Source organism: Scyliorhinus canicula, chromosome 11 (genome assembly GCF_902713615.1).
Source record: "Scyliorhinus canicula chromosome 11, sScyCan1.1, whole genome shotgun sequence".
NCBI lineage: Eukaryota > Metazoa > Chordata > Chondrichthyes > Carcharhiniformes > Scyliorhinidae > Scyliorhinus > Scyliorhinus canicula.
Genome location: NC_052156.1, coordinates 144,966,105 through 145,079,397, shown reverse-complemented (window position 1 = coordinate 145,079,397; position 113,293 = coordinate 144,966,105). Strand labels below are relative to the sequence as shown.

At 51.0% G+C, this 113,293-nt stretch overlaps 3 protein-coding genes across 3 annotated transcripts; all 3 read right to left on the bottom strand.

Moving 5' to 3' along the window:
* Nucleotides 1-9,979: 9,979 nt before the first annotated feature.
* LOC119973677 (protein ATP6V1FNB-like) lies at nt 9,980-28,135 on the bottom strand. The gene is made up of 2 exons (XM_038812059.1): nt 27,598-28,135; nt 9,980-10,295 (listed from the first exon to the last, which is right to left on the bottom strand). The coding sequence occupies exons 1-2, from the start codon at nt 28,016-28,018 to the stop codon at nt 10,180-10,182; spliced, it is 537 nt and encodes a 178-aa protein (XP_038667987.1). The 5' UTR covers nt 28,019-28,135; the 3' UTR covers nt 9,980-10,179.
* Nucleotides 28,136-34,236: 6,101 nt separating this feature from the next.
* On the bottom strand, nt 34,237-36,599 carry LOC119973465 (V-type proton ATPase subunit F). Its single transcript, XM_038811660.1, has 2 exons — nt 36,408-36,599; nt 34,237-35,430 (listed from the first exon to the last, which is right to left on the bottom strand). The coding sequence occupies exons 1-2, from the start codon at nt 36,563-36,565 to the stop codon at nt 35,229-35,231; spliced, it is 360 nt and encodes a 119-aa protein (XP_038667588.1). The 5' UTR covers nt 36,566-36,599; the 3' UTR covers nt 34,237-35,228.
* Nucleotides 36,600-39,315: 2,716 nt separating this feature from the next.
* flncb (filamin C, gamma b (actin binding protein 280)) lies at nt 39,316-108,959 on the bottom strand. Its single transcript, XM_038812220.1, has 49 exons — nt 108,941-108,959; nt 105,209-105,457; nt 102,200-102,297; nt 101,735-101,882; nt 100,248-100,366; nt 99,974-100,051; nt 99,007-99,169; nt 96,963-97,163; nt 90,832-90,951; nt 89,954-90,091; nt 89,231-89,357; nt 87,811-87,947; nt 87,312-87,505; nt 85,042-85,155; nt 84,492-84,635; nt 83,671-83,794; nt 82,828-82,988; nt 81,782-81,872; nt 81,008-81,177; nt 80,512-80,629; nt 79,093-79,355; nt 76,042-76,639; nt 75,012-75,185; nt 74,194-74,356; nt 72,348-72,508; nt 71,291-71,458; nt 70,909-71,032; nt 67,641-67,797; nt 66,908-67,097; nt 66,097-66,120; nt 61,741-61,988; nt 59,906-60,001; nt 57,728-57,827; nt 56,341-56,481; nt 55,760-55,888; nt 55,204-55,377; nt 53,710-53,871; nt 53,340-53,543; nt 51,042-51,194; nt 50,079-50,201; nt 49,248-49,487; nt 48,157-48,426; nt 47,108-47,245; nt 46,258-46,373; nt 45,600-45,732; nt 43,060-43,236; nt 42,428-42,646; nt 40,610-40,813; nt 39,316-40,472 (listed from the first exon to the last, which is right to left on the bottom strand). Exons 1-49 carry the CDS (start codon nt 108,957-108,959, stop codon nt 40,285-40,287), a joined length of 7,950 nt encoding a protein of 2,649 aa, XP_038668148.1. The 3' UTR covers nt 39,316-40,284.
* Nucleotides 108,960-113,293: the final 4,334 nt, after the last annotated feature.

Sequence of the window (113,293 nt, the reverse complement as noted above, 5' to 3'; positions counted from 1 at the left end):
AGGTGGAAACATTACGGTCAACACCAGCTTAAAGTCAGGTGAAGATGAAGGAGCTGTGCTCCAAAAGCTTTGATTTCAAATAAACTTGTTGGACTTTAACCTGGTGTGGTGAGGCTTCTTACTGTGCTCACCCCAGTCCAATGTCGGCATCTCCACATCAGTGAGAGGGAGCTGGCAGTTTGAGGGAGCTGGAATAAATCAGTGGAAATTCCTTTATTAGAGGAGCTGTTCTAATCCTCCCTGGACACAAGCTGGTGTCGAGTCAGCGTTCAGGGCTATAGGGGTGACCTTGTTCTGTCTTGTGCTGTCGTTATTCCTATCTGAAATCACCCAACCCAAGGGCATCATTCTGCACTCACATTCACACCTCATTATTCCTGATTTCCGAGCTCCTTGATTCCCATTTTATTTGTTCATTAACTGGTTGCTTATGCCCAGTGTGTTTTTGAGGGTTTCTCATTCTATGGGATTATATATTTCTGACAGGGATAGAGGGCCTTATGATGTCCAATATGTGTGAGTTTGAATCACCTTATTCTCCAAAGGCAATTTCACGTGGAGGCAGGCCACGTTATGATGGCGTATTGACGCTGATGTTTGGGATTGTTTCAGTTGGGAGCAAGCAGAATAAGTCCAATCAGCAGTAGTGGTAACGCACCCCTTGCCCTGCCCCTCATAGGCGACGATTGTCCGCTCCTCTTCCCAGAGTCTTAGACTCATCTTACAATTGGGTGATTACGCATCAATTGTGAACTGCAGGTGGGTGGGTTATGTTGCCATTGTACCTACAGAGCCATCATTCCATATCTAATGCTATCCACGTTTCACTGTTATGTATCAGATAATGTGGGGGTGTCTCTGGCCTATGGCAGAGCCTTCACCCTGATAAACTCTACCCAGTAACTTTCCAAGTTTGACTCCCATTCTTTGTTAATAAGGAGAGTGCTGATATCACTGGTACGATATCCATGAGCCCAGTGGCCTCCCTCACTGGCGCACATTGTCACAAGAAAACACTCTGGGAATCGGAAATAAGAGCAGAAAATGTTGGAAATACTCGGCAAGTCGGGGAGCATTCCTGAAGAGAGAGAAATAAAGCTAAATTGATTAACGTCAGTTGGGATATAATAAAAAAACACAGTACGCCGGGGAGAGATTACATAGTGATCATGAGGGAACTTCGGGTGTATATTATAATCTATATTCAATGTTTCCTCTAAACTGTGCAAGTACTCGGCCAGGCTGTGCACAGCAATGATGTGTGGCCTTGTGTCAATCTTAAAGGGACCGATCAGTGCAACCAGGTGGGCGTGAGACCACAGTGAATAATAATGAGAGTCTATGTCCACCATTGTCCATAGCCACAAGTTCTTTTTTTCAGTTGTTCTTCATGAATTGATGAAAGCACCCAATTACTCTCTGTCATCCAGTCCCCTCTGAACTATGTTCATCACAATGCTGCATGTGGGCTAGATTGTGGAGGTGTGGGTTGTGGAGGTGTGGGTTGTGGAGGTGTGGATTGTGGAGGTGTGGATTGTGGAGATGTGGGTTATGGAGGTGTGTATTGTGGAGGTGTGGGTTATGGAGGTGTGGGTTATGGAGGTGTGGATTGGGTAGGTGTGGATTGTGGAGGTGTGGGTTGTGGAGGTGTGGGTTGTGGAGGTGTGGATTGTGGAGGTGTGGGTTATGGAGGTGTGGATTGTGGAGATGTGGATTGTGGAGGTGTGGATTGTGGAGATGTGGATTGTGCAGGTGTGGGTTATGGAGGTGTGGATTGTGGAGGTGTGGGTTATGGAGGTGTGGATTGTGGAGATGTGGATTGTGCAGGTGTGGGTTATGGAGGTGTGGATTGTGGAGGTGTGGGTTGTGGAGGTGTGGATTGTGGAGGTGTGGATTGTGGAGTGTGGATTGTGGAGGTGTGGGTTGTGGAGGTGTGGGTTGTGGAGGTGTGGATTGTGGAGGTGTGGGTTATGGAGGTGTGGATTGTGGAGGTGTGGATTGTGGAGGTGTGGGTTATGGAGGTGTGGAGATGTGGATTGTGCAGGTGTGGGTTATGGAGGTGTGGATTGTGGAGGTGTGGGTTATGGAGGTGTGGATTGTGGAGGTGGGGGTTATGGAGGTGTGGATTGTGGAGGTGTGGGTTATGGAGGTGTGGGTTATGGAGGTGTGGATTGTGGAGGTGTGGATTGTGGAGGTGTGGGTTATGGAGGTGTGTATTGTGGAGGTGTGGGTTATAGAGGTGTGTATTGTGGAGGTGTGGATTGTGGAGATGTGGATTGTGGAGATGTGGATTGTGGAGGTCTGGGTTATGGAGGTGTGGATTGTGGAGGTGTGGATTGTGGAGATGTGGATTGTGGAGGTCTGGGTTATGGAGGTGTGGATTGTGGAGGTGTGGGTTATGGAGGTGTGTATTGTGGAGGTGTGGGTTGTGGAGGTGTGGATTGTGGAGATGTGGATTGTGGAGGTCTGGGTTATGGAGGTGTGGATTGTGGAGGTGTGGATTGTGGAGATGTGGATTGTGGAGGTGTGGGTTATGGAGGTGTGGATTGTGGAGGTCTAGATTGTGGTTGGCCTCATTGTTTGGCTTGTTTATTTTACCCTCAATCATCCCCAGTTCTCACTCCAATTCTCCTATTGACAATAATCTGATAATCCCTCAGATTATCGGCCCAGTTCTCAATTGACTTTTGCCAATAATTCTTTCAACTGTTTCTTCACCTCATCGTCCTTCCATCAAATCCCCTCAGTGCAGAAAGAGGTAACTTGGCCAATCGAGTCTGCACCGAAAGAGCATCCCACCTAGGCACACCAACACCCACATCCAACCCCACGCCCACCCAGCCCTACCCCTGTATTAATCATAGAATTTACAGTGCAGAAGGAGGCCATTCAGCCCACCGAGTCTGCATCAGCCCTTGGAAAGAGCACCCTACCTAACCCCACACCTCCACCCTATCCCCGTAACCCCATCTAACCTTTTTGGACACTAAGGACAATTTAGCATGGCCAATCCACCTAACCTGCACATCCTTGGATCGAGGAAACCAGAGCACCCGGAGGAAACCCACACAGAGAAAACTTTACTGTTCAAATTCCACACAGTCACCCATGGCCAGAATCAAACCCAGGTCCCTGTCACTAAGGCAGTAGTGCCCAACCACTGTGCCGCCCCTTCCGTTATCTGTTCTGTTTATACCTGCTAACCTTGCCATGGCTCCATCAGCCCACAATATAAACTGATTCTCTGTGATGCTCCCAGTCTTTCTCAGACAGGAATGAGAAATGTCCAGTGTTTGGTGGACTTTTGGATAATGGAACTCCACGTTTATAAATTTTTGTCCGGCCTTCCCCTCCCCTTGAACACTGCCTCCATTATGGCCAAAGCCCGGAAGGGGAAAGAGTGTCAGCCTGGAACATCCCGGCAGTAACAAAGCCGGCAGCAGGACCCGGGGGAGCAGCTACTCACTCAGCCTCGTGCCAGCCCTGATCCGCCTGTCATTACTCATCCCACCAGAAGGGTGCGCACTCTGCTCCTTGGTGGAGTCAGAGTTCAACAGGCCGAGGGGAGGGGGGCAACAACAGCGGAACCCGATTGTCTATCGGATTCAGCAGGCCTGGGGGGGGGGGAAGAAGATTTCAGTGGAGCCTTGGAGGAACTTTACTGATCATTGAATATCATGACATCTTTAAAACATAGATCAAATGTTGGTCCAATTTTAAATTAAGTTTCTTTAATCAAATTTTATTTAACCAAACCTCTTATGTACCTAAATAACGTTTTATATTGTGTATAAATCCATTTTATTGTGTCAAACTGATCCTCAATTTAAAGAGCAGTAATGTTGGGATTGTCAGGTGACTAGGGGCTTTTCACAGTAACTTCATTGAAGCCCACTTGTGACAATAAGCGATTTTCATTTCATTTTCATCAATGATCAATTTTACTTGCCCCCAAAAATGTTCCTCCTTGAAACAGAGCAACCACTCCTCTTTTCTTTGAATGATAATTTGATTATTCCCTTACAGATTGGGTAAAATTTCCCTTCGAGATTGTTACACAGTAACTCATGTCAATTATCTTAACAGTTTCAATTTCAGGGAATTACAATGTGGAGGTTTGGAGGCTTACATCAGAGGCAGAATTTGCCTGCAATTACCCTGGAGGTTATTTCCATATCTCCCCTGCTTGAACACATTGTCTCGAAAAATAACAGCTGATCCTGAATGAGTTGAGGCCAAGTCTTTGAAAGAGAAAGCTCTTAGACCGAATCATCTCATTGATTTTGACGTTTGATGCAGGCAAGGTCTTAAATTGTTTAAACTAGTGGATCGCTTGCGATACCAAAAACCTTTGTGCAGTCCAGGAATCCCAAATCCCCTGCTCGTAAGAAAAGGCAGAAAATCAAATGTGGCATTGTTTTCAATTCGTAATTCCTTTCGGTCACCGTGGGGAACTATGTCCTTTGATTAAAAAACTTAAATTTAATAATGGCCAATGTATAATTGAACACTCTGCAGGAGAGAAGATGCTGCTTGGCGAATTTAACGGATAGGTAATGTTGAGAAAGCAGGGAAGTTGCAGAAGGACAGGCTACGAGAGTGGGCAAAGAAGTGGCAGATGTGGAAAAGTGTGAGGTCATCCAATTTGGTACAAAAAATAGAGGCATGGACTATTTTCCAAATGGGAAAGGTCTTTGGAAATCTGAAGCACAAAGGGACATTGGAGTTCCAGTTCAGGATTCTCTTAAGGTTAACGTGCAGGTTCAGTTGGCAGTTAGGAAGGCAAATGCAATGTTAGCATTCATGACGAGAGGGCGCGAATACAAGAGCAGGGATGTATTGCCAAGGATATATAAGACTCCAGTCAAACCTCATTTGGAATATTGTGAGCAGTTTTGGGCCCCGTATCTAAGGGAGGATGTGCTGGCCTTGGAAAGGGTCCAGAGGTGGTTCACAAGAATGATCCCCAGAATGAAGGGCATGTCATATGAGGAGCAGTTGAGGACCCTGGGTCTGACCTCCATGGAGTTTAGAAGGATGAGGGGGGATCTTATTGAAACTTGCAGAATAACTGCGAGGCCTGGATAGAATAGACGTAGAGAGGATGTTTCCACGAGTAGGATAAACTAGAACCTGAATGCGCAACCTCAGACTGAAGGGGCGTTCCTTTAAAACTGAGATAAGGAAGATTTTCTTCAGCCAGAGGATGGTGAACCTGAGGGACTCATTGCAACAGGAGGCTGTGGAGGCCAAGACACTGAGTCTTTAAGACAAAGATAGATAGGTTCTTGATTAATAAGGGAATCATTGGTTTTGGGGAGAGGGCAGGAGAATGGGGATGAGAAACACATCAGCCATGATTGAATGGCAGAGCAGACTCGATAGGTCGAGCGGCCTAATTCTGCTCCTATGTCTTATGGTCTAAAAGCTGTCAATAGAAATGATGATGTGGAGATTCACCTGAAGAAGGAGCCGTGCTCCGAAAGCTCGTGTTTGAAACAAACCTGTTGGACTTTAACCTGGTGTTGTAAGACTTCTTACAATAGAAATGATGAAATCCCTTGTAAGTTTATAAGATGATACATAGAATTTACAGTGCAGAAGGAGGCTATTCGTCCCATCGAGTCTGCACCGGCTCTTGGAAAGAGCACCCTACCCAAGGTCAACACCTCCACCCTATCCCCATAACCCAGTAGCCCCACCCAACACGAAGGACAACTTTGGACACTAAGGGCAATTTAGCATGACCAATCCACCTAACCTGCACATCTTTGGACTGTGGAAGGAAACCGGAGCACCCGGAGGAAACCCACGCACACACGGGGAGGACGTGCAGACTCCGCACAGACAGTGACCCAAGCCCGAATCGAACCTGGGACCCTGGAGCTGTGAAGCGATTGTGCTATCCACAATGCTACCGTGCTGCCTGGAATAACAGTCCAAGTCCAATAAGAGTCCAACAGTGTCACAGGCGATTGTGTCACTTCATATAACTTTCAGAAAAAGTTCCCATTTCAAGAAGAACTAAAAGCCATTTTACATTCTTGTCTGCACAAAAGTTGCAAAATTTTTCTGATACAATTAAATAAAAAAATATATAAATTTGAGCTTCATTTACATAATTTTCAAAATGTGACCCGTGAAGGCGCAAACTTTTTCCCACGTTTTGCCAGCCCTATGAATTAAAATCAGTTCAAAATAGCAGAAATAATTTGCAACACCACTTTTGTAAACATTCTGTGAAATAGTACAATCCCACTGCACAATGTCTGCAGATTGTCATCACAATGTTCAATAGCAGGAGCATTTTGCTGGTTTCATACATTCCAGTACCATCAAAATAATTAAACAATCATTAGTCCAAAATTCAAAAATATCAATTATCTGTGTGGTAATCTCATGGCTGCAATGAGATATTTTCACACAACGTATATCAGAATTTTATTATGGCCATGATAGGAGTATGATTTCCATTATTCACCTTCCTTCAACATCCCGGTGGCTACCATTGACCAGAAACTGAACTGGACCAGCCATATAAATACTGCAGCTGAAAGAGCAGGTCAGAGGCTGGAAATCCTGGGGTGACTAACTCACCTCCTCACTCCCCAAAGCCTGGTCACCAGCAATAATAATAACCTTTATTAGTGTCACAAGTAGGCTTACATTAAAACTGCAATGAAGTTACTGTGAAAATCCCCTAGTCGCCACACTCTGGTGCCTGTTCGGGTACACAGAGGGAGAATTCAGAATCTCCAATTCACCTCACAAGCACGCATTTTGGAACTTGTGGGACGAAACCAGAGCACCCGGAGGAAACCCATTATAAGGCACAAGTCAGGAGTGTGATGGAATACTCTCCGCTTGCCTGGATGAGTGCAGCTCCACCACCGACACACAGTGGCAAGATACACATCAAGCCTCCAACAGCACCTTCCAATGCAAAGCTTCTATGACCTAGAAGGCAAGGGCAATAGACACATGGAATACCACCAACTGCAAGTTTCCCCCCTCCCCCCACGTCACTCACCATCATCATCAACTTGGAAATATATCACGTTTATTCTCTCGAGATCAAAAGCCTAGATCTTCCTAATCGCGATTTGGGTTTTTTATTCTTACATGGGATGTGGGCCAGCATGTGTTGCCCATCCGACTGAGTGGCTGGCTGGAGGCATTGCTGTGGATCTGGTGATTCATGTGGGTCTGGAGCACTATGATCAAGGATGGCAGGTTTCCTGCCTAATGGGCTTTACAATGGTTACATGGTCATTATTCGCCTTCCAATGAATTCAAATTTCACGATCTGCCACAGCGGGATTTGAAGCCAGGTCCCCAGAGCATTATGCTGAATTTCTGAATTACGAGTCCAGTGACAATACCACTATGCCACCTCCTCCCCACCACTGCAGTTCAAGTAGCAGTTAATTCACCACCACTGTCTCAAGGCCAATTCGGGATGGGCAGTAAATGCTGACACTCAAACCCTACGAACAAATAAAAAATGTTTATGTGAATAAATCCAATTTCATTCAGATGAATGTTATAATTATACACAACACAGATTAGATAAATCCAAATAAAATGTGCTTGTACAGAAAGAAAAATACTTCACTTTATATTCTTCTTTATTCTTTCCAAGTGACTGTAATATAAATGAAGAAAACGTTAGCTTTCACACTGAAACAATTCTTGCTCAAAGGGAAGAAGGCAGAGCCAATGGCACCAAAACGTTTTTTTTTTGCCCTCAAAGCTGGACAATGAAGGGGATTGTTCACTCTTTCCTTCTTTAACTTATCCTTTTTTTCAAACTGATTTTCAGTACTGCCTGTGCAGCATTCTGCTTTTCTATTTCTGATGTTTGCTACTTAACCTTATTTGCAATGATGGTGAGTTATAACTAAAAAGTACTGGTTGCCCGATTTGGTCAATTTGCAAATTGCTCTTACTCTTCAGGTGCCCACTTGGGGTGACTGTAAGCACCATCAATTTGTCTTGATAAACTAACAAGTTACTTTGAATCCAAGAGTCCTCACCCAGCAGCACCCTGTGCACTTTGCTGTGTTGCGTGTGGTCCTCTCATTTTTGGCCCCAGATATAGTTGGAGGTGATCAATCTCCAATTGGTCCTCACAACAACCTTCCCTTTCTGGGACACTTTCTGGTACCTATTGAAGCCGAGGACTATACAAGTAATACAGTGGTTTTACGGCCACTGTCTCGTTAAAGTACCATCCAACTTGGGTACCGACTCTATTCTCTAAACAAACTGAATACCACTTACACACACATATACTCTTTATCCTGTGCCTTGCTCTGTATTCATTGCTGTGAGTTGCTGACAGTAGAAGTAGACTACCTCCTGTTCTGGAACGTGTTTTCTTCGAGTTCTCAACGGTTGAGGGTTCACTTGTGCCTTTTGCTGACCTGACCAACCAGACTTACAAATTCTCACAGGTTCAGGCCAAGACGGGCTCACCGAAGTTAATCTTTTTGAAACTCGCAACGTTCACTTGAGTGGGAATGGAGTCAGTTGTATGGCTCTCCTGACAGTCAGTTTAATCTTTATTTCAGCATTTAAAAAAAAAAATTACAAGCAGAATATCATCAACAGATAGTTTATAAAGCAATTTACAACAAATCAGGTATCATCAGCCATCAGAGAACGATTGAACATAGACATGTGTTCTGCTCACTGTACTAATGAAAGGAAATGCTTCCCCATTTATATTACTTTAATTCGGTAAACAGGGATTTTTTCCTTTTCTCCTTCGGATCTTTTAACGCACATTGCCTTATATAATGATCTGTCGCCTAATTCTTAACATTTCTTCTACTTGACAAAGCCTTCAACCATCATTATAATCACAACTGCCATTGCAGAGTCCCAACAACTTACACTTATATAGCGTGATTAACAGTAAAACATCCCAAGGGATATCAATAAATAATTCTGACCATTTTTTGACACTGATTCATAAAAGAGAAATTAGAAAATCTGAACAAGTTTTTGATCAAAGAGGTGTAAAGGTTTAGGAGCATAAAGAGAGTCGGACAGGTCTCAGAAGGGCCTTAGTGTGGCACAGTGGATAGCACTGCTGCCTCACAGTACCAGAGACCCAGGCTCGATTCCAACCACAGGTGACTGGCTGTGTGGATGGAGTTTGCACTTTCTCCCCGTGTCTTCCTGGGTTTCCTCCGGGTGCTCCAGTATCCTCCTGCAGTCCAAAGATGTGCAGGTTAGGTGGATTGGCCATGATAAATTGTCCCTTAGTGTCCAAATGTTTGGTGGGGTTACTGGGATAGGTCGGGGGAGTGGGCCAAGTTAGGGTGTCCTTTCAGAGGATTGATGCAGACCCAATGGGCTGATTGGCCTCCTTCTGCACTGTAGGTATTCTATGATTCTAAGGCAATTATTGTAGCACAGCTTGGCGGAGCGATTAAAATCAGAGATGTGCAGGGGGCCAGAACTGAGGCCTGCAGAGATCGCAAAAGCTTGTCGGGCTGGAGGAGGTTAGATTGAGGTCAGTGAAGGGTTCGGAAACAATGAGGGTTTTAAAAATGGAGGTGTTGTGGGACGAAGGGCAGGGGAAAGTCAGCAAGCACGGGGGTGACGGGGGAATGAGATTTGGAGTGAGATATGATATGGGGAACTGAGTTTTGGGTGAACAGAGGTTTATATGGGGTGAAAGATGGGAGGCCGGCCAGGTGAACACTGGGACCATCACATTCTGAAACATGTTTAATCTCCAAGGCCTTGCTTAATAACCAGTTCATTCGTGAACACACTAAATATTGATAGGCTAATCTTCAACATCTCTCTCCCTCCCATACATATATCAATACTCAGAAATGATTGGCCCCTCAAAGAATGCGCTCGCTTCAGAGCCCCTCAGAAACAGCGACACATCCTCATTGTGGCCCTCAGAGAATATATCCCTTCTGTGCAGACCCCAAAGGAAAAACCACACCTCTGCACATTTCTCTCACAAAGTTTTATTAGAATGACTATTTACCTCAAAACCTATTAGATACGAAGGTGGTCTGAGTTACTGAGTAAGTCCTACCATTTCTCGGAGCAGCGACAGTGCAACCTGAGGGTCCTGGCCTCAGCTATGAACAGGAGCAGGCTTCAAAAAACTGCTCCGGGTGTTGTCCTGATTCCTTAGCCTGCTCCCAATTAATCCAAGACATCATTTGATGCTTGTTTGCTGAAGATACCATTTCTTCGGTAGAAAGTAGTTTCCACCTTTGCCGATCGCCCAAAAGAAGGCTTCTTGTAATCAGCATCATCCTCTGTCGGGAGAGAAGAACAGAGAACAGCAATTGGTTGAAATGCTCTTGCTGTTCCCACCAGATGGGACACTCTTTCCTGATGTGGCTAACTGTACACTTGGGTGAAGATGGATGCGCACTTTCCCCAGGACAGTGACCCAGAGCAGACACGTGGCAAAGCGCTGCTCACTCTCCATGCTCCAAGCCGAGAATATAAATATGTTTGAGAATATTTATATGTCTTATAAATAAAAGAGTGCAAAGCTTCTCAATGGAACACCAATTTGAGGGGAAATTATAACTGTCACAGAAAACTGAAGCTCTGAGTTCAGGTCATGTTAGTGAGGTTAGAAACCAGAGGGAACTTTATTCTGTATCTAACCCTTGCTGTACCGGCCCTGGGAGTATTTGGCGAGAGAGTGCAGAGGGAGCTTTACTCTGTATCTAACCTGTGCTATGCTTGTCCTGGGAGTATTTGGCAGGAAAGTGCAGGGTGAGCCCAAATGGAAGAAAACCTTGAATTCAGTCTAATTGTAAAGAATCACAATTGAGCAAACATTCCACTGAAAGTCTGCTTTGCCACCCAGAGAACAGGAGCATCAGTGTCTGGAATGGATTTGAGTCCAGAGGTGAACCTGGTTTGTTCAACAGTGTTTAACACAAGACCCAACAAGAAGATAAACGTTCAATCTCTAACTATACACCAAAAGTTCAATCTCTAACTAGATACCAATCCAGTTCCTTGGGACACTGAGCTCAGTGGCCATTCTTAATGTTACTGACACTTGGCCAGTAACATCGGTCCAAATTGCTGCCCAGTAAGACTGACCTCTCACCCTTCTCCTCCCACCCTGCTCCCAGTAACTGACCCCACCCTGCTCCCAGTAACTGACCCCACCCTGCTCCCAGTAACTGACCCCACCCTGCTCCCAGTAACTGACCCTACCCTGCTCCCAGTAACTGACCCCACCCTGCTCCCAGTAACACTGACCCCACCCTGCTCCCAGTAACTGACCCCACCATGCTCCCAGTAACTGACCCCACCCTGCTCCCAGTAACACTGACCCCACCCTGCTCCCAGTAACACTGACCTCACCCTGCTCCCAGTAACACTGACCCCACCCTGCTCCCAGTAACACTGACCCCACCCTGCTCCCAGTAACACTGACCCCACCCTGCTCCCAGTAACTGACCCCCCCCTGCTCCCAGTAACACTGACCTCACCCTGCTCCCAGTAACACTGACCCCACCCTGCTCCCAGTAACTGACCCCACCCTGCTCCCAGTAACTGACCCCACCCTGCTCCCAGTAACTGACCCCACCCTGCTCCCAGTAACACTGACCCTACCCTGCTCCCAGTAACTGACCCCACCCCTGCTCCCAGTAACTGACCCCACCCTGCTCCCAGTAACACTGACCCCACCCTGCTCCCAGTAACACTGACCCCACCCTGCTCCCAGTAACTGACCCCACCCTGCTCCCAGTAACACTGACCCCACCCTGCTCCCAGTAACACTGACCCCACCCTGCTCCCAGTAACTGACCCCACCCTTCTCCCAGTAACACTGACCCCACCCTGCTCCCAGTAACTGACCCCACCCTGCTCCCAGTAACACTGACCCCACCCTGCTCCCAGTAACACTGACCCCACCCTGCTCCCAGTAACTGACCCCACCCTGCTCCCAGTAACTGACCCCACCCTGCTCCCAGTAACTGACCCCACCCTGCTCCCAGTAACTGACCCCACCCTGCTCCCAGTAACTGACCCCACCCTGCTCCCAGTAACACTGACCCCACCCTGCTCCCAGTAACACTGACCCCACCCTGCTCCCAGTATCACTGACCCCACCCTGCTCCCAGTAACTGACCCCACCCTGCTCCCAGTAACACTGACCCCACCCTGCTCCCAGTAACTGACCCCCCCCTGCTCCCAGTAACTGACCCCACCCTGCTCCCAGTAACTGACCCCCACCCTGCTCCCAGTAACACTGACCCCACCCTGCTCCCAGTAACTGACCCCACCCTGCTCCCAGTAACACTGACCCCACCCTGCTCCCAGTAACTGACCCCACCCTGCTCCCAGTAACACTGACCCCACCCTGCTCCCAGTAACTGACCCCACCCTGCTCCCAGTAACACTGACCCCACCCTGCTCCCAGTAACACTGACCCCACCCTGCTCCCAGTAACACTGACCGCACCCTGCTCCCAGTAACTGACCCCACCCTGCTCCCAGTAACACTGACCCCACCCTGCTCCCAGTAACACTGACCCCACCCTGCTCCCAGTAACACTGACCCCACCCTGCTCCCAGTAACACTGACCCCACCCTGCTCCCAGTAACTGACCCCACCCTGCTCCCAGTAACTGACCCCACCCTGCTCCCAGTAACACTGACCCCACCCTGCTCCCAGTAACTGACCCCACCCTGCCCCAGTAACTGACCCCACCCTGCTCCCAGTAACACTGACCCCACCCTGCTCCCAGTAACTGACCCCACCCTGCTCCCAGTAACACTGACCCCACCCTGCTCCCAGTAACACTGACCCCACCCTGCTCCCAGTAACTGACCCCACCCTGCTCCCAGTAACTGACCCCACCCTGCTCCCAGTAACTGACCCCACCCTGCTCCCAGTAACTGACCCCACCCTGCTCCCAGTAACTGACCCCACCCTGCTCCCAGTAACACTGACCCCACCCTGCTCCCAGTAACACTGACCCCACCCTGCTCCCAGTATCACTGACCCCACCCTGCTCCCAGTAACTGACCCCACCCTGCTCCCAGTAACACTGACCCCACCCTGCTCCCAGTAACTGACCCCCCCCCCTGCTCCCAGTAACTGACCCGACCCTGCTCCCAGTAACACTGACCCCCCTGCTCCCAGTAACTGACCCACCCTCCCAGTAACGACCCCCTGCTCCCAGTAACTGACCCCACCCTGCTCCCAGTAACACTGACCCCACCCTGCTCCCAGTAACTGACCCCACCCTGCTCCCAGTAACTGACCCCACCCTGCTCCCAGTAACACTGACCCCACCCTGCTCCCAGTAACTGACCCCACCCTGCTCCCAGTAACTGACCCCCACCCTGCTACCAGTAACACTGACCCCACCCTGCTCCCAGTAACTGACCCCACCCTGCTCCCAGTAACACTGACCCCACCCTGCTCCCAGTAACTGACCCCACCCTGCTCCCAGTAACTGACCCCCACCCTGCTCCCAGTAACACTGACCCCACCCTGCTCCCAGTAACTGACCCCACCCTGCTCCCAGTAACACTGACCCACCCTGCTCCCAGTAACTGACCCCACCCTGCTCCCAGTAACACTGACCCCACCCTGCTCCCAGTAACTGACCCCACCCTGCTCACAGTAACTGACCCCACCCTGCTTCCAGTAACACTGACTCCACCCTGCTCCCAGTAACTGACCCCACCCTGCTCCCAGTAACTGACCCCACCCTGCTCACAGTAACTGACCCCACCCTGCTTCCAGTAACACTGACTCCACCCTGCTCCCAGTAACTGACCCCACCCTGCTCCCAGTAACTGACCCCACCCTGCTCCCAGTAACTGACCCCACCCTGCTCCCAGTAACTGACCACACCCTGCTCCCAGTAACACTGACCCCACCCTGCTCCCAGTAACACTGACTCCACCCTGCTCGCAGTAACTGACCCCACCCTGCTCCCAGTAACACTGACCCCACCCTGCTCCCAGTAACACTGACCCCACCCTGCTCCCAGTAACACTGACCCCACACTGCTCCCAGTAACTGACCCCACCCTGCTCCCAGTAACACTGACCCCACCCTGCTCCCAGTAACACTGACCCCACCCTGCTCCCAGTAACTGACCCCACACTGCTCCCAGTAACACTGACCCCATCCTGCTCCCAGTAACACTGACCCCACCCTGCTCCCAGTAACTGACCCCACCCTGCTCCCAGTAACTGACCCCACCCTGCTCCCAGTAACTGACCCCACCCTGCTCCCAGTAACTGACCCCACCCTGCTCCCAGTAACTGACCCCACCCTGCTCCCAGTAATACTGACCCCACCCTGCTCCCAGTAACACTGACCCCACCCTGCTCCCAGTAACTGACCCCACCCTGCTCCCAGTAACTGACCCCACCCTGCTCCCAGTAACACTGACTCCACCCTGCTCCCAGTAACTGACCCCACCCTGCTCCCAGTAACACTGACCCCACCCTGCTCCCAGTAACTGACCCCACCCTGCTCCCAGTAACTGACCCCACCCTGCTCCCAGTAACACTGACCCCACCCTGCTCCCAGTAACACTGACCCCACCCTGCTCCCAGTAACACTGACCCCACCCTGCTCCCAGTAACTGACCCCACCCTGCTCCCAGTAACTGACCCCACCCTGCTCCCAGTAACACTGACCCTACCCTGCTCCCAGTAACTGACCCCACCCTGCTCCCAGTACACTGACCCCACCCTGCTCCCAGTAACTGACCCCACCCTGCTCCCAGTAACACTGACCCCACCCTGCTCCCAGTAACTGACCCCACCCTGCTCCCAGTAACACTGACTCCACCCTGCTCCCAGTAACTGACCCCACCCTGCTCCCAGTAACACTGACCCCACCCTGCTCCCAGTAACTGACCCCACCCTGCTCCCAGTAACTGACCCCACCCTGCTCCCAGTAACTGACCCCACCCTGCTCCCAGTAACTGACCCCACCCTGCTCCCAGTAACACTGACCCCACCCTGCTCCCAGTAACACTGACCCCACCCTGCTCCCAGTAACACTGACCCCACCCTGCTCCCAGTAACTGACCCCACCTTGCTCCCAGTAACACTGACCCCACCCTGCTCCCAGTAACACTGACCCCACCCTGCTCACAGTAACACTGACCCCACCCTGCTCCCAGTAACTGACCCCACCCTGCTCCCAGTAACTGACCCCACCCTACTCCCAGTAACACTGACTCCACCCTGCTCCCAGTAACTGACCCCACCCTGCTCCCAGTAACTGACCCCACCCTGCTCCCAGTAACACTGACCCCACCCTGCTCCCAGTAACACTGACCCCACCCTGCTCCCAGTAACACTGACCCCACCCTGCTCCCAGTAACACTGACCCCACCCTGCTCCCAGTAACTGACCCCACCCTGCTCCCAGTAACACTGACCCCACCCTGCTCCCAGTAACTGACCACACCCTGCTCCCAGTAACTGACCCCACCCTGCTCCCAGTAACACTGACCCCACCCTGCTCCCAGTAACTGACCCCACCCTGCTCCCAGTAACACTGACCCCACCCTGCTCCCAGTAACACTGACCCCACCCTGCTCCCAGTAACTGACCCCACCCTGCTCCCAGTAACTGACCCCACCGCTGCTCCCAGTAACACTGACCCCACCCTGCTCCCAGTAACACTGACTCCACCCTGCTCCCAGTAACTGACCCCACCCTGCTCCCAGTAAACTGACCCCCCCCTGCTCCCAGTAACTGACCCCACCCTGCTCCCAATAACTGACCCCACCCTGCTCCCAGTAACACTGACCCCACCCTGCTCCCAGTAACTGACCCCACCCTGCTCCCAGTAACACTGACCCCACCCTGCTCCCAGTAACTGACCCCACCCTGCTCCCAGTAACACTGACCCCACCCTGCTCCCAGTAACACTGACCCCACCCTGCTCCCAGTAACTGACCACACCCTGCTCCCAGTAACTGACCCCACCCTGCTCCCAGTAACTGACCCCAGCCTGCTCCCAGTAACACTGACCCCACCCTGCTCCCAGTAACTGACCCCAGCCTGCTCCCAGTAACACTGACCCCACCCTGCTCCCAGTAACACTGACCCCACCCTGCTCCCAGTAACACTGACCCCACCCTGCTCCCAGTAACACTGACCCCACCCTGCTCCCAGTAACACTGACCCCCACCCTGCTCCCAGTAACACTGACCCCACCCTGCTCCCAGTAACTGACCCCACCCTGCTCCCAGTAACACTGACCCCACCCTGCTCCCAGTAACTGACCCCACCCTGCTCACAGTAACTGACCCCCCCCTGCTCCCAGTAACTGACCCCACCCTGCTCCCAGTAACTGACCCCCCCCTGCTCCCAGTAACTGACCCCACCCTGCTCCCAGTAACACTGACCCCACCCTGCTCCCAGTAACTGACCCCACCCTGCTCCCAGTAACTGACCCCACCCTGCTCCCAGTAACTGACCCCACCCTGCTCCCAGTAACTGACCCCACCCTGCTCCCAGTAACACTGACCCCCACCCTGCTCCCAGTAACACTGACCCCACCCTGCTCCCAGTAACTGACCCCACCCTGCTCCCAGTAACACTGACCCCACCCTGCTCCCAGTAACACTGACCCCACCCTGCTCCCAGTAACACTGACCCCACCCTGCTCCCAGTAACTGACCCCCCCCTGCTCCCAGTAACTGACCCCACCCTGCTCCCAGTAACACTGACCCCACCCTGCTCCCAGTAACACTGACCCCACCCTGCTCCCAGTAACTGACCCCACCCTGCTCCCAGTAACACTGACCCCACCCTGCTCCCAGTAACACTGACCCCACCCTGCTCCCAGTAACTGACCCCACCCTTCTCCCAGTAACACGGACCCCACCCTGCTCCCAGTAACTGACCCCACCCTGCTCCCAGTAACACTGACCCCACCCTGCTCCCAGTAACACTGACCCCACCCTGCTCCCAGTAACTGACCCCACCCTGCTCCCAGTAACTGACCCCACCCTGCTCCCAGTAACTGACCCCACCCTGCTCCCAGTAACTGACCCCACCCTGCTCCCAGTAACTGACCCCACCCTGCTCCCAGTAACACTGACCCCACCCTGCTCCCAGTAACACTGACCCCACCCTGCTCCCAGTATCACTGACCCCACCCTGCTCCCAGTAACTGACCCCACCCTGCTCCCAGTAACACTGACCCCACCCTGCTCCCAGTAACTGACCCCCCCCTGCTCCCAGTAACTGACCCCACCCTGCTCCCAGTAACTGACCCCCACCCTGCTCCCAGTAACACTGACCCCACCCTGCTCCCAGTAACTGACCCCACCCTGCTCCCAGTAACACTGACCCCACCCTGCTCCCAGTAACTGACCCCACCCTGCTCCCAGTAACACTGACCCCACCCTGCTCCCAGTAACTGACCCCACCCTGCTCCCAGTAACACTGACCCCACCCTGCTCCCAGTAACACTGACCCCACCCTGCTCCCAGTAACACTGACCCCCACCCTGCTCCCAGTAACTGACCCCACCCTGCTCCCAGTAACACTGACCCCACCCTGCTCCCAGTAACACTGACCCCACCCTGCTCCCAGTAACACTGACCCCACCCTGCTCCCAGTAACTGACCCCACCCTGCTCCCAGTAACTGACCCCACCCTGCTCCCAGTAACACTGACCCCACCCTGCTCCCAGTAACTGACCCCACCCTGCTCCCAGTAACACTGACCCCACCCTGCCCCCAGTAACTGACCCCCACCCTGCTCCCAGTAACACTGACCCCACCCTGCTCCCAGTAACTGACCCCACCCTGCTCCCAGTAACACTGACCCCACCCTGCTCCCAGTAACACTGACCCCACCCTGCTCCCAGTAACTGACCCCACCCTGCTCCCAGTAACTGACCCCACCCTGCTCCCAGTAACTGACCCCACCCTGCTCCCAGTAACTGACCCCACCCTGCTCCCAGTAACTGACCCCACCCTGCTCCCAGTAACACTGACCCCACCCTGCTCCCAGTAACACTGACCCCACCCTGCTCCCAGTAACACTGACCCCACCCTGCTCCCAGTAACTGACCCCACCCTGCTCCCAGTAACACTGACCCCACCCTGCTCCCAGTAACTGACCCCCCCCCCTGCTCCCAGTAACTGACCCGACCCTGCTCCCAGTAACACTGACCCCCCCTGCTCCCAGTAACTGACCCCACCCTGCTCCCAGTAACTGACCCCACCCTGCTCCCAGTAACTCTGACCCCACCCTGCTCCCAGTAACTGACCCCACCCTGCTCCCAGTAACTGACCCCACCCTGCTCCCAGTAACACTGACCCCACCCTGCTCCCAGTAACTGACCCCACCCTGCTCCCAGTAACTGACCCCCACCCTGCTACCAGTAACACTGACCCCACCCTGCTCCCAGTAACTGACCCCACCCTGCTCCCAGTAACACTGACCCCACCCTGCTCCCAGTAACTGACCCCACCCTGCTCCCAGTAACTGACCCCCACCCTGCTCCCAGTAACACTGACCCCACCCTGCTCCCAGTAACTGACCCCACCCTGCTCCCAGTAACACTGACCCCACCCTGCTCCCAGTAACTGACCCCACCCTGCTCCCAGTAACACTGACCCCACCCTGCTCCCAGTAACTGACCCCACCCTGCTCACAGTAACTGACCCCACCCTGCTTCCAGTAACACTGACTCCACCCTGCTCCCAGTAACTGACCCCACCCTGCTCCCAGTAACTGACCCCACCCTGCTCACAGTAACTGACCCCACCCTGCTTCCAGTAACACTGACTCCACCCTGCTCCCAGTAACTGACCCCACCCTGCTCCCAGTAACTGACCCCACCCTGCTCCCAGTAACTGACCCCACCCTGCTCCCAGTAACTGACCACACCCTGCTCCCAGTAACACTGACCCCACCCTGCTCCCAGTAACACTGACTCCACCCTGCTCGCAGTAACTGACCCCACCCTGCTCCCAGTAACACTGACCCCACCCTGCTCCCAGTAACTGACCCCACCCTGCTCCCAGTAACACTGACCCCACCCTGCTCCCAGTAACACTGACCCCACACTGCTCCCAGTAACTGACCCCACCCTGCTCCCAGTAACACTGACCCCACCCTGCTCCCAGTAACACTGACCCCACCCTGCTCCCAGTAACTGACCCCACACTGCTCCCAGTAACACTGACCCCATCCTGCTCCCAGTAACACTGACCACACCCTGCTCCCAGTAACTGACCCCACCCTGCTCCCAGTAACTGACCCCACCCTGCTCCCAGTAACTGACCCCACCCTGCTCCCAGTAACTGACCCCACCCTGCTCCCAGTAACTGACCCCACCCTGCTCCCAGTAATACTGACCCCACCCTGCTCCCAGTAACACTGACCCCACCCTGCTCCCAGTAACTGACCCCACCCTGCTCCCAGTAACTGACCCCACCCTGCTCCCAGTAACACTGACTCCACCCTGCTCCCAGTAACTGACCCCACCCTGCTCCCAGTAACACTGACCCCACCCTGCTCCCAGTAACTGACCCCACCCTGCTCCCAGTAACTGACCCCACCCTGCTCCCAGTAACACTGACCCCACCCTGCTCCCAGTAACACTGACCCCACCCTGCTCCCAGTAACACTGACCCCACCCTGCTCCCAGTAACTGACCCCACCCTGCTCCCAGTAACTGACCCCACCCTGCTCCCAGTAACACTGACCCTACCCTGCTCCCAGTAACTGACCCCACCCTGCTCCCAGTAACACTGACCCCACCCTGCTCCCAGTAACTGACCCCACCCTGCTCCCAGTAACACTGACCCCACCCTGCTCCCAGTAACTGACCCCACCCTGCTCCCAGTAACACTGACTCCACCCTGCTCCCAGTAACTGACCCCACCCTGCTCCCAGTAACACTGACCCCACCCTGCTCCCAGTAACTGACCCCACCCTGCTCCCAGTAACTGACCCCACCCTGCTCCCAGTAACTGACCCCACCCTGCTCCCAGTAACTGACCCCACCCTGCTCCCAGTAACACTGACCCCAACCTGCTCCCAGTAACACTGACCCCACCCTGCTCCCAGTAACACTGACCCCACCCTGCTCCCAGTAACTGACCCCACCTTGCTCCCAGTAACACTGACCCCACCCTGCTCCCAGTAACACTGACCCCACCCTGCTCACAGTAACACTGACCCCACCCTGCTCCCAGTAACTGACCCCACCCTGCTCCCAGTAACTGACCCCACCCTGCTCCCAGTAACACTGACTCCACCCTGCTCCCAGTAACTGACCCCACCCTGCTCCCAGTAACTGACCCCACCCTGCTCCCAGTAACACTGACCCCACCCTGCTCCCAGTAACACTGACCCCACCCTGCTCCCAGTAACACTGACCCCACCCTGCTCCCAGTAACACTGACCCCACCCTGCTCCCAGTAACTGACCCCACCCTGCTCCCAGTAACACTGACCCCACCCTGCTCCCAGTAACTGACCACACCCTGCTCCCAGTAACTGACCCCACCCTGCTCCCAGTAACACTGACCCCACCCTGCTCCCAGTAACTGACCACACCCTGCTCCCAGTAACTGACCCCACCCTGCTCCCAGTAACACTGACCCCACCCTGCTCCCAGTAACTGACCACACCCTGCTCCCAGTAACACTGACCCCACCCTGCTCCCAGTAACACTGACCCCACCCTGCTCCCAGTAACTGACCCCACCCTGCTCCCAGTAACTGACCCCACCCTGCTCCCAGTAACACTGACCCCACCCTGCTCCCAGTAACACTGACTCCACCCTGCTCCCAGTAACTGACCCCACCCTGCTCCCAGTAACTGACCCCCCCCCTGCTCCCAGTAACTGACCCCACCCTGCTCCCAATAACTGACCCCACCCTGCTCCCAGTAACACTGACCCCACCCTGCTCCCAGTAACTGACCCCACCCTGCTCCCAGTAACACTGACCCCACCCTGCTCCCAGTAACTGACCCCACCCTGCTCCCAGTAACACTGACCCCACCCTGCTCCCAGTAACACTGACCCCACCCTGCTCCCAGTAACTGACCACACCCTGCTCCCAGTAACTGACCCCACCCTGCTCCCAGTAACTGACCCCAGCCTGCTCCCAGTAACACTGACCCCACCCTGCTCCCAGTAACTGACCCCAGCCTGCTCCCAGTAACACTGACCCCACCCTGCTCCCAGTAACACTGACCCCACCCTGCTCCCAGTAACACTGACCCCACCCTGCTCCCAGTAACACTGACCCCACCCTGCTCCCAGTAACACTGACCCCACCCTGCTCCCAGTAACACTGACCCCACCCTGCTCCCAGTAACTGACCCCACCCTGCTCCCAGTAACACTGACCCCACCCTGGTCCCAGTAACTGACCCCACCCTGCTCACAGTAACTGACCCCCCCTGCTCCCAGTAACTGACCCCACCCTGCTCCCAGTAACTGACCCCCCCCTGCTCCCAGTAACTGACCCCACCCTGCTCCCAGTAACACTGACCCCACCCTGCTCCCAGTAACTGACCCCACCCTGCTCCCAGTAACTGACCCCACCCTGCTCCCAGTAACTGACCCCACCCTGCTCCCAGTAACTGACCCCACCCTGCTCCCAGTAACACTGACCCCACCCTGCTCCCAGTAACACTGACCCCACCCTGCTCCCAGTAACTGACCCCACCCTGCTCCCAGTAACACTGACCCCACCCTGCTCCCAGTAACACTGACCCCACCCTGCTCCCAGTAACACTGACCCCACCCTGCTCCCAGTAACACTGACCCCACCCTGTTCCCAGTAACTGACCCCACCCTGCTCCCAGTAACTGACCCCACCCTGCTCCCAGTAACACTGACCCCACCCTGCTCCCAGTAACTGACCCCACCCTGCTCCCAGTAACACTGACCCCACCCTGCTCCCAGTAACTGACCCCAGCCTGCTCCCAGTAACTGACCCCACCCTGCTCCCAGTAACACTGACCCCACCCTGCTCCCAGTAGCACTGACCCCACCCTGCTCCCAGTAACTGACCCCACCCTGCTCCCAGTAATACTGACCCCACCCTGCTCCCAGTAACTGACCCCACCCTGCTCCCAGTAACACTGACCCCACCCTGCTCCCAGTAACTGACCCCACCCTGCTCCCAGTAACTGACCCCCCCCCTGCTCCCAGTAACTGACCCCACCCTGCTCCCAGTAACACTGACCCCACCCTGCTCCCAGTAACACTGACCCTACCCTGCTCCCAGTAACTGACCCCACCCTGCTCCCAGTAACACTGACCCCACCCTGCTCCCAGTAACACTGACCCCCCCCTGCTCCCAGTAACTGACCCCACCCTGCTCCCAGTAACTGACCCCACCCTGCTCCCAGTAACACTGACCCCACCCTGCTCCCAGTAACTAACCCACCCTGCTCACAGTAACACTGACCACACCCTGCTACCAGTAACTGACCCCACCCTGCTCCCAGTAACACTGACCCCACCCTGCTCCCAGTAACACTGACCGCACCCTGCTCCCAGTAACACTGACTCCACCCTGCTCCCAGTAACTGACCCCACCCTGCTCCCAGTAACTGACCCCACCCTGCTCCCAGTAACTGACCCCACCCTGCTCCCAGTAACTGACCCCACCCTGCTCCCAGTAACACTGACCCCACCCTGCTCCCAGTAACTGACCCCACCCTGCTCCCAGTAACACTGACCCCACACTGCTCCCAGTAACACTGACCCCACCCTGCTCCCAGTAACTGACCCCACCCTGCTCCCAGTAACACTGACCCCACCCTGCTCCCAGTAACTGACCCCACCCTGCTCCCAGTAACACTGACCCCATCCTGCTCCCAGTAACTGACCCCACCCTGCTCCCAGTAACACTGACCCCACCCTGTTCCCAGTAACTGACCCCACCCTGCTCCCAGTAACTGACCCCCCCCTGCTCCCAGTAACTGACCCCACCCTGCTCCCAGTAACACTGACCCCACCCTGCTCCCAGTAACACTGACCCCACCCTGCTCCCAGTAACACTGACCCCACCCTGCTCCCAGTAACACTGACCCCACCCTGCTCCCAGTAACTGACCCCACCCTGCTCCCAGTAACTGACCCCACCCTGCTCCCAGTAACACTGACCCCACCCTGCTCCCAGTAACACTGACCCCACACTGCTCCCAGTAACTGACCCCACCCTGCTCCCAGTAACACTGACCCCACCCTGCTCCCAGTAACACTGACCCCACCCTGCTCCCAGTAACACTGACCCCACCCTGCTCCCAGTAACTGACCCCACCCTGCTCCCAGTAACTGACCCCACCCTGCTCCCAGTAACACTGACCCCACCCTGCTCCCAGTAACACTGACCCCACCCTGCTCCCAGTAACTGACCCCACCCTGCTCCCAGTAACACTGACCCCACCCTGCTCCCAGTAACTGACCCCACCCTGCTCCCAGTAACACTGACTCCACCCTGCTCCCAGTAACTGACCCCACCCTGCTCCCAGTAACTGACCCCACCCTGCTCCCAGTAACACTGACCCCACCCTGCTCCCAGTAACTGACCCCACCCTGCTCCCAGTAACACTGACCCCACCCTGCTCCCAGTAACACTGACCCCACCCTGCTCCCAGTAACTGACCCCACCCTGCTCCCAGTAACTGACCCCACCCTGCTCCCAGTAACACTGACCCCACCCTGCTCCCAGTAACTGACCCCACCCTGCTCCCAGTAACTGACCCCACCCTGCTCCCAGTAACTGACCCCACCCTGCTCCCAGTAACACTGACCCCACCCTGCTCCCAGTAACTGACCCCACCCTGCTCCCAGTAACACTGACCCCACCCTGCTCCCAGTAACTGACCCCACCCTGCTCCCAGTAACTGACCCCACCCTGCTCCCAGTAACACTGACCCCACCCTGCTCCCAGTAACACTGACCCCACCCTGCTCCCAGTAACACTGACCCCACCCTGCTCCCAGTAACTGACCCCACCCTGCTCCCAGTAACTGACCCCACCCTGCTCCCAGTAACACTGACCCCACCCTGCTCCCAGTAACACTGACCCCACCCTGCTCCCAGTAACACTGACCCCACCCTGCTCCCAGTAACACTGACCCCATCCTGCTCCCAGTAACACTGACCCCACCCTGCTCCCAGTAACACTGACCCCACCCTGCTCCCAGTAACACTGACCCCACCCTGCTCCCAGTAACTGACCCCACCCTGCTCCCAGTAACACTGACTCCACCCTGCTCCCAGTAACACTGACCCCACCCTGCTCCCAGTAACACTGACCCCACCCTGCTCCCAGTAACACTGACCCCACCCTGCTCCCAGTAACACTGACCCCACCCTGCTCCCAGTAACACTGACCCCACCCTGCTCCCAGTAACTGACCCCACCCTGCTCCCAGTAACTGACCCCACCCTGCTCCCAGCAACACTGACCCCACCCTGCTCCCAGTAACTGACCCCACCCTGCTCCCAGTAACACTGACCCCACCCTGCTCCCAGTAACACTGACTCCACCCTGCTCCCAGTAACTGACCCCACCCTGCTTCCAGTAACACTGACCCCACCCTGCTCCCAGTAACTGACCCCACCCTGCTCCCAGTAACACTGACCCCACCCTGCTCCCAGTAACTGACTCCACCCTGCTCCCAGTAACTGACCCCACCCTGCTCCCAGTAACACTGACCCCTCCCTGCTCCCAGTAACTGACCCCACCCTGCTCCCAGTAACTGACCCCACCCTGCTCCCAGTAACTGACCCCGCCCTGCTCCCAGTAACACTGACCCCACCCTGCTCCCAGTAACTGACCCCACCCTGCTCCCAGTAACACTGACCCCACCCTGCTCCCAGTAACACTGACCCCACCCTGCTCCCAGTAACACTGACCCCACCTGCTCCCAGTAACTGACCCCACCCTGCTCCCAGTAACACTGACCCCACCCTGCTCCCAGTAACACTGACCCCACCCTGCTCCCAGTAACACTGACCCCACCCTGCTCCCAGTAACTGACCCCACCCTGCTCCCAGTAACACTGACCCCACCCTGCTCCCAGTAACACTGACCCCACCCTGCTCACAGTAACACTGACCGCACCCTGCTCCCAGTAACACTGACCCCACCCTGCTCCCTGTAACACTGACCCCCACCCTGCTCCCAGTAACACTGACCCCACCCTGCTCCCAGTAACACTGACCCCACCCTGCTCCCAGGAACACTGACCCCATCCTGCTCCCAGTAACACTGACCCCACCCTGCTCCCAGTAACTGACCCCACCCTGCTCCCAGTAACTGACCCCACCCTGCTCCCAGTAACACTGACCCCACCCTGCTCCCAGTAACACTGACCCCACCCTGCTCCCAGTAACACTGACCCCACCCTGCTCCCAGTGACACTGACCCCACCCTGCTCCCAGTAACTGACCCCACCCTGCTCCTAGTAACACTGACCCCACCCTGCTCCCAGTAACACTGACCCCACCCTGCTCCCAGTAACTGACCCCACCCTGCTCCCAGTAACTGACCCCACCCTGCTCCCAGTAACACTGACCCCACCCTGCTCCCAGTAACTGACCCCACCCTGCTCCCAGTAACTGACCACACCCTGCTCCCAGTAACTGACCCCACCCTGCTCCCAGTAACTGACCCCACCCTGCTCCCAGTAACACTGACCCCACCCTGCTCCTAGTAACACTGACCCCACCCTGCTCCCAGTAACTGACCCCCCCTGCTCCCAGTAACACTGACCCCACCCTGCTCCCAGTAACTGACCCCACCCTGCTCCCAGTAACACTGACCCCACCCTGCTCCCAGTAACTGACCCCACCCTGCTCCCAGTAACACTGACCCCACCCTGCTCCCAGTAACTGTCCCCGCCGTGCTCCCAGTAACTGACCCCACCCTGCTCCCAGTAACTGACCCCACCCTGCTCCCAGTAACTGTCCCCGCCGTGCTCCCAGTAACTGACCCCCCCCTGCTCCCAGTAACTGACCCCACCCTGCTCCCAGTAACACTGACCCCACCCTGCTCCCAGTATCACTGACCCCACCCTGCTCCCAGTAACAGACCCCACCCTGCTCCCAGTAACACTGACCCCACCCTGCTCCCAGTAACTGACCCCACCCTGCTCCCAGTAACACTGACCCCACCCTGCTCCCAGTAACTGACCCCACCCTGCTCCCAGTAACTGACCCCACCCTGCTCCCAGTAACACTGACCCCACCCTGCTCCCAGTAACACTGACCCCACCCTGCTCCCAGTAACTGACCCCCCCTGCTCCCAGTAACCGACCCCACCCTGCTCCCAGTAACTGACCCCACCCTGCTCCCAGTAACACTGACCCCACCCTGCTCCCAGTAACACTGACCCCACCCTGCTCCCAGTAACTGACCCCACCCTGCTCCCAGTAACTGACCCCACCCTGCTCCCAGTAACTGACCACACCCTGCTCCCAGTAACTGACCCCACCCTGCTCCCAGTAACTGACCCCACCCTGCTCCCAGTAACACTGACCCCACCCTGCTCCTAGTAACACTGACCCCACCCTGCTCCCAGTAACTGACCCCCCCTGCTCCCAGTAACACTGACCCCACCCTGCTCCCAGTAACTGACCCCACCCTGCTCCCAGTAACACTGACCCCACCCTGCTCCCAGTAACTGACCCCACCCTGCTCCCAGTAACACTGACCCCACCCTGCTCCCAGTAACTGTCCCCGCCGTGCTCCCAGTAACTGACCCCCCCTGCTCCCAGTAACACTGACCCCACCCTGCTCCCAGTAACTGACCCCACCCTGCTCCCAGTAACACTGACCCCACCCTGCTCCCAGTAACTGACCCCACCCTGCTCCCAGTAACACTGACCCCACCCTGCTCCCAGTAACTGTCCCCGCCGTGCTCCCAGTAACTGACCCCACCCTGCTCCCAGTAACTGACCCCACCCTGCTCCCAGTAACTGTCCCCGCCGTGCTCCCAGTAACTGACCCCCCCCTGCTCCCAGTAACTGACCCCACCCTGCTCCCAGTAACACTGACCCCACCCTGCTCCCAGTATCACTGACCCCACCCTGCTCCCAGTAACTGACCCCACCCTGCTCCCAGTAACTGACCCCACCCTGCTCCCAGTAACACTGACCCCACCCTGCTCCCAGTAACACTGACCCCACCCTGCTCCCAGTAACTGACCCCACCCTGCTCCCAGTAACACTGACCCCACCCTGCTCCCAGTAACACTGACTCCACCCTGCTCCCAGTAACTGACCCCACCCTGCTCCCAGTAACTGACCCCCCCCTGCTCCCAGTAACTGACCCCACCCTGCTCCCTGTAACACTGACCCCACCCTGCTCCCAGTAACTGACCCCACCCTGCTCCCAGTAACACTGACCCCACCCTGCTCCCAGTAACTGACCCCACCCTGCTCCCAGTAACACTGACTCCACCCTGCTCCCAGTCACTGACCCCACCCTGCTCCCAGTAACTTACCCCCCCCCTGCTCCCAGTAACACTGGCCTGAAAAGCCTACATAGCAACACTATCTGCTGCCCTGCCCATCTGCCATAAACGTCCTCATGTAATTGTCTCTCACCTAATTTCCAACCATAATCCCAGGAGGAGGTGATAGCATTCTCATATTTCTCACTGGGGCCTTTCTTCGTCCGGGCCTTTAGGTATTGGTATCTGCCTTTCTCCTCTTTAGAGAATCCATCGTAAAGCAGGGCTCGCACCTCAGGGGTTACCGGCCTCATGTCGCTTAGCAAAACTGTCGCAACTTTCCCTGCAGCTTCTGGCTTTTCTGCGGCTCCTTTCTTCGCTGAGGCCTCCTTTTCTTGCTTTGTTGGTGCGTTCTTCTGGAGGTCTATGTGCGGTAGTGCAGTCCCCTTCTTACGCTCTGTCCCTCTTACCGAGGGTTTGTGGAGGTTACCACCCTGGCCACGCTTCAGCCAACACAGTCTCAGCAGATCCTCTTTGGTCATGCTTTTCTTCATGTTTTGCTTCTCAGTATCCATGTTGAGTTTTCTCTCCACTGTCGTGGGTTTTCAGTTGTCCTTGTCCATGAGTTTTTGAAATCTGGGCACATACAGGGTGAGCACAACAGACAGGGCTCTCCATGTACTGACTGGCTGTCCATCTGGTATCTAAGCAATCAGTGTTACATTTATAACTGTGATGAGAGACAGGAAGTGACATGGATAATGAGACTGACATGGGACGACAGGAGAGACTGAATGGGTTGAGCCTTTTTTCTGTAGAAAATAAATGAGCGAGGGTGTGAGCCCAGAAAGGTCGCTCCGATCCAGGACAAATCAGCCTGCTTGATTGGCACCCCATCTACCACCTTCAATTTACACTTCCTCCACCGCACCGCAGTGGCAACAGTGTATTGGATAGGTGCACTAGAATGATTGGGAGTAGGTTGATTTGATCTTAGTTTCAGACTAGTTCGGCACACCATTGTGGGCCGAAGGGCCTGTACTGTGCTGTACAGTTCTATGTACCATCTACAAGATGCACTGCAGGAGCTCACCAAGGTTCCTTTGACAGCACCTTCAAAAACAGCAACCTCTAATAGCTACAAGGGCAGCAGATACCTGGGGACAGCACCACCTGCTGGTTCCTCTCCAAGTCACTCACCACCCTGACTTGGAAACATATTGCCATGCCTTCACTGTCGGTGGGTCAAATCCTGGAACTCTCTCCCTAACAGCAGTACCACGGCTGTACCTACATCAGATAGACTGCACAGTTTAGGAAGGCAACAAAACACCATCTCCTCGACGGCAATTAGGGGTGGGCAATAAATGCTGGCCCAGCCAGCGACACCTACATCGTATGAACAATCTTTTTTAAAATCCTTGGGATTAAAGGATCAAATTCTCAAACTCAGGTTTACAATGCCCCTCAGGATAAGGTGATGACAGTGATAAAATAGAGGTCATAGAATTTACAGTGCAGAAGTAGGCCATTCAGCCCATCGAGTCTGCACCAGCCCTTGGAAAGAGCACCCTACTTAAGCCTCAAGTCTCCACCCTATCCCCTTTATCCCCGTAACCCCACCTAACCTTTTGGACACTAAGGGCAATTTATCATGGCCAATCCACCTAACCTGCACATCTTTGGACTGTGGGGGGAAACCCATGCAGACACTGGGAGAACGTGCAGACTCCGCACAGACAGTGACCCAAGCCAGGAATCGAACCTGGAGCTGTGAAGCAATTGTGCTAACCACTATGCTACCGTGCTGCCCTAATTAGTTACAAATTTTCTGCAGGTGAGTAGTTTACACTTTCATCCCTAATTCCTCACTCAGTTATAGCTCCTGCTACAAGAGGGTTTATCCATAAACAACAGCTCCTCTGTTTTAATATATAAAAACAGAAAATGCTGGATAAACCCAGCAGGTCTGGAATTCTCTGTGGAGAAACAGCGTTAGCGTCTCAAACCCATATGACCTTAAAATAGAATTGAAAAGGGCAGCATGGTAGCATTGTGGATAGCACAATCGCTTCACAGCTCCAGGGTCCCAGGTTCGATTCTGGCTTGGGTCACTGACTGTGCGGAGTCTGCACATCCTCCCCATGTGTGCGTGGGTTTCCTCCGGGTGCTCCGGTTTCCTCCCACAGTCCAAAGATGTGCAGGTTAGGTGGATTGGCCATGATAAATTGTCCTTAGTGTCCAAAACACACACTTAGTGTTGGGTGGGGTTACTGGGTTATGGGGATAGGGTGAAGGTGTTGACCTCGGTTAGGGTGCTCTTTCCAAGAGCCGGTGCAGACACGATGGGCTGAATGGCCTCCTTCTGCACTGTAAATTCTATGAAATGTGACAGATTATGCAGTTGGAAGGGGGAGTGGGGCAGAATGGAAGGTTTGGGATAGATCGGAACTAAGTGGAGATTGACAAACAGAGTGTTAATGGTGGCATTAAAGATCGAAGAAGTGCTAATAGTGGCATAAAGGTAAGATAGCAGAATGTGTTAGTAAGGGAACAATGTCAGTGCTCAGTGAAAGCAAAACTGAAAAACACGGGACAGATGGTTGTGCGGTTTTATATGGGGATAAGCCAAGGGAACGAGAAAACAAAAGGGGGTAAAGATGGAGGGGAAGATTCACAGCCTAAAGTAGTTGAACTCAGTGTTGAGTCCTGTGGTAACGAGATCTCCGGGTAACTGTTACGACACCCTGGGTGAGGGTACAGTCAATTCCAGCCCCCCTTGGCCTCCCGGAGTCTCAATATGAGCATTAACTAATCCTTAGCAAAATACCAAGTCTGTGGCTTTTGGCTGCCCAATAATTACAATCACCAAGTTTGTAAATTTGAACACAAAGAACTATAATGAAATATGATATGGAGATGCCGGCGTTGGACTGGGGTGATCACCTGAGGAAGGAGCAGTGCTCCGAAAGCTAGTGTTTGAAACAAACCTGTTGAACTTTAACCTGCCACTATAATGAAATATACAGCAAATACAATTGGTTAACTATAATCTAATTCCTAATCCCCCATTTTCTAGCCCCCCACACTCTAAACCAGTGTTTTTCAAACTTGTTTTCCCGGAACCCAGTTTTACCAATTGGTCGACCTTAGCGACCCACTCAAGCGACCTTCACGACATACCATTATTGCTTATTTTTAATGCAGCAGAAGAGCCTGCAGAGTCCTCGTGACCTCACTTGCTTCGTCATTCAATTTCTGCTGACGACTGCTGACAATTTAAATTCTCGCTCCACCTTTTGGAAAAAAATCAAGAGGTTTGTCCTAGAACTCGCCATGTTTAGTCTTCAAATGCCTTTGAAGAGTTGAGGGTTTTAAACTTTCATTTGCCAGTACTTCCCTGCATATAACACACATGGGCTTTGCATCCTGATTTGCATTGGCACAATTAAAGCCATATCTCAGGGTGGCATGCGGCACAGTGGTTAGCACTGGGACTGCAGTGCTGAGAACCCGGGTTCGAATCCCAGCCCTGGGTCACTGTCTGCGTAGAGTTTGCACATTCTCCATGTGTCTGCGTGGGTTTCACCCCCACAACCCCAAGATGTGAAGTTTAAGTGGATTTACCACACTAAATTGCCCCTTAATTTATAGAAAAAGAGCCATACCTCAATAAATTATGTTTATACGGCTTTGTTCCCGATTTCATTTTCTTCTTAAATGTTTGTTCACCTGAGGCCCTGGAGCTCTGGATACAGCTCACACCAGCATTGTACTCTCCCGAGAAGGAGACAATCCAGAAGATGCAATAGAAGATGAAATGTTTTACCAGTTTGCGGGGGCATCACTGGAACCTTGCAGTAGGCCAAGGACAGAAATGTGGGCACGAGAGCAAGATGCTGATTTGAAATGGCAAGCGACCAGAATGTTGGGGTTATGCTTACAGACGGAGCGCAGCTGTTCCACATAGCAGTCACCAAGTCTGCGTTTCGTCTGCCCAATGTAGAGACCATGCTGGAAGCACCGAATACAGGCGATCAAATTGAAGGTGTAAGTGAAACACTGCTTTATTTGAAAGGGATGTTTGAGCCCTTGGAGAGGGAGGAGGTAATAGAACATAGAACAGTACAGCACAGAACAGGCCCTTCGGCCCTCGATGTTGTGCCGAGCCATGATCACCCTACTCAAACCCACGTATCCACCCTATACCCATAACCCAACAAACCCCCCCTTAACCTTACTTTTTTTTTTAGGGACAGGCGTTGCACCTTCCGCGATTGCAGGGAAAGGTGTCATAGGAACGGGATGAAGAGTTGGATGTGATGGAGGAGTGGGCCTTGCAGAATGCTGATTTGGGGGAGGGGGGAATGGAAAGCTGTGTTTGGTGGTGGCATTATGCTAGAGTTGGCAGAAATGGTGGAGGATGATCCTTTGAATGTGGAGTAAAAAGTTTGATCATGGTTCTAGGAGGGAAGGGGTGAGGGCAGAGGTGCGGGAGATGGGTCAGGGACAGTTGAGTTTCCTGTCAACCACAGTGGGTCGGGGGAAACCTTAGATGTGGAATTTAGGAAAAGGTTATTCTTTAGCAGAGTAGCTGGCAGAGCTCACAAGTAGAAATTGAAGCATCTTCAAACCAAAATTCAAACATGCAACGAGTGAGCGATCTTGTGGTCCAGTGGGTAACATCCTTGCCTCAGAGGCAGAGGCTCTGAGGTCAGGTCCCACTCCAGGACTTGACAAGCTAGGAAGTTTGAGCTCATAATATGGCCAAACAGGTTGAGTATCAACTTCTAAATCCTGCCAACATATATAAATGGCTCATGGCAAGAGATTCCCAGTTAGCCATGTGATGAAAAGGAAATTGGAGCCCCTACCATCACTATCCATAGCTCCAGGCTACAACTGCATGCGAAAGATGTCACAACAACTCCTTAGGGTACCTGTTAGATGGGCAGCCAGGATTGATTAGATGAGGTTGGTGCTAACAGCATGAGGTTTGACCTCTCTTCCAGCTGGAGTGGATGCAGGACTTTCCTCCTTATCCCTGTCCGTGATGGTCATAGTATTGTAGGTCAGACCTGCGGAAGTGCAGGTGTGGGGCCTTTACACACGTATAGCTGGTAAATTGAAATCTCAGCTCCTACCAGGTCCCCAATAACATCCCTGTAGGAACATTCCCAAGATCTGAGTATTGAGCCAGCTTTTACGTGGTTTACCTCCCTCTTAGTTATGGCTCAGCTTAATACACAGTTCTGCAGACATATCAACCTGGTTAAGACAGCTTTATTATTCCAAGCTTGGTTTATGTACATGAAAGAACTGGATAAATGGCAAGATCAATCTGTCCAACACTGATAAAAGCACATCAATTATAAGATTTCCCAAAAATAGCCCACCCCAGGTGGACTTGACCCAATCCTTGGAGCTGTCACTTTATATTATCCAATAAAATTTAAGCAAAATGACGACTTGTGATCAGCTCATGATTTAACCCCATCCTGTCACCTGTTGTTTACCAGGATATTGTGTCCATTGTAAAGTTTTTCTGACATTCCCATCCTACGTGTCGCAGTCAGTTCCTATCCACCTTGTTAATCCAGGAGGCAGGATGCCACCAAAATTGGTTTCCTCTTTACACCCTGGATTTGTGTAGGAGGCGCTATTGGGGGCACCGACAAGACCTGTTTACTGAGTTGACTGTGTTTTTTGCTGATCACACAATCCTGTTTGTCTCAAAAACATGCGCAAGTTAGCTAGTTTAAATCCCATCATGCATTGTGGCCACTGCTTGCAGCAAGAGTTTAAATGCTTATTACTGCTGTGTCCTACAAATACAGGTTTAATGGTCAATAATGATTACTAGGTATACTTTCTCCAATTAATCTCAATCCTTAATAAACTAATTTATGTAGAACTATTCTAGTGTTATCCAAGCTGCTCAAAGTTTTAATGGATCTCATCTTTGATGGAGTAGTAAGCTCCGTCAAAACAGCCTCTGCCCAATAAAGACAGGGTTAAACAGCCCAACTCCAGCCTCAAAGCAGCCTTGTTTAAAGGTAAGTCACCATAGTCCCAGATGACCATAGGCTGCTTTCCCCTTTGAGGGGAGAGAGCTGACTGGTGATTTAACCCGAGGATCACCACATCCCAGGCGAAGAGCAAGGTTGAGAAGGCAGGGCCTTCATTAATAACCTCAAGCAGTGGCGGAATTGAATCCACACTGTTGGCCTCGCTCTTCATCCCAAACCAGTTGTCTCGTCAACTGAGCTAAACTGAAACTTTGATCAGGGATGGAAAGAAACATTCTAAAGGAGAGGCATGATGAGATTTAGGAACTGAATTCCCAGGGCTTATGGCCTCCTCGGCTGAATTCATGCTCAATGGTGGAGCATTGAAATTCAGGGATACACAAGTGGGTAGAGGGATAGTAGATTGTGGGAGGGCTGCAGGTTAGAAATATGGAGGAACAAGGCCACAGAGGGATTTGAACACAAGAACAAGATTTTAAAAATAAAACATGTTGCTAGACCAGGAGACAATGTAGATCAGCAGAAAGATGGTTGAATGGGACCAAGTACAAGTTAGGATATGGAGAGCAGGGTTTCAGATTAACCAAAGTTTACAGACGGGAGGCCAGTCTGCAGAGCACAAGAGTATTCAACTAAAAAAGTTGTCATTGCAGAGAGAAGCAGGAGAGGCAGGCCCACACACATGACAGTAACCCTTAGGCTTAAACTACTGAATGGCTCAAGTGAGGATAATAGAGTAAAAATAAAAATCAGAAGCCAGCAGCATGCGAGAACCTGTTGTGTTTATTTATTGATGTACAGAGCAGGGACAAGCATCATAAATATACAACTCTTCAAAGAACACAAGGGAAAACTCGATAGGACCGGATAAGAACTGCATTCAGCACGTTAACCAGCACAAAACCAGAGATGCCGGAGCACGCCGTGAAGATTCAGTAATCAATCACTGTGGTATGCCCAATAAATAGATAAGTCGGCAGTACTGACCTCTCAATCACCCTCACAGCCCAGGTGTCAGTGCTTCCTGCATGAGCAGTTCCAATCACTTGCTACTTTAGTGCGAATGTTTTAAACAGCACCCCCAACCCCTTTTCTAATGGCTTGGCTAGCGAGCAACCCCAAACATCAATAATTAACAGAAATAAATGAACACAGGATAGATTTACACCAGGGCCAGTACAGTATAGGGTTAGATACAGAATAAAGCTCCCTCAACACTGTCCCGTCAAACAATCTCAGGGCAAGTACAGCACAGGATTAGTTAGATACAGAATAAAGCCCCCTCTACACAGCCCCAAACAATCTCAGGGCAAGTACAGCACAGGATTAGTTAGATACAGAATAAAGCCCCCTCTACACAGCCCCAAACAATCTCAGGGCAAGTACAGCACAGGATTAGTTAGATACAGAGTAAAGCCCCCCTCTACACTGCCCCATCAAACAATCCCAGGGCAGGTACAGCATAGGGTTAGATACACAGTAAACAAATTACTATTGAAGATCAGATCCAATGACAGCTGATGTTTCAATTCTCCTGGATTGGTTTTGAGTGAAAGCACATCAAGCACATGGCTGAGCCATGCCAATCTCCAGTAAGAGTGGAGGACTTTCTGCGAATTATGGTACATTTGATGGTAGCCCCCAGAGGAATCAGCACTCTGCACAACATACAACAAGACAACACAAAAAAGGACGGTCCAGATGAGGACTGGAACAGGCAGTTCTGTGCCAAAGAGCCAGCACTAGGCAAGTCCAACTATCGGAAGTCATCAGTACTGAACATTCCCTTGGCCCGGCGCAGGATGGAGTCCTTGGAAGCATCATATGGGTGTTCCTTGGATGGGATTTCCAGCACAGCAGGAATGGAGAGAGTGTGGGCATCAATGACATGGCGAATCATTTCTGCAATGTACTGATTGATCAGGATGATCCCAATGTCATCACGGCTCAAGAAACTCCTGAAGGGAAAAGAAAACAGGAAAGTTTACTGTCAGCTGGACGAGATCAATGGGGCAGGAATCAATTCATACACAATCTGGCAGGAACAGCTGACAAAAGTTGTCCACTGACCCTCTCCCTCCCAACTTCAAAGGGGGAGCATCACAGAGAACATCCGACACTCAGCACATTCTGCTAAATACACGGACTCAGTCCATATGGGTTATGGGGATAGGGTGGAGGTGTTGACCTTGGGTAGGGTGCTCTTTCCAAGAGCCGATGCAGACTCAATGGGCCGAATGGCCTCCTTCTGCACTGTAAATTCAATGATAATATCTAAAATCTTGCACCAATCTTACCCCACCCTGCATGCTGGGCAAACCAAGTCACAGCACTAGTGGTGCAAGGGCACTCCCACTCTAAGTGGGTATAGGAAAGAGGATGACTTCAGGAATCAGTAAAACCCACAACCATTATGCATGCGAGTGTTGCTGGAAACAGAGTGCAAGAATCTTTGGAGGGAGGGGGTTGATGTGTGAAGGTAGGGAAATGGAATCAGGCTGTCCTTTTGAGGGAAGGGGTACTGGGGAGGTTGGGGGGGGGGGGGGGGGGGGGAGGCAGCCAGGACACCCAGAGTGGGAAAGAGGTGACCCAAATCAGAAGAGGGCTGACCTAGCCTCAGGCCCACACCACCTCTAATGGGAAGAGCCCCGAGTCACATCTCCCTCAGTCACGGGAAGAATTCACTTCCTCAAACAGGGGGTGACAGGGCACGGTTCAGACTGACAGACTTCCCAAAGCCCCGATGAGGAATTGGGAAGGACGCAGCTCCAAGCCACAACATTGAGCGGAGGACAGCAGGGATAAGCTGACACAGTGCCACGGGAACGGGCTCCTCTGGGATTAACCTGCTAGGCCCGGAGCTCAGCACCGGCCTCGAGTAGTGCCCTCGCCCCCTCCCGCGGAGCTCAGCACCGGCCTCGAGTAGCGCTCTCACTTGAAAGTCTCCTCGATCTCCGTCACGCTCGTTTCCTTCTCCACCACCAGGAAGTTGGGCCGACGATTCTTGTTCAACTCGCCGATCCCACCCAGCAGGAAGCCGGTGCAGGTGTCCTCATCGCCCAGGACAGCAATCAGTTTACCTCGAGCCGCCATCCCAGCGCTTCTGCATCCTGCTCCCCCCCCCGACCCCGGCCTTATATACCCTTCCCCCCCCCCCCGCGTCTGCGCACTGCTGCCCGTGCCCCGCACTGACGTCACCGCTCCCGGCACCTCCTCCCGCACTGATCATGCGCACTGGACTTTGCGCGTGCGCCCAGGGGAGTGCCGTTGGGCATGCGCTCTCCTGGCCTGACGCACCTGTCGGCCAAGGTGTGAAGCACAAGCCCACTTGGCATGAGTGGTTGAAACACCTGGGAGGGAGCCAGTCCCTCACTTACCCAGCATGTCCACCGTGACACCTGGTCACAGGTTGAAGATTAGTCTTCCAGCCACAACGGGGAGCAAACCCATTAAAGAAATCTATATAATGTCTATATAAACATTTCTGGAACAAGCCTTTCCATTCACCTGAAGAAGGAGCCGTGCTCCGAAAGCTCGTGTTTGAAACAAACCTGTTGGACTTTAACCTGGTGTTGTAAGACTTCTCACTGTGCTCACCCCAGTCCAACGCCGGCATCTCCACATCATTAAAGAAATCAGCAGACATTAGTGTTCATTTCATTGCCTCTGAATCTTATTAGATATAAATGTATTGGAGATCACAGAATCCCTACACAGTGCAGGAGGAAGCCATTCGGCCATCAACTCTGCACCGACCCTCTGACAGAGCACCCCACCCAAGACCATTTCCCCAATCTATCCCAATAACCCCATAACCTAACCTGCACATCCCTGGACAGCAAGGGGCAATTTAACATGACCAATCCACCTAACCGGCACATTTTTGGACTGCATAAAGAAACTAGAGCACCTGGCCAAAACCCACACGGACACTGGGAGAATGTGCAAACTCCTAACAGCTACCAAAGTCCGGAATTGAACGCAGGTGCCGGACACTGAGGCAGCAGTACTAACTCCAGGCATGGTAAAGTAATAGTTTGTCAGCATAGAAGACCAAAAGGTCTTTACGCGTGTCCAGTCAGAGGCCAACACCGAAGGCTGTGGGATACCTACTCCGTAATCTCAAGACCGAGTTGGTGAGAATCGAGTGTCACGAGTCATAGGAGTTTTGCAGCCCATCAAGCACCTATTCCAATCCCATTTTCCAGCACTTTGTCCATAGCCTTGTATGCAATGGCATTTCAAGTGCTCATCTAAATACTTCTTGAGGGCTCCTGCCTGAGGGCTCCCACCTCTGCCACCTTTTCAGGCAGAGTTCCAGATTCCAACCACCCACTGGGTGAAAAAAATTTTCCTTGTCTCTAAACTCCCTGCCCATTACCTTAAATCTATGTCTCGGTTATTGACCCTCTGCGTATCTTCCTATCCACCCACCCTATGTTCCTCAATTTTATACACTTCAATCAGGTTCACCCTAAGCCTGCTCTGGGGAAAACACCCCCAGCCTCTCTTCATAGCTGAAATAATCCAGCCCAGGCAACATCCTGGTACGTCTCCTCCACACTCTCGCCAATACAATCACTTTGTTTTGATAAGTGTGGTGACCAGAACTGCACACAGTACTCCAGCTGGGGCCTAACCAGTGTTTTATACAGCTCCAGCATAACCTCCACGCTTGTATATTCAATGCCTTGGTTAAAGGCAAGAATCCCACAGGCCGCCTTTACCACCTTATCTACCTGTCCTGCCGACTTCAGAGATTTGTGAACGTGCACACCAAGCTCTTATTTGTCATTCTTATGCACAACCAGCCCATATATATTGTCCTGTAATCCAAGGCCTTGCTCCCATGTCATCTGCAAACTTACTCATCATACCCCCATACTACACCAGATCACTAATGTATAGTACAAACAAGGGACCCAGCACCAATCCCTGCAGGACACCATTGGACAGTCTTCCAGTCACAAAATCGACCTTCAATCATCACTCTCTGCCTCCGACCACTAAGCCAGTTTTGGATCCAATTTACCAAACTGCTGTAGAGCCCATGGTCTCTTAACTTCATCAGCCTGCCATGTGCAATCTCCTCAAAAGCCTTATTAAAGTCTACATCAACTACACCTAGTCACTTCCTCAAGAAATTCAAATCAAGTTTGTAAGACATGATCTGCCTTTGACATAGCTATGCTGACTATGCTTGATTACTCCGTGACTCTCCTTTCTATCCCTCAATGTTTTCCAGTAGTTTCCCTTCCACTGAAGTCAGACTCACTGGCCTGTAATTTCCTGATTTTCCCCCGCACCCCTTCTTGAATAATGGCACATTTCCTGCGACCAGAGAAGATTGGAACATTTTTGTCAGAGCCGACGCAATCTCCTCCCTCATCTCCCACAGCAACCCGAGATATGTCTCATCAGGCACCAAGGATTTATCCACTTTTAGGCCCGTTAAAACTGTTGTTCAAGTGTATCACAATGAGCCTCCCTGATTTTTATATCTTCATCTTTAATCTCCTTCGTGAACACAGATGCAAAGTATTCATTTAAAACCTCACCTATATCTTCCGGTTCCTCACACAAACTGATCCCTACTGGGTCCAAACGCTTACCCTGGTCAACCTCCTGCCCTTAATATACGCTGAATATAAGCTTCTAAAACACACTTGGATTTTGTGCTGAAGGTCGTGTTCAGCTCCACAGTTGGTGACATCGATCTTAAAGCTTCTGGATTCCTGATCCTGTTCCAACCTACTGTCATTACAAAGATGGAGCCTGATGGTGTCAGTTACCTCCAGGTGAAGAAATACGCGAGAGAGAGAGAGAGAGACACACACAAAGAATTGGTGGCGAGTTAGCAGGTATATTTTATTATTCTGCTATTTCTTGCCAGACATAGGTTAAATGTATCAAACGCATGGGAATAACACTTTCATACAAACAGTTCTCTAGAAATGGACAGTGTACACAACTTCAAACACTGCCACCCACATCCCCAAGGGCACACCCCACATGTTGTCACCATCACGCAGTCTAGCTTGTTTCCATGAGCATAGCAGTCCAGCAGCCAATCATCTTCCTCCAAACTGTCAGTGCAGGTCAGTATCAGGTCAAGGGTCATGCTGAAGTTTGAGGGAACAGCGGGTTGACCATCAAGTGAAGGGGGAAAAGAGAGGAAGGGGAGGACAGAGTGTTGATGGATTCTTTATGGGGACCCCCTTACTAACAACTAGGTCCAGAGGCAAATCCTGTAGCTCCGTGCAGTGCTGCACCACAGGCTCCACCCCAGGAGGAGAGGACCACATGACAGCTCACCCCTTACCCCAGCAACACCACACTGGCCCATCAGACTGGGGAGCAGACGACGAAGCTTTGACACAAAATCCTGAACAAGTTCTGAAAACCTTCGAGTCTCCTGTTACAGGAGCTGAAAGTTAATGTACAGGTGAAACGCTCATACTCTGCCCACAAGGAGCTGCAATAGGCCAGCCTGGGGCTGGAGCACCACAGAAGGGGGTTGTGGAGACAGTTACTATACCCAATACTCTCCTGCAACACCCTTCAAAAAAAAACATACAAAAATACTTCAACAGCTTTTGCGTTACTAGGGAAACTCTTCCAAAAGGAGGAGGAATTGCTAATCATTATGACAAATTCAGGCAGTTTTCAAGTCTATTTGGTGTGCAGTTATTTCCCCCCAGAAACACCTCCCCTCAACCCTGTACTTTGGTTTTTAAATTAAAAATTTGTGAATTTTTGATAGTTCGGATCCTCCAAGATGTGCGTGAAGACTCCATTTGTTGATCAGCCGCTCATGGGACGGTTGCATGGAAGGGGCTGCCAGTCACACTCTCATCTCCCCACTTGACGATCAGTATGTAGTCGCCCTTCTCCTTCACGGTGTACGTGACATTATAAACCCTGTTTCCCATGTGTTTCACATACACCTCCTCACAGGGAGTCTTCGGACCGTGAACCCCCACCATCAACATGTTGGTTCCTGGAATGAACAAGATCGGGTTACTTCTTGGGTCACAGGGTGAGCATCCCACCGCACAAATGACCCCTCTCGCAGTCAGAGGCCTGATCCCCCACCGCTCTGATGCCCCAGCTCCCCGGTGACCTCTTGACACCTACCTGCTTGGCTGCAGTCCACCGTAAAGTTGTTCTTCTGCCCAATGAAAGCCTTGGTCAGGCCAGGTCCTCGAGCTACCACCTTGCTAGCGTCAGATGCAAACTTGGGCATGGTTCCAAACCGGCCTACCGAGGACGACTTGGTGACTGTTTCAACCAGGACAGTGGATGTTTCATGTAAACTGTGACCCCCAGAAAGGCGGACGCCTGGAACAGGAAACAAAGGCAACCTAGGAGTTAGTCTGGTGTTCATCTCCCCTGCCCTTGGCACAGACCATAGCACCTAGTTCCCTCAGAGCACAGCTCTTCCTGCAGTCCTGCAACCTCAGCTCCCCTCCAGCACTTGACCAGGTCTCCCAGGGCCCGAGATTTCCTTCAAACGTTTACATAAGAACTAGGAGCAGGAGTAGGCCATCTGACCCCTCGAGCCTGCTCCGCCATTCAATAAGATCATGGCGGATCTTTTTGTGGACTCAGCTCCACTTACCTGCCCACTCACCGTAACCTTTTATTCCTTCTACGTTCAAAAATCTATCTACCTTTACCTTAAAAAGATTTAACGAGTTAGCCTCAACTGCCTCACTGGGCAAGGGATTCCACAGGTTCACGGCCCTTTGGGTGAAGTTCCTCCTCAACTTAGCCTCCACATTAGGGGGAGCAGATTTAGGGCTATGCCCCCTAGTTCTAGTTTCATCCGCGTGGAAACAACCTCCCTGCTTCTATCCTATCTGTTCCCTTCAGAATTTTATGTGTTTCAAAAGATCCCCCCTCATTTTTCTAAATTCCAATGAGTATAGTCCCAGTCTGCAGAGTCTCCCCTCATAAGCCAATCCTCTCAACTCCGGAATCAACCTCGTGAATCTCCTCTGCACACCCTCCAGTGCCAGCACGTCCTTTCTCAAGTTTCACAGTACCCTAGATATGGCCTCACCAGCACCCTACACAGCTGCAACATAACCTCCCTGCTTTTAAACTCCATCCCTCTAGCAATGAAGGACAAAATTCCATTTGCCTTCTTAATTATCTGCTGCACCTGCAAAACAACTTTGAGATTAATGCACAAGGACACCCAGGTCCCTCTGCACAGCAGCATGCTGCAATTTTTTACCATTTAAATAATAGTGTATTTTGCTGTTATTCCTACCAAAATGGACGACCGCACATTTATCAACATTGACTCCATCTGCCAGACCCTTGTCCACTCAAAATATCGAGATCCCTCCGCAGACTTTGTGTCCTCTGCACACTTGGCTCTACCACTCATTAGTTTCATCTGTGAACTTTGACACATTACACTTGCTCCCCAACTCCAGATCATCTACGTAAATTGTAAACAATTGCAGACCCAACACTGATCCCTAAGGCACACCACTAGCCACTGTTTGCCAGCCAGAAAAACACCCATTTATCCCCACTCTTTTCTTTCAGTCAGTTAAACAATCTTCTATCCGTGCACATATATTACCCATAATGCCATGTGCCTTTATCGTATGCAGTAGCCTTTTGTGCGGCACCTTGTCGAATGCCTTATGGATCCAGATACACCACATCCACCAGTTCCCCGTGTAACAGAGTGAGGATCAAGCAGTGGACTTTACCCAGATATTAGCCATCAAACCTATGCCCCAGCGGGAGCCAGTGCACGAGTAAACCTATGCCCCAGTGGGAGACATTGTCTGGGTAATCCCATGCCCCAGAGGGCTATAGCTTGAGGAACCTGTGCCCCAGTGAATGTGGCAGTTCCCATGGAACCTGTGCCCCAGTAAACTAGGTGCCCATGCCCTAGAGAGCCAGTGCCCACGATGTCCCAGCCCTGCTCACCTGTGACCTTGGCCTTAAATGGACTCCCAACGATATGCTGAGGTCCACCATATTTGATGGAGATGAGGTAGTTTCCAGGTGCCATTGGTGTGTAGGTGACCTTATAACCCTCAGGACAGTCCTGGCAATCCATCTTCACCTTGGAAGGGCCATCAATGGTGACAGAAAGAGCACCAGCCCCAGCATCACATGTATTGACAATAAACTCGGAGGGGACCCCTAGACAGAGAGAAAACAAAGGGTGTTACTACGGAAACTCAGTGCCTGCACAGCAACAAACCCAGCAATCATAGTTGAACCTCACAATCACACAGCTAGAGCCTGCTATAAAATATCCAAACCCCAACCTCTTCCAATTAAACATCAGACCCCCTCAGTTGGATTCTAGTTGCAGGTTACTCTTAAGCATTAAAAAAATTCTATATACAAAACCCTCCCACTCCCCAAGCACTTCAATTAGATTACAACCTGTAAGTCACTCCTGGGTATCTGTTATTTAAATATAAACTCCTGCCACACCCCTTGATTCGATTCCGGACTAACCTGTTGCTGAGTATCCACTGTTTTATATATTCCATTTGTTATTACCTGAAGGATACACTATTAGGTCAGTTATACTCAAGGAATTGTACCTGTGACTCCTCCTTCTAATCCTGGGCCGTAGGCAGAGACTAGGCCGGGATCCCCAGTCTGTCCTGGCTCTCCCACGCGGATCCTGAAGGGGCTGCCTGGGATGTGGCTGGAGTTGAACTTGACATCTATCGAGTGGACACCGTTTTCACGTGGAATGAAACGGATTTCGAAGTTATCTATGAATAGAAAAAGATATTTTAAGGTAAAAGCAAAACACTAAAAACCGGACGTGAAGACAGAAAATGCTGGAAATGGCATAATCTGCAGAGACAGACACAGAGTTAATGTCTCCCTTTGGTTAAAATGAAAACTCATCTAACTAAAACACTGGTTCCATGTCTCTCGCCCTGGATGCTGTCCAAACTGCTGAGTCTTCCCAGCATTTTCCATAAATTACTTGAGAGCAGAGGGTGTGGAGCCTGCCCCTTGTGCTGTACAACAGCATAGAATGTTCTGGACCCTGCACCAGCAGCCCTCGCCCCGTATCTTCTCTTGCACCGCAGTTCCCTGGCCAGCAGAGGTTTCGGAATTGCTCGGAACGCCAGCAATGGCATCTCTGTTGAAGTAGCTCATCCACCCACCCGAGCTGACACACTCCATCCCTCGCCATGTACTTCACCCCCCAGGATAGGAGGAGAGGAGCATAAACCTAGCCCCCTACTTATCCAGACAGGGATTCTTTGAATGAGAGTTAGGAGTGGAATTCCATTCAGAGGAATAACGGAGTGCTGTCCAGACAGATCACAAGAAACTGGAAATAATAAACATGTCCTAAAGCATGTGTGTGCAATCGCTCCCCTTCCTCCTAGAAACAGGGCAGTGAGAAAGAGCTTGAAGATGATGCCAGGAAGGTGTCCGACTTACTCCCTTACCCATTAATATCACACCCAGTCTACTCATACGCCCCCTGCTCACTCCACATACCCTTCAACAACTCACATTCCTGCTCTTTAGTGTTTTACTTGGAAATCCTCAGCCACCCTTATTCTAGTATTTCAGGCATTGTCAAACCCACTTCCGTCTCCAATGATCAGGCTGAACTGCCATTCACCAGCAGGTGGCACTGTCGATGCAGGGGTCAGAGATAAATGTCTGAGAAAAACGCAAGAAGAGCGTGCAGGGGGGCCGAGAGAGAGGAGGGGGTGAGAGAGAGAGAGAGAGAGAGAGAGAAAGAGCAGGGGAACACAGAGAGAGAGAGAGAGAGAGAGGGAGAGGGGGGGGGGGGGGGGCGCAGAGAGAGAGAGAGAGAGAGAGAGAGAGAGTGTGTGGGGAGGGGAGAAAGAGAGAGGGGAGTGGGTGGGGGAGAAATGAGAGACACGCATAGGTGAAGATGAGACACACGAGGAAGCTTTGGGCAAATCCCACAACCAGAGCAAACAATGGAACAAAAAGCTGCAGAAAGATGCGAGGAGAGCCTGGAAGGGGTTAAAGTGACCTTGTTCTGTCCTTCGAGAAGTTTGAGAGAGTTATTGGAGACTGCTGGGGCCTGGATCTCATGTTACAGCTTAAGCCCCAGGCAGCTGCTGTGTGAGAGCTCACAGTGAACGGTGTGGGAATGAGCAGTTATTCTGGGTCAGGTCAATGACACCCCACTGCTAAGTCTTCCACATCCGTCTAGACTGGTTCCCACCTCCCTGTCCCCCTCACACATGTCTGCTCTGTTGCAAGGTTACCTCCCACCGGCACCGTTCCTGTGGGAGACGGAAGTTCAGACAACGTTTCTGTAATCCGTTTATTCCCTCGTGAGTTTCCGCACAAGAATTCCATGCTCCGAGTTTACACGCCAGTGCCTCATCGGAACCTCATCCTGAATCAGACAGAATCAAATTCTGCCTGTTCATTACAGCGAGTCTAGATTAACTGTACATGGCTGGGTATGGGACAGCGAGGGGTGTCCGATTACACCAGAGTTAGAGAGGGAGGATAGGACAGCGAGGGGTGTCTGATTGCACCAGAGTTAGAGACGGAGGATAGGGAATGACCGTAAAATATAGGAGCAGAATTTGGGCCAATCGACCCATTGAGTCTCCTCCGCCATCCAATCGACCCATTGAGTCTCCTCCGCTATCCAATCGTGGTCGATAGGTTTACCATTGCCTTCTCCCCGTAACCCCTGATCCTCTTGAGACGAGCAAGAGGCGACTTGATTGAATCATACAAGATCCTGAGGCGTCTTTACAGGGTGGATGTGGAGAGAATGTTTTGTCTTGTAGGAGAATCTTGAACTAGGGGGTCACAGAAGCGGTTGCTCATTGAAACAGAAAAGGGTCAAATTAATTCACTCAGAGGGTATAGAGTCTTTGAATATTTTTAAGGCAGATAGATTTGTGGTTAAGGAACGGGGTGAAAGGTTATCAGGGGTAGGAAGTTACTCGCAGATCCGCGATTATCTTTTTTTAAATGGCAGAACAGGCTCAAGGGGGTCGAGTGGCCTCCTTCTGCACTGTAAATTCTACACTGCTGATACAAGAGGGAGAGGGACAAAAGCAAGGAGTATAGAAGTCACCCCAACAACACTTTCCATTCACTGGTCACTCACCGACATCCACTTCAGACACATAACATTCCTCCACAGACCCCGATGGGGTTCGAACCTTCGCATCAATCACCCCTCTTGCTCCATTCAGCTGAACCGCAAACGAGGCCTGTTGGTCAACCTGTAATCCAGACTCCTAGACAGATCAACAGACAACAACATCTTAGAAAACTCTCCATATCCACTGGCCAAAAGGTCAGCAACCCTCAAATTAGATACAGGTCAAAGCCCCCCCCGGGGGCAAACAACTCCTCACACACACTCCTTTTCCTTCCCACCCCCCACACACACACACACACTCTCATTGAACACGCCCAGGCCATGGATTAAATACAGAGCTAAATCCCTCTATTACCATTTCCAACATTTATCACCCTGGGCCCACACAGATCAAAAGGCTCTTGGGTTGCGTCCCAGGAATTTTATGGATTGTTTTGTGCTCAACTGTTGGCAATGAATTTCTGCAAAACTGGTAGCCAATGCAGGAGGAGGACAGGCCAGGACTAACCAGGAGTAGTGAGGGACACCACTCCAGATTCCAGAATCCTCTCACCGCGCCCTTCTGTCTCCCTCCAACTGGTTCTGATCTCCATACCGTTACTCCCTCCTGCCCCCACCTCCCCCCTCAACCTCTGGGACACAGCTCTCCCCGGGTCCTTACCTGGAGACTGGTTACGGTCAGTCTGCGGGCAGCGTCGGAGGGCGAGGCAATTGGGACAACAAATGGCGAGTCAGGGATGTGCTCGTCATTGAACTTGATGGATACCTCATAGTCACCTGGAAAAGAGAGAGGAACTCAAAATCAGGTCAATGGGCATGGATTCACTCGTTCCCTGGTGCACAGCTGCAACTGTACAGGAAACCAGCACCTGAATCACTGAAACTACATCCACCACATACCCAATGTCAGTTCACATCCAGCATGCACAGGATAGGTAGTTGGACAAAGCACCCACACTATCCATCAAGTACTCCCCAGGGCAGCTGGAGAACAGGTTAGATGAGTAAAATTTCTTCTACACTCCCAGGGCAGTTACAATACAGAGCAAGTCAGTAAAGCTCGCTGTATAGCACAAGGGAACATGTAGGGATTCCCCATTGAAAATGACCTTAAAGAACTGCAGTGAGTCAGTCACGATATTTAATGGTTATATTGTACCTTGAACTGAACTATACTTTTAATTGTGTTGTGATATATTTTTTGTAAAAGCAACTGAAGTGACTCGATAGGGAATTGTGATTTGAACAATCATTGACCGAGTGTTTTTTATCCCAAAGGTTTGGAAAGGGATCAAATTGCTTCAGCGGAAATCTAGCAGAGTTCCCAAACAGGCAACCCGCTGAGCAAGAAGGAAAAGATAACACCTTCGCAGAATTCCAGAGGCCCCATGGGAGGGTTGAGAAAACAATAATGTGTCAAACTGAGGCAAAACAGCCGAGCACAGATTCCTACAAAAATGATACACGGGGTGACCAAAACTCCCAGATGATTCAGTGTCCACTTTACTGACCGGGTTCTTGTACGATGTAGGAAACGCCGCATGATCCATCCTTACGATCTTCAAATGAGATTTCAGCTTTGCTTGGGCCTTCCACGGCAATGGACAGGCCACCGGCTCCAGCCTCACGGGTCCAGATACTGAACTCAGCTACAGGCAGAGGGAGAGAGAGAGAGAGAGAGAGAGAGGGAGGGGGGAGGGAGAGAGGGAGAGTTAAAGCAGAAAAGTGCAGGAGGGTTGAATCTGTTCTGACCCATCCCCACCCTACTCTGCCCACCAATCAAATCCCACCTTGGAGACTGACCCCTCACCCACCCCACCTCCCAGGAATTATTCTCCGCTCCCCACACCGGGTGGGAGAATCACGGGAGGGCCGGGCAACTAATTTCACGCCCCCCGCGATTCTCCCACCCCCCACTAGGAAGAATCGACGCTCGCCGTTTTTCACGGCGACCGGTGATTCTCCGACCCGGATGGGCCGAGCGGCCTGCCGTTCGCGACCGTTTCACGACGGCGGCAACCACACCTGGTCGCTGCCGTCGTGAACATGGGCGGCAAAGGTCCGTTTGAAGCTTGTGGGGGGCAGAGAGGGGAGTGAGCACCACGGCCGTGCTAGGGAGGGGACTGGCCCGCGATCGGTGCGCGCCGATCGTCGGGCCGGCGTCTCAAAGCAACGCACTCTTTCCCCTCCACCGCCCCGCAAGATCAAGCCGCCACGTCTTGCGGGGCAGCGGAGGGGAAGACGGCCACCGCGCATGCGCGGGTTGGAGCCGTCAGCCGTCGTTACGTCAGCCGCGCATGCACAGGTTGGAGCCGGCCAACCTGCGCATGCGCGGCTGACGTCACATAGGCGCCGCCGCCGATGCGTCAAGGCCGTCGGCCGAGAATAGCAGAGCGCCGCTCCTCGCCCCCCCCCGGGTGGGGGCGAATACGGTGAGAGGAGCGGCTCCGAGGCCGTCGTGAAACTTGGCCGAGTTCACGACGGCCTTCACGATTTTTCCCAGGAGCGGAGAATTCCGCCCACAATCTTTGAAACATACAGGTGACCATTGGAAACTCACCAGTCACTGCAGCGATTCCCCGCTCCAAACCAGACCCACCAGCACGGACCTTGTGAGACCCTCCCTCGCCCAGTGGCCCAACCGTGAACTGGAAGGGGCTGCCGGGGACGTGTTGGCCTCGATACTTGACGTTGACAGTGTGTGAGCCCATCTCCTGTGGTATGAAGCGCACACTGTATGTGCTGTCATCTCCTTCGATAATCTCAGCTTCATCGATCTTCCCAGAGGGGCTGGTGACCTGTGCAGTCATCTCCTGGGCCCCAACCTCCACTGCCAAACAAACAACAGTACACAATTACAAATTAGCCATGCAGCAAAGCCTCTACTCTAAATACTGGATCACTCCCTCCCCTTTAAATATCAGGCACCCCTCGCCTTTAAATACTTCACCACTCCCTCCCTGAAACTCATGGGCGAGGGCAGATTATTGACCGGGATTGGAGACGAGTTGAGCAGAGTATGGATAATAGACAGGTATCCGGCAGGATTTAGTGTCCCACAGAGATCTCTATTGAAGCCTCAACTACTCACCATCTAAATCATTAACAGAGAGCTAACTTTGTCCAAAATTGCTGGTGACACAAAGATTGGCATCATTGTAAGCAAGTAGATGGAAACAAAAAATTAGAGTGAGGTATTAGTGAATGGCAAAACTGTGGCAAATGGATTTCAATATAAGCAAGTATTGGCTGAGGATAGAACAGGTTACTCTTTTTACATGGTGAAAAACTAGAAACAGTGAAGGCCCAAAGAGACTTGGGTCTACATACATTAGATTATTAAGATGTCCATGATCAGATACAGAAAATCATCAAAACGACTTTCCCTGGAATGATGATTAAAGGGGGTGATTTGATTGCTTTTCAAAAGCTATCAAAGGGAACAGATAGGATAGGTAGAGACAAAGTCTCTCCATTTGCTGGGGAATGAAAGGGAGACACACACACAATGTTGGGTCAATTCTATAATTTATATCAGAGTCACAGCGTAGCCGTGATCTCACTGGATGGCAGAGCAGGTTATATGGCCTCAGGCACTCCCTCCCCCCTCCCTTTTAAATACTGGCCCCGTTGCCTGTTGGTCTGACAAACCTTCGGCCCGTGGGATGTTGCTGAAGGTGCCCAGGCTGTCACGGCCCAGGAACTCGCCAAACACATTGTGGAAAGGATCCCCTCCGACCTGTGTGGACTCCTCCACTCGGACCTCTCTTTTGGTCTCTCCACCCCGGGTTTTGCTGATCTCTGTCCTCTCGGTGCGCGTGTAGGTGTGGCTACTACGTGTAAAGGTCCTCGTCAAACGTTCTTGTGCAGAAACCATTTGGAACCAGTTTCCTGGGGGAGGGAAGGAAGAGAGTACAGAAACCATCAATCCACTGTCGAAGCCTTCTCTCAAAAATCAGGGATATCCCACCCAGAATTTATATTTTAATCCAAAATAAACACATCATTGCATCTCCAGGACCGAGTCCCTGAAGCCTTCTGGTCATCGATCGTATGGTCAATTCTCCAATGATTCTGCAGCTGGTAACACTGGTCGCTTTGGCAGTGATGTAACTCTCTCAATGTGGAGGGTGATCAGACCCTCCAGCCATCTCACTCAATATAGGGAAAGCTGCTGTGCAAAATGTTCTGTCCATAATTCATGGGCCACCATCAGCAGCCAGCGGAATGATCTACCTTCAAGGAGAAGCTAGATAAGTGCAGGAGGAAAAAAGGAATAGAAGGTGATGTTGACAGGACGAAATGAAGAAAGGTGTCGAGGGCTGGTGCAGAAACTGCGAGATACCAAAAAAAACAGATCCTTAGATTATGGTCCTCAAAAAGCAGCCAAACTTTAGAGCTGCCTCCAGTCACTCAGACGTGCACCTCAATGCACACACGCACACACCGCTTAAACTCCCAGAATAAACTCCCTGGACATACCTGGAATCTTCAAGTTGAGGTCACAAGTGCTGCCCACTGTTGCAATCGAGGGAGCCTGGCGTCGCCTGGTGATGCTCTCTTTAATTCTTCCTTCGCCAGTTACCTTCACTGTAAAAGGACTTCCTACAACACAACAACAGGATCACAGTGACTCACAGGGTCATACGTTGACTCATCAGTCACATACTGAGTCGCCAGGTCAGAGCGTCTCACTGTTTGGGACTTGGGGCGGCACGGTGACACAGTGGTTACGACTGCTGTCTCACAGCTCCAGGGTCCCGCTTTCAATTCCGGTCTCGGGCGATTGTCTGAATGGAGTCTGCACGTTCTCCCAGTGTCTGCGTGGGTTTCCTCCGGGTGCTCCGGTTTCCTCCCACAGTCCAAAGTTGTGCAAGTAATAATAATAATAATAATAATAATAATAATCTTTATAGTGTCATAAATAGGCTTACATTAACACTGCAATGAAGTTACTATGAAAATTCCCACTAGTCGCCACATTCCGGCACCTGTTCGGGTACACAGAGAATTCAGAATGTCCCAATTACCCATCAAGCCCGTCTTTCGGGACGTGTGGGAGGAAACCGGAGCACCCGGAGGAAACTCATGCAGACCCGTGCAGACTCCACACAGAGAGTGACCCAATCGATGGGGTTATGGGAATAGAGCCGGGGAGTGGGACTAAGGAGAGCGCTCTTTCAGGGGGTCTGTGCAGACTCGATGGCCCGAATGGCCTCCTTCTGCACTATATAGATTCTATGATTCCTGCCACAATCTACATGCTGTTAAAACAGAAACTCTGCATCATCCCCCTCCCTCCCACTTTTCAGCACCGGTCGTGTTCAGCCCAGTGTCAGGTGTCCTTTATTGTGACCCTCAGGCCTGCCCCATAGGTTCCATACACTGGGTTCCAGACACTGGCTTGTTATTGTGCCAACCAGGCCTCGTTTCCCACTCCCTTACCTGGCACGTGATGGTCAGCAAATTTAATGTTGATGATGTAGTTGCCCGGTTCGGTTGGACAGTAGGTCACTTTGCATGTTCCATCCGCCTGATCCTCACAATTAATGTCAACTTTGCTGGGGCCCTCAATGGACAGACCGAGTCCTCCATAGCCTGAGAAACAAAGATAAAGAGGAATGGAGACTTTTTACTGTTTGGAAATCTCTCTTCCAGCGAGCAGAAGCTGGCACGGCTGAGTGGACAGATTTCTGATTGACAAGGGAGTCGGTGGTCATAGCATAAGGCCACAATCAGATCAGCCATGATCTTACTGAATAACAGGACAGGTTAAAGGGATCGAATGGCACACTCCTGCTCCTATTTCTTACACAAAGTAAGCCGGTGACAGACCAAAAGGGACCACCATCCCCTGATAAACTCAACCCCTCACGATATTTACTTCAAGTTTCATCTTATTTTAATTTTTCCAATGAATGGGCAATTTAGCGTGGCCAATCCACCTACCCTTTGGGTTGTGGGGGTGAGACCCACGCAGACACGGGGAGTGCGCGCAAACTCCACACAGCCAGTGATCCCGGGGCCGGGATTGAACCTGGGACCTCAGCACCGTGAGACAGCAGGGCTAACCCACTGCGCCACCCGGGTAAATTTACAATCTCCCCCCCCCCCCCATAAAGATTATTTAACTTGAATGCAGACCGTTCCTGTCTGCATGTAATGATCCCATTATCAATCAGCAATAAGACTGGTGATTGATCTAAAAATAGAACCGCATCCCATCATCTGAGTAAACATTGCCACTAAAGACCATTCAAGGCGGCACGGTGATTAGCACTGCTGCCTCACAGCACCTGGGACCCGAGTTCAATTCCAACCCCTGTCTGGGGTATTTGCACCTGTGTCTGCGTAGTGTCCCCTCCGGGCGCTCCGGTTTCCTCCCACAATCCAAAGATGTGCAGGTTAGGTGGACTGGCCATGATAAACTGGCCCTAGGTAAGGTTACAGGGACGGTGTGGGGTTTGGGCTTAGGTAGGGTGCTGTTTCAGAGGGTCGTTGCAGACTCAGTAGGCCGAATGGCCTCCTTCTGCACTGGAGGAATTCTATGATTCTATAAGGGACAATTTCCCTGCACTGAATTCATCCCTGGATTGCAAACAGGGGTCGATAGCACCGACACCTCTCCCACTAAGTCTACACAGAGCTGGGGGCAGTCAACCCTTGCTTTCTTTCATCTTACTGCCTAGTCTCAAAAAGGCTAAATCCAGGCGAACCCAGGAGTATAAGGTGTTAGTGAGGCCACACCTGGAGTATTGTGTTCAGTTTTGGTCTCCTAACCTGAGAACGGATGTACTGGCGCTGGAGGGTGTGCAGAGGAGATTCACAAGGTTAATCCCAGAGCTGAAGGGGTTGGATTACGAGGAGAGGTTGGGTAAATTGGGACTGTACTAGTTGGAATTTAGAAGGATGAGGGGGGATCTTATAGAAACATATAAAATTATGAAGGGAATAGATAGGATAGATGCAGGCAGGTTGTTTCCACTGGCGAGTGAAAGCAGAACTAGGGGGCATAGCCTCAAAATAAGGGGAAGTATTAGAATTAGAACAGTACAGCACAGAACAGGCCCTTCGGCCCTCGATGTTGTGCCGAGCAATGATCACCTTACTCAAGCCCACGTATCCACCCTATACCAGTAACCCAACAACCCCCATTAACCTTATTTTTGAGGACACAAAGGGCAATTTAGCCTGGCCAATCCACCTAACCCGCACATCTTTGGACTGTGGGAGGAAACCGGAGCACCCGGAGGAAACCCACGCACACACGGGGAGGATGTGCAGACTCCGCACAGACAGTGACCCAGCCGGGAATCGAACCTGGGACCCTGGAGCTGTGAAGCATTGATGCTAACCACCATGCTACCGTGCTGCCCCAAGTAGATTTAAGACTGAGTTTTGGAGGAACTTCTTCACCCAAAGGGTTGTGAATCTATGGAATTCCTTGCCCAGTGAAGCAGTTGAGGCTCCTTCATTAAATGTTTTTAAGGTAAAGATAGATAGTTTTTTGAAAAATAAAGGGATTAAGGGTTATGGTGTTCAGGCCGGAAAGTGGAGCTGAGTCCACAAAAGATCAGCCACGATCTCATTGAATGGCGGAGCAGGCTCGAGGGGCCAGATGGCCAACTCCTGCTCCTAGTTCTTATGTTCTTATACTACCACGGCTCAGATTGCCGATGTCAGTCTCAGGTCTGTATTGACGCTGTTCTATACAATAACGTACAGAATCTACAAAAGCCTTACCTGCGCCCCTCGTATCCACGATGAATTCGGACACCTCGAATGTTCGACCTTCCACCAGGCCCTTCCCAGAAACCTTGACTTTGCTGGCATTGCCAATCTCAGAGGCACCTACCATGATCTTGAAGGGGCTGTTTGTAATGTGCCGGCTGTTTTTCTTCACACTCACCACGTGCTCTCCTACCTCCTTTGGGGTGAATGAAATACCTGTTGACAAAGAAAAAAATCCTAGCTGAGTCATTCGGCAATGGCCGATTGCACTAGCTCACAGCACCTTATCAAACAAGGCCCTCTTAATACCCAGTACACTAACCGCACCCATCTCTCGATCAGTCCCTATGCACCGCGCCCACCTCTCTAGTCTGGTTCTTACCAATATGCCTGTTGGGTAGTCTCTTCAGCAGGCAGGGCTCCTCAATACCCGATGGAGCTTTGATGCTAGCATTGAGTAGATTGAGATCAGTCTCTGTAATCTTCAGTGAGACTTCAGTTGAAGTGCCAACATTGAGCTGCGATGTTCTCATTGAATCATCACCTGCACAGAATAGACTCATTAACAGGATACAGTTTGAGCTCCTGACACATGATCCCAATTTTTTTTATTATAAAATATTTTTTATTAGAGATTTTTCATTTGACAATAAATTTTACACCAAACCCATTTACTCACAGCAGATGATACAAATCCAAAATACCCAACCCCGTCCACCAAGGAGAAGAAAAACAGCTAAAAAACAAAAAAATGAAACAAACCCAAAACTCCCCTCCAGCACCTGATGGTGACCAATTCCTTAAAGTAGGCAATGAATGGCTGCCATCTCCAATAGAACTCTTCAACTGACCCCCTGATGTTGTGCGACTTGGGTACAAGAATTCAATTAGCTCCCCCCAACCCGTACCGAAGCGCTGGATGAGACCATGACCTCCACCCCAACCGAACTCACTTCCGTGCGATCAACAAGGTGAGGCAAGAGCATTTAGCCTTCACTCCAGTCTGCAGGACAGGCAAGTCCGACATCACAGAATAAGGTTCCAGATCAATATTCAGACGCTGACATGGTAGCCAAAAGCTGTCAGTTTGGGGCAAGACCAGAACATGTGTGCATGATTGGCCGCCGCCCTCCTCTCTTTCCCCTCTTCCCCCCCCCCCCCCCCCCCCCCCCCCCAAGAACACCGCTCGCACCAGTCTTCTACCTCGGGGGGAAAAAACTCTCATTCTAGTTTTAGTCAGGTGTGCCCATTGCACCAATGATCCCAATTTCAATATTTACAATTTCACACTCCTCCTATGAACTGCTCCAGACCGGCCATTGTTCTGGCTGAAGGGCCAGTGGTGGCAGTAAATCTGACCAAAGGGGCACCATGCCTCATTCACCTAATATTTCCACATTCAACAATGTGAGTCGTTCCAATCTTATCTGAACGCTGGTGCACCTTACAAGTGCCTTGGCTGAGATCAGTGAACTCCGTGTAGATTAAATGCTCACACCAGAGCTCTCATCAGCAACCCTCCAAAAATGGCCCGACTCACCTTCACCGGTCAGGCAGGCACGAGACCCTGGGACTGGGGGGGGGGGGGGGGGGGGGGGGGGCTCTTCCCCCATTTCCTGCCCTGCTACCCATTCCTTTATGAATCTGACAATTGGTTTGTGTCCTGATCAGTGGAAAAGTCCCAAATAGACCAAAACGAGGCTGTCATATTTTGAATATGGCCACAGATGGCCAACCCAAGTTAGAGTACCCAATATTGACTGGAGCCTGATCAGTGCCTGACAGTCTAAGAGAGGATATAGATTCTACTGACACCAGCCGCCACAAGTGATGCTTTGAAGTTGATAACAGGCAACAAATGATTAGAGGGAGTTACCAGTGATCTTTGAGGTGAAGGGACTCCCCGCAATATGCTTTTCATCAAATCGAACAATGATGTTGTAATCTCCAGGGGCAGTGGGCAGGTACGACACGGTGCATGTCCCATCCTTATTGTCCTTGCACGTGATCTCAGCTTTAGAAGGACCTTCCACAGCAAGAGAGAGTCCACCTACATGGAGAAAGAAAGGAAGGAAGGGACAGAGGAAGTCCCAAGAGCGAGTGATAGAGAGAGAGCGCAACAGACATGTGCAAGAGAGGGGGTTGGGGGGGGGGGGGGGGGTGTAGAGAAAGAGTGCGAGAGAGAGAAAAGAAAACAGTTACTTAACTTGCGTAAATATTCTTCACCCGTCCATATACCATCTCTCCAATCTCTCCATCCCACCCTCCCCACGCCCAACCTATTTCTTGCCACCCCAACATCCCTCTCCCCCTACCCACCCAGCCGTCCTCAAGTCGCCCATCCCTCGTCATCCTCTCGTACTGCTGTTCCCTCCCCCCTGCCATCACCATTTGTTGCAGCCGCTATGGTTTCACCGATGCGTCACACATACCTTCCCCAGCGTCCTTGGTGACAATGGTGAATGTTGCATGTTTGTTCACCATTCCATGGCTCAGACCAGGACCAAATGCAGTCACATGACCACTGTTGATGGCATCCACATAGAATTGCAGTGGGCTACCTATAACAGAGGAAAAGTCAAGTATTAGGGTCAGTGCAGTGTCATCCCTCCCCCAGGGTGTTAGGGTCAAATTGGAGTCACGCCTCCCAGGCCTAAAGGTCAGGGTGGGGTCACCCTTCTCCCCAGGACTTATCAGGGTTAGGTCAGCTCAGTCAGGGTGAAGGGGCACATTCACCAGTCTCTTTTCGGGCAGATTAGAATCAGAAGTCTCCAGAACCTCAGAGAGAAGAGAGACACAAGGCAGAGGTAGTACATAGCTGTACTATTTACACAGCTACAGAATCCCGACTTAACACGAGTACAAGATAAACATCGACAGAGCTCAATGTCAAAGTCATTTTGGGGAAAAAGATATTTGGCCCCGAGGCAGGAACCAATCCGCGAGTGATAGTGGGTCACACATGCCTGATCGTGAGCCAACAGGATCTGGACACACAGGTCTCAGCACATACCTGGGATATGGTTTCCATCATACTTTATGTCCATCTCATGTAGTCCCTTCTCGATGGGAGCATATTTCACCGTGATGGTTCCATCCTTATTGTCTGTAATATTTGGACGGGCAGTTTTACCAGATGGCATACGGACTTCACCTGGGATGCAAAGAATGTTCCAGAATGAGACCAGCGAGAGAGACTGGCAGCTTTCTCTCATACATTGCCACACAACATCGTAATGTGCATCGTAGCACCGGCACACATACTGCGGACGCAGGCACGATGGGTCAAGTGGCCTTTTGTGTTTATGGTACAGCAAGTTACTTTTGAGAAAAAGACAGAATGTGGTCAAGCACTGAACCTTCACCTCTAGGGTCAAATCTAGCCCAGGCCAGAGGGAGAAGGGCTCCTCACTCCTTAGGGCACTGGGTGGAACAGTGGGCCACACTTTTGGTGGACCTGCATCGGGTGCTGGCCTTGATCAAGTGCCTACACATTCAGAAGATCGTTGATTCAAGCCTCACTCCAGAGACGCGAGTCCAGAATTCAACCAATTATTCTAGCGCAGCTTGTGAAAATAAAGATTATTATTAGATGCTGTTTTTCATAGTGCTAAACCATAGTGTCTGCCCTCCTAGATGGCCACAGAAGATCCAAAGTCACTTTTGGAAGTGAGAGCATGGGAATTCTGATGAGGATGTGAAATGTGCCAAATAGATGCATAATTCGAAGCCTTGATGAAGGTCCCAGTAATGGGGAAAGCATGGGCAGTGGGTTGGACTAATGTCCGCAGATTGCTTACCCTCTTGACCTGCTCCATGAGGAATTAGCACTTTTACTCCTGAAGCAGCTCCGACACATACTGTCACACACCACTGTAATGTGCGTCACAGCACTGTCACGCACCACTGTAATGTGCGTCACAGCACTGTCACGCACCACTGTAATGTGCGTCACAGCACTGTCACACACCACTGTAATGTGCGTCACAGCACTGGCACACACCACTGTAATGTGCGTCACAGCACTGTCACACACCACTGTAATGTGCGTCACAGCACTGGCACACCACTGTAATGTGCGTCACAGCACTGGCACACACCACTGTAATGTGCGTCACAGCACTGTCACACACCACTGTAATGTGCGTCACAGCACTGGCACACCACTGTAATGTGCGTCACAGCACTGTCACACACCACTAATGTGCGTCACAGCACTGGCACACACCACTGTAATGTGCGTCACAGCACTGGCACACACCACTGTAATGTGCGTCACAGCACTGTCACACACCACTGTAATGTGCGTCACAGCACTGTCACACAGAGCCAAAGAACATCGTAATGAGAGTCTCTCGCCCCAAACACATTCTTGTTTCAGGGAAGGTTTCCGATCTCACCTGTGATTTCTCCCTTCTGGACAGTGAAAGGAATGACCAGGTTGAAGGGCCGGAGACCATGATCTAGAACATCAACTGGGACAACAGTCTCCTCGGTGGCCTGTGGAGAAAAAGGTAAAATTGAACAAACAACGTTCAGATAGAGACAGACAGGGCGCGTGAAGTTTTGTGATAAACCACCGACATGAAATGACAAAATGTACAAGATGTTGTGGTCTGGGTTTAGTCCTGGACCAGTTCAGAAGAAAATGAAGATCTGTAAAAAGGAAAGATAATTGGTGGTGAACAAGAGAGAATGAGATGGGATGAGCTACAAAATATAACAAGTGACACGGACAAACACCACGAGTGGAGAGATGAAGAACACAAACTACACTGGGATCTGGTCACAGCGCTGTCATTGGAAAGCCAATGTTCTACAATCAGGTGATTGTACAGCACAGAAATTGGACAACACCAGCCAGAAACTCTGTTCCAAGATATTTGATAGGATGTAATTTTAAGACATTTTACCACGGATGTGTGATGGGGGATCTGATCCCCAGTATACTACCTCTACCTAGAGCATACCTCTTAATTCACCTGAGGAAGGAGCAGTGCTCCGAAAGCTTGTGTTTGAAACAAACCTGTTGGACTTTAACCTGGTGTTGTAAGACTGGTTACTGTGCTCACCCCAGTCCAACGGCGACATCTCCACATCATGGAGCAGAAGGCAGGGAGGTCAGGGGCCGTGGTGATGGGGTTAGACTGTATTTCTATCAGCAAATAGTCAGATGTAATATGAAGCCCTCATATTTAACCCCATCCCCATTCATTGATGTCTGGGACCAGATGGACTCGAGCAATGGCCAGGAGACCCATCCCCATTCATCGATGTCTGGGACCGGATGGACTCGGGCAATGGCCACCAGACCCATATAACTCCTTGTGAGGTAAGTGAACTGATCCCAGTGATTAGACTCCACCACTTAACAGCAAATTCAGCTCTCTAAGTAAATCTCTACATTATTTCCCTGGGTTAAGTTGAAAGCTAATGAAGACTCAAGAAGGGGTGTTTAGTGGCAGATTGAGAGAGGCAGGAACTGATGGATGGTTCAGGTGCTCTCAAACTTCAATACCCATCTGTGACAATTTGATCCTAGATTCCAGGGGTGCTCACTACAAAGTGAATATATTTCCTGGTTATTAATTCGTAGAGTGCCCACATCATATCCAGCCTGACCAGCTCTACCCAGCAACACAAGGTGAGCTCCACCCAGGGATGTTTGCTGTGAGGCGCAATCATGTAAACATTTACCAGGAGCTTTACTTCAATAAATGAGCTTTGTAATGAGAGAAGAGAACAAGTGATGCAGGAAGACCCAATAATACAGCACTGGAAGATAGAATTGAACATCAATGGTCTAGGGTTTAGAAGATTAGATGAAGAGAAAGAGAGAGGGGGAAAGAAAAGAGAGAGAGGGGGAAAGAAAAGAGAGAGAGGGGGAAAGAAAAGAGAGAGAGGGGGAAAGAAAAGAGAGAGAGGGGGAAAGAAAAGAGAGAGAGGGGGGAAAAGAGAGAGAGGGGGGAAAAGAGAGAGAGGGGGGAAAAGAGAGAGAGGGGGGAAAAGAGAGAGAGGGGGGAAAAGAGAGAGAGGGGGGAAAAGAGAGAGAGGGGGAAAAGAGAGAGAGGGGGGAAAAGAGAGAGAGGGGGAAAGAAAAGAGAGAGAGGGGGAAAGAAAAGAGAGAGAGGGGGAAAGAAAAGAGAGAGAGGGAAAGAAAGAGAGAGAGGGAAAGAAAAGAGAGAGAGGGAAAGAAAAGAGAGAGAGGGAAAGAAAAGAGAGAGAGAGAAAGAAAAGAGAGAGAGAGAAAGAAAAGAGAGAGAGAGAGAAAGAAAAGAGAGAGAGAGAGAAAGAAAAGAGAGAGAGAGAGAAAGAAAAGAGAGAGAGAGAAGAAAAGAGAGAGAGAGAAGAAAAGAGAGAGAGAGAGAAAGAAAAGAGAGAGAGAGAGAAGAAAAGAGAGAGAGAGAGAAAGAAAAGAGAGAGAGAGAGAGAGAGAGAAAGAAAAAAAGAGAGAAAGAAATGAAAAGAAAGAGAGAAAAGAGAGAGAGAGAGAAACGGGAGATAGAGAGAGAGATGAGAATAAATCAAAGAGGAAGAGAAAGGAAAGCCTGCTCAAAGTTGGTGGTTGAATTTTATACCCAGTGTGTTGGATAGCCAGCAGGGGAAGGCATGTAGGGCTGACGTAGCTGCAACGTATCATAAGGCTCCTCAATGGTGGGAATGGCATCACAGGCCTGTGATGGGAAGCAAGCTATAGGTTAAACACAAAATGTTCCGACGCACAACCTCCTAAAAAACCAGCATCTGTAAAAAGATCCATTCCGAAACGGAGACAGAAAGCACGGTGAACTACAGGAGGGTATGATCATGGCTGTCATCTATTGCGCCCCTCTGCTCTCCTTATTGCATCCCTGTGTAACCCAAATTCCCTATTCAGTTTGTCAGTTCATAAGAAGTGACCTCGCAGCCTGACGTGTCTCAGCCTCAAACACTCCGATTGAACACAAGCAATTTGAGTGTTCAAGAGGTTTGGATCATTAAACAGCTTGAAAAGTGATCACAGGTTCAGCAGTGAAAGGGGAAGGACGTTATGCTTCAGTTGTACAGATCTTTGGTTAAACAAGCCCAGACGAAGGGGATATGGCCTGACATTAGAGGCTAGGCCTTTCCAGATTCAATGTCAGGAAGCACTTCTTCACACAAAAGGAATAATGCAAATCTGGAACTTGCCCCGCCTCAACTTGAAATCAGGATCCAACAACTTGTTGTGCAAAAGCAATTAATCTCATCTCCGGTATTTTGCCAGTTACTTGAAATCGGTTCTCTAGCTACTGTCCCACTGCAAAGAGCCTCTCCTTACTCGTATGACCTGGAATGATTTTGAACACCTCCATCAAATCTCTGTTTAAGTGCCTCCACTGTAAAAGGAGAACAATCCCAGAATCTTCAGCCTCTCCGAGTAACTGAGGTCCCCTCATCCCTGCTCCCATTATTCTAGCGAATGGCTTCTCAATCCTCACCGAGGCCCTGACGTTCTTCCTACTGTGGTGCCCAGAACTGGGCACAATGCTCCAGCTGAGATTTAATCCAAGTGTTTTTGCCCTACCCATTTATGTATAAAGTCCAAAGAATTAATATGCTTTTTTAAAAAATAGAAGCACTGTCTTCTCAACTCAGCCTGCCACCCCTCGTGTGCATACACCTCTGCGTTCCTACACCCCTATAAATCTGTACCCGGGATAATTATACACCCATCATATTCTCAGCACGCTAGCGAAATGCTAAAAGTATGATAATTACATTGTAATGATATGAAATGTGAAGATCTGCTCAAGAGTCCTGGCATTAAATTCAACAAGCAAAATACAGCAGATGCTGGAAATCTAAAATAGAAGCAGCAAATGCTGGAAGCACTCAGCAGGTTTATTACAACATCTGTGGACAGAAACCGTTAATGCTGCCGGTCTGTGACCTTGGGGAACGTTAGCGATCTAATCGAGGTTTTGAGCAAGCGGATGGTGGCACACAAGGGCAAGGTGTGCCTGATGGGATGGCAGACAGGAGAGAATGAACACCGGCGGAAGCATTAGTCTTACAGGGCCCCCCGGTCCCCCCCCCCCCCCCCCCCCCCGAGGAAAATGGTGAGGGAGCCAGAAAAGAAACAAAGAAACAAAAAGCTGTGCAGAGAGCAGGTGCACTGCCGACTGAAATAAGACAGCAAAAAGGACGGAAACAAAATGGAAGCACAGATTACGGCCCGAAATTAGTGAGCTCAAATGTCGAGTCCAGAAGGCTGTAAAGTGCTCAATTGAAAGATAGGGAGCAGCACCGTTTCCCCAGTTATGACGAAAGGTCAGATCTGAAAAATTAACTCATGTTTCTTTCCACAGTTGCTGCCATAACCTGCTGAGTATTTCCGGCATGTTCTGTTTTAATGTCAGAGTCATGGCACTGTTCAGTTGGCAGCACTCACCACCACATGGAAGGGGCTATTGGGTATGAGCTCTCCGCCAAAGCGGATGGTGATGACGTATTTGCCAGGTTCTGGTGCTGTGTAGTAAATGTCGAACGTCCCATCCCGATTCTCGACCACGTCAACATCCAGTTCAGCTCCATCTGGGGTTGAAACCTTGCAGGTGACCTTCCCTTTGCCAGCAGCCTTCGCGTCCACGGTGATGACCGTCTTCTGGCCGATCTGAATGGTTGGGCCAAGTCCCGCCCCTGGAAATGGATCAAACATCACAGCCAAGGGGTGGTATGGTTCAGCCTGAGCACTGCACTGGATCGGGTACTACTGGTGTGGAGCACTCCTGTCACTAGTTAGGACCCACAGGAGTGTCGGCAATGAGCTTTAAAACAATTGCAGATGGGGAGTGGGACGGGGGAGCTGTTCCGTTTCCCAGCACAGAACACATACAACAAACCAGAAGGTGTTCAGCACAGGAGTGAGACATAGCCAGAGAGGTCAAAGGGCAGTGGGATGTGGCCACAAGAGGTCAAAGGGTAACAAACACTGGAGGCCCAGCTCCATTCCCTGGGTCCCTTCAATTGGGTTACAGAGCAGGTAAATCAGCCAGCTTTCCTGTCACCAAAGCAAAAGGCCTGTGAAATGCTGGAGACTGGAAATAAAACAGATGCTCGAAATACGCAGCAAGTCAAGAGGCATTGGCAGAGAGGCAAACAGGTTCTGATAAAGATAATTGATGTAAAATAAGAACTCGGTTTCTGGGAAGGGGCTACTCGCATGTTCAGAAAGTATACTCTAGGATAGACTTTTTTTATCCTGAGCAGGGACTGTATAGGGGAGGTAAAGAATACGGAATATTCGGCAATTACTATCTCGGACCATGCCCCGCACTGGGTAGACCTGCAGGCAGGAGGGGCGAATTACCAATGCCCACAATGGAGGCTAGATGTAGGACTGTTGTCGGAGGAGGGGATATGCGAGAGACTTCGAAAGTGTATGCAAAACTACTTGCAGGTGAACGATACAGGGGAGGTCTCAGCGGCGACCCTGTGGGAGGCGCTGAAGGCAGTGGTGCGGGGGAGCCGATCTCAATTGGGGCCCACAGGGCCAAGGCGGACAGAGCAGAAATGGACAGATTGGTTAGGGAAATGTATCGGGTAGACGAGGAACTCGCGGAACCCCGGGGGAGGACCTACTCAGGGAGAGGCAGAGACTACAGGCGGAACTGGGGGCGTTATCCACGAGTAGGGCTGTGGAACAGCTTAGGAAGCGAGGGGAGTGGTGTATGAGCATGGGGAGAAGGCCAGCAGATTGTTAGCGCAGCAACTCAGGAAGAGGGAGGCGGCCAGGGAAATAAGTAGAGTGATCGACGGGGAGGGGAGCAGAGTGGAGGACCCGGCAGGATTGAATAAGGTATTCCAGGACTTCTATAGCAAGCTGTACACTTCGGAACCCCCGGAAGAGCCGGAGGAGATGAAAAGGTTTCTGGACGGGCTAACATTCCCAACAGTAGGTGGGGTGGGGGGGCGTGTGGATGAGCTGGGGGCCCCAATTAGAGTGGAAGAGGTATTGGGGGGCCTGAAGGCCATGCAGTCAGGGAAAGCCCCGGGGCTGGATGGATACCCGGTAGAGTTTTACAAGAAGTTCTCGGAGTTAGTGGGTTTTTAATGAGGCAAGGAACAGAGGGACCCTGCCGCCGACGATGTCGCAAGCCACCATCTCGCTGATATTGAAGTGGGGCAAGGACCCGGAAGCGTGCGGGTCATACAGGCCAATCTCCCTGATCAATGTAGACACCAAGCTCCTGGCAAAGGTCCTGGCGATTACCCGGAGGTGATTGGGGAGGACCAAACCGGGTTCATGAAAGGCAGGCAGCTGTCGGCCAACTTGAGAAGATTACTCAATGTGATCATGATGCCCCCGACGTGCAAGGAGGTGGAGGTAGTGGTGGCGATGGACGCCGAGAAGGCCTTTGATCGGGTGGAGTGGGGATATCTATGGGAGGTGCTCAGACGGTTTGGGTTCGGGGAGGGGCTGGTGTATTGGATCAGACTACTGTATCAGGCCCCAAAAGCTAGCGTCAGGACGAACAGAGTAGTGTCAGAGTATTTCAGACTATATCGCGGGACCAGACAGGGCTGTCCACTGTCCCTGCTGCTGTTTGCGCTGGCCATAGAGCCGTTGGCGATGGCGTTGAGAGCCGCAATGGGATGGAAGGGAATGTCCAGGGGTGGGGTGGAACATAGGGTCTCTCTCTATGCGCACGACCTGCTCCTGTACATGTCGGACCCACTGGCCAGGATGGACAATATACTGGAAACACTGAGGAAGTTCGGCCAGTTTTCAGGGTACAAATTAAATATGGCCAAGAGTGAGATGTTTGTGGTGCAGGCAAGGGGCCAAGAGAACAGACTGAAGGAGCTGCCATTTAGGCTGGTTGAGGAACGTTTACGGTACTTGGGGATACAGGTGGCACGAGACTGGGGCAGGCTGCACAAGTTAAATTTGACCAGGGTGGTGGAACAAATGAAGAGGGAGTTTTCGGAGATGGGATGCACCCCCACTGTTGCTGGCGGGGAGGGTGCAGACTGTAAAGATGACAATCCTCCCTAGATTCCTGTTCATTTTTCAATGCCTCCCGATCTTTATCCCACAGTCCTTGTTCAGAAGGATTGGCAAGATTATCATGAGCTTTGTATGGGCGGGAAAATCCCCACGGGTGAAGAAGGCGATGCTTGAGAGGAGCCGCAGCGAGGGAAGGCTGGCACTGCCGAGTCTGATCGACTATTACTGGGCGGCTAACATTGCCATCATAAGGAAGTGGATGGTGGGTACGGGGTCTATCTGTGAGTGGGTGGAGGCGGCTTCGTGCAGGGGCACCAGTTTGGCAGCCCTGGTCACGGCTCCCCTACCGCTGCCGCCGGCTAGGTACTCCACCAGCCCGGTAGTGGGGGCGACCCTGCGGATATGGGGCCAGTGGAGGAGGCATGTAGGGGAGGTGGGTGCGTCTGTCTGGGCGCCAATATGTGACAACCATCGGTTTGCCCCCGGGAGCATGGATGGGGGGTTCCGAGCATGGCGGCGGGCGGGGGTGGGCGATATGTTCCTGGAAGGGAGCTTTGCGAGTCTGAGGGGCTTGGAGGAGAAATTTGGTCTGGTAAGGGGGAAATGATTTTAGGTACCTACAGTTGCGGGACTTTGTCCGTAGACAGGTCCCATCCTTCCCACGCCCCCCGCCAATGGGGATCCAAGACAGAATAGTCTCTAGAGGGGAAGGAGGAGAGGGTAGAGTCTCAGATATTTATACGGTGCTCATGAAGAGGGCAGAGTCCCAGACGGAGGAACTGAAACTCAAATGGGAGGAGGAGCTAGGCGGGGAAATGGAGGACGGGCTGTGGGCAGAAGCCCTGAGTAGGGTAAACTCGACCGCAACGTGTGCCAGGCTCGGCCTGATTCAATTTAAGGTCGTTCACCGGGCCCACATGACGGCTCGGATGAGCCAATTCTTTGGGATAGAGGACAAATGCGCTAGGTGCGCAGGAGGACCAGCGAATCACGTTCACATGTTTTGGGCATGGGGCATGCCCTAAGCTTAGGGGGTACTGGGAGGGATTTGCGGGCGTCATGTCCCGGGTGCTATAAACAAGGGTGGCGATGGGTCCAGGGGTGGCAGTTTTTGGGGTTTCGGAAGACTCGGGAGTCCAGGGGGAGAAAGAGGCCGATGTTTTGGCCTTTGCTTCCCTGATAGCCCGGCGACGAATACTATTAGCATGGAGGGACTCAAAGCCCCCGAAGACTGGGGTATGGCTTTCGGACATGTCAAGTGTTCTGGGTGTGGAAAAAAATTAAGTTCACCTTGAGGGGATCTGTACAGGGGTTCGCCCGAAGTTGGCAACCATTCATTGACTTCTTCGCGGGAGAGTGAGCGTCAGCAGGGGGGGGGGGGGGGGGGGGGGGGCATTAGAGTAGGAGGGATAAATAGGCGGGTAGTGTTGATGGGAGAGGAGCGGGCTTGTGCAGTGTGGTACGATTGAAGTATTGATTCTCCGTTGATGTTTGCACATTTATGCCTTTTTTGCTTTCTTTTTGTTGATGTCTGTAACTGTTTACAATGCCGAAAAATACCTCAATAAAATTGTTTGTTAAAAAAAGAACTCTGTTTCTCTCTCCACAGATGCTGCCAGATCTACAGAGTATCCCCAGCATTTCATGTTTTTATTACAGCTCTTGATCACTGTCCAATAGCCCCTGGAAGGGGTCTGTATGAGAGCAAGGGGGCAGTGCAGAGAAGCTAATCCTTTCCCGGGTTAGAGACAGAACACCTGTGGATGGAAGGAGCGAGTTTGGTGGACGGTCACTCACCTAGTCCATGTCCGCCGATGGACACTGTGGGGGGAGAGCAGAGTAGCCAGTTAGAAACAGTCACCCATAAACTCAAAATACAAAGAGATTAATCCACGTCAGCAAGAATTGCAGTTCACAGAAGGTTAAAATAAATCCCTGATTCCTAGAACAAACCGCCTTTCGGTTGTTGGGACACTGGTTGATGCCTATACTACAAGGTTCTGGGAATGGCTCCTGTGGAGAAATGGGTAGAGATATCTCAAGAGGTTGAGAATGAATCATCAAATCCGGATTCTATAATTCTTCGGAGGTGGGAGACAGAGGATTGATAAGTGACAAGTGGCACTTCCCCAGGGATCCCCAAAACCCCCTGTAACAGCTCCACCCGGCCCACTGTTGGCAAGCAATGTAGGGGTCAACGGTTGACCAGAGTCTAAAGGGGGTCACTGGTTGGCTGGCTGAAGCTTACTGTAGCAATCTTTCTGAATGCTCATTTTTACAAGTGTTAATAGTTCCAAAGCAGCTGCACGCCCGGTTAGCAAGGTAACCATGTGTGGCAACAAGCTGGTGGTGAATGGCCAGAGGGGGTGGAGAAGAGAGAACGGGAATGAATGGTTGACGAAGCAATACACCCACACACACACAATCTTCTCCAGAGAACCCCAAATTCCCTTGGAATCCACCTGAAACTCTTCTCCAAATTTCCCTCCAGTTTTCTGCAGCTAATTGTCAGATCCAAGTCTCTGTTCCCCAGAGATGAGCCCCAACTGGGCAAAATTCATTTATTTCAACCCCTCCCAGTTCAGATGGAGCTAAGCACTGGTCATACCTGTTACCAGACATTTGCTGGCATCTCCAGTTGGTATAGCATGGATTCGGTACGGCGAGTAGGGGATTTCATCTCCACCATACTTGATGGTGATGGTGTAGTGTCCAGTCATATCTGGAAGGTAGGACACCGTGTATGTCCCATCTCCATTATCGCGGATATTTGCCTTTTTTGGTTTCCCCTCTGGATCCTGAAAGGATGAATCAATGTTATGGACATCAAAGTGCAGAAGTAATGGACCACAAGCCATTTGGATCTAAACTTTACATAAAGTCCATGTGTCCACCTTCACCCAAGCCCATGTGTCCACCTTCACCCAAAATTCTAGGAGGAACCTCAGTCAATGACAGAGACATCAAACTTTATATAACCAGATTACCCAGGTTCAATGATCCAACTCATTATATTTAGCATCAAATGATATTCTTGGTCAGGTTAAGGGCTCCAGCTGAATGAATGGCCCGTTACCAGGCCAATCGCAAGAGGCAGACAGAGAGTTTGCCCCACTGTCTGAGGTCACACCAAACTTCAGTGAGCCCGGCAACATGGGCCTAGCAACGTGGCCCGAGCACGCCGCCTGTTTATATAGTAGCATTAAACACCATGGCTGATGGGAACTCACCATTAGTTCAGCAGAGCTGAGGACATGAGATTAAGCTGCCACTCCGTGGGGTGCGGGAAAAGGGCAGGTTTTGATCTAGACACAAGAGTGGGAGGCGTGAGCCAGACTTACAATGATCTGCACAGTGAGCAGTCCTTCTCCAGCATCCCTGGCATCGATGGTGAACTCAACTGGGAGACTAGCTGGCACTCCAGAGGCATTGAGCCCAGGCCCACTTGCTCGCACCTTGCTGGCATCGTGGGTTGGCAGAACCTTGATCTTGAAGGGACTGAGAAGTGAGCAAAAATGTAATTGGCACTTGGTAAATAAATGTTAATAAATTAAAGCGTGGCACAGAAAGACATATCATGCTTAACTAATTGTATCCAGTTCTTTGATGAAGAGGATTGATGGGGTTGGTGTGTACATGGACTTTCAAAAGACATTTGATGAAGTACCACATAATTGGATTTTGTAGTAAAATTGAAGCTTGCGAGTTTAAAAAGGGACGGTGACCGTGTGGATACAGCATTGGCTAAGGGACAAAAATCAGAGAGTAGTGGTAACAGTTCCTTTTTCATTCCCGGGGGAGAGCCGAGTGACGTTTCCCAGGGGTTGGAATTAGGACTGTTTCTCTTTGATATATTTTTCAATGACCTGGGCACAGGTATACAGGGCACACTTTGGGAGGAAGAATAAAGAGGTCACATATTCTTTGGACAATGACTGTCTAAATGCAGGAGGCGGAAGAGGGGAGAGTATGGATGCAGAAATCACTAAAAGTATCAACGCTAATAAGACCATTGAAAATAAATCAAGCAATGGGTTAATTTCAAGAGGAATATAGTTGAAAAGCACAGAAGAAGTTATACAGATTTACATAGGACCCTGGTTAGCTCAGACTTTGAGTACTGTGAACAGTTCTGGTCTCCGTATTATAAAAGGATACAAGGAAGAGAAGATGCGAAAACTATTTACTAGAATGATAACAGAACGATATACCCACTAGGAAAAACAGACTGGGGATCTTTTCTCTAGTGAAAAAGGGTGGCATGGTAGAGGCCTTCAAGATTACAAAAGGAAAGTGTGATTGAATAGAACTCATCCTCCTTCTTCAGAGAGAGTGACTGCCCTCAACATCAATGCAGCATTTGACAGACTGTGGCATCAAGGAGCCCTAGCAAAACTGGGTTGATGGGAATCAGGATAAAACTAGCTAGTTGGGAGTCATACTGGCACTAAAGGAAGATGGTGATGGTTGTTGGAGGTCAAATCATCTCAGTTCCAGGACATCACGACAGGAGTTCCTTGGGGTAGTGCCCTAGGCCCAACCACCTTCAGCTGCTTCATCAATGACCTTCGTTCCGTCATAAGGACAAACGTGGGGATGTTCGCCGATGTTCAGCACCATTCCCGACTCCTCAGATACTGAAACAGCCCATGTCCAAACACTTTTTAAAAAAATATAAATTTAAGAGTACCCAATTCATTTTCCAATTAAGGGGCAATTTAGCATGGCCAATCCACCTAACCTGCACATCTTTTTGGGTTGTGGGGGCGAAACCCTCGCAAACACGGGGAGAATGTGCAAACTCCATACGGACAGTGACCCAGAGCCGGGATCGAACCTGGGACCTCAGCGCCGTGAGGCCGCAGGGCTAACCCACTGCGCCACCATGCTGCCCCCCCCCTCCCCCCCACGTCCAAACACAGCAATACCTGGGCAATATCCAGGCTTGGGCTGCCAAGTACAATTCATGCCACACAAGTGCCAGGCAATGACCATCTCCAGCAAGGTGAGACATAAACCATCTCCTCTTGACATTCAATGGCATTACAATCACTGAATCCCCCACTAACAGCATCCTTGGGATTACCATTGATTAGAAACTGAACTAGCCATATAAATACTGTGGCTACTTGAACAGGTCAGAGACTTGGAAACCTGCAACAAGTAACTCACTGCCCGACTACACGAAGCTTGAAGCTGGAGCTTCTACCCCGCAGGCAGGGACGTTACAAGAGCCACAATACCTCCCCTGAAAAAAACTAGGACTATAGTGTAAAGATAAATCACTAATATATCCAAAAAGGTATTCATGAGAATTTTTTTTCCAGTGGTTCAAATGTAGAACTTGGTACCACAGGCAGTGACTGTGGTGGAGAAGCACAACCGTATTTAAAGGGAAGCTAAATAAATACCCAAGGAATGGAAGGGCATGTTGCTGGTGACAGATGAAGAGGGATGGGGGAGATCCATGGGAAGAATTCTGATGAAAGGGAATCAGCCTGAAATGTTAAACTGAGAGATGGGCTCATTCCTGCTGCTTCTTATTGCACGGCTTTGCAGAGTGAGTGCTGGGTTCTGCACGGCATAGTCTTGGGAAATCACCAGAACTCACTGAAAATACTAGATATACTCAGCAGCTTTGGCAGGATTTGTGGAGAGAGGAAGAGTTAACCTTTGCGATCACTACAAAAGATCTACTTAAAACAGTAGATAGCATGGTAGCACAGTGATTCGCACAGTTGCTTCACAGCTCCAGGGCCCCACGTTTGATTCCCGGTTTGGGTCACTGTCTGTGTGGAGCCTGCACGTTCTCCTCGTGTGTGTGGGTTTCTTCCAGGTGCTCCGGTTTCCTCCCACAGTCCAAAGATATGTGAGTTAGACGGATTGGCTATGATAAATTGCCCTTGGTGTCCAAAAAGGGTAGGTGGGGTTACTGGGAAGGGGTGGAGGTGTGGATTTGGGTGGGGTACTGTTTCCAAGGGCTGGTACAGACTTGATGGGCCGTATGGCCTCCTTCTCGAGGCAGCACGGTAGCACAGTGGTTAGCACGGTTGCTTCACAGCACCAGAATCCCAGGTTCGATTACCAGCTTGGGTCACTGTCTGTGTGGAGTCCGCACTTTCTCGCGTGTCTGCGTGGGTTTCCTCCGGGTGCTCCGGTTTCTTCCCATAGTTCAAAGACGCGCAGGTTAGGTGGATTGGCCATGCTAAATTGCCCTGAGTATCCATAAATGTTGGGCGTGGTTACTGGGTTATGGGGATAGGGTGGAGGTGTGGGGTGCTCTTTCCAAGGGCTGATGCAGAACTCAATGGGCCGAATGGCCTCCTTCTGCACTGTAAATTCTATTCTATGTTCTAAAACAATAACTCTGTTTCTCTTTCCACAGATGCTGCCAGACCTGCAGAGTATTTCTAGCATTTTTTAAAAACTTTTATTTCACCATCCATAGTACTTTGCTTTTGTATTACCATTCCAGCAAGTCTCTCCTGCACCCTCTCCCGAGCCTTGACGTCCTTCCTACAGTGTGGTGCCCAGAATTGGACACAGTACTCCAGCTGGGACCCAACTGGTGATTTTAAAAAGGTTTATCTCGAGGTTTCCAGTGTTCACCTGCGAGGAACCTCCTGTTCTGCGTATTTGACCGAGATAGTGAAGGGACCATCCGTGGTGGGCGTGTAGTGAACAGTGTGCGTCCCATCTCCATTATCGATTACCTTTGCAGGCTCTGATACACCTGGAACAGACATAGGAGGGAATCACAGTTCATTCATCAATCAACCAATCTGTCCATTTTTACCACCTGACCCATCAGTCTTGTAATAAACCACCAATAGCAGCCTATTCTTCACACACAGCATTTCTCCAACACGTCACAACCCCCCCCCCCCCCCCCCCCAGTCACCCACCACAGGTCACAATCCTCAGGCTTCTGTTTGCCAGAAAATCCCACAAGAGCATCCATGTGGTCCAGCACGACCAGCCAGAGACCTACCTGTGGGCCTGAGTATCAGAACCTTGAGAGGTGCCAGCCCAGCCTTGCTGCAATCGACGGTGAAAGTCTGGGATACATGTGCCCGTACCCCAGTGCCCAGCCCAGGGCCTGTGCACTTGACTTTGCTCGGATCGACCAGCTCTTTCACTGGCACACGGAACGCACTGCCTGTCAACACAAAAAAAAACATGCATCACACCTTGTTTGGGTCACACCTCACATCCTGCACACAATCCCAACGCACATTTCCCCTGAGCAAAGACACTCTTGGTGACTGCTTTATACCAACAGCAATTATGCAAGACTTTGATGAGATTATAGCTGGAGTACAGTGTACAGTTTTCTTCTCCTTACCCAAGGGAGGATGTACAAGATTCTCCAGACTGGTTCCTCGGATGAGGGGGCGGAACTGTCCTATGAGAGTAGATTGAATGGAATGGAACTATTTTCTGGAGGCAAGAATGTACGGTGATCTCATCTAAACGTCTAAAATTCTCAAAGGGTTTGACAGGGTGGATGTGGAGGCTTTTTCCCCCTAGTTGGAGAATCTAAAACTAGGGGTCACAATTTCAGGACAAAAAGGGGTCTGCCATTTAGGATGGAGATAAAAGAAATGTCTTCACTCAGAATCTTTGGAATTCTCTATCCCAGCGGGTTTTGGATGTAGAGCCATTGAGTATATTTGAGACTAAGGTCAACAGATTTTCTGTTGACATGAAGGGGATCAAGGCCTGTGAGGAATGGGCAGGCAAGTGGAGTCGAGATAAAAGTACAACCATGATTACATTGAATGACAGGGCAGGCTGAAGGGGTTGTTTGACCAACTCCTACTCCTAGTTACATTCCTATGGGAATTTAATACTTCACTTTGGGAAGGCAGAGAATTACATAGAGATGGGCCAAGAGACCAGGCAGGCAAACAAGCATGAGTGATTGATAGACAGGGCAGGATAAAGACTGGCCACAGAGTTTCAGATGCAGAATTAAGAGTTCTTTAATTTGACACTGGGACTTGGGGGCTCTCAATGCAGAGTTCGTACAAAGCAGGTCGACTCACCTGGAATAGAGTGCCCTCCAAACGTGATGTTGACATCATAGTCTCCAGGGGTGAAGGGGATATATTCCACACTGCAGCTCCCATCCTTGTTGTCCTTACAGGACATTTTCGCCTCCGAGGGGCCCTCGATGGCCAATCCAAGGCCTCCAGTTCCTGCTCCCCTGAGCAGAGATATAGAGAGGTCAGGCGACAATCTCAACCCTTTTGCAAGTCGACACACAGCTCGTCATTGGTTACAGTTGGGAGCCACTCCAACCCTAACTTGTGGTTCAGTCATTTCAATCCCATTCTCCACCTCCCAACTGGTTCCACTGGGAAATCCCTGGTCCTCATTCACCAGCCTCAAGTGAGGCAAGATATCACAAGGAATGTTTCCTCTATCCTCTAGAGCAGGGTTTTTCAAAGTGCGGGTCGTGACCCGCAGGTGGATGTCTGGAGGGTCACAGAGACATTCCCAATCTCGGGAGAAGTGCCCAAAAGCTGCTACTGGCTTTTACATTGAGAATGGCAGTGTTGCCACTTTTTAAATGGAAGTAAATGAAGCAGTGTGGCGTCTTCTGGCCAGAAGCGGCAGCAGAGCCAGCACACATACTTGATGTCGAGGTGTGCGCTTTAGGTACTAAATCACAGAGCAGCGTTGCTTCCATTTTGCTACTGGCAAGCAAGGTAAGTGAAGATGAATGGATTCAGCCAGAGACTCAAATAGGCAGTTTACCTATTGGACAGGATCTCACAACTGAATCTGCTGAAGAGGGGAGTCCAGGGCAGGATAGAGCACTGCTATTGTTAGTTTTGTACAGAGCTCCAGGGCCTCTTATTAACAACGTACAAAGAAGAAACTTAACTCGGGAACAAATAAGTATACAGATGATTTCTTGAGGTATGGTTTTGTCAATTGTGCCAATGTAAATAGGGATGCAAAGCCCATACGTGTTAATCTGCAGGGAAGTACTGGCAAATGAATAAGAAGTGGTGGGTGAAAAGTTTGTTTTGAGGCTGAGACCCAAGAGTCAGTTATTAACTTAGAGCGGACTCCAAATTAAAAGACTACGCTGCTGCAGCTGACCTGTAACACCATATTAAAAGCATGTCAAAAGCCCACAAGGCTGTCAGCATTCTGGAGTAGTATATCCCAGGAATATTCAGTGCTGAGCAAAACAAGCATTTTGTTGCTATTGCCCTTCATGATGACTTACATGTGCAAGGTTGGATTTTCTGTTTTCATAAAGATGAAGACGGCACAAAGGAACTGGCTGAACTCTGCACCTGATATGTGCATTGCCCTCTCTTCCTTCGAACCCAATTCAAGTGAGATTGTGAGGACCAAGCAGGCTCCCCTTTCACATTAAAGGTAAGCAAACATTTGCGTGTCTCACAAAGTTTGGAATGAGTCGCAAAGGTCGGCAAAGGCAGGTCCCAGGATAAAAAGATCGAAAGACACTGCTATATAGAGGACAACTGTAGATCTGGAAACTGCGAATGGCACTGAGTTACAAAGGATTGAGCTTTCAGACAGGAGATAGACAAATGGTGTTGGTGGTTCGTGGGATCAGTGCATGCCAAGAGTCCCATCTGTACATGAAACAATAGTTCCTGGGATGGTCAATGGAGGTGGGGGAAATGGCCAAAGCTGGATTGTGGAGATGAGCAAGTGGGTGTATAATTGGCAAGTTTCCTGGATTCCTTTTGGAGATCAAAAACATGATACAGACCTCCGTTGGGAGACTAAATGAGTGGCTGGAATCTATGATAGGAGTGGTGTGCATAGGTGCCTCAGTATACCTTTCTCGTTGGGTGCTAGCTGATGATTCGGGTTCTTTACCTAAGTGCTCAGGCTGCACCTCACCTGGTTTCCACCGTGAATCGGTTGGGTTTATTGACGAGGCCTCCCTCCAGACCTGGCCCATAGGCCCGAACACGTGTCGGATCGCATCCTTCCATGACTCCTACTCTGAACGGACTCTTGGGTAGTGGGACATCATCATACAGCACTTCAATCACATGTACTCCTGAAAGAAAATGAACAATATGGAATGATAACCTACAGCGGAAATCCACATTTCAGTGTTGCTGCCTTGGTGGAATGACAGCAGCTGCTCACTTCAGGTGCCACGTGTAATGCCCTTTCGTGGGGAACTCGGAGCAGGTCAGGGATCACATAGGAAGGACTCTGCTCATCATTTCTTTGAGGTCCTATTACAACTGCTTTTAGCGTCAAGGAGATTCCCAGTGCCTTTCACTCTGTTTCCTGATGGGAGCAGGACAGAGGAAATCAGCAACCCGATACCAGAGGCAGGGGAGGGTAGTAACAGGTTGTGGGGTTCAAGAGCAAACTCTGAATGGCCGAATGATGGAAATAGTCGGCCTGCACGGTGACTAGGGGTTTTATTTTGATGGAAATCAAATAATCTGTCCAGAAAGTCCAATTTTCCCCTCAAGGTCAAAAATAAATTTGTGACAGCTGGTGTTGATCAGGATCAGCCAGGAGTTACCTCACCACGGAATGAGCATCAGGTAGATTGGGATGCCTACTTGCCTGGGAACCAATACAGTGGCTGCAATAAAGACTAACCATGCCAGGTTATGCTCACGCCCCAAAAACACATTTTTAAAAAACTGATGAAGACAAAACTTGTAAAACGAAGAAGTCCCATGGCCACTAACCATCTTCATAGGCGGTGTACTCCACACGATACGTTCCATCATCATTGTCCTTAATGTAACTGTCAGTCTTGGCTCCAGATGGGTTGGCAATACGAACCTTGATGTGGTTTCCACCAGTCTTGTTAAGAGATCGAGAGTCCACAGTGAACTCGGTGGTGACTTCCCGGAGTACCCCTGGAACACCAGCAGAGATGGGATTAGGCTGTTCTTAGTTCATAGAGCCATAGATGTTTGCAGCATGGAAACAAGCCCTTCGGCCCAGCTTGTTCATGCCACCCAGTTTCTATCACTAAGCCCGCATTTGGCCCATGTAACTGTCTAACTGTTATTTAAAGGAAATAATTGTACCGCCTCTACCAATGCCTCTGGTAGCTCATTCCAGATGCTCACCACCCTCTTGTGAGAAAAATGTTTCCCTCTGGCCTCTTTTGTATCTCTCCTCTCTCACCTTAAACCTATGCCTTCTAGCTCCTCTACCTTTTGGAAAAGACGTTAACTATACCTTATCTATGCTCCTCATTATTTTATAGACCTCTATAAGTTCACCTCAGCCGCCTACGCTCAGGTCCCAGCCTACCTAGCCGCTCCTTAGAACTCAGATTGTCAATTCCTGGTAGCATCCTCGTAAATCTCTTCTGCACTCTTTCTAGTTTAACAATATCCTTCCTATAATAGGGTTCCTTCCACAAAAATAATCCTGATGCCCTTGAATGAGTTTTCCTCAATCATTGCCCAAGACATCGAATATTCCTCAAATGCATTACCTTACCTTTCACCAACTATTTGAACAATGATGGACACTCCTCACTGATTGGCAAGATAGCCATCAACATGCCTCGCAAATTGGCCAATAAAACACACACTGGTATTTTTACAGAATCGCTTTTAATGCATGGCTCCGAATTTTATGCTATGATTATCAACACGAGGCATCAACTGACCAATCGGACAGATCCCTGAACAGTGAGCTCTTCCTGCAGGACCTAAAGAGACAACATTAGTTGGGTACAAGTACAGATTATTTCCTTACCACGAGGCTCAACTCCTGGTCCAAACACCTTCATCCCTGCAGTGTCGATGGCTGGATCGACCCGGACATGGGCTGGGAATTTGGGCACCGCATGCCCGCCATATTTTATGGTGATGGTGTACATGCCGGGGAATGGTGGGATGTAAGTGATCCCAAAGGTTCCATCGCTGTTATTCTGAATGTGAACCTCCGCCTTCACACCAGACTCGGAGATGATCTCGATGGTCAGCTCAGCTTCCCCAGCCTTGGAACAATCCACGGTGAAAGTTGCCGCCTCACCGACTTTACCATGCTCTAGCCCCGGGCCACTAACAGTGACCTTGCTGGGGTCGAAGAGTGGTTTGATGTCAGCTTTGAAAGGGGATCCTGGGATATGAGCCTCTGCAAACAGGATATTGACCGTATATTCACCCGGTTCTGTAGGAAGGTACGAGACAGAGCAGGAACCATCACCATTATCCTGGCACTCAATCTTAGCTTCACAAGGACCTTCCACAGTCAGACCAAGTCCACCAGTGCCTGCACCCTTGGTATCAATGGCAAAGGGAGCAGCTTTTCCAACCACGCCACCTTTGAGGCCTGGCCCATAGGCCCGAACCTGAAATAGAATCAGAATTGCCCATTTAATTCCTAAAAAGATCACTGGTGAGTGAGTATATCATTAATGCCTTTGTGGACTCACTATTTATTTATTTATTTATTTATTTTTCTATAAATTTAGAGTGCCCAATTCATTTTTTCCAATTAAGGGCAATTTAGCGTGGCCAATCCACCTAACCTGCACATCTTTGGGTTGTGGGGGTGAAACCCACGCAGACACGGGGAGAATGTGCAAACTCCACACAGACACTGACCCAGAGCCGGGATTCGAACCCAGGTCCTCAGCGCCACATGCCACCCGGCTATTTACATACTTGGAGCCACAGATGTGGTCAGAAATACCACCCCAGTCCTGGCTTCCTGCCAGAGCCCTCAGTTGCTTCGGAAGCACTTTGCTCCTATATATTCATTTTAAAAGAAAACGGTTGTATATTGCCAGAACACAACACAAGAATGAAGAGTAGACCCGAAGGTGCCTGCTCTGCCATTCCATAACATGCTGGATTGGATTGTGGCCTGAACCCGACTGTGTGTGACCCCCCCCCCCCCCCACCGCCCCCCTAACCCTCGATCAAAGCCTTGAATATATTCCATGACTCCGCCTCCACTGCTCTCTTGGGAACGACCTCAGAAAAAGAACATCTCCACAGCTGAGTCTCAAATTGGAGATTCATTTTTTAAAAAGAGTACACTGACTCTAGATGCCCCAACAGAGGGAAACATCCTCTCAGCATAGACCAGTGTCAGGTCCCCTCAGTATCTCACATGCTTTAATAAGATTGCCTCACTTCTTTCTGGAACAAGGCGACCACAGAACTCCAGATGTGGTCTCACCAACATCTTGTACAAGCACACCACAACTTCCCCACTTTTACTCTCCATTTCCCTTGCAATAAACAACATTCCAGTTGCTTTCCAAACCACTTGCTGCACCTGCATAGCAACAATTTGAGATTCACATACTTAAAACAAATGTACCTATTGTCTCAGTAGCCACTTATTTTAAAACTATTAGGAAGAAAGCAGTCGCAACCTCAGAATGTACCAAAATCCTTTACAGCCAACAAAATACTTCTGAAATTACTGTTGTAATATGAAACACCCGCAGCCAATTTCCACACAGTAGCACAATGGTTAACATTGTTACTTCACATCACCAGAGTCCCAGGTGCGATTCCCGCTAGGGTCACCGTCTGTGCAGCATCTGCATGTCCTCCCCGTGTCTGCGTCAATTTCCTCCGGGTGCTCCGGTTTCCTCCCACAGTCGAAAGAGATGCAGGTTAGGTGGATTGGCCATGCTAAATTGCCCTTAGTGTCCAAAAAGGTTAGGAGGGGTTATTGGGTTAGGGGATAGGGTGGAAGTGAGAGCTTAAGTAAGGTGCTCTTTCCAAGGGCCGGTGCAGACTCGATGAGTCGAATGGCCTCCTTCTGCACTGTAAATTCTACAATAACGTCCACCAAACAGCCATGTAATGACCAATGACCAAATACACACAGTTTTAGTGAAGGTGGCTGAAAGATTAACATTGGCCAAGCGAGATTTCCTGCTCGTCTTCAAAATGGTGAAAGTGAATCTTTTTCGACCACCTGAGGGGGCAGGTAGGCCTCAGTTTAACATATAGTGCAGCACTCCCGGAGCACTGTCCACCCCCCCCCCCCCCACCCACCCAGACAGCAAGGCGCCACCCCCCCCCCCCCCCCCCCCCATCTCCAATGCCAGAGAGCAAAGCGGCCCTACCCACCACCCTCCAATTCCTCCAGACAGCAAGGCGTCCCCTCAGCACTGTGCAGAGTGTTGGGCTGGATTACGTGCTCCACAAGTCCCACATCTTCACAGAAGGTGATGGGAAAATTTAAACGATCAGGAAACGGTGGCTGAGGTCAGTTCATCTGGATGGCAGCCATGATGTGGAGATGCCGGCGTTGGACTGGGGTGAGCACAGTCAGGTGATTCCTTCACCCGAGGAAGGAGCAGTGCTTGAAAGCTTGTGTTTGAAACAAACCTGTTGGACTTTAACCTGGTGTTGTAAGACTTCATCTGGATGGTGGAGGGGGATAAATTGTTGATGAATAAGTGATTCAGTGAAGTGCCTATCGTCAATTTACTGAAATTCAGTTTGCAGTCAACACAAAATTATCATCCACAAGTTTTAAGGAAAGTTGGAAAGTTTAAAGTGAGCTGGGATCCACTTAATGTGTAATAATAAGTTTGCCTGGTATCCCCCAATAACCTCAGTTGGAGGGGGTGTTGCTGATGAAGGGAGGGATTCTCACCAGGAAGTAGAGGGAGCCCCACACACTCTCTTCCTCTTGGCCATCAGAGCCCCCCCCTAATGCCAGCGTGAAGGGCCTTGTGTAATGCAATTGGTTAGAGTTCCACCACATGCAAGAGATCGATCCCAATCCTCGCGCTGTTGTGTTCATACCTGGCGGTCTTCAATCTTTGCTCACCTTAGTGGGGTCAGGGGGCATGATGCCTTCCACTGTGAAGGGGCTTCCAGGTATTGGGTGCCCATCGTAGCTGATGTCCACTTTGTATAGCCCCTCCTCAGGTGGCATGTACTTCACCGAGTGAATGTCACTGGTGGAATCAATCTCCACCTTGCATGGGATAGGACGGCGGGACGGAGAGGTAATTTTCACATCAACCTTTCCTTGACCTCCTGCGCCCCGAGTGTTAATACTGAATTCCTGATCCTTCCCAACATCAACCTCTGCAAGAGAAACAACTTTATTAAAAACAGCGTCATTAACATGAAATTATCCAAGGCATTTTACAGGTGCATCATCAGACACAATTTGACATTGAACCACAAAAATATAATAAATAATCAAAAGCTCAATCAAAGAGGTACATTTGAAGGAACATCTTAAAAAGAAAAAAAAAGAGAGTTGACTATAGTTTAGCAAGCGAACGCCAGAGTTTAGGCGATAGGAAGCTGGAAGCATGGCCAACATGGTAGAGCAATTAAAATTGGGAAGTTCAAGAAGTTAGAATTGGAGGAAAGCAGATACCTCCAAGAGTTGTAGGGCTGGAGGAACTACATGGAAAAATTTTAAACATGGATGAGAATTTTAAAAAAGAGATATTGTATGATCAGTAATCAGTGAACATCAGCAAGCACATGGGTGATGGATGAATAGGACATGGTGCAAATTAGGATATTAGCAGCATTTGGGAAGTGGACATGCAGCCAGGAGAGCATTGGAAAAGGAAGTAAAGAGGTAACAAAGCAGGGGTAAGGGTGAGGGTTACAGAAGCCAATGAGCCATGGTAGGAGCAGAGACAGGTGCTGTTGCAATAGTGGAGCCAAACAGCAGACTGGTCAAAGCAGGAAGTGATCAGGGGGATCCACACTCATTCCCCACTCACTGAGGGGGGGGGGGGGGAAGAGAGAGAGAGAGAGAGCGAGAGAGAGAGAGACTCAATGTTATACAAATATAACTGCAGTTATACAAAGCTAGTATCTGCCTGTGGATTTAGTATATTACTCTCATTGTCTCCAAGCCACCGCACATGAATGTTGAACTAACCACTCACTGTGGCAGACAATCCTCACTCACTCCCATCCTAAAGGTATCACAAGGAACAATCAGGTCATCCACATCACAACAGGCTCCCAGCTTCCTGCACCTAAACACCACTCCCAGAAATGTGACATGACCATCACAGTAATCTGCAGCAGATTGTACAAGGGGGGAAACAAAGACTCACCCCAGTGGGGAGCGGTAAAGCAGCGACACATTGCGAGGGGTCACAGTCGAGGCTCCCAAGGAGCGACAAAATGCTCAATTCCCCAGGTCAATGTACAAACAAGGATTTCAGAATTTGACAGCTGAAATAATTTACAAAGGATTTAATGATCTTACTGTTGTTCAGTCCCTGAACTTTAACCTTGTTCAGATCGAGTGGCGGAGCCACACTCACGGTGAACGGGCTCTTCGGCACCTGGTCGCCCCCATAGGTCACCGTCACCAGCAGGTTACCCTGCAACAAGACCACAGTCCATTGGTTAGAGAAACATCATACCAACAGAATACATTACACTGGATGCAACCCTTAATCCAGACTGCCAAACTTAGGTACAACCCCCCAAACCCCAGCACAGACCCCCACCCACCCAACTCCCCCATCTCCAGCACTGCCCTCCCAAGGTACAATCCTACAATTGCCCCCGGTACAAACCACCCCCCCCCCCCCCCCCCCCACAAACCCCAGCATTGCACACCGCCCCAGTATAAACCCTCACTAAAGGTAGCACTGCTTCCCCCTCGCTGCAACCCCATACCCTGGCACTACCCCTGGGTATAAAGCCCCCAAACCCTGGCACTGGCCCTTAACCCCACCCTCCAGACACGCTCCTACCTGCTGCACAGCAGTGTATTTCACAGTGTATGAGTAGTCGTGATTGTCGATGATTTCAAAGTCACGGACAGCCTCTCCCTTTGCAACTCCAGTGAACTGCACATCCAGTATGGCCTTGCCTGCTCCTTTAGTGTAGACGGTGAAGTGAGTGGGTTTCCCAACCTCGACACCTGCAAGAAACACACAGCCAGCTCACAGCACAGCACAAGGAGTGCCTGGTATCCTGTTCCCAGCACATCGCTCAGCCCACACCATGAGGGGTCACTATGTCACCCAGTTACTGACGGTCAGTTTGTACCAGTGGAGTTTTAACCTCTCTCAGCACCTTCTATCCACACTACTGCTGGTCCAGTGGTCATGGACTGTAGTGCGGGGGTGGGGGAATCTGATTTTGGGCAATTTAATTCTCCCACTGATCCAATACCTACTGGAAGTGCAAGGCTGTTTGTCAGATTGACCTGGTGTAATATTGGTTAACCCAAAACCCAGTTACTTATTCCTGGAGGTTTCACAACACCTCCCTCCTCCAAATAATCAAGCAGCCTTTTGCCACCCCCACCCCCCACAATGCTTATCCTGAATAAAAGCAACAAAAAACAAAAAAAAAAAAAGGACATTTTATTTAAAGTCCCAATGAATTCTGTTCCTGGTGGTCTCTTGCTTTGTGGTCCAGGAGAGTAATTTTAATTCTGGAGACTCCCAGACCGTCTTGCGAGAGTTGGTGACCTTTAGTCTAACTACAGGCGCTCACACAATCAGCCAGCTTCTCCTCACCAGTTCGACTCAGCCCGGGACCCTCGGCCTTGACCTTGCCCGCATCATGTGACGGCTCCACCTTGATACGGAACGGACTGATGGGAATTTCCTGCAGGATAAATTGGACAGAAACGTCTTAGAACAAACCGGAAATGGGGCCGGAAGTAGGGGCAGAGGTCAGTATGGTGACGGGGTGTGCGAAACCAGCCAACTAGTTGCATTGACACAGCCGTCTTTAAACTAGTTCTGGATCCCATGAGTTTCACAAAATTGATTTGAGACACTGGACTTCCGAATTTCACCACCCCCACCAACTAACCTTCCTCCACTAAGTGATGGAAAAGTGATTAGACAGTGGGTTACTCAAAATTCAGTGACTTGTGATGGAAAATGTTGACAACTGTTTTGTGAACAGCAATATTCTAAAAGCATCAATGAGATGAATGAGCAGTTAACATGTTCCTAGTGATACTTATTCAGGGAGAACTCCCTACTCTTCTTTCAATAGTCTGAACAAGCAGAACAGGTAGTCGGGAAAGCTGCACCTCAGAGAGCGTAGCAGTACCTGCACCACAAGTGTTGGCCTAGTTCTACGTTCACATCTCTAGAACAAGACTTGAACCCACGTCCACTGAGCGCTGGCTGGTACCAGATACAGAATTAAACCAACAAGAGTCCTCACAAGCACCAGATCAGTTTGACCTTGTGCTCCTGAAGCCAGAGATCTGGTGCAACCAACTCCAGCTCTTCCAGAGTTGATTAAACCTTCTCATTGTCAAAAAACCCAATGGAAAGTTAGCCTTTATGTCAAGTGGGCTGAATTACAAAAGGGTTTAAGTTAGGTTAGAGTTGTGCAGCTGTGAGTGAGGGTAGTGTGGGATATGAAGCAACGGTGCAATCCAGAAGGGTCTAATGGAGGAGCTGAATGGACTCCCAATGTTCCTAAAGATGTCTCCGGTATTGGAGAGAGTGCGCAGTCTTTGCTGCCCTTTGCAATACCACTTGCAGCCATCTCAATAGAAGCCAGATAAAGAATAACACTGAGCAGACTGTGTTTGTTATACCTGGTCAGCAAACAGCACCATGATGGTATAGCGCCCTGGTCCTGGAGGAGTGTACTTCACTGTGAAAGTGTCGTTGTCATTCTTAATGATGTCAAAATCGATGTCAGCCTCAGCAGGTCCCACCACTCCCGGGGCACACTTAATGCCAATGCTCACATCACCTTTATCAAAGAGGAGAACAAATTTGAGACCAAGAAAAAAAGAATCCCAGTGCTCAGGTTGAAGACACGGAGGAAACCGCTCAGTGAGACAGCCAGTGTCACACCCAAGCAGAAGCAAACAGTTCAGTCTGGCGTGGAGCATGCAACCACTCTGCTGTCTTCATATTTGTCATCTCTCAGATTCGGACAGGAACTTTCTGTCTCCTTAGCACTGAGACCGCAACATACACATTCCCCCCCCCCCCCCCCCCCCCCACCCCCGACACTCCCGTTACCCCCATCCCCCACACTCCTTTCTCTTTCTTAGCCAATTATAAAGGTGCTCAGTTTCCTTTATTATAGTTTACAATTTTGCTAACAAACCTATTATGTGGTACTTTGTTAACTATCTACACAGTCCATATACACAACAATCATGTTACCTTCAACAACTCTCTCTGGTCCATGAAAATAGTTCAAATTTCCAAACTCCATTTACCTTTTAGCATTCCCACAATGACCTGCATTTATTAGCCAACATTTTTCCAAATGTCAATGATTTTGGTCCATGACAGTCTCTAGGTTCCCGCCATTGATGTGAGGCTGACCAGCCAGTATTTCAGGTTTTATCCTCCTCTCCTTTTTATATACAAACAGGAATTAAACAGCCTGCACCATGAAGAAGGGTTTGTTCATGACTCACCCTGTCCCGCCTCACTGCAGTCCACTGTGAAATATGTGGGTTCATTAGCCTTGAGCCCAGTTTTCTCCACTCCTGGTCCGTACACCTTGACTTTCTGTGGATGACAGCCTTCTCCCACAGATACCTGCAGCACATGGATGTACAGACGAGTTAGGATATGGTCAATTCAGGGGGACTAACAATGAGGTGCAGTGACCCAGGAAATGAGAGATGCAGCATTCACACAGAACATGCAAAGTGTGACAATCAGTTCCAAATTGTTACATTGTGCCGCAGCAGAATGGGAGATTCATTTGAACAGGAAATTAACCCGATTTTATGGAATTCACCACAATGCCCCCTCCCTCCTTTCTGCATCCATACCCACCCATCTACATTTCCCCGATTCATCAATCTCCCATCTCTCGACTTGGTGACCAGGTCAGTTATTGAGTTTATTTGTTTCTAGCTCCTCACGCCGGTCTAAATCCAGGTCCGGCTAATTGAGCAGCACGGTAGCACAATAGTTAGCACTGATGCTTCACAGCCCCAGGGTCCCAGGTTCGATTCCCGGCTTGGGTCACTGCGCGGAGTCTGCACGTTCTCCCAGTGTGGGTTTCCTACCACAGTCCAAAGGTGTGCAGGTTAGGTGGATTGGCCATGCTATATTGCCCTTATCCAAAAAAGGTTAGGTGGGGTTACTGGGTTACAGGTATAGGGTGGAGGTGTGAGCTTAAGTAGAGTGCTCTTTCCAAGTACCGGTGCAGACTCGATGGGCCGAATGGCCTCCTTCTGCACTGTAAATTCTTTGATTAACTATGATACACATCCTCCTCTCTTACCCGGAAAGGACTGTTTGGGATGTTGACACCACCCCAACTGATGATGATGGTGTGTTTGATGGGCTTCCGAGGCACATACACACACAAAAACGTATTGTCTCGATTGTCTTTGATCTGGATATCAATGGGAACACCTTCTGCATCCTGTTGGGGCAGGGGACAGGAAATGTAAAAGAGAGAAAGAAAGAGAGAGAAACAATTAGGGTTTAGCAGAAACAGGTAATTGCCAATCTACACCAGATGCCCCACCTCCAAATTAACAGTTTGTTTAATATTTAAGAGAGTGGATAAAATTCTCTGCCTTTCCCCTGAAGGTGCTGATTCGCTCCTCCAACTGTCCTGTAAAGAGTTTGATTTTCAGTGGATATCGGTCCATGCAAAGTGAGAATTGGACCCTGACAGAGCTGCCCCCCTCTGCCCATCCCAGCCACCTATCTGATGAATCAGCAATTTGATACAGTGACAGATACCTGCCACAACACCATCTAGCCAGTTACGTACAAGCCCCAAATCAGCATCAATGCCATTGGTCACAGCTTTCAAGCATTACCTGTGCGTAGATTTTGAGTTCGCCCTTGCCTGCAGCCCGAGCATCAATGGTGAACTCTGCTGGTTTGTTTACGATGCAGCCAGTCGGCTCCAGACCGGGGCCAAAAGCTTTTACCTATATAAAAAACAAGAATATTTAATGAGACAACACACTAAGTCATGACCTCATTAACTCACCCAGTAAAAGGCAACAGGTAGAAGCAAACAGGGACTGGATTGGGCCAGCATTGCATAGACCGGGTGTTTAATTCTCAAGTAGTGTCTTTGCTTCTGAAGTATTTGAAGAAACCATAATCTTTTCAATTTACACCTTAATTCCCATGACCTTGCCTTCAAATTCAATCACCCAATGGAACAGATCCCTGCCATTTACTGCTCATCCCAATTGCCCAAGGCGGCAGAGAGCCACCTTCGTGAGCTATTGCATGCAGCATATAATCTGACAATTCAGGCCTGCACTGAAAGAGCACTGCACTGTTGAAGAAGCAGTGCCAAGGGAGTGTTGCTCTGTTAAGACATTAAACAGAGGTCCCATCTACTCTTTAGGGTGGATTTACTTTTCTTCTTTCATGTGACGTGGGCACCACTGGCAGGCCAGCATTTATGATGATAATCTTTATTGTCACATGTAGGCTTACATTAACACTGCAATGAAGTTACTGTGAAATGCCCCCAGTCGCCACATTCCGGTGCCTGTTCGGGTACACCGGGTGAGAATTCAGAATGTCCAAATTACCTAACCTGCACGTCTTTGGACTGTGGGAGGAAACCGGAGGTACCCACGCAGACACGGGGAGAACGTGCAGACTCCACACAGACCGTGACCCAAGCCGGGAATCGAACCTGGGACCCTGGCACTGTGAAGTGACAGTGTGAACCACTGTGCTACCGCATTTGTTGACTACCCTGAGATTATGCCAGGCTGTCTTTTTGATTGGACTTGGTCTTTCTCATGCAAGTAGTCCTGTGTTGCAGTTTCACCAGTTGGACACCTAATTTGTTTCGGTTTTCACTCTTCATTGAACCTCTGGGTGGATCCCCTGGCTTTATGGTAATGCCAGACCATGAGGTTACAGATTATGGTTGAACACAACAACTCTGTTGTTGCTGGCCCAAAACACAAGGATGGCCAGTTTTAAGCTGCTAGATAGATCTTTGCTGAAATCGGTCCTATTTAGCACCATGGCGGCATCACATAACATGGCTCAATGCAAAGAGGGAATTTGGTCTTCACAAGGACTGTGCGGTGGCCACTCCTACCAATGCTTTTAATGACAGATGCATCTGTGACAGATAGATTGGTGAGGCCAAAGTCAAGAAGGTTCTTTCCTAAATTTGGTTCCCTCACCACCAACCGTAGGTGCAGTGCAGCAGCTATGTCCTGCAAGACTCAGCCAGCTCTGGTCATTTGTGGTGCTACGGAGCTATTTGTGGTGATGGGGCATTGAAGTCTCTCACCCAAAGTACATCCTGTGCCCTTACTACTCTTGCATATTGCCTCCAAGTAGGATTGAACATGGAGGAGACACTGATTCATCAGCTGTGGGAGGGTGCAGGAGGTATCATTGCCAGTGTTTGGCTTGATGCCATGAGTCAGTCAACTCCCAGGCTACTGCTTCCCAGTTGTATACCACGGTGCCACCATCTTTGCTGGGTCTGTCCTGCCAGTGTGACTTTAATTACCCAATTTACTCTAAAAAGCAGTATTTGGGTGTTTGTAACTCAGGATTGTAGACAGAACCATACAGAAGGAGATCATTCCAACCTTTCTGTCTGCTCTCTCGTGGCACAATCCCAAACTAATCCCACTGCCCTGCACCCTCACCACAGCTCTGCATCTTCCTCTGCTTCACTTATTCAATTTCCCTTTCAAACAAAATGCAATGGTCTTTGTCATAAACACTATGTGGCCTGTCACTCTGCGCTCCAACAATCGTCTGTGCAAAACATACCTCCTAATCTCGCCTCAATCTCAGTGACCGCTTGCCAGTTCACTCCCTGACTGCACATTCCTCCACATTTAACTGCATTTACCATCCGTTTGTCCTTTCTGCCAACCTATCTAACCTCCTGAAATCTTTCACTCTCCTCCTCAGTTTTGTTACTTGTTGGCAGCAAATTTGGAAACAAAATTTCCAGTATCCAATTCTAAAATCTTTACAACCAAGAGCAGACCCAGGACTAATCCCCGAGACCCAATACCGACCCCAGAGTTTTGCGCACACCCTTACCCCACACAGACACACACACCACATACAGTCCCTCACGCACCTTCTCTGGGAAGCATTCATTGTTTGCAGGGAGGATGTGAGCCATGAATGGACTATCCTTAATATCCTCATCATCACAGATCACATGCACAGCGTAATCACCAGGCTCCGTGGGCCAGTATCGCACATCACATGACCCATCCCCTTTATCATCACATTCGATCTTAGCCTGAGAGGGGCCTTCAATAGAGAAACCTGGAAAAAACAAGAAAATAAAAACCATTCACAAACACAGAAGAATATAGAGACTGGTCAAATACAAGCACTCCCAGGGGGCAGGTACAGCACAGGCTTAGATGAAATGTAAAGATCCATTTGATGCACTGCTATTTTGTTCGAGCCTTGCTGTTAACTGTCCTTGTACCATTGGGAACTGGGTTGAAATAGAAAGATAAGAGGTTAGAGACAAGGCCTGGCATTTAGATCAGAACCAGGGCAGCCTGATGAGTTGAGGCCTCTCTACTGCTCCCGAAGCTGCAACAAACAGACACAATCCTTACCCAGTGTCCCAACTTCAGTCCCAATTGCTTCCACTACAAAATCAGCCGACTTTCCCACAACACCAGTCACGAGGCCCGGTCCCCAGGCTCGCACCTTCTGGGCACCAGCTTCAGGTCCAACCTGCACCTCGAATGGGCTGAGGAATCAAACAGTCAAAAGTCAGTACAGCCAATAATCAACATCGCCTATTGCTTTACATTCAGTTTACCTTGCAAAGAAAGAGAAACCACTTGTAAACTACTCATGCATGCTCTCCTCGGAGTCAAAGGTCATATGTTCAAGTCCCATTCCAGAGCCCAGACGTCAGGTTGACACTCCCAGTGAAGGACTACTGCACTATAGGAGGGGTGTTTTTTTTAGTGGAGACATCGTATCGCAAACCCACCTGACCCCTCTACTAGGTGTAAAAGATCCCATTGCACTATTTCTAAAGAGAGCAAAGTTCTGACCAAAATCTATTCCTCATGAAGAACACACTCCTGGGGCGAAATTCTCCGCTCCCGGGAAAAATCGGGAAGACCGTCGTGAACTCGGCCGAGTTTCACGACGGCCTCGGAGGCCGTTCCTCTCACCATATTCACCCCCACCCGGGGGGCTAGGAGCGGTGCTCCGTTATTCTCGGCGGCCGGGCCTTGATGCTTGCGTCAAGGCGGCGCGCTGAGAATGACGCGACGGCGGCGCCTATGTGACGTCAGCCGCGCATGCGCAGGTTGGCCGGCTCCAACCCGCGCATGCGCAGCTGACGTCACGACAGCTGACGGCTCAAACCCGCGCATGCGCAGTGGCCGTCTTCCCCTCCGCTGCCCCGCAAGACGTGGCGGCTTGATCTTGCGGGGCGGCAGAGGGGAAAGAGTGCGTCGCTTTGAGACGCCGGCCCGACGATCGGTGGGCACCGATCGCAGGCCAGTCCCCTCCAGAGCACGGCCGTGGTGCTCACTCCCCTCTCCGCCCCCCACAAGCTTCAAACGGGCCTTTGGCGCCCATGTTCATGACGGCAGCGACCAGGTGCGGTTGCCGTCGTCGTGAAACGGTCACAAACGGCAGACCGCTCAGCCCATCTGCGGGGGGGGGGGGGGGGGGGGGGGGGGGCGCGAAATGAGTCGCCCGGCCCTCCCGCGATTGTCCCACCCGGCGTGGGGAGTGGAGAATCACGCCCCTGGTATTTGTGAAGCATCGATTTAAGCTCCCACAGTCTGACCCACTGCCTCGTCAGAGGGGGCCAGGTCCTTCTAATAAAGGCATTGGTATCTGTTGCAAATCTCAGATTGATGTAGAATTATTTGGAAATCTTGCGATTGGAGAGAGAGATTTAGGCACCATCACCTGTGCTACAGAGAAGCCGAGTTCCTCCACATTTGTCCATTCTTGTGATTTCAGTATTGTTGCGCCAATGCAAGTGTTTGACCAGGTATAACTCACCTCCTCGGAATGGCATAACCTCCCCAGGTGATGGTCACCACGTATTTGCCACCAAGCATCGGGTGATATTCACATTCATAGACACCATCACCAACATCTCGAACATTCACAGGCTCCTCTGTGCCCTCTGGAAAAGAATAATCAGCAGATAGTGATTGTTACTGAGCTTTGCTGAGAGTTTGTCACCTATTTTGGTTTCATCAATAGGAATATCGTTCAGGTGCCCTGACTGATAGCCAGTGATCCCCTGGTGTCTGCACAGTAAGGAGGAGAGATGAGCGGGTCCCTGCTGCACCCCCCCCCCCCCCCACCCCCACCCAATATTTAACAGCTTTTCTTTCAAGGTCGTACTGTTAGCTGGTATTTTTCACCACATTCGTAGCAGAGAGAGTGACACCAATCACTGCAACCTGAATAATTCCTGGGCCAACCACAGGGTAGGCAGCATAGGACACCAGCAGTGTGTGCACCTGCTGGGAGAGGACAGTAACTGTCTATCTTTGCACTGCTGTGACAAGATTCCGAAATAAATATACCAACTTCAATCGTTTATCTATAAATTGCCAAGCTCCAGTAAGAGTGAAAATGAATCACATGTTTGAGGAAGATGCCAGGAAGCAAACTGGCACTGCCCTATGCCAGGCTAAACTGCATCCCCCTCCCCCAAGTATTACACCACAGTTCCATCCCCCACCCCACCCGTACCCCTACTCCCCAACTTACTGGGTCCTTTGATGACGACCTTCAGTTCCCCCGTTCCTGCTCCTTTGGTGAAGACTTTGAAGTCGGTCATCTCCTTCATTCGCACACCTTTAGGTTGAAGACCTCTCCCGGAGGCACGACACGCATTCGGGTTGCATGCTGCCAGAAACACACAAGGTTTAGGTTAGCGGCGACAAACCGGGGTAAGAGCACCTTCCTGCCTTACCCCACAAACAGATATTGAACCGGTTTCACGATCAGGGTTCAGTTTGTCCAGATGACCAACTCTGTTTGGAAGGATTGCTGGAGATTTTAAAATCACATAACTGCCCCACCGCCACTAATTAACAACATTGGTGAAAGAAAGATACACACACACACATACAGAGAAAAAGAAAGCCATTCTGGAAAAGGAATGCATAAAAACCTGCATCAGAAACGGTTCCTCCCAGGACAAAACATGGTTGGAGCTCAAGAGTCATTTCAGCAAAACGTGACAGCCAAAACGCCCCTCTCGGAATTCACTGTTTCTGCATTAGTGCTCTTAAGCTACTGACCAATCACATTCAAGGTTAGTAAGTACCGGCAACGTGGAGCCAAACAACCCCCTTCAGGGCCGGCACAAATTGACAGCGTTTATGAAAGACCCTCATTCCCCCACCTCAGAGCCTGCACGGACCCACAAAGCCAATAAACACCTTGCCCCCACAGCAGCTGCACCGAGGCAATGAATGCCACCCCCACCCAACCAACCCCCTTCAGGGCCTGCGATGACCCATGTAGTGTCCCTCTCTCAAACAGAAGCACAACCAATTTCCCCCAGTCAGAGACAAGCACAATCAATGGGCCTCACTCAGACACAAGCACAGGCAGACACTCAATCGCAGGCTAATACTAACGTGGTCGTTTGGGTTTGGGAGGAGGGGGTGGAGCTTTCTTTGCCTTGTCCGCTGGTGGGGTGTGGATAGACTGAGGAACAATCATAACCGGAGCAGCAACCTGGGTCGGAGAGGGGGCTTCTGGGATTGGTCAAGCACAAATCATAAGGAAGAGAAGATGAAATGAGAGATGTAACAAAGTGCATGAAGATGATGTTTCCTTTCCTGCGTTCCAGGAGGAATTTGGCTGATGTGAGAATTGTGTTCTCAATTAGGCTTCCCATCCCAACTCCTGTCTCATGCTATAAAAGGAAACAAACCGAAGATATTTCTCTAGATACACTGACTCACTAAGCCCCAATCTCAAACTGACAGCTGTATCAGTCAAATTTGCATCTCCGTTAACTAAATCACACCAGCCATGCTTATCTTTGACAGGAGACTATAAACACCACTGCTCTCTTAACCAACACGAAAAACAGTTCTACAATGGTACTGCCATCACTCAATCTCCCACCATCATGATCTTGGAAGTTACCATAAAACTGAACAGGACCAGCTATATAAATATTGTGGCTACAACAGTAGAATAGAAAAGAATCACTACAGTGGAGGAGGCCGCCATTCGGCCCATTGAATCTGAAAGGGTACCCTACCTAGGGTCAAGCTCCCACCGTATCCCTTCAGCCCAGTAACCCCATCTAACCTAACCTCTTAACCTTTTGGACACTTAAGGGACAATTGAACATGTCCTATCCACCTACCCTGCACATCTTTGACTCTGGGGGGGGGGGGGGGGGGGGGGGGGGGGGGGGAGAACTGGAGCACCCGGAGGAAACCCACGCAGACAATGGGGGAGACAGTCACCCAATGAGAGTCCATGCGGTGAGGCAGCAGTGCTAACCACTGTGCCACCATGCAGGCCAGTAGGTCACAGACTCAAAGCTCCTAACTCACAAACACTTGTCCACCATCAATAAGATGCAAGTTAGGAGTGTGACAGAATACTGTTCACTTGCTATGAGCGCCAATAATAGTCAAGAAGCTCAACACCATCCAGGACAAAGCAGCCCATTGAGTCACCACCTTCTAATGTTCACTCCCCCCACCACTGACACAGTGTGTAATATATACAGGATATACTGCAGCAATTCGCCAAGGCTCCTGACAGCAGCTTCTAAAGCCTCTACCATCCAGAAGGACACGGGCATTGTTTGAATCATGGGAATACCATCACATGCAAGCTCCCCTCTCCAAGTTACAGACCAGCCGGTGGTGAGGCAGGACTGAGGCAGCGTTGTGCCGGTGGTGAGGCAGGACTGAGGCGGTGCTGCACCAGCGGCGAGGCAGGACTGAGGCAGCGCTGTGCCGGCGGCGAGGCAGGACTGAGGCGGCGCTGTGCCGGTGGCGAGGCAGGCCTGAGGCGGCGCTGTGCCGGCGGCGAGGCAGGACTGAGGCGGCGCTGTGCCGGCGGCAAGGCAGGACTGAGGCGGCGTTGTGCCGGTGGCGAGGCAGGACTGAGGCGGCGCTGTGCCGGTGGCGAGGCAGGACTGAGGCGGCGCTGTGCCGGTGGCGAGGCAGGACTGAGGCGGCGCTGTGCCGGTGGCGAGGCAGGACTGAGGCGGCGCTGTGCCGGCGGCGAGGCAGGACTGAGGCGGCGCTGTGCCGGCGGCAAGGCAGGACTGAGGCGGCGTTGTGCCGGTGGCGAGGCAGGACTGAGGCGGCGCTGTGCCGGCGGCGAGGCAGGACTGAGGCGGCGCTGTGCCGGTGGCGAGGCAGGACTGAGGCGGCGCTGTGCCGGCGGCGAGGCAGGACTGAGGCGGCGCTGTGCCGGCGGCGAGCCAGGACTGAGGCAGCGCTGTGCCGGTGGCGAGGCAGGACTGAGGCAGCGCTGTGCCGGTGGTGAGGCAGGACTGAGGCGGCGCTGTGCCGGTGGTGAGGCAGGACTGAGGCAGCGCTGTGCCGGTGGTGAGGCAGGACTGAGGCAGCGCTGTGCCGGTGGTGAGGCAGGACTGAGGCAGCGCTGTGCCGGTGGTGAGGCAGGACTGAGGCGGCGCTGTGCCGGTGGTGAGGCAGGACTGAGGCAGCGCTGTGCCGGCGGAGAGGCAGGACTGAGGCGGCGCTGTGCCGGTGGTGAGGCAGGACTGAGGCAGCGCTGTGCCGGCGGCGAGGCAGGCCTGAGGCAGTGCTGTGCCGGTGGTGAGGCAGGACTGAGGCAGCGCTGTGCCGGTGGTGAGGCAGGACTGAGGCAGAGCTGTGCCGGTGGTGAGGCAGGACTGAGGCAGCGCTGTGCCGGTGGTGAGGCAGGACTGAGGCAGCGCTGTGCCGGTGGTGAGGCAGGACTGAGGCAGCGCTGTGCCGGTGGCGAGGCAGGACTGAGGCAGCGCTGTGCCGGTGGCGAGGCAGGACTGAGGCGGCGCTGTGCCGGTGGCGAGGCAGGACTGAGGCGGCGCTGTGCCGGTGGCGAGGCAGGACTGAGGCGGCGTTGTGCCGGTGGTGAGGCAGGACTGAGGCAGCGCTGTGCCGGTGGTGAGGCAGGACTGAGGCAGCGCTGTGCCGGTGGTGAGGCAGGACTGAGGCAGCGCTGTGCCGGTGGTGAGGCAGGACTGAGGCAGCGCTGCGCTGGCGGTGAGGCAGGACTGAGGCGGCGCTGCGCCAGCAGCGAGGCAGGACTGAGACGGCGCTGTGCCGGTGGCGAGGCAGGCCTGAGGCAGCGCTGCGCTGGTGGTGAGGCAGGACTGAGACAGCGCTGTGCCGGCGGCGAGGCAGGACTGAGGCGGCGCTGCGCCGGTGGCGAGGCAGGACTGAGGCGGCGCTGTGCCGGCGGCGAGGCAGGACTGAGGCGGCGCTGTGCCGGCGGCAAGGCAGGACTGAGGCGGCGCTGCGCTGGCGGTGAGGCAGGACTGAGGCGGCGGGGAGGCAGGACTGAGGCAGCGCTGTGCTGGCGGTGAGGCAGCGCTGTGCCGGTGGCGAGGCAGGACTGAGGCAGCGCTGTGCCGGTGGCGAGGCAGGACTGAGGCGGCGCTGTGCTGGCGGCGAGGCAGGACTGAGACGGCGCTGTGCCGGCAGTGAGGTAGGACTGAGGCGGTGCTGTGCCGGTGGTGAGGCAGGACTGAGGCAGCGCTGTGCCGGCAGTGAGGTAGGACTGAGGCGGTGCTGTGCCGGCGGTGAGGCAGGACTGAGGCAGCACTGTGCCAGCGGCGAGGCAGGACTGAGGCGGCGCTGTGCCGGCGGCGAGGCAGGCCTGAGGCGGCGCTGTGCCGGCGGTGAGGCAGGACTGAGGCAGCACTGTGCCAGCGGCGAGGCAGGCCTGAGGCGGCGCTGTGCCGGCGGTGAGGCAGGACTGAGGCAGCGCTGTGCCGGCGGCGAGGCAGGCCTGAGGCGGCGCTGTGCCGGCGGTGAGGCAGGACTGAGGCGGCGCTGCGCCAGCGGCGAGGCAGGACTGAGACGGCGCTGTGCCGGCGGCGAGGCAGGCCTGAGGCAGCGCTGCGCTAGCGGTGAGGCAGGACTGAGGCGGCGCTGTGCCGGTGGTGAGGCAGGACTGAGACAGCGCTGAGCTGGCCAGGCAGGACTGAGGCGGCGCTGCGCTGGCGGTGAGGCAGGACTGAGGCGGCGCTGCGCCGGCGGTGAGGCAGGACTGAGGCGGTGCTGCGCCGGCGGTGAGGCAGGACTGAGGCGGCGCTGCGCTGGCGGTGAGGCAGGACTGAGACGGCGCTGTGCTGGCGGCGAGGCAGGACTGAGGCGGTGCTGTGCCGGTGGTGAGGCAGGACTGAGGCGGCGCTGTGCTGGCGGCGAGGCAGGACTGAGACGGCGCTGTGCTGGCGGCGAGGCAGGACTGAGGCGGTGCTGTGCCGGTGGTGAGGCAGGACTGAGGCGGTGCTGTGCCGGTGGCGAGGCAGGACTGAGGAGGCGCTGTGCCGATGACGAGGCAGGACTGAGGTGGCGCTGCGCCGGTGGCGAGGCAGGACTGAGGCGGCGCTGCGCCGGCAGCGAGGCAGGACTGAGGCGGCGCTGCGCCGGTGGCGAGGCAGGACTGAGGCGGCGCTGTGCCGGCGGCGAGGCAGGACTGAGGCGGCGCTGTGCCGGTGGCGAGGCAGGACTGAGGCGGCGCTGTGCTGGCGGAGAGGCAGGACTGAGGCGGCGCTGCGCCGGCAGAGAGGCAGGACTGAGGCGGCGCTGTGCCGGCTGAGAGGCAGGACTGAGGCGGCGCTGTGCCGGCGGTGAGGCAGGACTGAGGCGGCGCTGTGCCGGCAGCGAAGCAGGACTGAGGCGGCGCTGTGCCGGCAGCGAAGCAGGACTGAGGCGGCGCTGTGCCGGCAGCGAAGCAGGACTGAGGCGGCGCTGTGCCGGCAGCGAAGCAGGACTGAGGCGGCGCTGTGCCGGCGGCGAGGCAGGACTGAGGTGGCGCTGTGCCGGCAGCGAAGCAGGACTGAGGTGGCGCTGCGCCGGCAGCGAAGCAGGACTGAGGTGGCGCTGCGCCGGCAGCGAAGCAGGACTGAGGCGGCGCTGTGCCGGCAGCGAAGCAGGACTGAGGTGGCGCTGCGCCGGCGGCGAGGCAGGACTGAGGTGGCGCTGCGCTGGTGGTGAGGCAGGACTGAGGTGGCGCTGCGCCGGCAGCGAGGCAGGACTGAGGCGGCGCTGTGCCGGTGGCGAGGCAGGACTGAGGCGGCGCTGTGCCGGCGGCGAGGCAGGACTGAGGCGGCGCTGCGCTGGCGGTGAGGCAGGACTGAGGCGGCGCTGTGCTGGCGGTGAGGCAGGACTGAGGCGGCGCTGCGCTGGCGGTGAGGCAGGACTGAGGCAGCGCTGTGCCGGTGGCGAGGCAGGACTGAGGCAGCGCTGCGCTGGCGGTGAGGCAGGACTGAGGCGGCGCTGCGCTGGCGGTGAGGCAGGACTGAGGCGGCGCTGCGCCGGCAGCGAGGCAGGACTGAGGCGGCGCTGCGCTGGCGGTGAGGCAGGACTGAGGCAGCGCTGTGCCGGTGGCGAGGCAGGACTGAGGCGGCGCTGCACCAGCGGCGAGGCAGGACTGAGGCAGCGCTGTGCCGGTGGCGAGGCAGGACTGAGGCAGCGCTGCGCCGGTGGCGAGGCAGGACTGAGGCAGCGCTGTGCCGGCGGCGAGGCAGGACTGAGGCAGCGCTGTGCCGGTGGCGAGGCAGGACTGAGGCGGCGCTGTGCCGGTGGTGAGGCAGGACTGAGGCAGAGCTGTGCCGGTGGTGAGGCAGGACTGAGGCAGCGCTGCACCAGCGGCGAGGCAGGACTGAGGCAGCGCTGTGCCGGTGGCGAGGCAGGACTGAGGCGGCGCTGTGCCGGCGGCGAGGCAGGACTGAGGCGGCGCTGTGCCGGTGGTGAGGCAGGACTGAGGCGGCGCTGTGCCGGCAGCGAAGCAGGACTGAGGCGGCACTGCGCTGTGCCGGCGGCGAGGCAGGACTGAGGCGGCGCTGTGCCGGCGGCGAGGCAGGACTGAGGCGGCGCTGTGCCGGCAGCGAAGCAGGACTGAGGCGGCGCTGTGCCGGCAGCGAAGCAGGACTGAGGCGGCGCTGTGCCGGCAGCGAAGCAGGACTGAGGCGGCGCTGCGCCAGCGGCGAGGCAGGACTGAGGCGGCGCTGCGCCGGCGGCGAGGCAGGACTGAGGCGGCGCTGTGCCGGTAGCGCAAATCAAATAAAAAAAACATAGATTACCTGATCATCATCACATTTGATATGTTTCAAACTACTTATAAAAAAAAACTTTGGGACATTCAGGGTGCTAAATGAAAGTCGGATTGCCTGATTCTTCTCTTTGACTTTTTAAACATCATTTAACACTTTCTGAATGTCAACGTTTTCCCCAAAGAAAAATAACCATTGCACATTTGAGACATTAACCAAAATCCACCCCACCGCCCCAAGCTCAAGCCTCCTCCCCTTCTAAGACCATTTTCCCCCTCCCAAGTCCCCACTTATTCAACCGTCCCATCCCATTACCCTTCCTCACACCATTCTGAATTCCAGCATCCTTCCCGCCCCCTTCTCAGAGCTTCCTCCCAATTACTCAACCACCCACACCCTCCCGCCAAGCTGTTGCTTGCTCCTCGCACAAGGGAGCACAATTAGGACAAGATTCAAGGGAAGGAGAAGGCCCGCCTCACACAGAAACAGCCCGCCTTCGAGACTTACCTTCCGAAATGTTGACAGTGAAAGGGCTCTTGGGTATCATGGCCCCAGCAAAAGTCACGTAAATGGTGTGTGGGCCTTCGAGCAGTGGCCTGTAGGTGCAGCGCATAACATTGTCACCCTTATCCTCCAGGATCACCTCCACAATGTCCCGCCGGCCCTGGGGATCAACAATAACCACCCCAACATCTCCTGATCCGGCACCTGAAGATAAATGACAGGGGTCAGCATTGGTTCAAGGCCGTGGTGCGATCAATGATCCAACAACACCTTCAACAGGTGGTTTATGAACTCATTCTGGAACCACCATATCCAAAAACTCTGAGGACAACTGGGAGGACACAAAACGGGGAGAGGATTAAAAATGCTAACTGCAGCCAAAGGGAAAATTACCAGCGACCATTGTCAAAACACCAAAATAAATTCACACTTGGGAAAGCTTAGGGGGCACCAGTTCAGAATAATGTCTGACTAAAAGAATAAATCTTCAAGTGTTAATGAGGATAATGCAGCGCAAGGGCAGCACGGTGGTGCAGTGGGTTAGCCCTGCTGCCTCACGGCGCAGAGGTCCCAGGTTCGATCCCGGCTCCGGGTCACTGTCCGTGTAGAGTATGCATATTCGGCCCGTCTTTGCGTGGGTTACGCCCCCACAACCCAAAAGACGTGCAGGTTAGGTGGATTGGCCACGCTAAATTGCCCTTTATTGGAAAAAATGAATCAGGAACTCTAAAAAATTTTTTAAAGATAATGTAGCATAGATATTTTCATTTTCCACAAGGCGTTTGATAAAGTACCTGACTTAATAAAAGCATGTGCTGTTAAACAGACATCGGCAACTTGGATACAAAATTGGCTAGGGACTAGAAGACATGGAATAGTGATGAATAGATTCCCCCTACCTGGTGAGAAAGCGAGGATCCACTGGGGACCAATATTAGTACTCTTGCTTTAATGTTATTTTATATCTATGTGGCCTGGATGTGGGTATAGGGAGTACAATTTCAAACTTCGCAAATGATACAAAATTTAGCAATACAGTATACAATGAGCATTATAGTAGCATACTTCAGGAGGACGTAGGCAGATTGGCGAAATGGGCAGATACATTTCTTACGGATGCAGGGGGAGAACAATATGGAGACAATATCATCTCATCCCAATGGTTTTATTTGGAGGATCTGATGTGCATATGCACAAATCTTTGAATGTAGCAGAGCTAACTGATATACGGGATAGGATATGTTGCTTTCTAAATAGAGACATTGAACACAAAAACAAGGAAGTCATGTTAAACTTTTAAAAAAGCACATGCTGGTTAGGTCTCAGTTGGAGTATCGTGTACAAACACTTAAGCACCCTACTTTAGAAAATGTGCCAAGTCTCCGAAGTGTTCAGAAACAGTTTCCCAGGATGGTACCAAGGGTGAAGGAGTTCAGCTATCTGGGAGATTGAAGAAGCTGGGATTGTTCTCAGTACAGTAGAGAAGTTTAAAGGGGTAACCAAATTGGGTTGTCAAAGTTATGGAGGTTTTTTGTTTCCTCGGGTAAGTGTGCCAGTAGTCAAAAGATGGAGAGAACTAGAGGGGGGAATTTCTTCTCCAGGAGGTTGTTATGATCTGGATCACACAAACTCCAAATGGGGAACCAAATTTCATTTGAACTTCGCAACTGGACACACACTTGAAGAAGACGATTAGAGGGAAAAAGTTAGGGAGCGAGACTAAACTGAACAGATCTTTGTAAAAGAGTCAGCACAGACATTACAGACCAAATATGCTGCATTCTATGATTCTCTGAATAATGACATTTATCCCAATTTTAAATGTAAAAAAAATCTCAATTTCCACTTTAATTTTAACGTCACATTACCAAGAAAGTCGGCGACATTCTAGTCACAGACACGTTCTCCAAACCACTGCTTCACTGTTCATTGAAAACTAAGTTACTAACCCCCCCCACACACAAACTACCCACTTCCACAGAGCAGTGTTTGGTTCTTGTTGTGGCAATGCAGGTGAACAGGGGTGTTACTTTGCAGTGCTACTTACCTGCAGTGTAAATGTCGAAGTATGTTGGCTTGTTGGCCACATTCCCATTCAATTCCAGGCCAGGTCCTCGGGCAGTCACCTTATTGGCATCACCCAGCGCCATGCCAATGTGAACATTGAAAGGGCTTTTGTCAATCTGCTGTCCAGCAAACAGCACCGTTACCTAGAAACAACCACATGGACCGGGAATTAATGACAGAGGACATGGTTTGCTGCGATTCCCTTGGCGATTCCAGAACTTCAGCAAAAATCGTTCCTAAGGCTAATTGCGCCATTTCTGTGGAGGAGTCAGGAGATGTGGCCTAAAAATTACAATTCTGAACATTGGTTGCATAGACTTAACTTGTAGTCCCCTTGAATGTAAAAGATTAGCAGGCAATCTAATGGAGATGTTTATGATTAAGAGTGCGTGCCCTACTGAGAAAGAGAGAAACTATTCCTTTTGATAAGAGGGTCCAGAACAAAGGAACACACCTAGAGCTAAGCAGTGCAGCGTTGGTGTCAGGAAGCACTTCTTCACATAAAGGATAGTGAAAATTTGGAACACTCTTCCCCCACAAAGCTGTGTATGCTAAAACTTTCAAGACTGAACTGGATAGATTTTTGTTGGGCAACTGGTATCAAGGGGTTATGGAGAAAAGTTGTGTAAATAGGCTGGAGGTGCAGTTCAGCCATGATAACTGAATGGGTAAACAAGCTGGAGAGGGCCAAATGGCCTTTCCCAGTCCCTCTGGCGAGGGGGTGGGTCGGTGAACTTGCCCTATGGAGAAGGCCCGAAGCCTGTTGGATTCAATGGCTTTTCCCAGCTCATAAATATTGCTCTGGGATCTTATTGAAAATTGGGAGAATGTCCCCATTCTTGTGCAAAGAGCAGGATTAGAGGGCTGGGGAATGGAAGCGAGTTCGTGGAAAGGGGAGGAAGCCTTTCCTCGTAAACCAGGGCTGTCGTAATTGGTCAGAGAATTACCTTGTGAAGTCCAGCAACTTTGGGTATGTAGGACACGGAGTACGTGCGATTCCGGTCATTGTTCGCGATGACTCTCGCCTGTATAAGGGAAAGGAAAGGATTTTGAGCAATGGTCACTCACCCACCCAGGGTAGATATCTGCCACTCCAGCTCACCCAGGAAGTGAGCGATATGTAGAGTGTAATCCCAGCTCCACACCAGTCAGGGCATACCCACAACACAGAACAATCTTACAACATTTGCACAGACTGACTCCATGATTTACACACATCACCTCTTCAGTGTGACCTTCAGGATCCTCCACATAGACCAGGACCTCGCCAAGGCCAGCATTGATGGTTTCCACTGTGAACTCTGCCGGCTTTAGGACCACGTTACCCTGGGGTTCGATTCCTGCAACCCAAGTCAAACCTCAGTCAGTAGGGCCAGACATTAACAGTGTAATATCCCTCGTCAGGTCAAAGGTCCAGACAGACTCTGCATCATTCCTTACCCCAGGTCAAAGGCTTGCCCAAAGTGAACAGACCTTGGTAATGTTCCAAGTCAATGGACTCAACCCGGTCTGAATCAATACAGTCCTTTACACCTGGGAATAGGCCCATGTTACCAAGTCACAGCACAGGCACTGGGAAATTGGTGGTCCAAACTCCTGGTGACCCTCTGGGATAACGTGCAGGGTTGAGGTTGCTGGTGACAGCACTGTGAGCATTCAGAATACCGCACCTTAAGGACATATTGGCCTTGAAGATTTACCATTGGGGCCTAAATTCCAAGGGTTGAATTAGCAGGGGAGATTACAGAAACTAAGGTTGCTTTCCCTGGAATTTAGAAGATGGAGGAGATTTGATTGATGTCCAAGATGTTACGTGTAGGTGGATAGAAACTATTGCCACTGGCTGTGGAGACTTTAAATGAGACCCAGACCCTGCAGTAGTGAAATTAGGAAACACTTCACTCAAGGTAACAGACATTTGGAGCTAGTTTATGCAATCTTTTTTCATTCATTCAAAGATATGGGTTTAGTAGGCTAGGCCAACATTTATTACCCTCAAGAAGATTTGGGGGGGGGGCCTTCTTGAACCACTGCAGTCCCCAGAGGTGTAGGTACATCTACATTGCTGTTAGGAGGGAAGTTCCAGGATTTTGATCCAGTGACAGTGAAGGAACGGCGATTTATTTCCAAGTCAGAAAGGTGAGTGGAACTTCCAAGGTGGCGGGGTACCCAGATATCTGCTCCCCTTGTCCTTCTAAATGGTAGCGGTCGTGGGTTTGGAAGGTGCTGCCGAAGGAGCCTTGGTAAGTTTCTGCAGTGCATCTTATAGATGGTACACACTGCTGCTGCTGTTTGTCAGTGAAGGGATGCCAGTGAAGGGAATGAATGCTTGTGGACGGGGTAGCAATCAAGCAGGCTGCTTGTCCTGGATGGTGTTGAGCTTCTTGACTGTTGCTGGATCTGCACCCATCCAGGCAAGCAAAAGTAGTCCATCACAATTTTGACTTGCGTCTTGTAGGTGGTGGACAGGCTTTGGAGAGTCAGGAGGCGAATTACTCATGGCAGGATTCCTAGCCGCTGATCTGCTCTTGTAACCACAGCATTTATATGGCAAAAAATGAATTGTAATTTTAAATCTGATTGATAGACTTCTGTTAACCAAAAGTATTAAATAATACATGGCAAGATGGGGGCATGGAGTTCGGTTACAGATCAGCCACAATCTCAATGAATGCCGGGGGTAAATAGCCGATTCCCATGTTCTTTACCTGGTCCATAGGCACGAGCTTTCTTAGGGTTGACTTTGGTCCTGAGGGGGGCACCAGGCTTGAGCTTTGCCTTGGGGAACTGGGAGAGGTAGGTCATCACCGAGTGCTCATCCACATTGGGGTCCACAATCTCCTCAGGGGCAATCACCTACAGGAGGAAAGAGACAGGAGTGAGAGGGAATCAGGAACCAGAGCAGAGTGACAGATTGGGTGGGAATAAGAGGGTCGAGGAAGTGGTGTGACAGCAAGAATGAGCAAGAGTGAATGTGAAGATTTGAAGAGTGAAAGTAGCAGTGAGCGAGGAGACAACAGCTCGAATTCACCGACTCCAACATATCCTTAGTCTTACACTGGACTAACATTTAGACACGAGTAATATTTAGCCATGAGTAAAGAGATTCCACTGAATCTGCTCCACAAAACCAGTTGTACCTACATAAATACCGAGAGAATGCGGACACTCACCTGAGGGACTCCCAGCCAATCATCAGCCTGCTGCATGGCCTCCCTGGCATTGTCCACAGGTTGTTTTGGGTCCCAGTCCAGCCAGTCAGGACACAAACCTGTGAGCACAACAAAGACCTTTCAAACAAGGAGAAGGGACAGAGAAACACATCGGGTCTCTCGTGCGCAGTTGGGAAAATGCACATGCTGTGAATGCCTGGGAACTGCCCCTCTCACACTGCAGCTCACCCCAGTACTGCCCCTCTGACAACTCTCTCCTCACTCCCTCCCTCCTCCTTCCCGCCTTCCCCATCCGCCTAATTGTGCAGCACTCTTTCCCCCCCCCATACTGCTCCTCTGACAGTGCAGCATCCCTGCTTCACCACTCCCCCTGGAGATGCTCACTCAGTACTGTCCTGGAAGCGTCAACTCAGATTGTGGGTTCAGGTCTCTGAAGTGGCACACGAACTCTCAAACTTTTCACTCAATCAAGTGCCACAGCTAACACTGACAATAAAGATTCACACGTTGTCAGATCAAGGGTAGCTTTATAATCAGACACACTGAGATCAGAGTTTCCAGTAACTAATCCACAATTCAGCCTTAACAGGAAACTCTGTTTAGTCAAGGGCTAGCACAGACAGCTCCCTACTCTGCTGGAGTGGCCCCCCTGCTCATTAAAGTATCAACACATGGGTGGCACAGTGCTGCAGTGGTTAGCCCTGCTGCCTCACAGCACAGAGGACTCTGGTTCGATCCTGGTTCCGGGTCACTATCCATGTGGAATCTGCACATTCTCTCCGTGTCTGTGTGAGTCTTACCCCTACAACCCAAACATGTGCAGGGTAAGTGGAGTGGCCATGCTAAATTGGCCTTAATTGGAAAAAAAGATTGGATACTCAAGTTTATATTTTTTAAAATTCAACACAAGATGTCACAACAGTACAATACATACTGGATTGCCACTCCTACACAAGGCTGACCATGCACAACAGCAGCCCCTGCTCCACCCTCCTCACATCTGGTTCTATTTATTTCAGATTATACAAGGATCCATCAAAATAGTCGAACAACACCAATTCATAGCGTTTTCAAATCCACCTCCCCCTGACTTTGCCGTCTCCTCGCAATTATCAGTATAACTCCACCACTAACTGCATCCACAGTGCCACTCCTCATACACAGCCCGAGAGAATCAGTGCGCACAGCAACACATACTAAACCTCAACTCAATGTGCAGAGAATGCACAAGGGTGGAGGCAGTGGGATATTGCTGTTCACAAGTTTGTTTCCACAGCCGCAATCCACAACCCCCACTTGTCCACACCACCCATTGCCAACCCCAACCATCCATCCATATCCTACATTCGCACCCGTCTTCACCCACCCACAACGCCCACCCACCCCCATATTCCTCATCATCTCCTCTGTATAGGAAGGCATCTGATCACAACCTTTGACTGCATTGACCCCGCCCATTTTTAGAGTTTTGATTCAACCAGCAATCACTATTCGAAAAAGTTTCCTAGTTTTCCCAATGACGTACAATATCTATCATAGAATCGCTAGTGCAGGAGACGGCCACTCGGCCCATCGACTCTGCACTGACCCTCTGAAAGAGCACTCGACCCAGGCCCACTCCCCCATCCTATCTCCGTAACCCCAGCTAACCTGCACATCTTTGGACACCAAGCGCAATTTAGAATGGGTAATTCACCCAACCTTTGGACTTTGGGAGGAAACCGGAGCACCCGGAGGAGACCCATGCAAACACGGGGAGAACGTGCAAACTCCACACAGGCAGCCACCCAAGGCCGGAATTGAACCCAGATCCTTGGCGCTGTGGGGTAACAGTGCTCACCACCGTACCACAGGGGAAAAATAAAGGGCCAGTACTTCGGAGTTGAGGTGGTTCCACACCGACAAGATGGGTGATGGGAGATTGTTCCCAGGCATCAGCGAAAGGTGTGGTGACTTAACCAGGCAGCCTCATTTATTGTCTAGAAAGAGCCCATCAATAACTTTGCTGTAAAAAGGAACCTTTAGGAAATAGTGATCATAACAAGTAAGAATTTTACATCAGGTTTGGAAGCGATGTCATTTATTCTGAAACTAGGGTCTTAAATCTGAGTAACGGAAACTATGAAGGTATGAGAAGCAAGTTGGTTATGGTGGATTGGAAAAAATTGTGAAGGCAGACCGGCAATGGCTAGTACGTAATAGGTATTATGTAGTCTACAACAAATGTACATTCCTCCAAGGTATAAAAACAAAACATCCCAGAGAGTTCAAGGAGATGGCTATGGAGATAGTGCATTGGGTGTTATCTTTCAAAATTCCAACGGTTCTGGAAAGATTCTTGCAGACTGGAAAGTAGAAAATGTAACCCCACTATTTAAGGGAGGGAGAGAAAAGGGTGAATGGAGAACCACAGGCATGTTAGTTTGATGTCAGTAGCAGGGAGAGTATTAGGATCTATTTTAAGGATGTGAGTAGCAGGGAGAGTATTAGGATCTATTTTAAGGCTGTGATAACAGAACACTTAAACAATAATACAATGATTGGGTAGAGGCAACATTGATTGGCATTTGACAAACCTGTTGGAGTTCTTGGAGGCTGCTACTTGCAACATAAAGAGAACCAGTGGATATGGTGCATTTGGACTTTCAGAAGGCTTTTGATAAGATCCAATACACAGATGGCTAGCGAACAGAAAATTGGAGATAGTGGGACTGGAGGATACTGGTATGGATTGAGAATTGGTTAACCGAGAAAGCAGAGAATAGGAACAGTGCGATCATTCTCAGGATGGCAGACTGGTACTAGTGGGGTAACGCAGTGCCAGGGAGGCAGCTGTTCACAATCGATTTAAAGGATTGGAGTACAAAACACACCTAGAATCTGACTCTACATTTAAAACATACTCCTGCTTCTGGCACCCAAGCAGGATGGTCAACCTTCCTTCCTCCCCTCACTCCCACCTTATTGATTATGTCAGCAGTCTCACCAAGCCCCTCCTCAGTCACTTACCTGGGGCACAGTTGTCGACCAATGCCCCCAGTGCCTTGCCATCCTGCCAATCCCGGTTGAAGTTGGTGATCGGAAGTTGTGGAATTTTGTTCTGGATCCATCCCAGCAGCCTCTGCTTGGGTGTCTGCTTCTTGACATCTTCATCATCCTCATCCTCCCACATGGGCATGGAAATGGAGTAATGGAGGATCAGGGTCCAGATCAGGCCCAAGATCAGCTTCAGGTTCCCATCCACGATCGCCTTACTGTCTGCAAATAGAAAACGGGGGAAACACGTGATCAGAAAGCAACAGGTTTATGCATTTAGACAAAATCAGCAAGACAGTATCAGTCCTTTCAAATGCAAGACGCAGGTGGAGGAGCAGCAAAGGACAGTAAGCAAGGAGGGCTGAAGCTGCAATTAAAAGGCAGAGATTTTGAGAAGACTTCTGTACATGGGAAGGGGAGAGGGAGGAGTTTTGGGGACAGTGGCAGCCATGTGTACCATTTACAAGATGCACTGCAGTAACTCACCAAGGTTCCTTCGACAGCACCTTCCAAACCCACGGCCACTACCATCTAGAAAGACAACTGCAGCAGATACCTGGGAACCACCCCGAATTGGAAATATATCACCATTCCTTCACTGTCACTGGGTCAAAATCCTGGAACGACCACCCCAACAGCACAGTGGGTGTACCTACATCACAAGGACTGCAGCGGTTCAAGAAGGCAACTCGTCACCACCTTCTGAAGGGAAACTAGGAATGGGTGATAAATGCTGGTCTAACAGGCAACATCCACATCCCGTAAGTGAATTGGATCATCAGGGTTGCCAACCCTCCCAATTGGCCTGGAGTCTCCAAGAAATGGAGATCATTCTCCAGGTCACTGCTGTGTGCAACTCTGGGGGCAAATCATAGGGACGTGAAAAAAAGATTGTTCGTGTAAGAAAATGTTAAAACACTTCTCTTTACCAGCCGAAAAAATATTGGAGTTGGCAAGGCAATACATCAAAAAGATGGACATGTTGGCTGTTGAATGGCTGGAGGATGGGGACAGGTCATGTGATGAAACTTCCAAGAATACATTTAATCAGAGCTGGCAACCTGGGGATCATCGATGGATGCGTTACAAGCAGAAGAGTAAGGGGCATGTTAAAGTACAAATAGGCAGCAGGTATCTGCACCAGGGGTTTGAGGCAAGAGCTACAAGGTGACTTGGTCACAGGATGTAGAACAGAGAATGCTACCAACACATTTAATTGCCTTTCACAGTCAGTGTAAACTCTGTAGCATAATGTACTCTGCCCCACCCAACCTAAGCTGCACAAACCCTGGGAGGGATTCAGAGGGAGTTTTATTCTGTATCTGAGCCACTATGTACCTACTCTGGGAATGTTTGATGGGATAATGTAGCGGGAACTTTATCCGATCTTATCCTGTACCTCCCTGGCTTGTGTGGAGCAGAACCCCTCCCGGCACTGGCTATCTGAGTATCGGATGGTGTTTACAGGAAAAATACAGCCTTGACCGTCATGAAGCAGGAAATGTTCTGAGCAGTGACCTTTCGCAGCTTGATCAAAACAAGGGCTGGTGACCCCTCCCCCATGAGTAATTCCCTCCCCTTGTGAGGAACATCTGCCCAGCTGTTAGAGTGATCACTCTCTCTCTCTCTCACACACACACACATCGGGAGATAGACTGGATGGGAGCCACAGCCAGTGATGTTGCACCGTGTAGTGTTCCAGTGCATCCAAGGGAGCAAATCCTGGTCATTTCAGTGCCCGTGCTTCCCTCCCCATTGCACTGTGCAGATGTCCGAGGGATTACCTCCCAATATAGGATGTGTTGGTGCTAGGCTGAGCAGAGCTCCTGATCAGCCCCATTACCATCACTGAAAGCAACACAACTTCCAATAATCAACGGAAACGTCAATAACTTAATTTCCCCAGCTCCTCAGCATGGATCACCTCCCGAATGAACGTTCACTCCTGCCACAGTTCCCTTCACCCCCTGTCACACAGACACAACACCCCCTCCCCCCCCCCCCACCACCACCACCGACAGAGCTCAGGCCTTCTCTACCTCACTCTAACACTCTATCTGGGGCGGGGGGTACAAGCAGAGGGGGTGGAACAAGGGGCCACACATTTGTAAAACTGTGCAATCTTTGCTCACTCTCCAAACCAGAGCAATCCTTCCTCGTCCACATTCCCATATAAAGTCTGGCATGGAGAGAGAGAGAGAGAGAGAGAGAGAGACGAAGGCAGAGCAACTGTCACCATTTGCTGTAAACATCTCACACAGATAAAAGGTGCTGCAAAATACAATCTATTTGTTCAGACCCATAGGTGTGTGTAAGGTTCATTCACACTCCTTTATATTTGCCAATAAATAAGGTTCAGAAAACACCTCAAAAATGTTTTTCTCCAACACTAAATCAGCAGTAACCTGCCCAGTTACACAGCGGGCGATCCATCCACCCGCCCAGTCACACAGCGGGCGATCCGCCCCCCCCCCCCCCCCGCCCAGTCACACAGCAGGCGATCCATCCACCCGCCCAGTCACACAGCGGGCGATCCCCCCCCGCCCGCCCAATCACACAGCGGGCGATCCATCCACCCGCCCAGTCACATGGCAGGCAGCCCGCCCCCCCCTGCCCAGTCACATGGCAGGCAATCCGCCCCCCCCCTGCCCAGTCACATGGCAGGCAGCCCGCCCCCCCCCCCTGCCCAGTCACATGTCAGGCAGCCCTCTGCCCCCTGCCCAGTCACATGGCAGGCAGCCTTCTGCCCCCTGCCCAGTCACACGGCAGGCAGCCCTCTGCCCCCCCGCCCAGTCACATGGCAGGCAGCCCTCTGCCCCCTGCCCAGTCACATGGCAGGCAGCCCTCTGCCCCCTGCCCAGTCACATGGCAGGCAGCCCTCTGCCCCCTGCCCAGTCACATGGCAGGCAGCCCTCTGCCCCCTGCCCAGTCACATGGCAGGCAGCCCTCTGCCCCCTGCCCAGTCACATGGCAGGCAGCCCTCTGCCCCCTGCCCAGTCACATGGCAGGCAGCCCTCTGCCCCCTGCCCAGTCACATGGCAGGCAGCCCTCTGCCCCCTGCCCAGTCACATGGCAGGCAGCCCTCTGCCCCCTGCCCAGTCACATGGCAGGCAGCCCTCTGCCCCCTGCCCAGTCACATGGCAGGCAGCCCTCTGCCCCCTGCCCAGTCACACGGCAGGCGATCCATCCCCCCCGTCCAGTCACACAATGGGCGATCCGCCCCCCCTGCCCAGTCACACGGCGGGCAGGCCCCCCCCCCCCGCCCAGTCACACGTCGAGAAGCCCCCCCCCCCCCCAGTCACACGGCGGGCGATCCGCCCCCCCCCGCCCAGTTACACGGCGGGCGACCCCCCCCCCCCGTGACACAGCAGGCGACGCCCCCCCACCCCCGCCCCCCCCCCCCCCCGTGGTGAGCGACCTACCCCCTGCCCAGTCACAGAGCGGGCGATTCTCCCTCCCCTGCCCAGTCACAGCAGGCAGGTAACCCTCCCCCTTCCCAGTCACACAGCGGGCAGCCGGCCCACCCTCCTCCTGCCCAGTCACAGAGCGGGCGATCCGCCCCCCCCCCCCCCCCCCCCAGTCACAGTGCTGAACCCTGTGTGGAATTATGCAGCACAGGGATATTGTGCCTGTGCCAACTTTCCTAAAATGGAAAGAAGTTAGCCAATTAGCCCCACTCCCTATTCTTTCCCCAAAGCTCTGTACTGTTTTTCCTTTCAACCATTTTTCCAGTTCTCTTTCAAACATCAAATATGCTTTCACCACCCTTTCAGTCAGTACATTCCAGATTCCAACTCACTGTGTAAAAATAATTTCCTCATGACATCTCTAGTTATTTTGCCAAACCATTCATGATTTTGAATAACTCACTCTTTTGTTACTCTTGTCTAGGCATCTATTAATAAAGCTAAGGGTTGCTTTTGCTTTTCTAAAAACAAAATAAGCCTTCCTAACCATCTTCCACCTTCAAAGCAGTGTGTGCAAACACTCCCAGGTCTCATTCCTGCACTCCCTTTAAATTTGTACCATTAAATTCATATTGCCTTTCTTAAATTTTTCCACCAAAATATATCTGCCACATGTCGGTCTACTTCATTAGTATTTATCCTCCTGGAGTCTGTTACTACTCACCTCATTCTGACTTTCCATATTATCCGTAAAGTTTGAAGCCAGCAGATCCTAACACCAACCCCTGGGGAATACCATTGTAACATCACTCCAATCTCAAAAACTACTTTCTGCTCTCTATCCTTTAGCCAATTTTATATCCATGCATTAATCCTCTGGTCATTAATTTTGCTACAAGATGGTTATGTGCTAATTTGTCCAATATGTCTTTTTTTGATCAATTTAGAGAACCCTATTCTTTTTTTCCCCCCCAGTTAAGGGGCAATTTAGCATGGCCAATTAACCTACTCTGCATATCTATTGAATGACTGTATGCAAAGCATTAAGCGCACCACCCTCATCAACCCTCGCCATTGCTTTTTTTTTAAACTTTGATCAATTTAGTCCACCACAACTAGTCTTTAGAAAATCCATACTGGCCGTCATTAATGCCTATACTTTTCCTAAATGCGAATCAATTTTGTCCCAGGTTATTGTCTCTGAAATCAGTTTCCACCACCACAGGTATTGGGAGACTGGGCTGAATAAACATCTGAGTTTGCATAATTATAAAGTAACACTGACCCTAAAAATACAAGCTGTGGGGTTTTGGAGATGGGGCGGGGGAGTGGGGGGGGTTAGTTGTGGGTAGTGGTTAGGGAGGGACAATGATAGAGCACGGACGGGGGTGTTGCTTGCTCAGGTTCCAAACGGAGGGAGCTGTTCACAGAGCTAGTGATTGTTTTCACTTGGAGCGAGCGCAGTGCCCAGGGTTTAAATGCGAGGAAGAGGGGGGACCACGCTCAAGCTGTAACTAAACCAAGACAGGTGTGAGGGAGTGTCAGTGGATTCTGGAAACTAGCAGAATTTGGTATTAAGTGACCCAGGATGACATCATATTCCAACTCTCAAATTTCCAACTCACTGCCTTCTAAAAGACATAACAGGAGATCCCTGCTCCTCTCACTTGTCAACCCAGACTCAGTTAACAGCCCACTGGCCTCTCAATCACAAGGTTCCAGGTTTAAGGCCCACTATTAGAGGCACAGATTCTAGGCCGACATTCTGATGCAGTACTGAGGGAACGCTGCACTTTCAGAGGAGCTGTCTTTCAGAGGAGAGATTAAACGGAGGCCGTATCAGCCTGTTCGGGTAGATTTTTTAAAATCCCATGACACTAAAAGGAGCAGAGAAGTTACCCCACTTTCCCGGCCAATATTCATCCCTCAATCAACATCACAAATTTGAAAGAAACAGATTGCCTGATCATTATCCAAAGTTGTCGTTTGCTATGCTTCCTGCAATAATGACAAAGAAAAAACGTTACCTCACTGGCTCAGTGCTTCGAGAAGTCAGGTGGCCATGAAAAGCACTATATAAAAGGCAAGTCTTCCCTTCACTCATCTGCCTCCCTCTTCCCGTGAACCCCTCTTTCCCGACGCCACTCCTCCCCTCCCCAGTCTGATAAATATTTGCCACCACATTTCAAAGCATCTGCGCTCCAATTCAATGTGGACCCAGGCTGCAGAGATACAAAGTGCTCACAGCACCAAAACAGTTGATTCAGCCCAGAAGGTCCGCTTCACACATTGCGCCCCACCTCTCTCCATCTCACCAACATATCCTTCCACTCCTTTCTCCCACTTTTGTTTAGCTACTTTCTCCTTGAAAGCATCTTTTCTATTCAACTCAAACTATTCCCTGTGGTAGCGAGTTTCACATTCCAGCCATGTTCTGGGTTAAGAGGTTTCTTCCAAATTCTCCACTGGGCCATTCTATATTCTATGGTTCTGATGAAAGAGACCCAAAACATTAACTGTATTTCTGCCTCCGCAGATGCTGCCAGATCAGTATTTCCAGCAGTTTTGGTTTTTTATTTAATATTTTCAGCATTGATGGTATTTTTATGTCTTGGTCCCTAATTTTGGTCTCCACATGTATCCCATCACTTTCAGAATCTTGAAGAACCTCTCCTTCAACCTTTTCTTTAAATATAACCCCACCCAGTTCAATCTTTCCAAATGGAGACAACCTCTCAGTTCTGGTATCACACCAATAAAAATATTTTTGCACCTTCTCCGGTGTCTATACATGCTTTGGGAACAAGAGGTTTCCACGAAGCTGTATCAGAAATCGGGATACACATCACTCTCCCACTTTCTTTCCAACTTCGCATTCAAACGCCGTAATCACTTTCATCATATTTCAAATTATTTTTCAGTAACCTCCATCCTCCTCCCAGTAGTTCCAGGCAAGTTAGCAATCTTGAGGAGGCCGGACTTCACGGCCTACAATAAGGCCTGGGGTCTCTCGCGTTGGGGAGACCCTGCCTCAAGGTAGACCACATATGGGAAGGCATTTACTGCGCAGCATCCAGTTTGGAATCCAGAATCTCCGCCGCCACAAAAAAATGATCAGTTCCAATACAAACAAAAACAAAGTAAAGTACAGCACAAGAACAGGCCCTTCGGCCCTCCAAACCCGTGCCGACCATGCTGCCCGACTAAACTACAATCTTCTACACTTCCTGGGTCCGTATCCCTCTATTCCCATCCTATTCATGTATTTGTCAAGATGCCCCTTAAATGTCACTATCGTCCCTGCTTCCACCACCTCCTCCGGCAGAGAGTTCCAGGCACCCACTACCCTCTGTGTAAAACACTTGCCTCGTACATCTACTCTAAACGTTGCCCCCTAGTAATTGACCCCTCTACCCTGGGGAAAAGACTGACTCTCCACTCTGTCTATGCCCCTCATAATTTTGTAGACCTCTATCAGGTCGCTCCTCAACCTCCGTCGTTTCAGTGAGAACAAACCAAGTTTATTCAACCGCTCCTCATAGCTAATGCCCTCCATACCAGGCAACATCCTGGCAAAACTCTTCCGCACCCTCTCTAAAGCCTCCACATCCTTCTGGTAGTGTGGCGACCAGAATTGAACACTATACTCCAAGTGTGGCCTAACTAAGGTTCTATACAGCTGCAACATGACTTGCCAATTCTGATACTCAATGCCCCGGCCAATGAAGGCAAGCATCCCGTATGCCTTCTTGACTACCTTCTCCACCTGTGTTGCTCCTTTCAGTGACCTGTGGACCTGTACACCTAGATCTCTCGGACTTTCAATACTCTGGAGGGTTCTACCTGCCTGCATTAGACCTTCCAAAATGCACTGCCTCACATTGTCCGGATTAGACTCCATCTGCCATGTCTCCGCCCAAGCCTCCAAACAATCTAAATCCTGCTGTATCCTCTGACAGTCCTCATCGCTATCCGCAATTCCACCAACCTTTGTGTCATCTGCAAAGTTACTAATCAGACCAGTTACATTTTCCTCCAAATCATTTATATATACTACAAACAGCAATGGTCCCAGCACTGATCCCTGCGGAACACCACTAGTCACAGCCCTCCAATTAGAAAAGCACCCTTCCATTGCTACTCTCTGCCTTCTATGACCCAGCCAGTTCTGTATCCACCTTGCCAGCTCACCCCTGATCGCGTGTGACTTTCTCACAACAAAGCTCGGCTTTCCCAACCAGTTTGTTCAGCCAATTCTGCCACAACATAGCAGACATCTGCACCAATGCCAGGATCCAACAGGGGCCTGAGAATTCACAGCCATCCTTCAGGAATAAGGAGATATACAGTAACTAAGCCAACTGGGGGACAGGGAATATGAAGAGAGAAAATGGTCAGGTTGTTGGAACAGAAGTTATCAGTTAAGCAGCACTGGATAAATCTTTGTGTGAGGTGTTGAAGTGATAGCACGAGGGAAGAAGTAGTTGCCAATCTAGGTTGAGGAGAGGAGCAGCATGAGAAAGTGAACACACAAATTCACGAAAGAACCAGAACCTGTAGATATGTCACAGCTGCCTCATCACAGACGGGAGCAGCAGGAATCCAATAAACTCCAGTACAGGTGGACAAGAAGCAAGAGAAGGCCCAAAGC

What these genes read in the sequence shown, in the direction of transcription:
- LOC119973677 (XM_038812059.1), bottom strand. Translation starts at nt 28,018, where the DNA reads ATGGATACTGAGAAGCAAAACATGAAGAAAAGCATGACCAAAGAGGAT. An exon ending in GGATTATGGTTGGAAATTAG is followed by an intron (nt 10,296 to 27,597) that starts GTGAGAGACAAT and finishes CTCTCCCGACAG; the next exon opens with AGGATGATGCTGATTACAAG.
- LOC119973465 (XM_038811660.1), bottom strand. Translation starts at nt 36,565, where the DNA reads ATGGCGGCTCGAGGTAAACTGATTGCTGTCCTGGGCGATGAGGACACC. An exon ending in GAGATCGAGGAGACTTTCAA is followed by an intron (nt 35,431 to 36,407) that starts GTGAGAGCGCTA and finishes TTTTCCCTTCAG; the next exon opens with GAGTTTCTTGAGCCGTGATG.
- flncb (XM_038812220.1), bottom strand. An exon ending in ACCAGGAGTTGAGCCTCGTG is followed by an intron (nt 75,186 to 76,041) that starts GTAAGGAAATAA and finishes CTGGTGTTCCAG; the next exon opens with GGGTACTCCGGGAAGTCACC. An exon ending in TGCTCACTGTGCAGATCATT is followed by an intron (nt 67,098 to 67,640) that starts GTAAGTCTGGCT and finishes TCATCCTTTCAG; the next exon opens with GATCCAGAGGGGAAACCAAA.